General features: G+C 42.9%; 7 protein-coding genes and 2 long non-coding RNA genes across 14 annotated transcripts; 5 read left to right on the forward strand and 4 right to left on the reverse strand.

Annotated features, from left to right (window-relative positions):
• The first annotated feature begins 11,425 nt into the window (after positions 1-11,425).
• On the forward strand, positions 11,426-13,587 carry LOC103477530 (ras-related and estrogen-regulated growth inhibitor-like protein). Its single transcript, XM_008430689.2, has 4 exons — positions 11,426-11,582; positions 11,748-11,801; positions 11,904-11,971; positions 12,683-13,587. Exons 1-4 carry the CDS (start codon positions 11,480-11,482, stop codon positions 13,091-13,093), a joined length of 636 nt encoding a protein of 211 aa, XP_008428911.2. The 5' UTR covers positions 11,426-11,479; the 3' UTR covers positions 13,094-13,587.
• Positions 13,588-13,759: 172 nt separating this feature from the next.
• Positions 13,760-30,290, reverse strand: plin6 (perilipin 6). 3 transcript variants are annotated; one of them, XM_081597254.1, is made up of 8 exons: positions 29,981-30,290; positions 29,158-29,192; positions 27,795-27,993; positions 27,631-27,713; positions 26,815-27,001; positions 25,074-25,255; positions 18,738-19,004; positions 13,760-17,689 (listed from the first exon to the last, which is right to left on the reverse strand). In XM_081597254.1, exons 2-8 carry the CDS (start codon positions 29,179-29,181, stop codon positions 17,285-17,287), a joined length of 1,347 nt encoding a protein of 448 aa, XP_081453380.1. In that variant the 5' UTR covers positions 29,182-29,192; positions 29,981-30,290; the 3' UTR covers positions 13,760-17,284. The 3 variants fall into 3 exon arrangements, with proteins under 3 accessions (XP_081453380.1, XP_081453379.1, XP_081453378.1); XM_081597253.1 differs by having other exon boundaries at positions 26,815-27,052; positions 29,158-29,197; positions 29,981-30,289; XM_081597252.1 differs by having other exon boundaries at positions 26,815-27,052; positions 29,981-30,288.
• Positions 30,291-44,719: 14,429 nt separating this feature from the next.
• On the reverse strand, positions 44,720-55,100 carry syt11b (synaptotagmin XIb). Its single transcript, XM_008430688.3, has 4 exons — positions 54,859-55,100; positions 49,517-50,457; positions 48,498-48,618; positions 44,720-47,639 (listed from the first exon to the last, which is right to left on the reverse strand). Exons 1-4 carry the CDS (start codon positions 54,890-54,892, stop codon positions 47,329-47,331), a joined length of 1,407 nt encoding a protein of 468 aa, XP_008428910.1. The 5' UTR covers positions 54,893-55,100; the 3' UTR covers positions 44,720-47,328.
• Positions 55,044-56,926, forward strand: LOC145547676 (uncharacterized). Its single transcript, XR_014083972.1, has 2 exons — positions 55,044-55,171; positions 56,736-56,926. It is a non-coding gene; the product is annotated as an uncharacterized LOC145547676 (long non-coding RNA).
• Positions 56,324-61,795, reverse strand: LOC145547674 (methyltransferase-like protein 27). The gene is made up of 5 exons (XM_081597477.1): positions 61,269-61,795; positions 58,985-59,116; positions 57,558-57,693; positions 57,386-57,478; positions 56,324-57,318 (listed from the first exon to the last, which is right to left on the reverse strand). The coding sequence occupies exons 1-5, from the start codon at positions 61,383-61,385 to the stop codon at positions 57,086-57,088; spliced, it is 711 nt and encodes a 236-aa protein (XP_081453603.1). The 5' UTR covers positions 61,386-61,795; the 3' UTR covers positions 56,324-57,085.
• A 426-nt stretch (positions 61,796-62,221) lies between these two features.
• Positions 62,222-79,406, forward strand: LOC103477534 (uncharacterized). 3 transcript variants are annotated; one of them, XM_081597476.1, is made up of 8 exons: positions 62,222-64,269; positions 71,375-71,480; positions 73,025-73,399; positions 73,472-73,756; positions 75,038-75,125; positions 76,285-76,339; positions 77,941-78,065; positions 78,180-79,406. In XM_081597476.1, exons 2-8 carry the CDS (start codon positions 71,471-71,473, stop codon positions 78,235-78,237), a joined length of 996 nt encoding a protein of 331 aa, XP_081453602.1. In that variant the 5' UTR covers positions 62,222-64,269; positions 71,375-71,470; the 3' UTR covers positions 78,238-79,406. The 3 variants fall into 3 exon arrangements, with proteins under 3 accessions (XP_081453602.1, XP_081453600.1, XP_081453601.1); XM_081597474.1 differs by lacking the exon at positions 71,375-71,480; XM_081597475.1 differs by lacking the exon at positions 62,222-64,269 and having other exon boundaries at positions 70,627-71,480.
• A 1,335-nt stretch (positions 79,407-80,741) lies between these two features.
• Positions 80,742-91,136, forward strand: LOC103477526 (metaxin-1-like). The gene is made up of 8 exons (XM_008430686.3): positions 80,742-80,882; positions 83,071-83,140; positions 83,231-83,310; positions 85,340-85,432; positions 85,516-85,698; positions 87,393-87,469; positions 89,813-89,970; positions 90,751-91,136. Exons 1-8 carry the CDS (start codon positions 80,802-80,804, stop codon positions 90,975-90,977), a joined length of 969 nt encoding a protein of 322 aa, XP_008428908.2. The 5' UTR covers positions 80,742-80,801; the 3' UTR covers positions 90,978-91,136.
• Positions 91,137-92,714: 1,578 nt separating this feature from the next.
• On the reverse strand, positions 92,715-94,785 carry LOC145547675 (uncharacterized). Of its 2 annotated transcripts, none has more exons than XR_014083971.1 (2): positions 94,041-94,785; positions 92,715-93,339 (listed from the first exon to the last, which is right to left on the reverse strand). It is a non-coding gene; the product is annotated as an uncharacterized LOC145547675 (long non-coding RNA). The 2 variants fall into 2 exon arrangements; XR_014083970.1 differs by having other exon boundaries at positions 94,014-94,785.
• Positions 94,786-95,498: 713 nt separating this feature from the next.
• On the forward strand, positions 95,499-115,568 carry thbs3a (thrombospondin 3a). Its single transcript, XM_008430685.3, has 23 exons — positions 95,499-95,908; positions 99,217-99,423; positions 100,372-100,625; positions 102,047-102,149; positions 102,233-102,259; positions 102,351-102,433; positions 104,289-104,340; positions 104,450-104,598; positions 104,667-104,804; positions 105,257-105,331; positions 105,568-105,720; positions 106,418-106,528; positions 107,572-107,679; positions 107,751-107,910; positions 109,357-109,475; positions 109,555-109,607; positions 109,716-109,897; positions 109,986-110,164; positions 110,896-110,944; positions 111,029-111,225; positions 111,635-111,807; positions 114,552-114,691; positions 114,764-115,568. The coding sequence occupies exons 1-23, from the start codon at positions 95,776-95,778 to the stop codon at positions 114,823-114,825; spliced, it is 2,907 nt and encodes a 968-aa protein (XP_008428907.2). The 5' UTR covers positions 95,499-95,775; the 3' UTR covers positions 114,826-115,568.
• Positions 115,569-117,500: the final 1,932 nt, after the last annotated feature.

Consider the following 117,500-nt stretch of genomic DNA (forward strand, 5'->3'; position numbering starts at 1 on the left):
ATGTGGTTTTCTGATTTTCCAATTAGAATGAAATGGATGAAGATGACTACTGATGTGGTTGAACGTGGGGGAAGCCGGAGTCCCCGGAGTGAACCCACACCTGCACGGCGAGACGTGTCCCACCGTGCAGTCCTGTCTTTTGAATATTAAAATGTCCAATTAAAAATCACAGTAGCTTTTATTCAAATTACTGCCAATCACCACAACACACGTGGCCCCGCCCCCTTTTAAATCTACTTTAACATCAGTTGATGTCTAAGCTGGATGGACTTTGCATCTGTTTCTGAACAGGCGTAGAGGAGGTGGAGTCAGAGCCTTTTTGATTCGCTTCCACAGCGATTTCTTTTTCTTGGGGTTCTCTTCTTTACATGCTACGTCTTCAGAAACTGTCCCAACGATTGTCTCAGCTGGTTCAGGAGCAATCTGGGGGATGTCAGGTAGTTTTTCTGGATCAGGATTTGTTGGATCACTGATTGGGACCAAGTGTTGATTTGAATCCATCAGGTTTACAACAGTTTCCAGTTCCGTTTTTTCTTCAGAGACCTGCTGATCTTTAGAGATTTCTGTTTCTATTGTCCGAATATCATTTTTAACCAAGACTGTTTGATCCCCAGTTGTTTCTACAGTAGAAACCTGTTGCTCTATGTTTGCTCCAGAAACGTTTTCCATATATATATATATATATAGATGCCTCTCTCGTTGCTCAGATGCCTCTCTCCTTGCTGCCTTTCTCTCGATCGTACGATTAGATTCCTCTGAACAGCTTTTCTCGTCCTGGTGGTCTCCATTCTGTTGTGCCATGGAGACCGTTTCTTCTTCTATCACCTGCAGAATTTCACCAATGGCTTTTTCATTCATGTGAATTTTGTTTTCGATGCTCTCTGTTTGGTCTCCAACAATTTCCGGTACTGAAACTTCTCTTTCAGTATTTTCACCAGAAATGTTTTCATCAATGACAGCTTTCAGCTCAGATGCTTCTCTCCTTGCTGCCTTTCTGATCCTGCGTTTAGATTTCTTTGAAAGTTTTTTCTCATCCTGTTTTTCTCCATTCTGTTGTGTCATAGAGACCCTTTCTTCATCTATCACCTGCAGTGCTTCACAGATGGCAGTTTCACTTGTGAGAATCTCATTTTCGATGCTCTCTGCTTGGTCTCCAACTATTTCCGGAACTGAAACTTCTTTTTCAGTGTCACCAGAAATGTTTTCCTTACAGAAGCTCTCCGGTTCAGATGCCTCTCTCGTTGCTGCCTTTCTGATCTTACGTCTAGATTTCTTTGAACGTTTTTTCTCAACCTGATGGTCTCCATTCTGTTGTGCTGTGGAGACCGTTTCTTCTTCTATCACCTGCAGTAGTTCAACGATGGCTGTTTCATTTGTGTAAATTTTGTTTTCGGTGCTCTCTGTCTGATATCCAACTATTTCCGGAACTGAAATTTCTTTTTCTATGTTGTCATCAGAAACGTTGTCCTTACAGAGGCTCTCCAGTTCTCCCGTCACCGGCTCTGATGTAAAACTAACAAGTTCCTCTTTGCAAATCTCAGTCTTAAGGGAATCCTCCTGATCACCTTCTTCTTCAGCCGGAGAAGAGTCCTCATTGATAACGTTTTCGGTAATGGACTTAGAGGACTCTTCCTTCTCTGGTGTCTCTGGTGTCTCGGAGATCGATTCCTGTTCGGTAACTGTAGAGGAATCGTCTTCCGTTCCAATACTTTCACCTGAAGTCCTTAGTTCAGTGGCGGCCTGTTTCTCCAACCAGATGTGAAAGGGAATCATTTTCGTCTTGTTACGCTTAGTCTTTGACCGTTTTTCCGCTGTCTGGTCGACTTTCTTCGGTGTTTCTGCGAAGGATTTCTTTTCGGTGACCGACTCTGATGTAAAACTAACAAGTTCATCTTTGCAAATCTCAGTCTTAAGGGATTCCTCCTGATCACCTTCTTCAGCCGGAGAAGAGTCCTCATTGATAAAGTTTTCAGTAATGGACTTAGAGGACTCTTCCTTCTCTGGTGTCTCTGGTGTCTCTGGTGTCTCGGAGATCGATTCCTGTTCGGTAACTGTAGAGGAATCGTCTTCCGTTCCAATACTTTCACCTGCAGTCCTTAGTTCAGTGGCGGCCTGTTTCTCCAACCAGATGTGAAAGGGAATCATTTTCGTCTTGTTACGCTTAGTCTTTGACCGTTTTTCCGCTGTCTGGTCGACTTTCTTCGGTGGTTCTGCGACAGATTTCTTTTCGGTCACTGGTTCTGATGTAAAACTAACAAGTTCATCTTTGCAAATCTCAGTCTTAAGGGATTCCTCCTGATCACCTTCTTCAGCCGGAGAAGAGTCCTCATTGATAACGTTTTCAGTAATGGACTTGGAGGACTCTTCCTTCTCTGGTGTCTCTGGTGTCTCTGGTGTCTCGGAGATCGATTCCTGTTCGGTAACTGTAGAGGAATCGTCTTCCGTTCCAATACTTTCACCTGCAGTCCTTAGTTCAGTGGCGGCCTGTTTCTCCAACCAAATGTGAAAAGGAATCATTTTCGTCTTGTTACGCTTAGTCTTTGACCGTTTTTCCGCTGTCTGGTCGACTTTCTTCGGTGTTTCTGCGATGGATTTCTTTTCGGTCACTGGTTCTGATGTAAAACTAACAAGTTCCTCTTTGCTGACCGGCTCTGTTTCAGGAATCGCAGTGTTCTTAGTAGAACTTTCCTTTTCAATGGATGCTACCTCATCACGTTCTTCAGCCGGCATCGAAACATTTTGGGTCTCAATAGTCTGAGCAAAAAAACTGACGTCTATACAAGGTTCAGACTTTGGGAGCATTTTCCACAAGGACTTTTTGTCGCTTCTGGGCAAACCTGCCTGTTGACATTGATTTTCAGACAGAAGACCGTTGGTGTCACTGTTTTCACAAAAAAATGCAAGATCTATGCAGGCATCGGTCTCGGGGAAAGTTTTCCACAATAGTGGTGTCTTCTTGTTGCGCCTAGTTTTTGACTGTTTTTCCCGTTTCTGGTCGACTTTCTTTTGTATTTCTGTGACGGATTTCTTTTCGGTCACCGGCTCTGTTGCAGGAATCGCAGTGTTCTTAGCAGAACTTTCCTTTTCAATGGATGCTACCTCATCACGTTCTTCAGCCGGCATCGAAACATTTTGGGTCTCAATAGTCTGAGCAAAAAAACTGACGTCTATACAAGGTTCAGACTTTGGGAGCATTTTCCACAAGGACTTTTTGTCGCTTCTTGGCAAACCTGCCTGTTGACATTGATTTTCAGACAGAAGACCGTTGGTGTCACTGTTTTCACAAAAAAATGCAAGATCTATGCAGGCATCGGTCTCGGGGAAAGTTTTCCACAATAGTGGTGTCTTCTTGTTGCGCCTAGTTTTTGACTGTTTTTCCGCTTTCTGGTCGACTTTCTTTTGTGTCTTTGCGACGGATTTCTTTTCGGTGTCCTGACTGATAACGTTTTCAGTGCTGGACTTAGAGGACTCTTCCTTCTCTGGTGTCTCTGGTGTCTCTGGTGTCTCGGAGATCGATTCCTGTTCGGTAACTGTAGAGGAATCGTCTTCCGTTCCAATACTTTCACCTGAAGTTCTTAGTTCAGCAGCGGCCTGTTTCTCCAACCAGATGTGAAAGGGAATCATTTTCTTCTTGTTACGCCTCGTCTTTGGTGGCTGTTCCTCAGACTTGGCGGGCTGTTGTTTCTCTGCTGTGTCGACTTTCTCCTGCTCTCCAGCGATGGCCAGTGAATCCTCCTGCTTTTTGATATTTTCAGCAGAAATCACTTGCTCAGTGGGGATGCCTTCCTCCGAACAGGTTTTAAATGCTACCTGGTTGCTCTCGTTGGACTCTCTCTGAGGTTCCTGTCCATCCCCTTTTTGATCCACCTTTTGCAGCGCTGTGGCGCTCGATCCATTATCAGTCACCAATGAGGAGTCCTGATGTTCCATGTTTTCAGTTGACATCTTCAGCTCCTCAGATCCATGCAGCGCCCACCAGACTGCAAATGGCATCTTCTTCTTGCGCTTGGGTGGTTTGGGTGGCTGTACTTTTCTCTCGACGATGTTGTCGGATGCAGCTTCTTCAATTGTACGCTGGTTGGACTCCATTTTAACTTTTACTTGTGGTTCTAAGATAGATGACTTCTCTAGAAACTCAGTAATTTCAAAGTTGAAAATCCTACTATGTACTGCTCAGTAACTTCTCACGAAAGACTATCGACAACGGCTGCTAAGAGGTCGCGATGAAGGTAGATGGATGTGACGAGCTTATATAAACCCTGGTGATGTCAGAATTCTGCCTTTGGAGTTGTATTGTGATGTCACATTGTGACGTCACAGTTGTGTTTGATATTCTGAGTGGGCTTATCTGACAGAGTTTTTTCATTAACACGACGGATGCGTGCGCCACCTGACTGCAGAAAGAGTAGGCGGGCTATTAAACTGTCACTGGTTGCCATAGTTACCCACCGTTTTTATTTTCTTTTGAAATCTGGGATATAGCTTCATCTTTAAGGAGTTTCACTCTCAGTATGTATTTGAACTTCTGTCTTATTTACTTCAACACAGCTCACAGTTTTTAACAAGTTCCATAGCGTTCTGTGTACTTCTAAATCTGCTCCTTAGATGCACCTTTTTGGGCCTGCTACTGCCTCTAGTGGCGTAGGAGTGGTAGCACAACTACTTTAATTACTTCACTAAATGACAATACCACAAAGTCCTTATTATTTTATTATTAATTCTGGCAATACCTTTTGTTCAGCGCCCTTATGCATTGCATACAGTGCATACCCACTTTTTGTGCCACTTTTTACTTGAGTGGCTCTCAGTTTTATAGGTATGGAGGACCAAAACTGACATAATAAATAAAAGAATCAATATTAAAATAAAATAATAAATATATATAAATAAAAGAATAAATATAAAAATAAAAGTAGAAATATATAAATAAAAGAATAAATATATACTTTGTTTTGATTTTATTGCTTCTCCCTTTTCCGTTTGATGTATTTATTTCTGTATTTATTTATTTATTGTTTTCTGTATTGTTTTCTGTATTTATTTCTGTATTGTTTTCTCGCTGCATCGTTATGCTAATGAGGTGGGCTGCCTTCTACGTCCAGCTCTCTATTGGTCAATAAACAGGAAAGAGAACGATCCGTGTGCAGATCGATTGTTAATGCCTGCGCTGTGGTCGGAGAGGCTTATAGACCCTTTTCAAAAGACGTCAAACATCCGTTTAACATCCTAACATCCACTATCTATAAATAATCTAAACTGGACAAATTCCTCGCTGACTGATTCCAGTTTGACTACGAAGGTTCGTGTTTTGTTTTTTTCTAGCTGTTAGTTGACATGCTAGGCTAGCAATAGTAATTTGTTAGCTGGCTAACATTACGTAGCCTTTCTGTTTTGGAAATAAAACGTATTTAGGCTCTAATCTTAATCAGATGTTTATAGTATAGACTGCGGTTGCCACCCGTCATGTAAAATGCGTGATCATATTAAACCCTCCTCATCTATGCTAGTTTCACCTCCCGCTAAGTAGCGACATTACCTGAAGCCACAAGTCCAAAACTTGACAGTTATGCCAAACACCCGCTGCTCCACCACGTCATGAGAAGTTAAACTCTTTCTACGATCAAGACATGAGGAGGAAGACACTGTTTTAGATAGATAGATATATAGATAGATAGATATTGACATTTCATTGGAGAAATGTGATTATCTCTCTTTATCTCTATATACAGGTCCTTCTAAAAAAATTAGCATATTGTGATAAAGTTCATTATTTTTCATAATGTAATGGTAAAAACTAAACTGTCATATATTTTAGATTCATTGCACACCAACAGAAATATTTCAGGTCTTTTATTGTTTTAATACTGATGATTTTGGCAAACAGCTCATAAAAACCCAAAATCACTGTCTCAAAAATTAGCATATTTCATCTGACCAATAAAAGAAAAGTGTTTTAATACCAAAAAAGTCAAACTTCAAATAATTATGTTCAGTTATGCATCAATACTTGGTCAGGAATCATTTTGCAGCCTTCAATGCGGCATGGAGGCCATCAGCCTGTGGCTCTGCTGAGGTGTTATGGAGCCCAGGATGCTTCGATGGCCTTAAGATCATCCAGAGTTTTGGGTCTTGGTCTCTCAACTTTCTCTTTATAACATCCCACAGATTCTCTATGGTTCAGGTCAGGAGAGTTGGCAGGTCAACAGTAGCACCATGGTCAGTATACCAATGTTTTGGCTCTGTGAGCAGGTTGTGCTGAAAAATGAAATCTTCATCTCCATAAAGCTTTTCAGCAGATGGAAGCACGAAGTGCTCCAAACCTCCTGATAGCTGCTGCATTGACCTGCCCTTGATAAAACCCAGTGGACCAACACCAGCAGCTGACATGGCTCCCCAGACCATCACTGACTGTGGGTACTGGACACTGGACTTCTGGCCTTTTGGCATTTCCTTCTTCCCAGTCTTCCTCCAGACTCTGGCACCTTGATTTCCGAATGACATGCAAAATTTGCTTTCATCCGAAAAAAGTACACTGCTCAAAAAAATAAAGGGAACACTTAAACAACACAATATAACTCCAAGTAAATCAAACTTCTGTGAAATCAAACCGTCCACTTAGGAAGCAACACTGATTGACAATCAATTTCCCCTGCTGTTGTGCAAATGGAATAGACAACAGATGGAAATTATTGGCTATTAGCAAGACACACTCAATAAAGGAGAGGTTCTGCAAGTGGGGACCACAGACCACTTCTCAGTACCTATGCTGTCTGGCTGATGTTTTGGTCAGTTTTGAATGTTGGTGGTGCTTTCACACTCGTGGCAGCATGAGACGGACTCTACAACCCACACAAGTGGCTGAGGTAGTGCAGCTCATCCAGGATGGCACATCAATGCGAGCTGTGGCAAGAAGGTTTGCTGTGTCTGTCAGCGTAGTGTCCAGAGGCTGGAGGCGCTACCAGGAGACAGGCCAGTACACCAGGAGACGTGGAGGAGGCTGTAGGAGGGCAACAACCCAGCAGCAGGACCTCCGCCTTTGTGCAAGAAGGAACAGGAGGAGCACTGCCAGAGCCCTGCAACATGACCTCCAGCAGGCCACAAATGTGCATGTGTCTGCACAAACGGTTAGAAACCGACTCCATGAGGATGGTATGAGGGCCCGACGTCCACAGATGGAGGTTGTGCTCACAGCCCAACACCGTGCAGGACGCTTGGCATTTGCCAGAGAACACCAGGATTGGCAAATTCGCCACTGGCGCCTTGTGCTCTTCACAGATGAAAGCAGGTTCACACTGAGCACATGTGACAGACGTGACAGAGTCTGGAGACGCCGTGGAGAGCGTTTTGCTGCCTGCAACATCCTTCAGCATGACCGGTTTGGCAGTGGGTCAGTAATGGTGTGGGGTGGCATTTCTTTGGAGGTGCCGCTCAGCCCTCCATGTGCTCACCAGAGGTAGCCTGACTGCCATTAGGTACCGAGATGAGATCCTCAGACCCCTTGTGAGACCATATGCTGGTGCGGTTGGCCCTGGGTTCCTCCTAATGCAGGACAATGCTAGACCTCATGTGGCTGGAGTGTGTCAGCAGTTCCTGCAAGATGAAGGCATTGAAGCTATGGACCGGCCCGCCCGTTCCCCAGACCTGAATCCGATTGAGCACATCTGGGACATCATGTCTCGCTCCATCCACCAACGTCACGTTGCACCACAGACTGTCCAGGAGTTGGCGGATGCTTTAGTCCAGGTCTGGGAGGAGATCCCTCAGGAGACCATCCGCCACCTCATCAGGAGCATGCCCAGGCGTTGTAGGGAGGTCATACAGGCACGTGGAGGCCACACACAATACTGAGCCTCATTTTGACTTGTTTTAAGGACATTACATTAAAGTTGGATCAGCCTGTAGTGTTTTTTTTTTCACTTTAATTTTGTGTGTGGCTCCAAATCCAGGCCTCCATTGGTTAATAAATTTGATTTCCATTGATGATTTTTGTGTGATTTTGTTGTCAGCACATTCAACTTTGTACAGAACAAAGTATTCAATGAGAATATTTCATTCATTCAGATCTAGGATGTGTTATTTGAGTGTTCCCTTTATTTTTTGAGCAGTATATATATATATAAGCTCATTAACTTTACATTTCTCCAATGAATATTTATCAAATGTTATGATTAGAAGGTTAAGTGTCTTATACTGTAGACTTGGCAGTAGAAAATTGATAACATAGTAATAATAACTTTATATCCCTTTTAACAGGTTACACTTGATTCTGCTGTGGAAACAAAGTGCATGAAGTTTGTGCTCAGCTGGGAAAACCCAGTGGATCACATGGTGGGACGTCTGCTTCAAACTGCTCACTACAGTATAGCATCGTCTGTCATCCACCAGTTCACTGCAGACTGGAAACAGTTCACTGCAGACTGGCACCAGTTCACTGCAGACTGGCACCAGTTTACTGCAGACTGACACCAGTTCACTGCAGACTGGAACCAGTTCACTGCAGACTGGCACCAGTTCACTGCAAACTGGCTCCAGTTCACTGCAGACTGGCACCAGTTCACTGCAGACTGACACCAGTTCACTGCAAACTGGAACCAGTTCACTGCAAACTGGAACCAGTTCACTGCAAACTGGAACCAGTTCACTGCAGACTGGCACCAGTTCACTGCAAACTGGAACCAGTTCACTGCAGACTGGCACCAGTTCACTGCAAACTGGAACCAGTTCACTGCAAACTGGAACCAGTTCACTGCAGACTGGCACCAGTTCACTGCAAACTGGAACCAGTTCACTGCAGACTGGCACCAGTTCACTGCAAACTGGAACCAGTTCACTGCAAACTGGAACCAGTTCACTGCAGACTGGCACCAGTTCACTGCAAACTGGAACCAGTTCACTGCAAACTGGAACCAGTTCACTGCAGACTGACACCAGTTCACTGCAAACTGGAACCAGTTCACTGCAAACTGGAACCAGTTCACTGCAAACTGGAACCAGTTCACTGCAAACTGGAACCAGTTCACTGCAGACTGGCACCAGTTCACTGCAAACTGGAACCAGTTCACTGCAGACTGGCACCAGTTCACTGCAAACTGGAACCAGTTCACTGCAAACTGGAACCAGTTCACTGCAGACTGGAACCAGTTCACTGCAAACTGGAACCAGTTCACTGCAGACTGGCACCAGTTCACTGCAAACTGGAACCAGTTCACTGCAGACTGCCATCCGCCAAGGACCCAACATGTTTGTCTTCTTAAGTTGTAAACCCTGAGTACATACTGTTGAAATAAAATGTATGTCTTTTGTAAATACATTTTCTCTATCAATGACTTAAATTATTAACTGTGGTAATTATGTACATGTGAAGTGTTTAATGTAATTATTAAATAGATGTTTTAAAGAAACAGCCTCAAACCTCATGTCTTTGTTCCACAATAGCAGCTTTAATTTTAGCATTTCTTCTCCTCCACATACTTTGTTGCCAGATGTGTAAAATTTGCAATTTAAATGTAAAAGTTGCACATATGTAGAATTACTCAAGAGAAGCTAACAATAGTTTTTTACAGAACTCTACACAACATCAATTAATTTATTAATAGATACATATAGATATTAATTACAGAATAGATACACAAAGATTTCATTTCTAACAGCTGCTAGCAGTAGTGAGTGTTCATCCAAGAAGTGAGACTTGCAGGAGCAGAGAGGCTCTGAACTGGTTTGTCCTTTTAAATCAAGAGGCCCATGATACTTTGACTAGGCAGCAGATGTCCCACAGCTGATTGACTGAACCTGCCATGGACAGAGGAACAGGATCATCCCAGATATGGTGGGTTGTTCGGTCGGCTACTGTTGAGAAAGATGGACAACAAAAGGAGAAATTATGAATCACATCAGAATATGGAAATTATTAGGCAGATGGCGCTTAAGTCAATATTTAAAATGCTTTTCTAAACAGCTGTGTTGGAAGATGTTAGTGATTTTGGTGAAACCTAACAACACAGCACTGACAGACAGCGGTGTTTACGTTTCCTAACTGTGGCTAAAGCTGCTGCTAGCTGGTTTACTCTCCGATCGGAGGCTGTTTATTACAGACACAGTTAAGAGAATGGTGGGTTGACAGTGACTGATGACGGTTATCTAACACTTAAATGCTGTTATTATTATCCTCACCTTTTATTATATCCTTAAGATAATTAGTATCCGTGAATTTTTCAGTCAGGTTTCCCGAGGCAAAATCACACCGGAAGTAAAGATACACCTCTTCGAGTTACGGCGGCCATTGTCTGACGTCACTGTGAAAAGGGTCTCCAGAAAAACTTCCGGTTCAAAAGTAAAACGAGCTGTAGTCCAATCAGCGATTTCTTAGGTCTCCCACAGGGACCTACCTTTTCCGTTTTGTTAATGTTGTGTTTTCGTTAATGTTGTGTTTTTGTTAATGTTGTTGTGTTTTTGTTCATGTTGTAGTGATTTTGTAATTTGTAATTGTGCTTCGTTAAAGTTGTAGTGCTTTGAACCTCAGGGCCACCGTAAAAAAAACAACAAATGATTGCTGCTTTTTTGACAGTAACTTTACCAACATCACCCCAGAGGGGAATCAAACATCTACTGGAGCAGCTCTCTTCATAAAAACCAGTCCAGGTTTAAAACTTGTGGGGAAACTGACTGATATTAAGTCTGACTGGTTGTTTATCTTGAGAACTGGGAGCAGAAACCATCATGATGAGACTTGAGTTCAGCCAACAGAGGGCAGTAGAGAGCCGTTTCTGCAGGAGTGTGTTCTGCAGAAACTTTACACCCATCAGAGTTCACTAAACTGAACAGAATCTGTTTATAGACGGCGTCAAACATTCAGGAGTTGGGTTATATAATAACTGATCAGCATCACTAAAACCATGAAATACATTCAGCAAACTGCTGTTCTCAAGTTGAGTCACCAGAGGGCAGCGCAGCGCTGCTTCTGTGTTCCTGCTGCAAAACCAGGGCTGGAAACATTTTATGATTAGTGACAAACAGATGATTCAAATAATTTTTTTTAATCAATCAATTTCAAGGTTTTTAGCCCAGACAGAGGATTTTATTATTTGTGTTGTCCTGCATCTAATTGCAATCTTCACTGCCAACTCCTCTAACTCAACCACAGCTGAGTTGGAAAGGATCTCATGTCATGCAGTGCAGACACGATTCAGCCTCTGATTTCCACTGTGCAGCAGAAATATGTGAAAATGTCCCTGAAAAACAAACGTCCTCATTATGAGACGCTCAGCAGGGCGGTCCTCACAAACACAGCAAAGCATGACCTAAAACACCACCCAGTCTGGCTTCATCTGAACATCTGAACCAAACATCAGAGAAGCTCGGTCGACCAATCACAGAGCGGCTCCAGGCTGAGGCCACACCCCCGGCGCTGTATAAGAGGAGCCGACCTGCAGCCGGAGCTGCACAACCTCCACGTCCCCAGAAAACCCAGATCTGATCCCTGATGGTGGTGGAGCTGAAGAGCCGCATGGAGGCGACGGAGGCGAATCAGCAGAGGGTGGAGACCAACATCCTGCTGCTGGGAGCTCACAACGTGGGCAAAACCGGTGAGAACACTTCACTTCTGTCACAGAACATCTTCCATTTAATTAACCTCTTACAACAGTTTAAGGGTTAAAAGGTGATTTTACTGTAAGATTTGTTTCTTTGTAAGCATAAAACCTAAAAAGTGTTTTTTAAAAATCATTTTAATGTTTCTTTGTTTTTTTCAGCTCTAGCCGTCAGATTTCTGACCAGACGATTCATTGGAGAGTACGGAGACATCGGTGAGACCTTCAGCTGATGTTCAGCACCAGTTCATATCCGGACTCTTTTTAATCCATTTCTGTTTTTTTATGATCAGTTTGTTTATGTGCTTCTGATTTTAGAGTCGATTTACAGCCGAGTCGACCGAGTCGATGGTCAGGAAATCTGCATCAACATCTGGGACTCACAGGTACAGCCTGGCTTAAAACAGCATAAATGTCCAACAAAAAATACTTTGGTAGAGATTTTATAGTGGATCTGTGGAGAGGCGGTGAGTAGTCAGTGTCTTACCTGCAGTATGTGAACTCAATCTGGAGCCATTACTATTGTGATTTGCACACATTTACATTACAAATGTTCACAAATCTTTGTCTATATTTTGTTGATGTCGAAAAACACAATTTTGGGATTGCAATGTTTCTTTTAAATAAATTAAATTATGTGTGAATAAGCTTTCAAAACAGAATAAGTCATAAAAAATCCTGGCATAATTCAGCAAACGCTCATTATCTATCAACCAATCAGAGGAGACGTCAGTGTCTTACTGTTTTACAGAAGAGCTCTGGATTCAAAACGTCCGAATGACGCAGGACTTTTATGAACTGTGTGATGCTTTGAGACTTTGTCCAAAAAAACAAAGTATAAGCAACAAAGAAGACGACTTCCTGTCATCTTCTTTGTTGTTTCCACCAGTAGTCATGTCCGGCTGCTGATCATGTTTTTATACGCCTGACAAACCACCTCATCCCTGCGCAACAACTTGAGTCTTGTAAACTCCATTAAGCAAATGTATTTTCATATTTTCCATTTCCGCAATTCTATGGTTGACAGAAACGCAGCTGGAGTCTAGGAATATTCAGGATGAGCACTCCGATTGAACAAACGTCTGGTTTCTCTTCAGGCTGGCGGGAAAAGCTGCTCCTTTAGTGACAAGCAGCTGCAGTGGGCTGACGGGATGGTCCTGGTCTACGACATCTGCGACCGCGCCAGCTTCGAGGTCGTCCGCCAGCAGCTGCAGCTGATCCGCCGCAGCAGGAAGATGTCGACGGCGCCTGCTGTCATCGTGGGAAACAAACGGGACCTGCAGCACCGCCGCAGCGTCTCTGGCGAGGAGGGACACCTGCTGGCTATGACGGAGCGCTGCGGCTTCTTCGAAGTGTCGGCGTCGGAGACGTACCACGGTGTGCTGCTGGTGTTCCACCGGCTGGTCGACCTGGTCAGGGAGACGCGGGCGCTGAGGAAGAGCATGGCGGGCGTCCGAGGCATCGTCCGGAGCGTGTCGGCGGTGTTCGGGAAGAAACGGGCCGAATGAACTCGTTGTTGTTACCGGTTTGGGTGAAACGAAGGCGAGACTTCCTGTCCGAGTCCTTCTGAGGCGAGTCGGGCTGGAAAAGGTTGAGAGAATGATTCTTTGTGTGGAAGTGGAAGTTGGCGAAATAAGTTGAGTAGGAATAGGAAGGTGGAAACAGAAGCGCGGATGGAGACGGAGACGGAGGCCGGTGGAAGAGACGCGGCTCCTGCCGGAGGACCGACTGCTCGCTCTGCTAACGGCTCCAAATTCAGCTGCAGAATGAAGCCGATTTATTGGTGCTTGTTGTGTTTTGAGGAAACTGTCAGTGAAAACAGACGGAGGACGGCCATGAGCCCTGCAGGCGGCAGGGGGCGCTAGACTCCGGTTAAAAGGGTGGGAATGTTCTGTGACCTACCGGAATGTAGCCGGATGCTGACTGCGTTCAGCTGCGATGATTTCATGTTTATGATGTAAAAATATGTTTAAACCATAAATAAAATCAGCTTCCCATCCAGTTATGCTTTATTTCATCACATCTTCTGTCAGCTACAAATATTTTATTCACACAGAAACATCTCGTCTGTGACTGAAGACTGACATAATGAATAAAAAATCCGAAATATTTAAGCATATGAAGTAGAAATGAATTTTAATTAATTCCACTAAGTTTCAACAAAAACAACCTGCTAATTTGTCCAACATGTTTTATTTCAGTTCATCTTTAATCATCCATCCTCCCACCAGATTACAGAAAACGACTCATTTATTCAACTCAGTCCAAAACGTTTTAAACTTTAATATTTGATTTAAAGGACATTTAATTTCTTAAAACTCTTTTACAAAGACTGCACAGTTTTACAGAGGAATTATTAATCATTAACATAAAAGTGTGAGAGCCAGTGGTGGGCACGCGCCCGCTAATCTGCCAATGCTAATAGCAGAGCTAAGTTTTAGCTTAGCACTTTTGCCAACTTTGAAAACATTTAGCACACTTTGCTTCGCCAAAATAGATTTTTATTAGCCGTTTTACAAACTGTCAGTGGATAAAACTTGACGTCTGTGTTGAGGTTTTGGTTATCGACAGCTAAGAAATCAAATACACATCGATGTTCATGCTCTTATTTTGAAGTCTGTTTACGCAGCAGTTCTGTCTTTTTCCCCCAGTAACTTTATTATATACGGAGGCCTCCAGGGGACATGAGGATTGTTTTTCTTTTGCGTTCCCTCGTAAAAATCTACTGATCAGTTCATGCGGCATAATTGATACTGTGAGCCATTCTTACGGTGGCCGCCGTACTTTCTGCTTTAATACGAGCTTATAAGGTTTTTCCATGGAGTATCGAGTTATTATCGGGGGATAATCAGTCACCTGATTGTGTCTGAATGGTTTAAATCTGCTTTCAGTCCATCTGAGCCTTAACGGACATAAACATGCAGTAAATAAATCGATTTTCTATCAGTTTTCTGCACCAAAGCGTTAATAATAATAAACACGTTTTCACTGAGGCTGTATAAGAGCCATATGAATGAAATAATTATTGATATGACGGAAGCAGCGGCTTTGACACCTGGTGGTGGGCGTGACGTCACCAGGTATGAATGGCTGCTGGCTCTGTGTGTTTGAGGAAGCGGGTGATCGGTGCTCAGTCCTCGCAAAGTTTGGAGCATGATAATAAAAATTAAATAGATCGATAATCGAGTCAGAACAAAGAGGTTTGGAGTTGATTGATTCAGATGAGATTCCCAGTTAACCCAGTGCGGCTCTGCTCTACCACCATCAGTTTGCTGTGTTTTATAATAATAAAACGTGTTTATTATTAACGCTTTGGTGCAAAAAACTGATAGAAAATCGATTTATTTACTGCATGTTTATGTCAGATGGACTGAAAGCAGATTTAAACCATTCAGACACAATCAGGTGACTGATTATCCCCCGATAATAACTCGATACTCCATGGAAAAACCCTATAAGCTCGTATTAAAGCAGAAAGTACGGCGGCCACCGTAGAAATGGCTCACAGTATCAATTATGCCGCATGAACTGATCAGTAGATTATTACGAGGGAACGCAAAAGAAAAACAATCCTCATGTCCCCTGGAGGCCTCCGTAATTATAAACAAGAAACCTACAGGAATTAAATAAAATGAACAAGATCTAACCATAAATATCTAGAGGCATTGTAGAACGTGAGACATTTATCATTTGAATTGAAGTTGGTGCTTTAGCATCAGCTTTTGCTAAACACAGTGTTTCTGAAGTGCTTTACTGTTAGCAGAACTAGCTTTAGGGGTGCCCACCACCGGTTGGAGTTAAAGTAAAGCATAATGAAATAAATACTGAGAAATTCAGAATAAAATTCAGAATCCCAGAGGATCGGCTCGTCCCTCGAGCTCAAATTCTGCTTCTTTTGAAAAACAACCAAGATTTACATTGTGATGGCTAAAGCTGCTCTTTGGACCTAGTTTTGAGATGCGGGAGGCGTCCCACCAGGCTGTGTACTCGGCCCACTTCCAACACTCAGATCCCATGATCCAGATAAATATCGTAGAGTAAAAGGGGTTTTACCACAGAGAGCCTCGATCGAGAAACTACACAGTCCTGCTGAAAATCCAGGTTTTATGAGCTTCAGCATTCAGTCTTCTTGGGTTCAGAACTAGCATCAGTTAGAGTGAATAATATAATCTAAGATCTTCTAGTTAAATATTTCTGATATTTGCGTATTTTAGCTAGAGACAGTCTGCAGAAATGTCACAAAATATCTGAAACCTTAAAGGAAGCAGTCAGGAGAAAGGAGCACAGAAATTGCCAAAAATTCTGACAAAGATTTTTTGGATTAAACTCAATAGGTGATGAAAAAAATCCCCTAAAAATCAGAAGTCTGGGAAGATTCAGAGTGAGAATAAAAGCAACAAAAAAGAAAAAATTGATTTCCGAGAAAAAGAAAATCCCTTAGTCAGTATTTTGAGGAAAATAAAGTCACATTATTTCTCCTGTTTTTCAGTGGCCCTAATCCTCTTCAACTGAGAAACTGTCGAGGGAAGATGGTTTATGAAATGCATGACGACAAAAAGCATTTCTGCTATAGAAAACATCTAAGCTGGGCTAAAATCTCCCACAGTTTGGTGGAGTACCGAGTTTCTGTTCTGAGGAAACCAGAAGTAGAACACGGTGGTGGCAGCATCATGATCTGGGACTACTATTCTTCTACATGGACAGTCAGTTTGAATCCAAGCCTTCAGGTGTCAGGCTAGACCAGTGGTTCTTAACCTTTTTTGAGTTACCGAACCCCCCAGTTTCATATGCGCATCATTCACTGAACCCTTCTTACTCCCCCCCGCCGACACAAAATACTTTGCAGTATTCTGATTTAGTAATGTAATTATATTAGCTGTGTTACCACCCCCACGCCACTAGAGGCAGTAGCAACCCCGAAAAGATGCGACTAAGGAGCAGATTTAGACTATAGAATGTGGTAAAAAGAGAGGAGCTCCTTCAATCAGGGCTCCTCCGCAGCTCTGATTGGCTAAGCAATGTAACGTGATCCTCTGATTGGCTAAGCAATGTAACGTGATCCTCTGATTGGCTCAGCAATGTAACGTGATTATCTGATTGGCTCAGCAATGTAACGTGATCTTCTGATTGGCTAAGCAATGTAACGTGATCCTCTGATTGGCTAAGCAATGTAACGTGATCCTCTGATTGGCTAAGCAATGTAACGTGACCCTCTGATTGGCTAAGCAATGTAACGTGATCCTCTGCAGCAAGTGATGGCAAAGTGGGGCGTCATCACGACTTTACACAACTGTGTCTTCATCTCCGCGGCAGAGACTCCACCGAACCCCAGGGGTTCGGTCGAACCCAGGTTAAGAACCACTGGTCTAGAGAGATGAAGTCGCCAGATTAAGAAAATGGCGTTGATGATATTTCTGCATCATAATGAACCTTGCGCTTCAACAGGACTGTGTACGTTTCGACATCCTCTGTGGTCGGATATTTCTCTCGGTGAACGGGTTTGTGTGAAGCAGAATTGCAGCATCAGTGGCTGAGCGTTAATTTGGTGACGCCTCTGCGGTTCAGCGCGAAAGCGCAAACCAGCACCAGCTGAGGCAGAGACGTGTCGTCGTCGTGGGATGCGGGGGGGCGCCGTGGCGCATCGGGAGGCGGACTCGGCGGACGTGGCTGAGTCACTTCGAACCGCGGGCGGTGGGTGTTTAAGAGTCGTCTGTTTCCGTGACGATGGCGGCGCCGTCGCTGGAGTTGGGGCTCAGGTATTCCAAGGCCTTCTGGCTCTGGGCCACGAACTGTTTGAGCGGCGTGAGCAGCAGCTCGGTGGCGGACGGTCGTCGGAGGGCTTTGCCTTCTGAAGGGTGGGCCGCCCCGTCCATCTCCGGGGTGGAAAGCTCCTTGCTGCTGGAGCGCCGCCCGTTGGGCGGGTCGGGACTTTGGGGGCCACCAGCAGCCCGGGTGGCGCGGGAGTAGATGCTGCGACGGCGGCGAGGGCGGCCGTCCATTGCCTTGAGGAAGAGGCTGTTAGCCGAGCTGCGGCGCGATGAGCTGTCTGAGAAATCCTCCTTGTTCAGGAAGTCCTCCACCTGCTGAGGCGACGGCTGCTCCAGCTGGAACACACAGAACAGGAGTTAATTTACACGACCTGAGGACGCTTTGAGTCCAAACACAACGCCTGCAAGGCGACTCGGGACGTCCCTTCCTGTCAACCATCAGCTGTTGTCTGGAAGGAGTCAGCCACAGTTCTAGAGAAATGTTGGCAGTAGATAACAGACATGGAAAAACATCTCTGCAGCTAGCCAGACGAAGACAAACGTAGCCTGACGAAACATGACATATCCTGAAGTAGCTCCTATGTCCTCAATATCCTTGGATCTGGGAATGATCTCACTCCAAACCAAATCCCAAATGAAAAGCCAAAACCAGAGGCATTTGGTAGCTATTGCACTCAGTTACAAAGCTAACCACTGTTAGCTTTACTATAAACCAGCAACAGTCTCCAGTCCATCATAGGACAACACAGAGACCAATTAACCCAACAGTCAAGTTTTTGGACTGTGGGAGGAAGACGGAGTACCTGGACAGAACCCACCATGCACAGGGAGATCCCGGGCTTTTAAAACTCTTTAAAAGACTATTTAGCTTCAAACATGATCTGTTGCTTTTGGTCTGTCTGCCTACTTCAAATTGTCAATCAGGTCCTGTGAAAATGATGTCTTTGTTCTTCATGTCTGGTAGCAAACAGAGCAGCTAAAATCTATTAAAACGTCCATTTAATCATAATTCAACACGAGAGAAATGACTTTTTAACAAAGGCCAGGTAGGTCTGACTGACCAACGTTTCTCTCTTAATTAACGGCATGTTTCCAGGTGTGTGTTGGTGTGTCAGGTGTGTTTCCAGGTGTGTGTTGGTGTGTCAGGTGTGTTTCCAGGTGTGTGTTGGTGTGTCAGGTGTGTTTCCAGGTGTGTGTTGGTGTGTTTCCAGGTGTGTGTTGGTGTGTCAGGTGTGTTTCCAGGTGTGTGTTGGTGTGTGTTGGTGTGTTTCCAGGTGTGTGTTGGTGTGTCAGGTGTGTTTCCAGGTGTGTGTTGGTGTGTCAGGTGTGTTTCCAGGTGTGTGTTGGTGTGTCAGGTGTGTTTCCAGGTGTGTGTCAGGCGTACCATGCTGTAGAGCGGCGTGGTGTTGATCACGACCTGCAGCAGGATCTTGGAGAGCTGCTGCAGGTCGTGGAGCAGCTGCTGGATGTGAACTGGCAGTTCTCGGACCTGTCGAATTGGGCTCAGCTCGGCCAACATGGCCGCCCGCTCCACCAGCTCCCTCAGTGTGGCCTCTCTCAGACTCTCTGCGCGGAACAACAGTGCCACCAGGAGGCTCTGGAAGTACTGCAGCAGCTCACCTGTCAACTCCAGGACCCGAGTCAGACCCACCTGCAGGGACCAGACAAAGTTAGATGATTCAGGCTGCTTTCTGTCCTGATAGATGCCAAAATGCATTTTGGGAAATGTAGTTTAGTTAAATAAAAACCTTTAAAGGAACAAAAATATCATTTTTTAAAACTTATTTGGTAATAATTAAAAACAAAACTAGCTGAAAAGGTTGAACAGATTGATGATTTATGAAAAGTTGAGTTTACTAAAAATGAAAACAATTATACTTGGATTAAAAATTTGATATAATGAAGCTTTTATTATTTTATTGATCCTGAAACTAAGAGAGTTGTAAACAATGGGATCCATTTGTAAAGTGAGAGTCAAAAATTAACGACAACAATTTAGTTATTTAGTCATAAAAGAAAAACGGGCTTCATTTTTCAAAGTCATATTTTTATAACATTATTCATTTATAAATGCCACAGCTTCAAACTAAATATCAGATAACAAACCAAATACTTAGTTTGAAGCTAAATATTTAGCTTCAAGCTAAAGACTTTGTTTTGTGTTGTGAGTTTACGTGCGAAAGGAAAAACGTTCTTCATGTTTTCGTGCCAGAAAACACAAAGCTGAGCTCTGATTGGATTCATCGGACCCGTCAGCTATCTGGATCAGCTGTAAGTGCTTATTCTGATGACCCGTGCGGTTCTGACCCGATGCCAGCTTCCCAGGAGGCACGGGAGGAGAAGACCTGGACCGGAACCAAGTCCCAGCTGGCAGCGGATCCCGACACGTGAGGACAGCAGAGGACGCCGCTCCGCAGGAGGGACGGGGACAACAATGGCTTCCTTCTGTCACAAAGACCCAGGAACGCTCCTGACATGAAGCATGATGGGAAATATTAACCCCACTCAGCTCTGAGGGTCACACAAAAAAACTAAATGTACAAGTCCTCTGATTAACAGAGCCAGAGTGGAATGGGAAGGGTCAAAGGTCACCTCCACACCACCTGCAGTCCAACATCCTTCAGAGAGGAAAACACCTCAGCAGGTTCAGAAAGAGCCTCAGATAGAAGGTCAAAGGTCATGAGGCTCATCCAGTATGGCTGCTTGGTTCTCTACAAACAAGATGGCCGCCAGACTGAGGTTAGCAATGTGGACATCCAGGTGGGACGATGTCTTCTGGACAGAGGAGAGCAGAGTGGACACGATGGACGGAACCAGACAGCAGGAGGTTCTGCCGGGTCACACGGGCTTTTGGAGCTGGAGGTTTTCTCTGTTGGTGGCCGGGTCGGTTCTGGGACACTCCTGGGCCTTCCTCGGGTATTTGGGTCGCAGCGAGGCAGCGGACCGGGACCGGGACCGGGACCTCTGACTTGCTGACACACAATCGGACCGCCACGTGACGAAACAAAGAGCTGCAGCACCATGTTGCCGTGGCGATTGGTCTTTGTTAGCGGAGCGGCGACCTGCTGTTCTTCCTCTACAGAAACGTGAGCAGAACAATGCTCTGCTAACCGGGTCGACCCGGAGCCAAACCAGAACCACCTACAGGACCAGCGCCGTCGCTGATGAAGCTGATGTTCACGGCAGGAGGAACCGGTTTGATCCATCATGTGGTGTTTTTCTGACATCCAGCTGATAACCGGCTGATTTTCTTTTATTGTGCCGTTTGATGCGAGAGCGAAGGAAATAAAATGAAAGAGTCGTTTCTTTTCTAACTGCTGTGTCCGAGCAGCTGACTAACAGGCTGTTGGAAACTCTCGACTTTAAACGAACCCGCAGGATCGGCTCAAACCGGGTCTCCAGGCTGGAGTCACATGATTTCAGGGCGTCTCTGTTTTCACCTGCAGAGGGAAACCGGCTCTGTGTCTTTATTCCTCACTCTGGTTCCCGTTTGTAAATAAACCCACTCATCTGGACCGTCAAGGCCGTTTTCTCACCTGGTAGATCCCCTCCTGGCCTGTGGGGGCGCTGCACCAAGAACCACTGAAGGAAACGACACAGAAACCTCTGAAGACACTGAGAGCAACTTCCTTCTTCACCAAATGGAAACAAGATGGAGATTTTAGCGGTTGGAGGATTTCTCTTTAGGCTAAAGACCAGGAGCCATTTCTGCTGCTAGCGCTAGGCTAACATGTTAGCTTTGGCTGCATTTACCCAGAATGCCCTGCGCTGTAGTTCACTTCCTGCTTTTGGAGCGGTTTCCGGTTTGCTTGGCGTTCACATTCAAACTGAACCCAGACCGAGGTTTGGAGAACCAGAGGTCAGAGGTCGATAAGCATTCACACCTCACCGACCGAACCGGACTTTGACTAGACAGACGGACTGGAGATGGATTAAACCGGACTGAACAGCGCTGGAGTGAATGAACCCAAAGACTCCCGTTTCTGAATGCTTCCCGTTTGGCCTGAACGCCTCGTCTCTCATTCATCAATAGAAAAACGTTTGGCGAGCCTCGGGACACCTCAGGGATGAGTGCTCAGCCCACTGCTGCTTGTGCTGTTCGCGCTGAAGAAAAGCCCGATTACTAAAGTAGCTGATGGTACCGTAGAGCTGGGCCTGTACTGTACACGCAAAGTACCTTCAAAATGCTCTCTGGACCCAAGGAGACCCAGAATATCACGTAGTAAAAACACTCCTAAAAGTTCTTTTCAAAACAGTTACTCAAGTAAAGTGTAAGTAGATGGATGGAACAAAGCAGAAACAGAAGACGGTTCCAGTTCTGGCTGATTTGGACCTTATGGAGAATCTTTCTGGGACAGAACCAGAACATGTTGGGTTTTCGCTGCAGCATGGGAACAGATCCAGACTCGACATCTGTCTGCTGACCCCTCTCATGTAAAGCAGCAGCGTGTGCCGTCCCAGCGGGCCGCAGCGCCAGCTTCCTGCCGGCCGTTATCGCAGAGATCGGCTCGGACGCTGCGAGCGGCACGTAGGCAGAGCTGGGCACCGCCAGGCCCGTTATCGGACCCGGCTGCTGTGCCTGCAGGCGCCGTCTGAACGCGGCGCTACGTGGAAAAATGAGCAGCTGATAGTCATCTGAGTTCAAAAATAAAACCCATCAGGATCCTCTGGCCTGTAAGAAAACACGTTGTATCACTTTAAATCCAGGCGTTTAGACATTTCTGCAGAACTTTTGGGGGAATGATGCAATATTTTTAGGGTTTTTTTCTCTTTGAATAAAAAAAATCTGAAAACATTTTTGCTATAAAACAACTAAAATGTTTGGAAAAGTGCATCGTCTTCATGTTTCTAAATTATTTGGACAAATTGGTTTTTGGAGCAAAACTTTCTGAAATAATCAGCAGAGCTGGATTTACTGGTTTTCCATCAAAGATTACAATAATCCATATTTATTCCCAAACACCTGAACTATAGCTTCATAATTTCAAATAATTCCAGGTGTGTTTTATCAATAATCAATTGATAAAAGTCCAATGCAAAACACAATTAAATATTAAAGAAGCTTCGGATGAAAAACGGGATTTATTCACATTATTCTGCTGAAGTTTGTTACGTTTTTGTTTGTTTTTTATTATTTTGAAACTTTTTTTTGGTTGATCTATGTTTATTCAGGAATATCAGCTTAATTATTTGAAAGGTTTTGATTCTGAAAAAAGGCCAAAGAATTTCATTTTTTCCCACCAACTTTTCATGCAGCTCAGGTTGGAACGATCAGAACGATAAGAACGATCAGAATCAATCAGGATCAGAAGGATCAGCATCAGAACGATCAGTAGGATCAGGATCAGAAGGATCAGGATCAGAAGGATCAGGATCAGAACAATCAGAAGGATCAGGAGGATCAGAAGGATCAGAAGGATCAGGATCAGAAGGATCAGGAGGATCAGAACGATCAGAAGGATCAGGATCAGGAGGATCAGAAGGATCAGGATCAGAAGGATCAGGAGGATCAGGATCAGGAGGATCAGCATCAGAAGGATCAGCATCAGAAGGATCAGGATCAGGAGGATCAGGATCAGGAGGATCAGGATCAGAAGGATCAGGATCAGGAGGATCAGAATGATCAGAAGGATCAGGAGGATCATGATCAGAAGGATCAGCATCAGAAGGATCATGATCAGAAGGATCAGAACGATTAGAAGGATCAGGAGGATCAGAAGGATCAGGAGGATCAGAAGGATCAGGAGGATCAGAAGGATCAGGAGGATCAGGAGGATCATGATCAGAAGGATCAGAACGATTAGAAGGATCAGGAGGATCAGAAGGATCAGGAGGATCAGAAGGATCAGGAGGATCATGATCAGAAGGATCAGAACGATTAGAAGGATCAGGAGGATCAGCATCAGAAGGATCAGGATCAGGAGGATCAGAAGGATCAGGAGGATCAGCATCAGGAGGATCAGAAGGATCAGAAGGATCAGGATCAGTCCAGAACAGAGCCAAACCCTGAAGTTCCTCCAGAGTCCTGGGACATTTCAGGACGTTCAGAAACAAACATTTCAGCTGATCTCCAGGGACGAACCTTAAATCAGGCCGGTGGTTCCAGTCCCAACATCGATCTCTCCGGCTTTATTCCGGGTTTCAGTCGGAGCTTTTAATGCAAGTTTAAATGTGGAAATAAAAGCCGTTTGATGATTTCTCATGGCAGCCTCAGGATTTGATCAAACATTTCTTCCTGAAGCCATTCATGGTGAAATGGGTCTGACTGGTTCTGATCCGGTCTGGTTTCTCTTCAGCTCCTCTGCAGATGGGTTTGGTTCTGGGAGTTTTTAATTATTCTCTGGCCTCCAACATTGAAAACATTAAAACCCAGAATGTATTTTCCTGTAGTTCTGGTTCTGATTGTTTAGATGTGTTTGTTCTGCCTTTCAGCCCATCAGTGGGTCCGACGTCCTCAGGGAGCCGCCGGGTGACGCCTCCCCGTCTGCTTGTTGCTGCAGGGTGTGTGTGTGTGTGTGTGTGTGTGTGTGTGTCCTGAACTTCAGATCTTTATCTCTGCAGGGCCGAGCGGCTGCACTGAGGCTCGTCTGCAGTTTTCTGACCTCCTAAATGTAGAAATATGAGCCGGGAACATAAACCAGATTCTCCTAAGATGATGAACTCAGAACGAAATATTTCCACGTTTTAACATTTTCATTAATTTTCTGCTCGTTTTTATCGCTTATTAAAAACGGCTAAACAACGGGAAAAATTTACATTATTAATGATTATTATTATTATTACTACACGATTGTTATATAATGATAATAATAATAATAATAAGGCTGCACAGCGGCGCAGTTGGTAGAGCTGCTGCCTTGCAGCAAGAAGGTTCTGGGTTCGATTCCCGGTCGAATCGAACCGGGTTCTCCGGTTTCCTCCCACAGTCCAAAAACATGACTGTCAGGTTAATTGGCCTCTCCAAGCTGTCCCTAGGTGTGTGTGTGTCTCTGTGTTGCCCTGCGACAGACAGGTGACCCGTCCAGGTGACCCGTCCAGGTGACCCATCCAGGTGACCCATCCAGGTGACCCCGCCTCTCACCCAGAACATGAGCTGGAGAGGCAGCAGCTCCTCCTGACCCACTGAGGGACCAGGTGTTAGACAATGGATGGATAATAATAATAATTACAATTATTATAGTTATTTTAATTATTATTTTATTGTAAAAAATATTCATCATAGCCATAACGATACTATAATCAGCATTATTATTTCATTAATTTTACAATAATAAAATAATTTATCAAAAATGAAATATTTGTTGATTAATATCAATAGTAAGAAATTATTATTACCATCAATATCACTGTAAATATGTTGAATTTTGTTACTGTTAGTTAAAAATAGTCAATATTGTTACAATAACAGTAATTATTATTTTTAGTAGATCAGTTTTTTTTCTCGTTTCTGTACCAGCAGCAGGAACGTGGCTGAAGTTTACGACTGGGAGTGAACGCATCACCACAGATAAGCTGCAGTAGTTTTAGCTGAAACCACCCAGAACCAGAACCACTGGACTGAACCTGGACCAGGAATCACTAATGAAGCAACAGCGCCATCTAGTGGCAAGAAAAGGTTTGAAGTCACTATGATGCTGAATTTGATGTAAATTTTTGTGTTTTTTGTTCTGAAATGAATGTTTGAGCTTTAAATGATGATCCTGTGAAAGTCCTGCCTCACCTGCTCAGCGGCGCCCCCCAGTGCCCGGGCAGCTCCCTGCAGCTGCTCCCTGGCATTTAGCATGCGGTGATACAGCTGCAGGCTGACGGTCAGCAGCAGGCTGCGGACTCTGGTCCAGAGGCCCGGCTCGTCTCCGTCATCCTCATCCTCGTACTGCTGGACCTTCATCTCCCATTCCTGGCCTGAAGGACGACAGAAACGCCAGAATCTCTCTACGGGTCCAACCGGGTCCAACCGGAACCTGGGTGGACCCAAACACACTCCTCTTCCCCATGAAGGCAATTTCTGTAGCTGAGCTTTCTGTTAACCAGCTTCCTTCATTTGTTCAGCTTTAAAATCCCTCCATAGATGGCGGCGGCCATCTTTACTGCCATAAGCACAGTGCTGCGGCGGCCATCTTTACTGCCATAAGCACAGTGCTGCGGCGGCGGCCATCTTTACTGCCATAAGCACAGTGCTGCGGCGGCGGCCATCTTTACTGCCATAAGCACAGTGCTGCGGCGGCGGCCATCTTTACTGCCATAAGCACAGTGCTGCGGCGGCGGCCATCTTTACTGCCGTAAGCACAGTGCTGCGGCGGCGGCCATCTTTACTGCCGTAAGCACAGTGCTGCGGCGGCGGCCATCTTTACTGCCGTAAGCACAGTGCTGCGGCGGCGGCCATCTTTACTGCCGTAAGCACAGTGCTGCGGCGGCGGCCATCTTTACTGCCGTAAGCACAGTGCTGCGGCGGCGGCCATCTTTACTGCCGTAAGCACAGTGCTGCGGCGGCGGCCATCTTTACTGCCGTAAGCACAGTGCTGCGGCGGCGGCCATCTTTACTGCCGTAAGCACAGTGCTGCGGCGGCGGCCATCTTTACTGCCATAAGCACAGTGCTGCGGCGGCGGCCATCTTTACTGCCATAAGCACAGTGCTGCAGCGGCGGCCATCTTTACTGCCATAAGCACAGTGCTGCAGCGGCGGCCATCTTTACTGCCATAAGCACAGTGCTGCAGCGGCGGCCATCTTTACTGCCGTAAGCACAGTGCTGCGGCGGCGGCCATCTTTACTGCCGTAAGCACAGTGCTGCGGCGGCGGCCATCTTTACTGCCGTAAGCACAGTGCTGCAACGGCGGCCATCTTTACTGCCGTAAGCACAGTGCTGCAACGGCGGCCATCTTTACTGCCATAAGCACAGTGCTGCAGCGGCGGCCATCTTTACAGTTGTAAACAGATCACATTTCTGGTTTTCCATCTAATATAACCTTTAACCTCTCAGGAAAAAACACATAAAACAGAATCCTTTGATCTCCATGGCAACCATTCAGCTGTAAAAAAAACCAAACACAAAAACGCCTGGGTGGACTTAGCCCCGCCTCCGAGGCGCAGCTCCGCCCCCACTTCGCTCCTTCAGACTAACCAGCAGCAATTAGCACCTGCTGAGCTCATTATAGGAGCTGCTGCTCAGAGCATCGCTGGTAAAAGTGTTGTTAAAGGGTTAATAGAGGAGCCAGTGAGATAACGTACTGGAGGCGGAGCTTCAGAGGCAGCAGGAGTTCTTAAAGAGACAGAGGCCCAATTTGAAGGTGCTTCATCAACAGGGGGCGGCAGAAACTGTTTTCCACACAACAAAACTTGGAGTAGGATTCAATAAAACCGTCAGTGGTTTAAGTTGTTGGTATTTGATGGGGTCTGATTGGTTAATAAATTTAAATGTTTAAATTGTGGTTTTATTAAGAGGGAGGATCTGGCTGGTACTCACGCAGTGTAGGAGGGAGGGGTAAGTAGTAGGCGGCAGAGTCCTCCAGGAGACTCAGGACGTTGTCCAGCCCCGCCGCCGCCGCCTGCCCCACCTGCGTTTCCTGCAGCTGCCGTCCGGCCGTCCGGACCGAGTCAGCGGCTCGCTCCAGCTGGTCCAGAGCTCCGTCCAGGCCGTCCACCACCCACACCTGGACATCATCCAGAGTCAAAAAGAAGGCGTCCTTCAAGTGAGTCATCACCTGAGGACGGAGACAGTAATTTTAAGTCCGGGACATCTGCTGATCCGCCGCCAAGAGTGGAGCTGTTTCTTTGGTTTGTGCTTTAGGCACTTTTGCTAACTTTGAAAACATTTAGTTATCAAAAGTCATTCCAAATAATCGCTTCCTGAAAGCCAAACCGCACAGCAAGATGTGTAATAACACATGTGGCCCAGTGGAGGGCGATGTAACGCATGTAGAGTCATTGACATCCAACAGGTGGCAGTACAACGAGCATCTTAGCATTAGCTTCCACTAATCACCATGTTAATGTAGCATTTCAGCGTTAGCTAGTTAGCTTCCACATATTACTGTCTTAATGCATCACTTTAGCATTGGCTTCCGCTACCTACTACGTTGGTGCTAGCTATAGCATTAGTGGGACTGTTTGTTGTTAGCCCTTTAGGTTTAGCACAGCTAACTGTTTAGCTAGCCGTCTTCTTGCTCGTTCCTTATTTAGCTCTGATCTCAGTAGCATCTCCGGCTCCGGAGCTTTTCAGGGTGTTGCTGCCTGAAGGTTCGCTCGGCTCCTGACCTCCAGCAGGTTCTGGAGAACTCACCTCCTCTGTGGACTGGTTCAGGATGGGAAAACTCCTCTCCAGGCTGTCCAGACCCGTCAGAGCCAACCTGTTGGCGAGGTCGACTGGAGAAGACACGATAAGTCAGAGAAACCAGTTCATGGGCTCCATGCGTCCAATCACAGAACCAACAGAACCGGGCTCACTCTGGGGCTCCAGACTCTGGAGGAGGGGCGTGGCCCGTCTCAGGGCTTCTTCAGACACGCCGCGAACTCCGACCTCTGCCACGCCCCCCACGAGGCCCAGCAGGGGGTAGCGCTCTTTGACCCCGGAGAGGACGGAAGACACGGACCGGAACACGGAGCGGACCAGAGGCAGATGGGAGGCTCTGAGCAGGGCGCTGGTCTGAAACGGGTCAGAGAGCCGTCACAGCAAGAACCGGAACCAGAGCCAGAACCGGAACCGGAGATACGGAACCGGAACTAGAGCCGGAACCGGAACCAGAGATACGGAACCGGAACTAAAGCCGGAACCGGAACCAGAGATACGGAACCGGAACTAAAGCCGGAACCGGAGATACGGAACCGGAACTAGAACCGGAACCAGAGGTCCGGAACCAGAGGTCCGGAACCAGATCCAGAACCGGAACCGGAGATACGGAACCGGAACTAGAGCCGGAACCGGAACCAGAGATACGGAACCGGAACTAGAACCGGAACCAGAGGTCCGGAACCAGAGCCGGAACCGGAGATACGGAACCGGAACCAGAGATACGGAACCGAAACTAGAGCCGGAACCGGAACCAGAGATACGGAACCGGAACTAAAGCCGGAACCGGAGATACGGAACCGGAACTAGAACCGGAACCAGAGGTCCGGAACCAGAGGTCCGGAACCAGATCCAGAACCGGAACCGGAGATACGGAACCGGAACTAGAGCCGGAACCGGAACCAGAGATACGGAACCGGAACTAGAGCCGGAACCGGAACCAGAGATATGGAACCGGAACTAGAACCGGAACCGGAACCAGAGATATGGAACCGGAACCAGAGGTCCGGAACCGGAACCAGAGCCAGAACCGGAACCGAAGATACGGAACCGGAACTAGAGCCGGAACCGGAACCAGAGATACGGAACCGGAACCAGAGATACGGAACCGGAACTAAAGCCGGAACCGGAGATACGGAACCGGAACTAGAGCCGGAACCAGAGGTCCGGAACCAGATCCAGAAACGGAACCGGAGATACGGAACCGGAACTAGAGCCGGAACCGGAACCAGAGATACGGAACCGGAACTAGAGCCGGAACCGGAACCAGAGATACGGAACCGGAACTAGAGATATGGAACCGGAACCAGAGGTCCGGAACCGGAACCGAAGATACGGAACCGGAACTAGAGCCGGAACCGGAACCGAAGATACGGAACCGGAACTAGAGCCGGAACCAGAGATACGGAACCAGACCACTGGTTCTACCATCCATCCATCCATCCATCCATCCATCCATCCATCCATCCATCCATCCATCCATCCATCCATCCATCCATCCATCCATCCACCTGAACTAACCTTGTGATCTGGACTCTCTGCCATTTCTTCCTCTGCTGCTCTGAAGAGAAACAAAATGGACGTCACAGATCTTCATCTTCACCAGAACCAGCCAGGACGGCCAGAACCAGCAGAACCAATGAGAGGACTTCAGAGGCCTTCATGACTCCAGAACCAGAACCGGATTAAATCACCTCATTAAGATTCATCAACATTTCCTGACCACAGTTTGTGAACCTGGAATAACCAAAACGTCCAAAACTGACTCAAATGTCAATGTTTATATTTTTTAATCCGACCGAAAGAAAAACTGATCAAATTATATTAGATGGAAAAGGAGAAATGTGATTTGATCAGTTAGTGAACAAGATTCTCTAAAATCCTCCAAAGACTCTAGACTTAATGAGACGTTGCTGTTAGGAGGACCGAGGCCACACCCAAAACATGGCCTGGAGCACAATCAGACCCGGATGCTGTTTTTAAATCTGGATTAAATGATTTCTGATCAAACCAAACGTCCGGTCTTCCTGAGGAGCTCCCAGTGTTTTTACCAGACTCTGGTCCGTTTCAAACTTCACACACAACTTGTTCAAGTTTCAAACCAACTTTCCTCTTTCCATGAATATTCAAAGTGCTTCCTGACTTTACGTCTCCCTGAGGTAAACTGAAGAATTCAGCTTTATATTCTCTGATTTAAATTTCCATTTGCAGAATCTGAGCCGGTCTGGGACACTGGATGACGAGCCAAACATCGAGTCCCGTTTCCAAAATGAATCCGTGGAGCTGCAGCAGAGAAGGAAAGCAGAAGCACAAACCGAATCCTTTCTGGTGTGAAATACTTCACCTGAAACTTCCTGCAGCTCTTCAGGTGGATCTGCACGACTCGGCGCTCCAGCTGTGGAGGTGAACTCTAAAAACGAGGACAGAGCCGATAAAAGCTGCTCCGACCAGCTGAGCCCACTGGGAATAACGATGATGATGGAAGAAGATCTTAAAAATCCGTCTGGGTTTGGGGGGAAGATATCAGCGTCCTGATTGGCTGGGGCGCCGTGTGATGTCAGCTTCCTGTTTCTCTGACTAATCAATTAACCTCGAATGAAAGGAAACATTCAGGAGGAAAGAGCTGGAAACTCCAGGGAGCCGTTTGTAAACTTACACAACATTAGCAGTAATTTGGATTATTTAGCTGCTAGTGACAGAAAACATGGAGGTTCATGTTTCAGTCATGTTGTCAACATTTTATTAATTCATTTATAAAAGTCTACAAAGAAATAGTTTTAAAATAAATATTTTGTAAGCAAGCTAAATGTTTAGTTTCATACAAAATATTTAACTCTTAATTTTATGTTAAATATTTAGTCAGTAAACTAAATGTTTGTTTTTAAAGCAAATCTTTAGTTTCAAACTAGAAATTTAAATATTTAGCTAAAAGTTCAATATTTAGTTTAAAGCTGAATATTTATCTAAAGAACTAAATGTTTATCTCAAAGCTAAATAATTAGTTTGCTAACTAAACATTTTGTTTGCCATATTTAGCTCTAATATGTGTAAAATGGGCCTCAGTACTGAGCCCTGAGGGACTCCATGACGGTTCTGTTCTCCTCTCACCTGCCGTTTGTGTGTCCGACTGTTCAAATCTGAAACCGGAGCCAGTAAACCGAACGCAGCGTCCTGACCAGAGTCCGCAGCTCATCACCAGTCGGCCTGAACCCAACCAGGTGATCATCACTTTCCTGGAAACCAGTCAGCTGCTCGGCCACCAACTTCACCACAACCTCAGCAAGAAAAGGCTGTTTTGATTTTTGGCCAATTATTGACACCGGGGTGAAAATTAGGCTTTTGGTTTCAAACAGAACATGAACTGTCAGGTTTAAACGGCGTTGACTCGACCCAGTAAAAGCTGATTTACCAGCAATATGGCGCCATGTTTGACTGGTTGAGTCTATTTTACAACAGATTTTAAAACATTCCTGTATTTTGATGGTTCATAATAATGATGATCTGGTTCTGACACCCATGAACTCTGAAGAACTTTTTTTTAAAAACTCATAAAAGTGGAACAAAAAGGTTTTATTTCCTTTCTGTTCCTTTTAACAGAAAGGAAATAAAACCTGTTTCCTGATTGGCTGGTGCTGCAGGTTTCAATACTTCAGGTTCAAAACTTACAGCTTACAGTAAATTACTTTGGTTTAATGACCAAAGTTTACTGTAAATATTTCACCCAATGTTTGCACAGTAGTTAGAGTTCATATAAATGTGTGAAACCCTGTTTGTCTGAGTTTTTCAGGATTTCGTTGGTTTTCATTTCCCAGCAGTTTGACGGCGCAGGTGGAGCAAACGGCTGATTTTCCTTCCTGGAGATCCTCAGATCATAATCAGGCTGTGAAAATGATGAGGAAATCCAGTTTATGACTTTAATCACAAGGTTGATGAGTTCTCCAAAACATGACGCTTCTTTGGGTAGGAATGAACTTCAGTAATGAGCTTGAAATGCCAAGTTCCACCAAATACCAGGAAGGATTGTTCATTTCCTTTAAGTTAGCAAACAGACCAGGCCTGGTTGGCTGACGTCTCATGTACCCTCAGACATCCTAGAGCTGCTTCAACGTTTCACTGAGAAGAAAAAACACTTTGTTTTTCTAGAAACGCCCCACAGAAGCTCCAGTAACCAGGAGTCATTCAGTCCCCCGACTATTCAGATTGGAGCTATTTAACCTGCTCATTAAATGTCTGTTAGCATGCTAAATATATTTCTCCATTCTGAATATTAACAAGCTAAATGTTTAGCTTCAAACTAAATACTTAACCCAAGCATATTTTTTAGCTTGTTGATAAATATTGGGGTAATATGCAAATTCACTGGCTGATAAAAGTTTGTTTTAAATAAATATTTAGTTAGCTTGATAACTAAATATTTCGTTTCAAACTAAATATGTAGTTAGCAAATTGAATATTTAGTAAATATTTAGCATGCTAACTAAATATTTTGTTTCAAACTATATAGTTAGCAAAGCTAATATTTAGTTTGAAGCTACATATTGACCTTGTTAACTAAATATTTAGCTAGCTATATTATATATAGCTAGCTAAATAGAATTTGAAACGAAATATTAACATAGCTAAATTTTTAGCTAATATGCTAATTTACTTCCTAATAACCGGAAGTGAACTATCAAAATAAAGGTTTGGTCTTCCTGCTGGTGAGACTGAGTGGTTTCCTGGTGGTTTTCCTGTCCAGATCTCCAGCTTAACCCGGGCTGAGCCGTTTTAAAGCGACATGAAGGATTCAGCAACATTAACCGTCCAGGTTGACGGAGCTCTTTAAATCTGTGGGATTCTGTGAATCAGAGCGCTGTCCTGGATAAACTGATGTTTGGGGGCATGAGGTTATTTGTTTTCCTGCTCGGACTCCAACTGGCCTCCATCAGGTCGGATCTGCGAGCGGAGGCAGCGGCAGCGGCAGCCCTGAGATCCGAGTTTCCCCCCCCGGGGCCGTTCCCGTGATGGAGGCTCCAGGATTCCAGGCTCCATGTGACTCCGGCAATCACCGCCTCATTCACCACACTGGCATCGGTGGTTTTCAGGTCTTCAACGCGGCTCAGCTGCTCAGGGTTGAATTCAATGATCACCGTCACGCTGCGGTGATTCGCGGATTTTCTCCTTCCAGTCAGCAAAGCCTGTTTACAGCCACAGCATGTCGGGGAGCTTCCGCTGACGTCCGGCGGTGGGGAGAGGACCGACTTTCATACGTTAATAAAGCTTTTAATATAAAAATGAAGTTGGAAGTGGGTCTTCGTTACTTTTTATTCTCTTTCCAAGTAAACAAACTTTCTAGTAATCCCTAAAGAAATGCTGATTAACGGTTCTTCAACCGCAGTGAAGTTAGTTTCAAGTCGGATATTCGATATTCGAGCTCCGGGGAGTAGCGGCGTTTAGCTAAAGGTTGATCCGATTTATGAACGCTAATGTCGGCCGGCGGTTCTCCACCGCTCCCGGCCGCAGCGCCCGGAGGTTCACTTAGGGACTGTCAACAAATTACCGAACCAAACCTTCCTGTCAAAGAATGTTAATAAATGCCTTGAATTGTAACCAACTAACTAATTGAAAGTGCTATTTCATGCTTTTACATGAGACTCAATATCATCTATTGAATTTTAAAGTCATACAATATTTCAATTATTTTAATATTAAATAATAGAATGTTTTCTTCAATAGCTTCCAGGTCATGTGACCTATTGATTCAAAATCACTTTCAAATAATTATACTAGTCTCTATAGATGAGGCACAAACTATTCTTTTCCATTTTTAGCCATTTTCCATTTTTTAGGAATTTTTTGGTCAAAATTGAGGGTTTTTCTTCAATAGCTTCCAGGTCATGTGACCTGTTGACTAAAAATCACTTAGAAATTGTTCTACTAGTTTATATAGATGAGGCACAAACTTTTGATTTCCATTTTTAGCCATTTTCCATTTTTTAGGATTGTTTTGGTCAAAATTGAGGGTTTTTCTTCAATAGCTTCCAGGTCATGTGACCTGTTGACTAAAAATCACTTTCAAATAATTATAGTAGTCTTTATAGACTAGTATAATTAGTCTATAAAGACTAATTATACTGATTATTAATTATTAGTCTATAAAGACTAATTATACTAGTCTGTTTTGGCAAGCACCTGGTGCTTGCCAAAACACATGGAGTCTGGTCAGCCTCAGCCCAAAGTGGGTTCACCTTCCCATGGGCTCACCACCGGTGGGATGGGCCAAAAGGGTTGGGTGCAATGTGAGATTTTAGAAGGCCGAGGGAGGCGACCTTGGCCTTCTGACCCTGTGTGATGGACGTTTTATCACTGGGCATGGAAAGTCACTTCTCTGGTGGGAGCCTGAGCTGGTGTGTGAGGTTGAGAAGTTCTAACTAGAAATAGTCTCATCTCATCGCATGACTCGAGATGGGAGCCGTGCGTTAATTAATGGAACATTAATTAACAATCTGATATGCAGCGAGAAAATGTAATGTTTCAGTTGTTGGCTGTTTCTATGACTTTTTATTTTTGTAATTTTATGGTGTAAAGCTCTTTAAAATGCCTTGTTGAAATGTGATATATAAATAAAATGTGATTAGATTTTTTTTATTTGGGGGTTTTCTGTCCGAGGCCACGTTCTGCACAACCAGGGTTTTGAAGGGATCCATTTTGGTGGCCTTGGGATCACGGCTCTGCGTTTGGCAGATGATGTGGCCCTTCTGGCTTCATCATGTCGTGATCTACAGCTTCACTGGAGCAGTAGTAGTAGTAGTAGTAGTAGTAGTAGTAGTAGTAGTAGTAGTAGTAGTAGTAGCAGTAGTAGTAGTAGTAGTAGTAGTAGTAGTAGTAGTAGTAGTAGTAGTAGTAGTAGTAGTAGTAGTAGTAGTAGTAGTAGTAGTAGTAGTAGTAGTAGTAGTAGTAGTAGTAGTAGTAGTAGTAGTAGTAGTAGTAGTAGTAGTAGTAGTAGTAGTAGTAGTAGTAGTAGTAGTAGTAGTAGTAGTAGTAGTAGTAGTAGTAGTAGTAGTAGCCGAGTGTGAAGCGGCCAGGAGGAGGATCAGTACCTCCAGATCCAAAGCCCTGGTCTTGAGCTCGAAAAGTCAGGTAAGATTTTCCTGACCCAGGTGGAGGATTTTAAGCATCTTAGCATCTTGCTCATTGTTGGAGTTCATTCATTTCTGTCTCTGTTCACCACCCATGTTCATTAACCAGTTTCAGGACCCGACCAGAACCACTCATTGTAAATTGAGAAATAATGAGATTTGGTTATATATAAAAACAAGCTTTAATGCCAAAAGATAATCAAATTTCACAATCCATACATATCATCCAAATGGAACATCAGGCTTCTTAGGTTACATTCACCATCCAGCGCTGGGGCAAAGTGACAAGAAGCCAAGTGAGGCAAAGATTGTAGCAAGTTTAGCTTTTTATTCATCTCTGCAATCTGGACCCTCCATAAACTGTACTCTAATCAGTTTCAGTCGGTTTACATATGACTGCCAGCAGTCACATATAAACATGGTTATGTATGCTTCAGCATGTGAGGCAGATGAAAGAGGCTAAAAGTGATGGAGGAAAATGCAGAATCCATAACATTAAGAATGAGGAGAAAATGGAACAGGAGATCAATAGACGGATTGGCGCAGCGTCTGCAGTAAAGTGGGAGCTGGACCAGTCTGTGGTGGTGAAGAGACAGCTGGATCAAAAAGCAAAGGTCTCGATTAGCCAGTCGATCTACGTCCCTACCCACTGCATAGGTTTAAGGGTCTTGACTGAAAGAACAAAATTACAAACACAAACGGCCAAAATTATGTTTTTTTCCATACGTTGTCTGGGCTCTCCCTTAGTGACAGGATGAGAAGCTCAGTCATCCAGGAGGGACTCAGAGTAGAGCCGCTGATTTTTCACTTTGAGAGGAGCCAGCTGAGGTGGGTCAGGCATCAGATTAGAATGCCTCCTTGGCGCCTCCCTAGTGAGGTCTTTTGGGCACGTCCTACCAGGAGGAGGCCCACAGGAAGACCCAGGACACGCTGGATGGACTATGTCTCTCAGCTGGCCTGGGAACGCCTTGGGATTCCCCTGGAGGAGCTGGGGGGAGGGAAGTCTGGGCCTCTGCTGACCCCTAAACCCGACTGCGGACAAGGGGAAGATGATTGATTGAATTTTCTTAATAGCTTATGGGTCATGTGACCAATTTATTCAAAATAAATGTAAAATTATTCTACTAGACTAGGTGGTGCACACTCATACCTATTCCATTTAACCCTTTTTGTTCCTTGTCAGTGGGTCACATGAAATGGAAGCTATTAAACACCAATCATATTTTTTAATTTAAATTATGGAAAAAAAATTTAAAATATCTAAAATGGGGAAATAAGGAGGGTGCCTCATCTCTATTGATTTATAAAGCAATTTCAAAGTGGTTTTGAATCAATAGGACAAATGTCTTGGAAGCTAAACAAAAACATAATAAAATTTGACAAATAAAATTGCTAAAAAATAAAGTATTAAAATAGAAAACAAATGACTGTGCCTCATCTATACAGACTGATAGAACAATTTCACACAGATTTTGAATCAACAGGTCACATGACCTGGAAACTATTGAAGAAAAACCCTCAATTTTGAGTAAAAAAATTCCTAATGTTACGTCCACCAGGCTCGTTTGATGGGGCAACATTAATGGAGACCACACAAGGATTTAATGTGTAAATGAAAGTAGAATTTATTAAGTTATATGAAAGAAATAACCCTGAAAAAAAGAAATGCCTGAAATAAGAAACCAAAATCGATTAAAGCAAAACCTATAAATAACCAGAAATGAGCAAATGCAAAACCTAACAAAACTCAACCAAAAGATACAAACCAAACCAAGTGGGGATCTGAGGAGAGGGAAGGGAAAAGCCTCCCCTCTGCTGTACGCCTAGCAGCTTTAAAGCTGCAGGACGCCAATCAGGGGAACACCCAACACCTGCAGGGCCTGACTGCAGAACCCTGCAAGGAAAAAGAGGGCAGGGCCCACTGATGCCGTAACACTAAAAAATGGAAAATGGTTAAAAATGGAAAACAAAAGTTTGTGCCTCATCTATATAAACTAGTAGAACAATTTCTAAGTGATTTTTAGTCAACAGGTCACATGACCTGGAAGCTATTGAAGAAAAACCCTCAATTTTGACCAAAAAATTCCTAAAAAATGGAAAATGGCTAAAAATGGAAAAGAATAGTTTGTGCCTCATCTATAGAGACTAGTATAATTATTTGAAAGTGATTTTGAATCAATAGGTCACATGACCTGGAAGCTATTGAAGAGGACATTCTATTATTTAATATTAAAATAATTGAAATATTGTATGACTTTAAAATTCAATAGATGATATTGAGTCTCATGTAAAAGCATGAAATAGCACTTTCAATTAGTTAGTTGGTTACAATTCAAGGCATTTATTAACATTCTTTGACAGGAAGGTTTGGTTCGGTAATTTGTTGACAGTCCCTAAGTGAACCTTCGGGCGCTGCGGCCGGGAGCGATGGAGAACCGCCGGCCGACATTAGCGTTCATAAATCGGATCAACCTTTAGCTAAACGCCGCTACTCCCCGGAGCTCGAATATCGAATATCCAACTTGAAACTAACTTCACTGCGGTGGTTCTACATGCGTTTCTCCGGGTTTTCTTTGGAAATGTTTTGCAGTATTTGACCATTTCCATCGAGTCTGGCTGCTGGTTTATGACGGCGCCAACCAACATCAGAGACTTTATGTCTGAATGGTTCAAAGGTCAATCTCCTAAACATAAAGACCCGCGCTGATTGGACCAAAACACCGACTTTGTTAAAGAACCAGCTTTATATCGGATCTTTGGTTTTTACTGGCTGCTCACATGAGCAGAACGTCGAAACGAACATTTAGAACCAAACTTTAAGTAATTATTAGCCATTATTACTATTTATGTGTTTGGATTATTTAAATATTTATTCTGGGAAGAAATGGAGACTTGAGTCGCAACAATAAATGACTTGACTTGGAAAAGTTGAGTTTAAATAGCCAGTGAAGTTGGCGGATTATTATGGGATGTTAATGCTTCGTATTAATCCAGTGGTTCCGGATCATTTCAGAAAGAAATAAACGTAATGACAATAGACATAAGGGCCCTAGCTTATAGCTAGTTTATATTATGTCCATGTCTAAATCTGCTCCTTAGTCGCATCTTTTCGGGGTTGCTACTGCCTCTAGTGGCGTGGGGTGGTAACACAATTAATATAATTACGTTACTAAATCGGAATATTGCAGTCTTATTATTAATTTTTCATTCTTTTAAGAATGTAGAGCTAATTAAATGATCTAAACAAAACCTTAAAGTGGCTCCAGTTTCTCTTGATGGCCAACCTGTTGAAACTGTGGCAGATTTTAAAAACCTTGTGTCGTTCCTGGACAGTCGGCTCAACTGAAAACACTGACTATAGTTAGGAGAACTGAACGGATGTCGGCGATGTGGGCACACGTGCTACTCTGAGCTCCGTTCGTGCAGCCCTCAACCAGCTACATAAACTGGCCCTTTACACATAATTTCATTCTCAAGGTGGACCCGAATAACCACGTTCTAAAGTAAGGAGGAAAAAAATTGAGTTTTTATAAACGATGTCGGCCGTTAATGAGAAAGATTTCTCTAGTCTGAAGAATGCTAACGCTGCTAAGCTAAACTTGCATAACTATGCTGCTGCTGCTAGCGCTGAAACACCGATGGAGACGTCAAAAAATGCCTCCGGTACAAGACGGCAACTAAACGCGACTCCAACCAAACTCCCACCTGCTAAAAAACAAGCCACTGAGACTGAGGTCTCCTTAGCCGCCGTGTTAGCAGCCATTAAAAGCCTGGATAGCAAGGTTGACGACTTTGGAAAACAGCTAAAAGAAAATTCTGCCCTGTTTGCCCGCATCACTCTCCAAGTGGAGCAGAACACACTCGGCATTGCTGAATGTAAGTCTACTATGGAAAACCTTGAACAGAAGTTTACTGCAATGAATAAAGAAAACGCAGCTCTGAAAGAAAAACTCCTGGAGGCTGAAAGATACAAGCGTCGTTGGAACCTGAGGCTGTCGGGCCTCAAAGAGCAAGAAGGAGAAAACCTCAGAGAAAAGGCAGAACATCTTCTCTCAAGAATCGTACCACAATGGGCAAACCAGGCAGGAGATGTGATCGACACAATACACCGTTTGGGAAGAAAGGAAGAAGGACGGACCCGTCAGGTCATCCTGCAGTTCACTAGGAGGCGCCATCGAGACGCAGTCTGGAAAGTGACCAAGGATTCAGCAGTCTGCAAAGAAGAAGATCTGCGTTTTGCTCAAGATCTTATTAAGGAAGACCGGCTGGCAAGAGAAGAACTGTGGCCTAAGATTACAAAAGCCAGATCCCAGGGTAAGGTGGCCTTTTACAGAGGTCACATCGCAGTGATCGACGGCAAGGTGACCAAGGCTTCTTCTCCCTTCTGAGACTATAGATTATTCTCTGTTTACTGCATCCTCCTATTACAGGATTAAAAAACAGCACTGCCTTCCCTTTTAATATTGAATTATATCTGCTTGTCATAGAAAGAATCTGACTTGCGCTCCAGAGGTTGTTTCTGTTNTTGCTCAAATGAAAAAGGAGTAGTTTTATATTATGTTTAGGGAAGGTTGTGGATGCAAGGTTGTTTTCTCCAAGGTATAAGGTAAAGGGCATCCTTTGACTTTCCAGGGGCTTGCCTTTAATTCGTTCTATCTAAACAAAACTTTCAACTTTACTGTTTGTGTCTTTAAAACTAACTTTTTCTTTTTTTAAAATCAATTTTATGTCTTTAAAAACTAATCTTAGTTTTTTGTCGCTAAATGTAAGGGGCTTAAGAGAAATTGTAAAAAGGAAGGCAATGTTTATGTATTGTAGAAAAAATAATCCACATTGTATTCTTCTTCAAGAAACCCATTCAACGGACTCTGATGAGAAATTTTGGTCTAATCAGTGGGGAGATCAGATTATTTATTCACATGGAACAACAAAATCAGCAGGTGTGGCTATATTATTGAATAACTTTCCAGGGAAAATAATTCATACAAAACATGATAGTGATGGCCATTGGTCTCTTTCCGTACTACATGTTGAGGACTCATTAATAATCCTAGGTAATATTTATGGCTATTGTAATATCTCAAAAAATAAAGAGCTTCTTACAATTATTGAAATAAATGTCGAACAACTTAAACAAACATTTTCTACTAAATATGTTTTATTAGGTGGAGATTGGAATATGGTTATGGACGAAGCTCTTGATAGATACCCAAAAAAATTCGTCAATGCCCACCCAAACCGCATTTTGTCTGATTTCTGTAACAACTTAGGACTTATTGACTTATGGAGAGACAAACATATTAACGAAAAACAATTCTCTTGGTTTAAATCAGACGCATCAAGCAGATCAAGAATAGACTTTTGGCTAGGAACAGATGATATTCTCAAACTAACTTCAGATTGTAATATGTCTCCAACTCCTCTGACGGATCATTGCAGCATAAATTTATTAATTACTCCTCTTCCTGAGAGTTTGAGACATAGAGGGTATTGGAAGTTTAATGCAAATCTCTTAAAATATGAGCTGTATTGCCAGGAAATCAAAGAACTAATGAAAAAGATCCTTTTAGACGATTCAATAACAACCTACACCAAAAAATGGGAATACCTAAAATATAAGATACGGGCTTACTCTATTAACTTTAGCAAAAACTTAAAAAGAAACAATGACCTGGAAGAAGAAAGGTTAGTGAAAGAGCTAAACCTTTTATGTGTTAAACAGATGTTGACTGATGCAGACAAAAATAACCTCCTGGCCCTACAAGCTAAATTAGACTCAATCTATGAAACAAAGGCCCGAGGAGCTTTTGTCAGATCCAGAGCAAAATGGATTGAAGAAGGGGAGAAAAATAGCTCATACTTCTGCAGACTAGAAAAGAGGAGGCAAGTTAAAAATCACATTCATTCCCTTATTATTAACAACAACGAATGTACGGACCAAATTCTAATTGCAAAAGAAATTAGCAACTTTTATCAAAACCTTTATTGCTCTTCTTTCTCAACCCCAGACTGCAACTTTCTGCTGGACCAAGTCAAAGACTTCGTCCCTCAAATCTCTGAGGATTTCAAGGAAAATTGTGACAAAGACATTAATATCGAAGAACTAGATGGTGCCATCATGTGCTTGAAACTTGATAAATCCCCCGGTCCTGATGGCCTTACTGCCAATTTCTATAGACATTTCTGGGATTGTCTCAAAGATTTTTTATTCCAGGTTTTTAAAGAGATCCTGTGTAATAACTCACTTCCACACAGCATGAAGCAGGGCGTTATCACCCTCATACCCAAACCAGGAAGAGACAGCAAGGTTCTAGACAACTACCGTCCAATCACTCTTCTAAACTGTGATTATAAGCTATTGACGTATATCTACACAAACAGACTAAAGTCTGGGATTAAGGGTGTTATTTCTGAAACACAGACAGGTTTTATGTCCAAAAGGTCTAAACACAATAACATCAGACTGGTGCAGGATTTACTGGAGTACAGAGACCTGATTGAGGACAAAGGCTTCATCCTTTTCCTAGACTTCTACAAAGCCTTTGACATGTTGGAGCATCAGTTTCTTTTCAAGGTTTTACACATGTTTGGATTTGGGCCAAACTTCTGTAGAATAATTGAAAGCTTTTATAACGGTACCTCAAGTTCAGTGGCGCTTCCACACGGTACGTCTCCTCGTTTCACCATTAATAGGGGAGTAAAACAGGGATGTAATATTTCCCCCTTCCTCTTCATCTTGGCCGTTGAAGTGATGAGTATTTTTATAAAAAACTCAAATATACCTAAATTGAAAGTTTTTGATCACCAAATTATAATCAGTCAGCTAGCTGACGACACCACTATTTTTTTGAAAAATTTAGACCAAACCCCTAAAGTCCTTGAGTTAATTAATACTTTCTCCAAAGCATCAGGATTAACCCTAAACCTGCAGAAGTGTGAACTGATGGCGATTCATGGCTCTGATCTGACAGAAGCTTATAATATTCCCATTAAATCTTCAGTTAAATATCTTGGAATTCTAATAACTAAAGAAGCCAAACTCAGTGAAGCTGTTAACATAGAGAATAAGATACAGAATTGCAAATCTCAGTTAAATAGATGCTCCAAAGAGATCTGACCCCGTTTGGGAGAACCTGTTTAACCAAGATGGAGCCGCTGTCCCGATGCATATACCCAGCTTATTCTATGGCCATACCTAACAGATACATTAAAGATATAAATCAGCTGAACTTTAATTTCATCTGGAAAAATCGTGTTCACTACTTAAAGAAAGCCAATATGGTTAAAGACTTTAAAGATGGAGGTTTACAAGCTATTGACTTTGAATGTTTAAATGCAGTCTTAAAGGTAAACTGGCTGAAATCATTTTTAATTGATGGAAATAGTATCTGGTTTTGTCTCCCCAAGGGTTTGTTTAAAAAAATGGGATGCATAGATTTTGTTCTTAGATGTGACTTTGGTGTTGACAGACTTCCTGTTAAGTTGTCTGCCTTTCACAAGCAAGTGTTGTTGTGCTGGAAACTCATGTACACGCACAACTTTACTCCTCACCAGACTCCCATCTGGAACAACAGATATGTGCTGCACAGGAATAAGTCTCTGTATTTGGATCACTGGATGGAAAAGGGTATTTGGTCCATAAGACATTTTCTTAATGACAGTGGAGATTGGTTGTCTTATGATGAATTTTGCTTATTACATAATTTGGACTGTTCGCGCTCTCAGTTTTACACAGTATTGAACTCTATTCCCACTGCAGTCAAATTTCTGGTTCAGAATATAAACATTCAATCAGCTGACCTTCAGTTACCTGCACTTCAGCTGTTTGGAGTTAACCTTTTGGACAAAAGTAATTCTAACAAAAGGATGCGCCAACATCTAACCAATTTAATATTTCCTGTCCGGTCAAATAAAAACTCCATCTTAAATTTGTTTCCTGATTCAGAGGTTAATAAGTGGAGAACAGCTTACCTTAAATTCCCTCTAAGCCCTAAAGCTAAAGAAGTTCATTTTAAAATTCTCAATAATATTTTTCCATCCAGGGAACTATTACGACAAAGATTCAATTTTGACACTAACAGCTGTACTTTCTGTGATAATGACATTGAAACAACAGATCATCTCTTTTTCTTCTGTGTGCACACTGGGACATTTTGGGGAAACTTTCAGGACTGGATCTCATCAAAACTTTTCCTAAATCATCCTTTAAAAAGAGAGGATATAATATTTGGAACCACCCACAGAGACAAAAGAACCGACCTCATACTTAACAACCTACTGATCCTTGCAAAATTCTTCATCCACTCATGTAAATGGGGAAATAGAAAACCTGACTTTACATGCTTTAAAAACCTTCTAACGGACAGCCACTTCAGAACTTTAAAACGGATGAAAAACAAGCATGGACTGCAGCTCTTGGATGCCTATAATGATGTGAATTTATTTGAAAACTAGTGCCCCTTTTTTTTTTTTTTTTTTTTTTTTTTTTTTTTTTTTTTGTATTTTGTCATCTTATAATTTTATGTGCCTTAAGTAATTGAGACTTATCGTCTTTATGTATGTACATGCCATGTGACTCTGTACAGCTTGAATTGTTTAATTAAAAGAAGGAAAAAAAAAAAAAAAAAAAAAAAAAAAAAAAAAGTTAGGAGAACTGATCTCAGAGACTTTACCTTTAAGAAGACTTAGAGATCTTCTTAAAGTGACCCAACTAGACTCTAGTTGAGTCGCCCATATGTCTTGAATTTGGGGAAAAAAAAACATTTTATTTATCACGAAAGAAGAGTTCAGTGAATGCGCACATGAATCTCATGGGTTCGGTACCTCAAAAAAGGTTAAGAACCGCTGATCTATGGTAATGACCTCCGACTCTCTCTGCTGCTAAGCTAGCTGCTACATTAAAAGGACACTTCCTGTTGGAAATGTCACAATAAAAGCACTGTTCATTCAGAAGTTCACTCAGCCGGTAAAACTGTGCCCTACCCTCACCCTCTCCGAAGCAGGTGCTAGTTGTCATGCCGGACTCCGACCTTGCACGTTAATGATATTTTATCCGTTCTTGAATTATAGTCCGAGTTTTGGATCCGATTTGTATATAAACAACACATTTTGCTGTAATTTATACCCTAAACCTAAATGGGGTTTTTTTTCTATGTAAAAACGTGAAACGTTTTAGAAAACTGTGGCGTATTTACCCCCCGTGATTAATCTGAGTTGGTACAATCCTTGTTTTCTGACACACTGCGCATGTGCAGGTTGTCTATAAGCATTTACCAAGGAAACAGTAAAGATGTACGGAAAATGGTCCGAACCTCCGCTATTAAGACATTACAAAAATAATTCCCCAACATTATCAACATTTCTCCAGGTCAGAGCGAATAAATTCGTCCAAACCAGATCTAATGGAGAGGAGAATGTGAAGCTTACCGAGTCTGGAAAGCTGAAATTCTTCATTACTACATTTTAATTAGGGCCATTTGGATTAATAAATTACACAGATTTCAAGGCGTTATTTTTTTAAATACAAGCCTGTCAGCGAAGAATAAACTTCAAGAATAAACTGGCATCTTAATGCTAAACATGCTAGCAGCAGATGCTAACGCTAATGTCAGCGTCTTCATTTCTAGAAGCTCCAGAACCTGAATAACATTAAAAACTATAAATCTTTGTTGTTTTAGTTAGTATGTGAACATATTCATTAATTTAACAGGAAAAGGGATTTTGGATTGAAATGCATTTTAAATGAATATATTTTATTAGTTCAGGCGTGACGAGACTTCAAGACAATAACTTTGGTGTAACAGATTTTATTTTTTAAATGTACCATCTTTAATTATTGTATCTAATTTCTGCTCAGCTGACTGTTTATGTTCTGGTTCTGACCCACATGGACCGGGCTGGAGATTTTTTCTGTTGGAAAAACATAAAAAATAAACCAAGAGAAAACAGAAGAAACGACGCAGCCCTCGTAGCTAACTTGTTTTTTTTTTATTTGCACGTCCACTGAGTGTTAACAAACCCAACACAGAGGTTAGCATCCAGGTCTACAGCAGGGGGCGCTCAAACACACGAAAGCTCTGAGGACAACAGATAGGAAGGAAACCAGCGAACAAATTCACATCTGTACAAATCTACAGTCTGTTGGTCTGCAGGGAGCTCCGCTCACAGGAAAGCCGTTCAGCTTCAAAATGTTCAGGTGAGGCGCAGATTTACACGAGTTAATGTTTGTGGAGCAGCTGCGGCTGGATTAACGTTAAACTCAGACTAAACTGCATCAGCTGTCAGCGCTAAACCCAAACTGTGGCTTCTCTGGTCACAGAGCCAAGCGGGGAAACGGCGCCATCTGGTGGCGGATCGCTCACAAGGGTAACCGGGGAGGAGGGAAGGAGCCGGACGGCGTGAAGCAGAGTACAGATGAGGCTGCGTCCCCAGGAAAAGGTCAAAAGTTCATTTGTCTGCGGGGGGAAAAACTTAAAACCCAGATAATAAAGTACAAAATAAACACAACTAAACAGCCTGATTAAAATCTGAATATACTCAGGAGTTTTTAAGTCGTTAGTAAAGAAGGGCGCCCTCTGGTGGGCTTGTTTATTAATGAACTGGGATTAAAAACAAACGGGAAACATCCAGAGGTTTTACTTTAACTCTTTATATAACAAAACATCTGCCATAAACATGAAGGAGCCTTCAGAAATGTCTGCGGCTGTTGTCATGAAGTGCCAACTTTTCATTAAATAACTTTAATGCAAAGTTATTTGCATTAAAGTCCATTAAAAGTGTCAACTTTGCATCAAAAGTGTTAATTTTTAATTGAATGAATTTTGCAGTTTAAATTTGTTAGAAACGTATCTGGTTGATTTAACCGAACCTGCTGCTTCCTGGTCTGAGCTACCAGAACCGAGTCCAGAACCTCTCTGACATGTTTCCTGTCTGTCTGGATTAAAGGGGCGTTTCATGTCAAACCAACGTTTTTTGATGTTTCCGTCATGTTATAATTTCATTCTCATCAGAAACAAACCTGGAGTGTTGCTTTGATTTTTTTAATGAATCTTTTAATCTCCATGGCAACCATTCAGCTACGCAAAACACCTGGGTGGACCTAGCCCCGCCTCCAAGGCGCAGCTCCTCCCCCACTCAGCTCCTTCAGACTAGCCAGCAGAAATTAGCAAACACCTGCTGAGCTCATTATAGGAGCTAGTTCTCAGAGCAACGCTGGTAAAAATGTTAAAGGGTTAACAGAGGAGCCATGTTGGGATGACTTCCAGGAGGCGGAGCTTCAGGGAGAGGAGGAGTTTTTAAAGAGACGGAGGCCCAATTTCAAGGCGTTAAATCTGGAAGTTAAATTTCTTTCAGTTATATTTGACAGCATTTTGATAACTGAAGTTAACAAAGTTACTTGATTATATAAAATGGCACCAGGTGCCATATATAGTACCAAGCCTTTAAATGAAAAACAGCCACATTCTCATTGTACTTTACAGTTTCACTGTTTTCCACATTATGAGCCCAAAAACAGGCAAACGCTCCTCTGAATATTCATCCTGACACCATCCATCAGTTCCCCAGGTTTCATGGTTGGTTTCGTCATTTTCTGCAATCAAAATAGAAAATGTTCTGATGATACTTTCTTTTCCTTCCAAAAACTACATGTAGAAGAAAAAACCCAATAAGAAGCAAACGGATCGCACACGGAAACACCTGCATCCGTTAAAGTACTTTAGAAACGGGATTTTTCTGACTCGTCTCATCCTTAACCTGACATTGAGAAAGAAACACCGCCCCCTGCAGGTGGGAGTTGGCATCACTTAAACCCAATGTTTATTATTTTCTTTTGCAGAAAATTTGTAATAAACTCATGATTAGAGAGGAAGTATGTGAGGATCTGATGATTTAGTGTGAATCAGGAAGAAGCTGTGGGACTGAAACAGTTAAAACAAGGATCACAAGCCGATCCGAGTGATTTTGGTTGAACATGTTGAGTGGAACATCTGGGCTCTGCTTCAGCCTCCAGGATAAATCAGGTATGTTACATCAGCTGGGATCAGTCCGCAGGTTTTCGCTGCAGCACTTTGGGGCTGGGACGCGGCCGGGATGAAACCCGGCATCTTCAGGATTCTGGGAAAGTTCTGGAGCGGGACAGAACCCGGACCATGGCAGGCGGGGAGCATGCTGAAAACAGAGGAAGTTTTCTCTGCGCGGTGGAGCGTCGCAGCGTCGGAGGATCTCTGCAGCTCGGAGCTTCACAGACATGCGGCGAGCTGCAGGACGAGGGGAGCCGTTTCTTCTTCTTCTTCTTTTTAAATCGCGTTGGACCCGCCCTCTTTTCTTTTCAAATGAAACTGCAGGATTTTTTCTTAAACTTGCAAAACGTTTTGGTGGCAAAGAGATAATAGAGACGGAGAGTTGGACTATCATCACAGCGGTGTGTGTGTTGCACATCTGGTTACGTGTGTGTGTGTGTGTGTGTGTGTGTGTGTGTGTGTCTGTGTGTGTGTGCGAGAGCTGTACACTGAGTCTTGGTTTCCCAGTAGGGATCACTGGTAGAGTCTCAGTTGCTTCCTCCTCCTCCTCTTCCTCAGAAGTCGCTCAGGTTGTGCCACTTGGAGATCTGCCTGCGCGGGTTTTCACACACCTCCCGCCAGTGGGAGGCGCCAGAGGGGCAGGGGCTGTGCAGGCCCAGCAGCAGGCGGCCCAGGACCTCGTTCTTGGTGGTCCGGTCGAAGTCCACCACCAGGAACTCCACGGAGACGTCGGGCAGCAGTTCGGGCGGGATGTCGTAGATGAAGGACTCGTTGAAGACCGGGTTCAACGTGCATTTCTTCACGTGCGTCTTCTTCTTGGCGATGCGCTTACGGCCGTAGAAAACGTTCACCTTCACGTACGGATCTGAGCGTAGAAGAAGAAGATGAGCTGCAGAGGATCAGGGTAACACAATCTGCCTTCCTCTTTATTACACACTGGATTTATACAAGACACAAAAACTGGTTTTATTTTCAGCAAATACTTATATTTTAAATGTCAAATTAGGATCAAAGTAGAAAACAAGTCATGTCTTTTTGACCAAAGTGGAATAAAAACCAAACTAATGAAGAAATGCTATATATTAACTTTAAAGGTGAAACAAAATGTGTATTTTAATGAGATTTTTTACATTTATTTTGATTTATTTAAGAGAATAAAGTCTCAAAATGAGCATAGAGTCATAATTTAAGGACAAAGTTGTAATAGAGATTAAATAAAAATGAGAATAAAATTTAAATATTACAAGAATAATGTGAATTAAGTTGTAATACCAGGAGAATAAAGTCATAAGAATACAAGAAAGTCGTAACATTACCAGAATAACGTCGTAATAATAGGAAAATAAAGTCGTAATTTCTCTTTAAAATTACTTTACATCTTTTTCTGCCAATATTACGAGTTTATTCTTGTGCTATAAAAATAATCTCCTAATCTGGCTCCTTCTGTTGCAGTTTCAGAAACTTCATTATTCCTAAAATAATAAAAACGCATCAGAATCAATCAGCCATGAATTTTACTTTCCTGCTCGTTTCTTGTTTTTCCCATGAATATAAAACCATGAGAAGAGAATAAAACTGGACTAATAATGACAACCTGAGTCACAGTCGGGCGAATGCCAGCTGAGCTCTGCTAGTGGCTGCTACCGATGGATAATGAAAACCTTCAGATCTAGATTCATGTCAGTCCTGTTTAAACTGCTGAGTGTCTCCTGGTTGCACTCACTGGCTGACAGGCCCGTCATGTCCATCTTGGGCAGATGTCTGGCCTTCAGGACGACCACGCTGAGGCGGTGGGACACGGGCTGGTAGGACAGCGAGGCCAGCAGCTCGCCACGGCTCTCACACTGGGAACACAGAGCGAGAGGATGAGGATCAATAATCAGATTTCACCACCAATAATCAACATTCACCACCAATAATCAGATTTCACCACCAATAATCAACATTCACCACCAATAATCAGATTTCACCACCAATAATCAACATTCACCACCAATAATCAGATTTCACCACCAATAATCAACATTCACCACCAATAATCAGATTTGATCACCAATAATCAGATTTGATCACCAATAATCAGATTTGATCACCAATAATCAGATTTTACCAATAATCAGATTTCACCACCAATAATCAGATTTGATCACCAATAATCAGATTTTACCAATAATCAGATTTCACCACCAATAATCAGATTTCACCACCAATAATCAGATTTGATCACCAATAATCAGATTTGATCACCAATAATCAGATTTGATCACCAATAATCAGATTTTACCAATAATCAGATTTCACCACCAATAATCAGATTTGATCACCAATAATCAGATTTGACCAATAATCAGATTTGATCACCAATAATCAGATTTGATCACCAATAATCAGATTTGATCACCAATAATCAGATTTCACCACCAATAATCAGATTTGATCACCAATAATCAGATTTGACCACCAATAATCAGATTTGATCACCAATAATCAGATTTCACCACCAATAATCAGATTTGATCACCAATAATCAGATTTTACCAATAATCAGCCTCCCCATCACCCCAGATGAATTTTAAATAGTTCTGTTTGTGTTTCATGTCGGTTCCGTCCCTGATTTGACCCAGTCGGTTCTGAACAGAACTAAAATCAGAGAATCTGTTCATATTTCTGTCTGAAGCAGAGCAGCTGACCGAGCAGCCCATCTCCATGCTAACGCTAAGCTAACAGCAGGTTCCTGCTCACCTGCATGTTCCTCTTGGTGATCTGCTGGCTCAGGTGGACCCGGCCCGTGCTCGGGTCCACGCCCTTCAGCGGCACCACGGCCTCCCCGATGACGTCATCGCGGGCGAAGCGGTCGAAGCTGAGCACCAGGAAGTGCAGCGTGAGGTCGGGCAGCGCGCTGTAGGCCACGCCGTAGAAGGTGAAGGTCTCGTCGAAGACCGGGTCCAGCGTCTTCCTCAGCACGCGGGTCTTGACGCGGTGCTTCTTCTCCGGCAGGATGGTCATCTTCACGTAGGGGTCCGAGCTGCCGGCCTGCTCGTCCACGGCGGGGAGGCCCCGGGCCCCCACCACCGTCACCACCAGCGCCTTCTTGGGGAAGTTGTAGTCGACGCTGAGGCTGATGGAGCCCAGGTTGGGTTCCGGTTCCGGTTCGGAGGCGGCGGGGGTGAAGGGCGACGCCGTCTTGCTGCTGGTCTGGCTGCTGCCGGCCGAGCTGCTGTCCAGGCAGCAGTAGTCGGCGCGGACCGGCAGCGCCCGCTCCAGCCGGGCCTGGCTGTGGGCGGGGCCCGACCCGGAGGGCGGGACCAGGTGACTCATCTGCAGCTGACCCGGGACGTCCAGGATGTTGTTTTCTGCGTCCACCAGGACCATTCCTCGGCCCGCCGCGCCGCCGGCCGAACCGCCGCGCTCGCCGTCACGCTCCGACCGGTCGGCGCGGCGGATTCCACGGACGATCCGCTTGCTGCCGCTGAGGGATTCTGGGTAAATGCTGATCCCCTTCAGCATGTGGATGAATTTGTAGGGGGGGTCCTCTGCGTCGCAGTATCGGTCGCCGTGCAGCTTGTAGCGCCCGGTAACCCGGAGGTACCGGCGCTGACAGAATGACCAGAGCAGGACCAGAACCACCACCACCAGAACCAGGACACCAGCTCCAAGGAAGCCCGCCAGCACCGGGGACATGGCTGGACGGAGACACAGAGGACAGTTAGAGGTCATTCAATAAGTCATGTTTTCAATTCCAAAATATCCTCCAGTGACACTGATGAAGGTTAGACGTCCATCAGAGCATCATCAGCGTGGAGACGCAGCGGACGGTCTGTCAACGCCTCGACGACACGAATCTATGTGGATGATATGTGGATGTACCGTCTGCGTTCCGTCTGCATATCGTCTGCGTACCGTCTGCTTATCGTCTGCATATCGTCTGCGTATCGTCTGCATATTGTCTGCGTACCATCTGCGTATCGTCTGCGTACCGTCTGCGTATCATCTGCATATCATCTGCGTATCGTCTGCATATCGTCTGCGTACCATCTGCGTATCGTCTGCATATCATCTGCGTATCATCTGCATATCGTCTGCGTACCAGCTGCGTATCGTCTGCGTATCATCTGCATATCGTCTGCATATCGTCTGCGTATCATCTGCATATCGTCTGCGTACCAACTGCATATCATCTGCGTGTCGTCTGCATATCGTCTGCGTACCATCTGCGTATCGTCTGCGTATCGTCTGCATATCATCTGCGTATCGTCTGCATATCGTCGGCACAGTGACAGTTTCCTTTAATTAAATGAAGAAAACTGAAAGTAATTATTGTTGCTCCTCTGACAGGAGATCTTTGGACCCTTTGGTGTTTTGGTTAAAGCTACTGTTAGAAACCTTGGGTTGACCTTTGACCCTGGCTTTAGGCTTGAAAATCACGTCAGACCTCTGGTTCAATCCTGTTTTTGTTTCTTTTCATCTGGATTTTTGTAAAGAACTCTGCACACGTTTGGCCAAAGCTTCCCAAACGAGGCTCTGCTCTGGTTCATAATTAATATTAATGCTTAGGACTTTATTGTTTATGAAAAATATCCCAGAAACACCAGAACCAGTTGGATCTTTATGCTGCTGGTGGTACCGCAGAGGATGAAATGGACGCTGGATCCATCATCAGTAATGTTAAAAAACAAAACCTGAGGCTGAGTGAGGCAATAAAACATGAGGACAACTTTAGTATTTAATCAGTAGATGAATCCGATGTTTGGAGAAAGAAAACAAACTGGGAGGATTTTTATGTTGGAAACAGGAAAATGACCGAAATAAGAGGATTTAACTGCTCAGAGCTGAGGAAGATGGTGATGATGGAGAGGAGAGCAGGCCTTTGTTTGCAGCATACAGTGCAGCCTTGTTGTCCTGATGCGCCCCGTGAGACTCACTGCTGCAGCTGCACTGAGACCTGCAGCAACCGGACTGCAGCGTGGAAATGAGACCCGACGAACGGCAGATTTAAACGTGTAAAAGATACAAAACTGCAACGCTTCAAACTCATCTGCAGACTCAGACTGCGTTTGACGTAAAAACACCATGAATGTGCATCAGAATAAAACAACCTGCAGCCGATCGCTGCAGCCGATCGCTGCGTTGCTGCAGCTGATCGCTGCGCTGCTGCAGCCAATCGCTGCGTTGCTGCAGCTGGTCGCTGCGTTGCTGCAGCTGGTCGCTGCGTTGCTGCAGCTGGTCGCTGCGTTGCTGCAGCCGGTCGCTGCAGCTGGTCGCTGCGTTGCTGCAGCCATTAAAAGCCTGAAAGCTTTCCTCCGTTTCCGGCTTTCATTCAGACTCCAGCGGCTGATGTCATGTTTGGGAAGAGTTGAAACTGCTCAGCTCACTGCTTAGCAACACACACATAAGCTGTGTGTGTGTGTGTGTGTGTGTGTGTGTGTGTGTGTGTGTGTGTGTGTGTGTGTGTGTGTGTGTGTGTGTGTGTGTGTGTGTGTGTGTGTGTGTGTGTGTGTGTGATTCTGTCGCTGAAAAACCTCCTGATTCTCTGTAATGTTTGGTTTGAGTGAAGCAGTTTCTGATTGGCTGGATGGTTTTTGGACCGGATCCGACCGTCTCAGCTGCAGGATGCTTCTACAAAATGTTCATTTTTCTCAAAAGACGATAAAAATATAAAAAATATAATCTTACATCAACAAGATGATTTTCACAGAGCTGTCAGCTGAAAAGTTGTGACTTTTCCACCATATTAATAATGAATTATTCAAAACATTTCCTGAAAATGATTTTGTTCTGTTGCAGCTGATCCGGTTTGGTTTAAAACTGGACTTTAACCCGACCAGGGAGGGTGTGATAACTTTCTGTATTCGGTCCAGAATCGATCAGTAACCTGGTAAAAATCAGATTTTACTTCTTGCTCCAAATGCGTCAGAACTCCCAGGTTTCTCCTGGTCCGTAAACGAGCCATTAAACAGCTTCTACTTAAAGCAGGGGAGCAAAAACTTTGTTTTAGGTAATAATGTACAGAAATATTCACACCCCATAAACCTTTTCACATTTTCTCTCATTTCTGTGGAAGTTCATTTCCACAGAAATGATTTTTCACCATGAAAGAAAAATAAAAACTCAACAGAAAGTCACCATTTTGAGATTTTAAACCATAATTAGACACTTTATGGGATGACTTGGACCAGTGCAGATTCATAGGTTAGAATGGCCTAGTCAAAGTCCAGACCTGAGCTGATGTTCTCAGATGTTCTGCTTCAAAGTTTCATTAAATATACTGCAACACTTAAACTGTTCAGCGCTCTGAAGTCTGGCTGGAAGATTATTCATGTTGCACGACAATGCTAACGCCTACGCTAATGCCTATGGTGATGACACATATGCTAAGCTAGGCGCTAGTTTTAGCTGTGGAAGGAGACGTAGAGTTACAAAATGAAGCTAGCTAAAAAACGATCAAAGCGTGGAAACATTTTAAGCTAAACTGGAACGACAGTAGAATTAGCTTCTACGATAGCGCGCTGTCGATGTAGCCGGACAGGAAATAGCCGCTGCAGACATCCGAGTTGACCGCAGTCGACGACGGGCGCCGTTTATGTCGACTTTGTTGGACACGTTTACCTGAATGTGAGATAGTCTGTCATGTTCTACATGTAGCAGCTCGTAGCGGCTAGCTGGCAGCGTGCTAGCTAACAGGGGTGCTAGCTAACAGGGTGGGAAATGTAACAAAAGAAAACTAAAGCAACAGATTGATGGCACGAGATGAAACCTTCTATTTGTTGCTTTTATCTTAATTTAAATGAAATATGTAGTTTATATTTCAAGTTTAAAGTATTTAATTGGATTTAATCAGAGTTGAAACATTTTAAGCAATAAAATCTAAAAACTGAGTTAATTTACTTAAACGTTCTTTTTGTGTTTTGTCTTTTTTAAGTCATAAAAGAAACTTGTACTTTATGCAGAACCTGACTTTATTATTTTGTTCAATTAGCTGCAGTGCTAACCTAAACTGCCACAATAAACTGAACCGTCTGGTTTTGTTGGGCTCCGCAGAGCAGCAGGTTCTTCTGGGCTTCGACACCCCAAGTCTCTCAATCCAGGGAGGATTAATCATCCATCGCTTAATAATCCAGGCTTTGTGTTTTTTTTAGCAGCTTCAACATCAGAACTGAGTCACTTTAACCTGATTTTAGGTTAGAAAACCAAACCTAGAACTACACCCATAGTTCTAGGGTGTAGTTCTAGAACCCGGATCGGCCCAGATTCCCTGGTTTTAACCCAGCTGCCTCTACAGACTGGCCTTGGATTAAATGACCCCTAATCTCATCTCCGTCCAATGTCTTCAAAGACCAGGCAGCAATGACTTTATGGGACAAGGACGCTTCAGAAATTCGGTTTATATCAGTATTTACTGGATTGTCTCAGATTCTGCTGTTTAAAACGAATCTGGACCGGTTCTGGACCGCCTCATCCCCAGAAAACAGATTATCCCTCCGCGTCAGCAGCGACAACTCCAGCGGGACAAAGATGGGTTTATAAGGACAGATCATTCCTCTGTCGCAGGGAACAGACATGACGTCAGCCTCTGCCCACCCGTTACTGGCACGCGACGCGCACGCACGAGAGGGCGGCAGACTGTGCGTGGGAACGCGCCCTGGTTTTTTTTTGTTTTTTTTTAAACCCACCCGAGTTTGGGCTGTTTTTAAACCATCCGTGGGGTCAGATTGACACAAACAATCACGTCACAAATCAATAAACGTTTCATGTTCAATTCTTCGGGAATGATGACGCTGTTCCTTTAAAATGTTCCCGACAGCAGGGGAGCATCCATGATCTGTCCGTTATCTACACGCGGGGAAACATTAATAATGATATTTTGATCGTGTTTAAAAATCACTAGAGGAACATCCAGGCCCGGAGAGGCGACCTCAACGGCAGCAGGTGATTTATCAACATGACGCGGATCATTTCCCCCCTAAACACCTCATGTTTTCCCCCAAAAGGCGTTTAAAACGCAGATTACACACATTTGTAGCATTCAAAGCGGAGAGCTTCGGTGTTGAATTGAGAAAAGGATCGGACTCCGGCCCGGTTCTCACCGTAGGCGGGTCCCAGCTCGATGATGTCCGCCATTTTGTGGTTCAGAGGAGGCTTGGATCCTGGCCGAAAGAAGCGCAGAGATGGAGGAGGAACCGACTCGCTGCCGCCCGCTGTTACTTCACATCCATAAAGGAGGGAAACCAGCAGGGAGGAATCACCGAAAACGCGCCTCTGGCCCGGGGGAGGAAGCCTTCATGTGTCGGTCCGCTCAGTCCGCCTCGGTGGGTCTGATTCACTGCGCAGGGATGCTGGGATGCAGGGAGGCTGCGCGCAGCCGCCGAGAGGAGACTGCACGAAGATCGTCTGTGCGAGGTAATGACTCACTGAAATGAAGTCACAATAAAAAAATATTTTTTTATTCTAGGTTTCAGTTAAGTAATTAAGCTTATATTAAATTATTCTTTCACCATCTACAATATCAATATTAAGAATTCTGAATTAATGAGTCACAACATTTAATTTCCTTTTAGAATAAATAAAGTATGTTTGAATTTAATTATCCAACAATGAGTGATTACATGTATGGAGACATTAATATTAATTGTATTAAAATGTATTTTAATCCCATCAGGAAGTTAATAAAAAAGGCAATGTACAAAATTATGTTTTGGTTTTCATTTTTATAAAACTTGAGATTATACTTTTCTATAAACAACAGAACAAAACTTGTTATATTTACTGACAAGCTTTAGCTAATTTCTGATTACACAATTGGACTATAACTCATTTCCTTAAAGCAGGATCGATTTGGTTAGTTTCCCCCACGATAAATTAACTCATTATTTGAAAACAGCTTTTTGTATTCAGGTTATATTGACCCAATATTGATATTTATTTGATCATCTGAAGAAATGTAAAGGGGAGGAACACTTTTTCACAGGTTTGTATGAAAGAGTGATTCTATCATTTTCAGCTTTCCTGACAAAAATAATAAAAAAATAGACATTTCTGTGACAATACAGCTCCAGTCTTTGACCAATGATTTGATTATTGACTTATTTGTGAGACACGTTTGATATAAAACCCTCTCTTCTTACTTATATTTGTAAAAAGGCATTTTTATTTTGTTAAAAACATTTTTATGGAGAGTTTGCGCTGGTGATCGGTCGCCTTCAGAAATGTGGTTGGAGTGAGACATCCCTGCAGCCTCCTCTCCTCTCTGAAATGGTCCTCCAGGAGGAGGAGACTCCGCCCCCTTGTGGCCTCACGGATGTTAGGTAATGACCAGGAAGTGCCCTTATTTGTCCATGAACGGGACTCAACTGCTGCAGAAATGTTACTGGTCCTTTGTTTAAAAAATAAATACAATTTAATAAACAAACTGACTTTAATTTACTTAAATACACTAAAAGATTGAAATAATCCAAATTTAGAGGCTGAAATCAGCCAAAGGAACATCCAACCTAGGATTTTATTATTCAGAGGTGCGAATATCTGCTAACATGAAAACACCAGGCATGCACATCATATTAGAGTGAAAAAATATATTTTAAGCCAAATCAAAACACATAAATGTTCCTGATTCATCTCCTGTTGCAGGTTTCCATTTGCTTTGGTTGTTTATTGTCATGAGTTTCGAATGAAACTTGGAATAATAATCATCCACCTGCTTCCATAACAGGTGCAAACACTCAGCGAAACTCGCTGCAAATTCATGAGTGATGCAAACTCAAGAATACACAAATACCAATGCAACCAAAAAAATGCTACAAACAAATAAAAACAACAAATAAAAACAACAAACGCTGAAAAACAAAAGTCCTCCAGACCACTAGGGGGAGTCACGGTTATTACCTTTATAAATATTCTGCTGTTCTATTGTTTGGTAAACAACATGAAGTACAGCTAACCTCTTCTGTCTGACTTTCATCTGCAGATCCTGTTTTTCCTGAGGGCCAGATCCTGTATGGTTTAGTGATCGACTCCCCCTAGTGGCCGGCTGCTGGTTTTGCTTGCATGTCTTTTGGTTTCACTATATTTTCTTTGCTGTATTTTTCAGTTTTATTAGTTTTTTGTGTTTGTTTGTTTTGGAGTTTGGATAATTAAGGTTTTTGCTGCACTTTTCTACTTGTCGACCATCATTTTTATCAGCTATATTTTCTCTTCAAATACATAAAAAACAGAAGTGGTGTTCCTGTTTGATTAGTTTCTGGCAGTAAATGGAAACTGTTCAGTGAGTTGGGCTGGAGTTCAGGTTTCACTTCCTATGTTTTTGTTGTGGCTGCTTCAGCTGCGGGTCTTCTGGTAGAGGTAAAGGCTCCCGGTGATGTACACCGGGCCCTCGTCCCGCCTGCTGGCCTCCACCTGAGGGTCCAGCATGTAGCGCTCCACCTGTTGGACGGCGACTCGCCTCCACAGCCCGCCATCCTCCAGCAGCTGCAGCTCTCCCTCCAGATTTATCCCAAACTCTTTCTCGGCTGAACTCGTGTGGTTGCCTCTCGCCAAGCAGATTAAACCTCCTGTGGAGAGGAAATGGACAGTTTTTGGGTTTCCAGCATTCCTGCTGGTGCTACATGATGCCAGCACCTGGTTTGGCTGCGTCGCAGAGCTCCCTGATGACGCTGACTGGAGCAAAACCAACGCCGAGGCCCCCGGCCAGAATCACCAGATCAAACGTGCCTGGAACCAGCAAAGAGGAAGAGTGTGAACCCTGAGCCCTGCTGGGTGTGTGTGAAGCAGGAAGGACATCAGCAGTCACCAGTCGGAGCAGGAAGTGGTTCTGTTCCCAGCAGGGCCGGTTGGAGCTCCTGGTAGAGTTTGGTCTTTGCAGCTTCCTCCAGCATTCGTTCGCTGCAGTCCACTCCAACAAAGTTCCTGAATCCCAACTTAAACATCTGAAACGAGATGTTAAAGTTTGACGTCATAAAACTGAGCTGAGGAAATAAAAATCATCCAAACGGTTTCAATGCAACTTCCTTCTCCTTCCAGGTGGAGAAACTCCAGTCCAACCTGTAGATGTCTCTGCTGCACCAGAATTACTGCGTTCGCAATTCAACTAAATGTTTCGATAATCAAAAACTAAATTTTAAATACCTTTATTGTAGTAAAATATTAAGTGGAATCGCTCTTTGGCCTCCAGCTCAGTAATATTTGGCATGTCTGAGCTCGGTGTCCCATTGGATCCCAGTAAACTCTATAAAACCAGTACCAATGCAACGTGTGACGCCAACAGGTATGGAATGACAATCATTTTTCATGATAGACCTAAGGGACAAAGGAAAGTTTAACACTAAGGGTAACTAGAGTAATGCTAGTTTATCCAATGCTAGCATCAATCTATCTGATGCTAACATCAACCTGGGAGCTGAAAGCTAGCCATTGAGGCTAACTCTGGCATATTATGCGATTTTGAAATAACAATCTATGCAAGTGTAATGCCAGCCTAACCAACGCTAACGCCAACTAATTCAAGGCTAACGCCACACTGTCCAATGCTAACACCTGTCTGTCCAATGCTAACATCAGCCGATTCTTGAGTAATGCTAGCTTAACCCAGAGGTTCTCAAAGTGTGGGGCGTGCCCCCTATGGGGTCGGCGTGCCATTGCGGGGGGGGTGCGGGATGGACGAATAAAAACAAGAAACAAAACAACGATGAACGCTGTGTGTGCTGAGGGTCTGGGGGGTGGAAGAGTTTAACAGGGAGTCTCTAAGAGTCTCTCTACCCACACACCCCCCAGACACACATCATGTAACAACTCTTCCTATTGTAATCCACAGGGGGGACCCAGAAAGTGTTTGGAAACCACTGGGGGGGCCCAGGAGAAAAAGCTTGGGAACCACTGGCTTAACCAATGCCATCAGCAACTAATACAATGTTAATGCTAGCATACAGTGGGTGACCACACAAGCCAAGCTAGTCACTAGCCTCTCCAAAGCTAATGTTAGCTAGCGGTGTTCTTGTCACTTGCTAGCCCCGACTGCTCATTAATCGGATAGCTGCAGAGTGGATAAACTCTAGACACTGGCTAACAATTTGGAGCATCATAGTAAAGGGGGCAGTAAAAATTTAAAAACTTTTTCTTCCGCTGCATAATTTTGCACCATAAAATCCCAATAAAATACATCGATGTGTTTACAGCATATTTTACCTGCTTTACGACCCGAGAGGAAAAAGGAGCGCTCACCAGTTTAGCCACCAGTCCGGTGCCGCAGGCCACATCCAGAACCCGAACCGTCCCTCGGTCTCCGGAGAAGTTGGCCACCAGGAGATCGATGAGCCGATGTGGAGCGCGGTACTCCAACGTATCCACGAAGTCCTGCAGGGGTCAAAGTTCACAGAGAAAACACTTTTAACTCAACCCACCATCCGGTTCACTGAATTCATGCTGAGCATGTATGTGGTGACAGTGGAAAGGAGAACCAGATTCAGGCTGGAAATCCAGAAGCTCTGGTAGAATCAGATTCAGGCTTTCAGGTTTTCAGGCTCTCAGGTTTTCACTTTTTGAGGTTTTCAGGTTTTCACTTTTTCAATCTTTCAGGTTTTCAGGCTTTCAGGTTTTCACTTTTTCAGTCTTTCAGGTTTTCAGGCTTTCAGGTTTTCACTTTTTCAGGTTTTTAGATTTTCAGGTTTTCAGGCTTTCGGGTTTTCACTTTTTCAGGTTTTCAGGCTTTCAGGTTTTCAGATTTACAGATTTCAGGTTTTCAGGCTTTCGGGTTTTCACTTTTTCAGGTTTTTAGATTTTCAGGCTTTCGGGTTTTCACTTTTTCAGGTTTTCAGATTTACAGATTTCTGGTTTTCAGTCTTTCAGATTTACAGGTTTTCAGGCTTTCAGATTTTCAGATTTTCAGGTTTTCACTTTTTGAGGTTTTCAGGCTTTTAGGTTTTCAGGCTTTCAGGTTTTTAGGTTTTCAGGTTTTCACTTTTTGAGGTTTTCAGGTTGTCAGTCTTTCAGGTTTTCCGGCTTTTAGGTTTTCAGGTTTTCAGGTTTTTAGGTTTTCAGGCTTTCAGGTTTTCAGGCTTTCAGGTTTTCACTTTTTGAGGTTTTCAGGCTCTCAGGTTTTCACTTTTTGAGGTTTTCAGGTTTTCACTTTTTGAGGTTTTCAGGCTCTCAGGTTTTCACTTTTTGAGGTTTTCAGGCTCTCAGGTTTTCACTTTTTGAGGTTTTCAGGTTTTCACTTTTTCAGTCTTTCAGGTTTTCAGGCTTTCAGGTTTTCACTTTTTCAGGTTTTTAGATTTTCAGGCTTTCGGGTTTTCACTTTTTCAGGTTTTCAGATTTACAGATTTCAAGTTTTCAGGCTTTCGGGTTTTCACTTTTTCAGGTTGTTAGATTTTCAGGTTTTCAGGCTTTCGGGTTTTCACTTTTTCAGGTTTTCAGATTTACAGATTTCAGGTTTTCAGTCTTTCAGATTTACAGGTTTTCAGGCTTTCAGGTTTTCAGATTTTCAGGTTTTCACTTTTTGAGGTTTTCAGGCTTTTAGGTTTTCAGGCTTTCAGGTTTTTAGGTTTTCAGGTTTTCACTTTTTGAGGTTTTCAGGTTTTCAGTCTTTCAGGTTTTCCGGCTTTTAGGTTTTCAGGTTTTTAGGTTTTCAGGCTTTCAGGTTTTCAGGCTTTCAGGTTTTCACTTTTTGAGGTTTTCAGGCTCTCAGATTTTCACTTTTTGAGGTTTTCAGGTTTTCACTTTTTCAGTCTTTCAGGTTTTCAGGCTTTCAGGTTTTCACTTTTTCAGGTTTTTAGATTTTCAGGCTTTCGGGTTTTCAGGCTTTCAGGTTTTCAGATTTACAGATTTCAGGTTTTCAGGCTTTCGGGTTTTCACTTTTTCAGGCTTTCAGGTTTTCAGATTTTCAGGTTTTCACTTTTTGAGGTTTTCAGGCTTTTAGGTTTTCAGGCTTTCAGGTTTTTAGGTTTTCAGGTTTTCACTTTTTGAGGTTTTCAGGTTTTCAGTCTTTCAGGTTTTCCGGCTTTTAGGTTTTCAGGCTTTCAGGTTTTCAGGCTTTCAGGTTTTCACTTTTTCAGGTTTTTAGATTTTCAGGTTTTCAGGCTTTCGGGTTTTCACTTTTTCAGGTTTTTAGATTTTCAGGTTTTCAGGCTTTCAGGTTTTCAGATTTACAGATTTCAGGTTTTCAGTCTTTCAGATTTACAGGTTTTCAGGCTTTCAGGTTTTCACTTTTTGAGGTTTTCAGGCTTTTAGGTTTTCAGGTTTTCACTTTTTGAGGTTTTCAGGTTTTCAGTCTTTCAGGTTTTCAGGCTTTTAGGTTTTCAGGCTTTCAGGTTTTCAGGTTTTTAGGTTTTCAGGTTTTCACTTTTTGAGGTTTTCAGGTTTTCAGTCTTTCAGGTTTTCAGGCTTTTAGGTTTTCAGGCTTTCAGGTTTTTAGGTTTTCAGGCTTTCAGGTTTTCACTTTTTCAGATTTTCAGGTTTCCAGGTTTTCAGGTTTTATAATTGTATAGTTTTTTATGTTCTCTGGTCTCACCTGTTTGTACGTTTCCGCTCTGCTGTCATAGAACTTCTTGGTTTTCTCCGAGTTGAATCCATTGCAGGACTGAAGGAGGTTCCTCACCTCCGCCAAGTTTCTTCCTTTATTGGACATGATGAAGCCAAAACCCAATCAATCAATCAATCAATCAATCAATCAATCCTCATGATCAAACCTGCTCAGAAAAAGTCACAGCTGCTAAAAATGGTTGAAAAATTTGCACAAAAACTATAAAATCCCAACAGGAAAATACTGTAAAATATTTAATTCACAGAAAACTTTGCAAACTGTCAATAAAATGTTTTTGTTGTTTTTACTGCAGTAATATGTGAGGATATGTATGTGTCATGTATGTGTCATGTATGTGTCATGTATGTGTCATGTATGTGTCATGTAAGTGTCATGTATGTGTCATGTATGTGTCATGTATGTGTCATGTATGTGTCATGTAAGTGTCATGTATGTGTCATGTAAGTGTCATGTATGTGTCATGTATGTTAAAACTACAAATGTTGGTGAGAAACTGATATTCTGTTAATTTGACATTCAGATGCTGGAAAAACTCCAGTTTTTTAAGGTTTTGTTGACTCTAGTGGCCTTTATTTTGAAGTAGTTAGACAGGAAACAGGGCAATGAGAGAGGAGAGGGGGAATGTCGCCAGACCGGGAATCAAACCCGTGACCACCGGCATGAGGACCAAGACCTCAGTATGTGGGTTGGGCTTTGCCCTGCGCCGGCACAGCAACCCAAACTCCAGGTTTTTGAAAATACAAACCATATTTTGACTTTATTCTGCATGTTTTACTGATTCTTGTTATATTAACATGTAACTTTTGTGGACTTAACATCATCAGTGTGATTCAGCTGTGAACTCAATCGCTGTAAATCTATCGTTTTCACAGGGAACCTCCGGGAACCACAGCTTCCCGGAGGTTCCTTGAGTTTTCCTGTAAAAACAGTTTTTTACAGTGCAGGGTAGAGTCAAAAGCAGCTGAGTTTTCTCTGACCTTTAACCTCCAGATGTCGGCCGGTTTGAGTTGTTCTGGTGTAAAGTCAGCACAGCAGCGTTGGGGACGTTCTCCGGTTTTGGCTTTGCCTTCGGGAGCGTCGGGCGGATTCTCCCGCGTCTCCGTTCGTCTGCAGAGCAAACCGTCAGTGACGAAAGGTGCGGATGACAGATGACACCTGCGTGTTCCTGATTGGCTGGTCGGACTGGATCATGCGGTTCTGGCTCTGGTCCAAAACGCTGCTGGGTTTTCACCAATATAATCTTCAGAACCTTCAGGTCCTGGCTCAGTCTGACTGGATTCCTTTGGCTTTCTGAAACAAGCTCCCACATGGCGGCGGCGGCTGATCCGCTGCCTCTGATGAGGAGGAAATGCAGCAGAAAACGGATCCAACTCAAAGTTCCTGCTTCGCTCAGGAGTCCAAAGCAGGACAAGGTCCAGAAATCCATCAGGTTTATGTCCAAAACCGCCACACGCTGGAGTTCAGTTGGGTCCGAGTTCTGGTTCTCAGGACGTGCTCATGTCGTGGTGGGAAAACCTCCGACACCAGCAGGTTCTGACCCGGCTGGTACGCTCACAGCCAGGATTCAGTTCACGCTTTGACCCGCTGCCCTAGTTTCCATCAGAGGAGGTGATGCGACGCTGACTGCTGCAGAGAATGTTCAACCTTTTTATTACATTTTTAAGATTAACTTTTTGCTCCTTTTATTTTATTGATTCAATAATTATTTTAAAAACTGGTGATTCCATTGAAAGCAACTAAAAAGTTTGATTTTATTTTAAGACTGTAGACACAGAACAAAGTGAGCGCTCCGGATCCGGATCCCTTTTCCTCTTCATTTATCGACCGTCGGCTAAAAAACAGATTTTTTATCATGTTATTCCTGAACAGGAAGTTCAACACTTCATGGCTCACTACTGACACCTGCTGGTGCATTGAAAGAGTTGCAGCCTTATTACTGAAATAAATCCATCCATCCATTTTCTTTACACCCTTGTCCCTCAGGGGGGTCAGGAGGTGCTGCTGCCTCTCCAGCTAACGTTCTGGGCGAGAGGCGGGGTCACCTGGACAGGTCGCCACACACACTCACACCTAAGGGCAATTTAGACAGACCAATTAACCTGACAGTCATGATTCTGGACTGTGGGAGGAAACCGGAGTACCTGGAGAAAACCCACCATGCACAGGGAGAACATGGAGACTCCATGCAGAAAGACCGGGAATCGAACCCAGAACCTTCTTGCTGCAAGGCAACAGCTCTACCCACTGCACCACTGTGCAGCTCAATAATTAATCTGCTTGATCGAATCGATTTATACTGATTGACCAGGAAAAGGTTCGTTTTCCTTTATTGCAACTGAAAACATTTTAACAGAAAATCTGAGTTTACAGGAAATTATTTCTAAATTAACAGAATATGCGTCTAGTTTCCTGCTGTTTCTTCGTTATATTTAACTTTTCTTCTTACCAGCAGCTTAAAAAAAATACAAAGAGCCTGTAAATCTGTTCCTGCCTGTTTCCAGTGATTGTTTATGTTACGCTGGGATTCGTATGTTAAACTCTTTATATCAAATGACTCAGAAAACATTTCATTCCCCTTCAGCTCGTTGCGTCGTTTCCTCTTCCCAAATGTTGGTTATTTTAAGCTGCTGCTTGATAATCGTTTTTATTTTTGTCGTTAAATACGCACACAGCAGCTCTGACTGTCGGAACGATGGCTCCACTTGAAAACTGCCTTGTTTTTCACATAACGCATGAACCGATTTCTACCTGAATGCTGCTAAACGCTGAGCTGCAGTCGGCCTAATTTAACATGCAGAGAGGAGTTACTGGAAAAGCACATAAAGCAGGAAGTGAGAGAGAGAGAACAGGAAGTTACATCACCACTGATCAGGTTTGAGGCAAAGAGCGACCAGCAGCAAAGAGTCTGAAGTCAGGATGGTTCCTGGAGGCGAAAAGGTTTTCTGGGGCTTCATGTTCCTGCTGGCAGGTGAGAAGTTTCATCTTCATCAGGAAGGAAAAAAACCTGGAAGCAGGAAATTAAATCTGTTTAAATAAAGTTTTACTCCTTCACCTCTGGCTCTGAGTCCGGATGAGTTCGGACAGAAAGGTGAAAGTTTTGCAGGTTTATAGAAACTTGTGTTTGTAGTTTCTTTGGTTTTCATGCTGATTCTTCTTGTCCTGAAAGAGTCACATCATTATTTAATGCTTTTACTTTGTGTTGCAGAAAATCAGAACGACCCGATTAAATGAAGCATCATTTAAAAAACACATTTCAATATTCTGCTGTAAAACGATGAACTTCTTTAAATTTACATTCTAATTTTGCATGACACACCAGGAACATGTTTGACGCATTATTCAGAAAGTCAGTGTTTGTAGATCAAATCACTGACGTCATACAGTAAATTATTAGTATAATGTTGGATTCCTGTCAGCTGTTTGCGCTGGAAATGTTAAAATCTGATTTTTACATCGAAAGAGTGAAATTACTGAGGAAAACACAAAAAACTAATTATTAAAAATACAGATTCAAAACGCAAGACAATCCAAGAACCTGAAAAATATTTTTTCCCTTCGTAAAACAAAACTGCTTTCTTTAAAACACAGAATGAGAAACGCTGAGGCAGCCGGCCCAATATCCACATATTCACTAATGCAGTGAATTTCACTGAAATACACTGAATTTCAATGTATTTCAGTGTATTTCAGTGTAACTCAGAGAATTTCAATGTATTTCAGTGTATTTCAGTGTAACTCAGAGAATTTCAATGTATTTCAGTGTATTTCAGTGTAACTCAGAGAATTTCAATGTATTTCAGTGTATTTCAGTGTAACTCAGAGAATTTCAATGTATTTCAGTGTATTTCAGTGTAACTCAGAGAATTTCAATGTATTTCAGTGTAATTCAGTGAATTTCAGTGTATTTCACTGAATTTCAGTGTTTTTCATTGTATTTCACTGAATTTCAGTGTAATTCAGTGTATTTCAGTGTATTTCACTGAATTTCAGTGTAATTCAGTGTATTTCAGTGTAACTCAGAGAATTTCAATGTATTTCAGTGTAATTCAGTGAATTTCAGTGTATTTCAGTGTATTTCAGTGTATTTCACTGAATTTCAGTGTAATTCAGTGAATTTCAGTGTATTTCAGTGTTATTCAGTGTATTTCACTGAATTTCAGTGTAATTCAGTGTATTTCAGTGTATTTCAGTGTAACTCAGAGAATTTCAATGTATTTCAGTGTAATTCAGTGTATTTCAGTGTATTTCAGTGTAACTCAGAGAATTTCAATGTATTTCAGTGTAATTCAGTGAATTTCAGTGAATTTCCGTGTAATTCAGAGAATTTCAGTGTATTTCAGTGTATTTCACCGAATTTCAGTGTAAATCAGTGAATTTCAGTGTATTTCAGTGTATTTCACTGAATTTCAGTGTAATTCAGTGAATTTCAGTGTATTTCAGTGTTATTCAGTGTATTTCACTGAATTTCAGTGTAATTCAGTGTATTTCAGTGTAATTCAGTGAATTTCAGTGTAATTCAGTGTATTTCAGTGTAATTCAGTGAATTTCAGTGTAATTCAGTGTATTTCAATGTAATTCAGTGTAATTCAGTGTATTTCAGTGTAATTCAGTGTAATTCAGTGTATTTCAGTGTAATTCAGTGTATTTCAGTGTAATTCAGTGTAATTCAGTGAATTTCAGTGTAATTCGGTGGATTTCAGTGTAATTCAGTGTAATTCAGTGAATTTCAGTGTAATTCAGTGAATTTCAGTGTAATTCAGTGTAACTCAGTGAATTTCAGTGTAATTCAGTGTAATTCAGTGAATGTCAGTGTAATTTAGTGTATTTCAGTGTAATTCAGTGAATGTCAGTGTAATTTAGTGTATTTCAGTGTAATTCAGTGAATTTCAGTGTAATTCAGTGTAACTCAGTGAATTTCAGTGTAATTCAGTGTATTTCAGTGTAATTCAGTGTATTTCAGTGTATTTCAGTGTAATTCAGTGTATTTCAGTGTATTTCAGTGTAATTCAGTGTATTTCAGTGTATTTCAGTGTAATTCAGAGAATTTCAATGTATTTCAGTGTAATTCAGTGTATTTCAGTGTATTTCAGTGTAACGCAGAGAATTTCAATGTATTTCAGTGTAATTCAGTGAATTTCAGTGAATTTCCGTGTAATTCAGTAAATTTCAGTGTATTTCACCGAATTTCAGTGTAAATCAGTGAATTTCAGTGTATTTCAGTGTATTTCACTGAATTTCAGTGTAATTCAGTGAATTTCAGTGTATTTCAGTGTATTTCACTGAATTTCAGTGTAATTCAGTGAATTTCAGTGTATTTCAGTGTTATTCAGTGTATTTCACTGAATTTCAGTGTAATTCAGTGTATTTCAGTGTAATTCAGTGAATTTCAGTGTAATTCAGTGTATTTCAGTGTAATTCAGTGAATTTCAGTGTAATTCAGTGTATTTCAATGTAATTCAGTGTAATTCAGTGTATTTCAGTGTAATTCAGTGTAATTCAGTGTATTTCAGTGTAATTCAGTGTATTTCAGTGTAATTCAGTGTAATTCAGTGAATTTCAGTGTAATTCGGTGGATTTCAGTGTAATTCAGTGTAATTCAGTGAATTTCAGTGTAATTCAGTGAATTTCAGTGTAATTCAGTGTAACTCAGTGAATTTCAGTGTAATTCAGTGTAATTCAGTGAATGTCAGTGTAATTTAGTGTATTTCAGTGTAATTCAGTGAATGTCAGTGTAATTTAGTGTATTTCAGTGTAATTCAGTGAATTTCAGTGTAATTCAGTGTAACTCAGTGAATTTCAGTGTAATTCAGTGTATTTCAGTGTAATTCAGTGTATTTCAGTGTATTTCAGTGTAATTCAGTGTATTTCAGTGTATTTCAGTGTAATTCAGTGTATTTCAGTGTATTTCAGTGTAATTCAGTGAATTTCAGTGTAACTTAGTGAATTTCAGTGTATTTCAGTGTAATTCAGTGTAATTCAGTGTAATTCAGTGAATTTCAGTGAATTTCAGTGTATTTCAGTGTAATTCAGTGTATTTCAGTGTAATTCAGTGTATTTCAGTGTAATTCAGTGTATTTCAGTGTATTTCAGTGTAATTCAGTGTATTTCAGTGTATTTCAGTGAATTTCAGTGTAATTCAGTGTAATTCAGTGTATTTCAGTGTATTTCAGTGTATTTCAGTGTAATTCAGTGAATTTCAGTGTAATTCGGTGTAATTCAGTGAATTTCAGTGTAATTCAGTGTAATTCAGTGAATTTCAGTGTAATTCAGTGTAATTCAGTGTAACTCAGTGTAACTCAGTGTATTTCAGTGTAATTCCGTGTAATTCACTGAAATACACTGAAATACACTGAAATTCACTGAATTACACTGAAATTCACTGAATTACACTGAAATACCCTGAATTACACTGAAATTCACTGAAATACACTGAAATACACTAAAATACACTGAATTACACTGAAATACACTGAATTACACTGAAATACACTGAATTACACTGAAATACACTGAATTACAGTGAAATACGCTGAAATACACTGAATTACAGTGAAATACACTGAATTACACTGAAATACACTGAAATACACTGAAATACACTGAATTACACTGAATTATACTGAAATTCACTGAGTTACACTGAATTACACTGAAATTCACTGAGTTACACTGAATTACACTGAAATTCACTGAATTACACTGAATTACACTGAAATTCACTGAATTACACTGAATTACACTGAAATTCACTGAGTTACACTGAATTACACTGAAATTCACTGAAATACACTGAATTACACTGAGGTACACTGAGGTACACTGAAATTCACTGAGTTACACTGAATTACACTGAGGTACACTGAAATTCACTGAGTTACACTGAATTACACTGAAATACACTGAATTACACTGAATTACACTGAAATCCACTGAAATCCGCTGAATTACACTGAATTACACTGAAATTCACTGAATTACACTGAATTACACTGAAATTCACTGAATTACACTGAAATACACTGAATTACACTGAAATACACAGAATTACACTGAAATACACTGAATTATACTGAATTACACTGAAATTCACTGAAATTCACTGAGTTACACTGAAATTCACTGAATTACACTGAAATTCACTGAAATACACTGAAATACACTGAAATTCACTGAATTACACTGAATTACACTGAAATACACTGAATTACACTGAAATACACAGAATTGCACTGAATTACACTGAAATACACTGAATTACACCGAATTACACTGAAATTCACTGAATTACACTGCATTACACTGAAATACACTGAAATTCACTGAGTTACACTGAAATTCACTGAATTACACTGAATTACACTGAAATTCACTGAATTACACTGAAATACCCTGAATTACACTGAAATTCACTGAAATACACTGAAATACACTAAAATACACTGAATTACACTGAAATACACTGAATTACACTGAAATACACTGAATTACACTGAAATACACTGAATTACACTGAAATACGCTGAAATACACTGAATTACACTGAAATACACTGAATTACACTGAAATACACTGAAATACACTGAAATACACTGAATTACACTGAATTACACTGAAATTCACTGAGTTACACTGAATTACACTGAAATTCACTGAGTTACACTGAATTACACTGAAATTCACTGAATTACACTGAATTACACTGAAATTCACTGAGTTACACTGAATTACACTGAAATTCACTGAAATACACTGAATTACACTGAGGTACACTGAAATTCACTGAGTTACACTGAATTACACTGAGGTACACTGAAATTCACTGAGTTACACTGAATTACACTGAAATACACTGAATTACACTGAATTACACTGAAATCCACTGAAATCCGCTGAATTACACTGAATTACACTGAATTACACTGAAATTCACTGAATTACACTGAATTACACTGAAATTCACTGAATTACACTGAAATACACTGAATTACACTGAAATACACAGAATTACACTGAAATACACTGAATTATACTGAATTACACTGAAATTCACTGAAATTCACTGAGTTACACTGAAATTCACTGAATTACACTGAAATTCACTGAAATACACTGAAATACACTGAAATTCACTGAATTACACTGAATTACACTGAAATACACTGAATTACACTGAAATACACAGAATTGCACTGAATTACACTGAAATACACTGAATTACACCGAATTACACTGAAATTCACTGAATTACACTGCATTACACTGAAATACACTGAAATTCACTGAGTTACACTGAAATTCACTGAATTACACTGAATTACACTGAAATTCACTGAATTACACTGAAATACACTGAATTACACTGAAATTCACTGAAATACACTGAAATACACTAAAATACACTGAATTACACTGAAATACACTGAATTACACTGAAATACACTGAATTACACTGAAATACACTGAATTACACTGAAATACACTGAAATACACTGAATTACACTGAAATACACTGAATTACACTGAAATACACTGAAATACACTGAAATACACTGAATTACACTGAATTATACTGAAATTCACTGAGTTACACTGAATTACACTGAAATTCACTGAGTTACACTGAATTACACTGACATTCACTGAATAACACTGAATTACACTGAAATTCACTGAGTTACACTGAATTACACTGAAATTCACTGAAATACACTGAATTACACTGAGGTACACTGAAATTCACTGAGTTACACTGAATTACACTGAGGTACACTGAAATTCACTGAGTTACACTGAATTACACTGAAATACACTGAATTACACTGAATTACACTGAAATCCACTGAAATCCGCTGAATTACACTGAATTACACTGAATTACACTGAAATTCACTGAATTACACTGAATTACACTGAAATTCACTGAATTACACTGAAATACACTGAATTACACTGAAATACACAGAATTACACTGAAATACACTGAATTATACTGAATTACACTGAAATTCACTGAAATTCACTGAGTTACACTGAAATTCACTGAATTACACTGAAATTCACTGAAATACACTGAAATACACTGAAATTCACTGAATTACACTGAATTACACTGAAATACACTGAATTACACTGAAATACACAGAATTGCACTGAATTACACTGAAATACACTGAATTACACCGAATTACACTGAAATTCACTGAATTACACTGCATTACACTGAAATACACTGAAATTCACTGAGTTACACTGAAATTCACTGAATTACACTGAATTACACTGAAATTCACTGAATTACACTGAAATACACTGAAATACACTGAATTACTCAGTGAATTTCAGTGTAATTCAGTGTATTTCAGTGTATTTCTGTGCATTTTCTTTAAATATTTCCAGTTCAGTGAAAGTATGGTTGCTTCACAGTGTAGATTTTTTCCAACATCTCGTTAAAATTAGAGTTCAGAGAAATCCAAAGCTTGAAAATTAAAGAGTAAATAACCGAAACTTTTTCAGTAAAAGAAAGACCGTGTTTTTCCAGGAAAGCAGTTCCATAGGACACGAGTTAGTAAATTCCCAACACGATTCTTTACGACATCAGAATTTCCTTCTGTCAAGCAAATGGGTTCCCAGAGAGAAACTGTGCCCTGCTCTCTGTGAGTTTCTTCACCCTTTCTCTTGACCCTGTGGTGGCTTTTCCTCTGCAGAAGTTGTTTTAAAGGAGCAGCGATCCGTTTTTACAGCGTCCTGATTAATTAAGTTGAGCCACAATAAGCTGAATCATCGAGTATCTGATCCGAACGATTTTCACTGAATGAGTAAAAGCAGCAGCTGACTGCGGCTCATGGCTGCTGCATCTTTCTTCTGACTCTACGACAATTACAGGGCGTTGAGTCAAAAAAATATTTAAATTATGCAGCTTTATATTACATTCGCTACGACACCACACAATTTATTAACTTGATTGATCAGTTTTTTCCCGTTTCATCATCCTCATTTGATGTTTTTGTGAAAAAGCTGCTATTTTTTAACACTTGACTGTCGTTTTTCTCTTCCTATTCCCACCGTTTGAGCAGCTCCAGCTGAGAGAATTTAAGTTTTACACCAGAGTCTCTGGAAATTAAAAGAAGAAGAAGAAGCTGCTGCCAGCGGAGGCGTTTTGTGACTTCAGCATGTTCCTGGGTTAGCTTTGTGTTTGTGGATAACAAAACGCAGAATTTACTTAGCTTCTAACTCGCAGCACAACATCAGTATTCAGCCAGGGGTCAGGGGTCACCAACATGGTCTAAAAATAGCCACTGTCATTAGGGAGAACTGCCAAAGAAATCATTTAATGTAATGTTTTTACATTGAAGTAATAACATTTGTTTATATTCAGAATTTTAAAAAAGTAAATTATAATTTGTTTTAAATGCATAAAACTCTTTTCTGTGGTTAAAGTTCAGAATATGACCTGCAGGATGTTACCGCAGCGCTGCAGTAAAAAGAAAACAATAATTTCTGAAATCTTAATTATCGAAGCCTCTTTACAATTAACAAAACTGTGGAAAAAAGATCCTATGTGTCAAAACATCTTGTACGTCTGAGTCTGTGGGGGTCAAAGGGCACCCAAAGCTTAAATCTTATTGGTCCGTTTGCTGTTGTTTACTGACGCTTTTCCTGTAAGGTAGAACTGAACGAGCGGAGTTTGAACCTCCGGGTTCGGTTGAGCTTTTTACCGTGTTCGGTTCTGACGGGTCGCCGGTTATGAGCTTCTTTGCCGTTTCCCGAACCGGACAGTTAGCGGGTCACCCGTTAGCCGTCACCCGTTAGCCGTCACCCGTTAGCCGACACCTGCCGCTCTTCCTGGGCGTCGCGCTAAAACTGCGGGTTAAACAATTTAATCTAAAGAGCAGAAACTAAGCAAACGTTGTTGCTTCACCTTCTCCTCCTCTGGACGTCCGACACCTGGACCGGGATCAACATCCTCCTCTTTCCGTGGGTCACAGGGTCGGCTTCGCTTCCATGTCTTTAGTATTTAGCATCGTTTGTTTAAAAAACAAGGATTCGCTGCTTTAGTGCTTTATGTTTGTGCTGGTTTGGGCGACGCACACATGATGCGCACTGCAGGTCAGGTGCAGGGATCGTTTATTGCTACCTGGTCGGACATTTTTTTTACGACTCTCTGCACAGTTTTGTTAATAGTAAAGAGGGTTGGACAATAAAAATATGCGATAACTAATAACTTTTTTTCTTTATTGAAAGGAAAATCAAGTCCTCGGTGCGCCGCCGTCCAGCTGCTGCAGTAATCCACACCGTCAGTCACTTCAGGGGAATTTAGAGTCACACAGAAAAGCTAAGAAAGGGAATCAAACTCTGAACTAAGAGCTTCTGATCACATAATGGCACATCTGCCATGGAAAATCCTTACTGATTACATCGTCAGTCCCTAACATTAACACGGTTTGACCGCATGTAATCGTATATATGTGTTTATTGTTATAAAGGCTGAGCCAAGAAAATCCATGTCTGTATCAAACAAGCAGCCCTTCGTGTTGCTCTGGACCCATAAAGTAGCTCCCAGCCTCCAAAAGGTCGGTGACCCCTGGTTCAGGCGATGGATCTGCCCCCTAGTGGTCACAGTGATTAGTACAGCTGAAGCAGAGGCAGACAGCAGCTAATATCCTAATATCTTTCACGAAGATCAGTTTTCACTAAGACAACCGTTTTAAACTCTGTTTCTCCAGGAGCCGCGGCCCAAACGATCCGGTACCGGTTCGGATCGACCTGTGCGGTGAGAGGATCGACCGTCATCCTGCCCTGTTGCTTCACTCCTCTGAAATCTTTCTCTCATGGAGGCAGAGAGGTTCCTCTGAGGATCGTCAGAGTTCTCTGGTGTAAGAATCATCTGATCTGTCATCAAACGACTCCGTCTGTTTACGACAGCAACTCGACAGCCAGAGAGCCTCGGTTTCATTACCTGGGCAACATGGCGGCAAACTGCACTCTGCAGATCAGAGACATCAGGATGGAGGACAGGGGAACCTTTAGATTCAGGATGGAAGCGGATGATTCTGCTGGACATTTTACAAACCAGGCTGGAGTCCGAGTCTCAGTGGCTGGTAAGGTCAACACGTCACATCCAGACAGTAATCACAGATATTAATGGAAACTGATGAGAACGTTTCACTCAGACCGGATCAAGATGACGTTAAAGAGCTCCAGCAACAAGTCAGAGGTCAGCAGAGGTCAAACTGTCTCCCTGCAGTGCACCGCCTCCAACTGCACCTTCACTCACCTGGAGGTCACCTGGACGAAAGATGGCCACGCCCTCCCAGGCAACGGCTCCGCCCTCCAGCTCGGCCCTCTGACCGCAAAGGATTCTGGGAACTACAGCTGTGCTCTGAGGGGGAACATGGAGACCCAATCAGAGCCGTTCAGCCTGCAGGTGGAGGAAGAGGAGGAAGAGGAGAAGGAAGGTTGGTTCTGGTTTCACCTGGAGACGTGAAACCACGGCTCCAGGTGTTTTCACGTCTCCACCATCAGTGGTTCCACTGATGGAACCACTGATGGTGGTTCCATCAGTGGTTCCATCATCAGTGGTTCCATCATCAGTGGTTCCATCATCAGTGGTTCCATCATCAGTGGTTCCATCAGTGGTTCCACTGATGGAACCACTGATGGAACCACTGATGGTGGTTCCATCATCAGTGGTTCCATCATCAGTGGTTCCATCATCAGTGGTTCCATCAGTGGTTCCACTGATGGAACCACCATCAGTGGTTCCATCAGACTGATGATGGAACCACTGATGATGGAACTACCATCAGTGGTTCCATCATCAGTGGTTCCACTGATGGAACCACTGATGGTGATGGAACCACTGATGGTGATGGAACCACTGTTGGTGATGGAACCACTGATGGTGGTTCCATCAGTGGTTCCATCACCAACAGTGGTTCCATCACCAACAGTGGTTCCATCACCATCAGTGGTTCCATCAGTGGTTCCACTGATGGAACCACTGATGGTGATGGAACCACTGTTGGTGATGGAACCACTGATGGTGGTTCCATCAGTGGTTCCATCAGTGGTTCCATCAGTGGTTCCACTGATGGTGGTTCCATCAGTGGAACCACTGATGGAACCACCATCAGTGGTTCCACTGATGGTGGTTCCATCAGTGGAACCACTGATGGTGATGGAACCACTGATGGTGGTTCCATCAGTGGTTCCCAAAGATTAAAGATTTTCTTCTGGGCCCCCCTAAGGATTTGGGTTTTCATTCTTTCTTAACCAGAATCATCAAAACTACAAGAAATAAAAACTTTACATATTTTACTCAAGGTGTAATAAATCTGGTGTCACACTGAGGACAAAAATAAAGAACTTTTTCATCATATTCTCATTTTCTGAGCTATGCATCCACCACATGTGACACTTTCTTTTTGGAAAGGTTTTTTGGCTCCAGTGGCCTTTATTTAAACATGACAGGAGAGGAGGAGGACATGAGGCCAAGGTCAGCAGGCCGGGATTCGAACCTGCGACAGCCACATCTGGGACCAAGGCCTCCCTATTTGGGTTGTGTTTAACCCCTGCACCACCGCAGAACCCCGACACATTTTTATAGCTAAACTCTTGCATATTTTCTGGAAGTAAAATCCTCTGTAAACAGTTTAAATCATCTAGATTTAATAGAATCTGAATGGTGCGTCCAGCTGCAGAATAAACCTGATGGTTAGAAACTTTCTGTTTTCCAGACTCTAACTTTCCTCTGGCTGCTGCTGTGACCTTTGGAGTCCTGCTGGTGGTCACCACCCTCATCCTCCTCATCTTCATCATTAAAAGGTACCGCAGCGGTGCTAATGTGCTAATAGAGTAGCTAACTTTGAAAATGTTTACCGCACTTAGCTTCCTATTTTTCCTGATAAATGTTTTAGCGCTAATTTACTTGGCTGTTTTGTAAACTTTTAGATGGTTGACATCTGTGTTGAGGACTGTTAAAGACTCTTTAAGTACATGTTTATATTCACGCTCTTATTTTGAAGTTTGTTTACTCTGCAGTCCTGTTTCCTCTCCTCGCTCTCTTTCTGTTTTTGCTTAAATAACTTTATTTAAAACAAGAAACATTCACGAACAAACTAAAATAGACAGAACAAGATAGAAATATAAATTCAATATCTAAAAGGGATTATAGAACATTTAAATAATAATATAAAATTAAAATTTTGCTCGAGGGTTGTAGTCTTTCAAGAGCAGATAGAATTTAAATTGAAGTTTTAGCATTAGCCATTAGCTTCGACTAAATACTGTCGGTGTAGCGCTTTCATGTGCTAATTATTAACTAATTATTATACTAATTATTAACTAAATTTAATACAAAGCTAGTATTTTAATCAGCAGTGTCTGGGTGTTTCCAGGACCTTCCCAAGACAAACAGGAAGCTGAGTAATTAAAACTTTACTCAGGAATCAGTTTGTGTTTATTAAACCTTCTCGCCCACATTCAGCCACCAAAGCGCATCACCACCTTCTGTGATGTCATCAAGGTGGAGTTAAAAACGGTTACCATCAAAACATCAATGAGGATTATTTTTTTATTTGATTAGTTCTTTCTGAGAGCTGTTGCCTTGCAGCAAGAAGGTTCAGGGTTCGATTCCCGGCCCTGGTCTTTCTGCATGGAGTCTCCATGTTCTCCCTGTGCATGGTGGGTTTTCTCCAGGTACTCCGGTTTCCTCCCACAGTCCAAAAACATGACTGTCAGGTTAATTGGCCTCTCCAAATTGCCCCTAGGTGTGAGTGTGTGTGTGCATGGTTGTGTGTCCTGTGTGTCTCTGTGTTGTCTGTGTGTCACCTGTCCAGGTGATCTGTCCAGGTGACCCCGCCTCTCGCCCGGAACGTTAGCTGGAGATAGGCACCAGCACCTCCTGACCCCCCTGAGGGACAATGTGTAAGAAAATGGATGGATGGATAGTTCTTTCTGTGTTTAAAACCTTTGTTTGTTACAGGAAGCGAACAGCAGCAGGCAGTTCAAACACCAGGAGAGCAGGAACAGAGATGAAGGTGACTTCCTGTTTGTCATCGATTCTGTGGCGATGCTAGCGTTTAATTTATTCATTTATTAACCTCTATTTATGAGGACAGAGGTCAGGAAGGGACGAGGAAGTAAAAGAAAGATCCAATCCAAGATGTTTCTATTTAATTATTAATTATTACATTATTAGATTTTTTTTATCTACAAATTGCCAATAGAAACATGGATTCCAAGGCAAGACAGTCTACAAAATCCACAACCTTCAGCTCTGACTGCTGTACTCTATTTTACAATTATAGTTGATTAAACCTTCTTTTAAAATTAGTGACTGTGTTAGCAGTAGCTAACTTTAACCTCATTACTGAGATACTTTTAGTGGTGAAGACGTGGACACCGTCAGCAGCTACTGCCAATAATTTCAAAAGCTGAATGAAGCTGCTATCAAACCTGTATACAGAGTCTGTAAAGCAGTGACTTTATTCACAATAAATTCAACTGTATGAAAACACTTTAGCCCGGCGCTGTTAGCATGAAGAAGCGCTAGCCGCGAGCTAGCTTGCTAGCATAGCTTGCTAGCATAAGTTTACTTACTTAGCGCACTAGTTTATATTGTGTTCATAGTTGGACAATTAAACCGATTAAGACTAATAATTAAATAACTTATGAGAACGTGAACATGCCGCTAAATGTGTAAATGTCGGTGTTTTACTTACACTCAGCTGTAATTACCAGAAGCCATGTTGTAAATCAAGATATCGTCGTTTGTGCATCACAAATATAAACTCATGTTCTGAACATTAAGACTTTTTAAATATTAGAGCTGCATTTAACTGTTATTTTAGTAATAAATAAGTTTATCAATTATTCTGAAGATTAATTGATTTAAAAGATTTTTTTTAAATGGCACATTCTACATATTTTTTTAAATTTAACTACTTAAACCTTTTTTATACTATATTTAAAATACATTCAAAGATACAAATAAACAAATAGATTTCCTTTTTAAATAGGAAAACAAACATTTTCTTGCCTAATATGCAATAACCACATTCTTTTAGTGTGAGGCGAAAAGAAAGTTGATGATTTTTGGGTAAAAAATATTTACAGACAAAAGTTTTTTTTCAGTCTTCATTGCAAAATGTATCTATTTTTTGGACAGTTTTGGCTTAATTAAATCTATGAATATGTTGTTTTTTCAGCAAATTGCCATTTTTGAGTGTGTAAAGGATTAATCAATTAAATTGATTAATAGTTTTAGACCTATTATATAAATCACAAGTCCACTATCAATGTCGTCTCAGGACAAATAAATCTGATTGAAATAATATATATAGAACCAGGTGTTCATGCATGTGGCGACAGTGGAAAGGAAAAACGTCCTTTGAACCAGAAGCAGGTTGAGTTTGAGGAGGCAGCTCCCATGTGTGACTGCAGGTTTGAAGACAAAACATCATAGAAATAGTTTGCTTTGCAAAAGTTAAAAAACTGAAGGTTAAAGATGATCAAGTCAGTTGACAATTTTGATACAATAAAGTAACAATCAGGCTGATAAACAGTAATAAGTTTGTTCCTGCAGCTGTAGCAGTCCGTTCCTCAGTGTTCACTGTCTTCTTCTCTCTGCGCCCCTCAGCCTGATCACATCTACAGCAGCGTCCTGCAGCCTCTTCAGCAGGAAACAGGAAGTCAGGAACAGGAAGTAGAGGATGAGGAGATCAGCTACGCTTCGGTCCAGTTCAAGCAAAGCAAACTGGCCAGGTAGGACATGCAGACTGACTGACTGACTGACTGACTGACTGACTGACTGACTGACTGACGAGCTGAGACACTTGTACATTTAGAACTTCTTATTTTTTTATTTATCTTGTACAGAAAAGCAGAAGAAGAACCGGATCCGACCATCTACTCTTCAGTAGCCACCAGAGGCTGAGGTCGCGACCTCCCATTTTAATGTGGCTGTGCTGAATCAACCAGCAACACCTTCTGGTTTCACCTCAGCACCAGAGAAGCAGCTTTCTGAAAGAGCTGTGCTGCAGATTAGCCTCACATGGATATTAATCCTCCGTCCTGCTGCAGCCGAAGCTCAAACTGTTTCTGTTTGAGAAACCGAGTCAGAACCGAAGGAATCACGATGTTCAAGCAGAGCAGAAATATTTAGCAGACAGCGTTAGAAACTGGATGGTATATAAATGATGTCACCAAATGAAATTATGGTGCTGGCAAAACAAAAACAGCCTTTAAATGTGACCCAGTTCCTGTTGCTTAACTCTGTAAATATTTTCAAACACAAGATAAATTATGCTGTAACAAGAGACTGTATAGAATATGTAAATAGTACATAATGACATAATAATATAAAAAACAAAGTTTTGCAGTATATCTGCCCTAACCAGTATTTTTGTTGTTAAAAACTCAAAGCTACGGTGGCCTACGGATTCAAACGAGTTGCAAATATATAAATGATGAAAACTCATTTATGTATTTGCACAAACACAAAAAAACAAAATGCTATGCAGCATTTTTCTACATGGAAACCACTGAAAATACAACAAAAACACAAAAGCAACAAGCAGGATAAAACCTCCAGACCACTAGGGGGAGTCTGGAGTCGCTATATTAGCTACGTAAATACGCTGCGGTTCTGTAATGTTGTAAAGTACAACCTGTTTTCTTTCTTCCACCTACTTTCTTCCGGTTCTCCCGTCTTTATTGAGGCTATGTTCTCACATGTTTTGGTGTTTGACTCCCCCTAGTGGTTTGGAGGATTTCCTTTTTGTTGAGCTTGTTTTGTAGAATTTTATACTTTTTGTTTAGTTTTGTTTTTGCTATTTTTGGCGTTTTTTCTTTATTTCTATTCCCCACAGCTGCAAAGTGTTTCTTTCTTTGGCTGCATTTTTCTGTTGCATTTGGTTTGTTTGTGTTTTGGAGTTTGCATTATTTTATCTCGTTTGTTTACAAGACAGAACATCTGGATTTAGACTCTGGTTACTGATTGTGATGCATCTGAAAGCATTGTAATTTATTTAGGAGTATCAAAGTAAAGTGAACTGAATACAAACTCTTAATTTGTAAAGTAAAATTAAAAAACATTTAGCCTCACTCCACAGTTATGCTCTAGTTTGTGTTGGTCTGCCTCTTAAAATCCTAATAAGATAAAGATTTTATACATGAGACAAAACGTAATAATCCTTATTTAAAGCAGTTATAGATGTTATTTTATCCACTTGAGGCCACATGCTCATTTTAAGCAATTATAATTTGAAAGTTATTGCAAGAACAAAAATTGACAGATAGTTTTTTAGACATGTTTTCTGAAAACTGGTCTGTAGATAAAAACACCCTTTACTTGTTGCTCCTGTTTTCACTGAAACTCTGCTGAAATGCAAAATCCTCAACAAACTGGACCGTTTCATAACTTCCTTCTCTTTTAGCGTCACAGTGAAACTCTAAAACGTAAATATAGTGTTTGTGAAACCGAGTCATGTGTTTCAGAAGACGGCAGTTTCACAACTTTTATCTCCCGAGACGTGAAGAGGAGGAAGTTCTTTCACCATTCTGGTTTTTGGGAGAAGGAACCTGCTGCCGGTTCCTGCAGCTCTTTCTGCTCCTACAAATGACTGAAGGCTGCAGAACTGATGGTGAATAATCAGGAGGAAGCATCATAAAACTGGAGGAGGAGGGAGCTATTGAGTCATCACTCCTTTATAAAATAGGAAACGGATTCAAAGAAAAAGAGCAGAAGGAATACAAATTAAAAGATCTCAGTTGATTTTATGGTTGAGCTCAGTTTTTCTTATATTCTGCCTTAAATAATCAGAGTTTCTCTCTTTTTTTAACCACTTCTGCAGATTTCTTGAGGTTAACATTTGGTTTAGAAGCTCATTTCTAACGCAAGAACACTTGTGGCCAAATGTCTAAACCATAACTTCCCCAAAAATCAGGTATATTTTGAGTGTTTACTGAATTTTTGAGATTAAACTTTTCAATTAAATTTGAGTTGTTTTAATATGTAGATTGGTGAATGCAACATATGCAGCTAACTGCTTTCAGTAATTCCTTTTATTGTTTATTAATTATAAGACTCTAACAAAATAATCTGATGTTGTAATAGAAGTTAGTTTTTATATATATTTGGTTTATTATCCATACATTATCTTTTGTTCAGTTTAAAATTATTTCATTTAATTTTCTTCACAATGATTTTATGTCTTCTCTACTTGAATTTAATGATTTCTGATGTTTCACATTTGAATTTATTTCAATAGAATTACATGTAATTTGCAAAGATTATTTGAGTCTTAAGTATATTTTTTAAGATGATACAAAATTATTTTATTTTATTTTATTTTATTTTATTTTATTTTATTTTATTTTATTTTATTTTATTTTATTTTATTTTATTTTATTTTATTTTATTTTATTTTATTTTGATAGCCGCCGGTGGAGAAGAACGCTCTTCTTCCGGTGTTAAAGTTCATCTTCCAGTTGAAAAAGATGGCGGCCCCCGACGAGTTGTTTTGCTGGGAAGGAGACTGGGGTTTGCCGTCTGTCAGCACCGACTGCCTGGTGGTTCTGGTGAGGGTTCGGTCGCTGGTAGTCGGTGTCGGTTCGTCGGCTGCCTGTCGGCGGTGTTTCTGTTACCGAAAGTCGGGTTAAGTCCTCCAGCCGAACCGCTGAATGAATAAATAATCCGGTTTAATATGACGGTCAAACTGGCTTATTTTAAATGTAATTTAATGGTTTATTTTAATGAATAAACACACGGAAGCTGATCAAACAGCCGCAGTAACTATTTTCTGTCTTCCAGTGGGAAATTAAGACCAGTTAACATTAAAATAACTCGATTAACTGCAGATCTCGTGGTCTTTGGTACTTTTAAAAGTCTTAAAAATAACAACGTTAATATTCAAAAGCTTGGATTTCCTAAACCTGGAGCATTTTTTCCTCTTTTATTCGTTTTAGTCACTGGAACCAAAAGAAAATGAAAATCAACCTCGGAAGCCTGATGGTTGCATTTTTGCCTGCTGGGTTCGTTTGGTCGTAGCTTTGAAAACCGTAGAAAAAACAGCAGACATGCTTATTGTTTGTCATTTTATCCTAACTTACTGTATTTATCCTGAAGTAGCCCAGGCTGATTCATATCTTAATATCTTAAGCATCTGGATGCTCATGAATGTTGTGTAATTCCGCGCATTACCAGCAGGTGGCAGCAAACTGCTGGAAAGTGTTGGAAGTTTTAGTCTGAATATTTTCTCTTCCAGTTCAGCATAAATTAAAAGCATCTAGCAGTTGTAGAAAACTCCTGTTCAGCTCAGACGTCCAGTTCTGGATGTTCCTGTGTTTCAGCTTTTGACCAGGAAGTGTTTCTGCTGAACTCAGACAGTGATTGGTTAGTGAATGAACTTCCCTGGAGTCTGATTGGTTCGTCTGCTTTAAGTAAACACTGCAGCTTTAAGAACCAGCAGAACTTTAAAAGCGTTTTCTTACACCAGACTGACGGATCAGATGATGACGACCACCCAGAATGCTTTGTGTCTGCAGAGCGATTAAACCTGATCCAAACATGTTATTGTTGGCTTCACATCAGTCAGCGGAGCAGCAGTGTATGCTGGGTAATGACGCGGGTGGGAAACCAGTTACTGAGTCACAGCTGGCTGTGGGTTTGCATGGAGGAGGCGGGGCTTAAGCCAGGTGCCCCCTGCTGGACTGACGCTGTGATGTCCCACCCTGTCTGAGCCCTTAAACGTTGCGTAATGAACGCATGCAGGCGAGTTTTACTGCAGGACCTTCTCGGCAGCAAACTGACTTTACCTCCTGCCTGGTGATGCTGAAGCAGTACCAGAACCCAGACCCAGAGGAGGAGCATATGCAGCTCCAGTTCCCTCACATCCAGCTGGTGGAATAAATGTCTTCACAGTTTTATGAGGAAATTCCTCCTCATTTTTCCTGGTTGTAAAACCGAGTGAGGCTCTCGACTAGCAGCCAATCGTTTTTACGCAGCTTTTACTTCCAGAAGCTCTGAGTCACGTTTTACTGTAAGTGTCTGTCTGAAAGCTGCTTTTGGCCCCGTCGGATCGACCTGCAGAGGAACCGAAAGGCGGCGGCGGCGTTGAACACAAACAGCCTGAATGAGAGAACTCATGTGAACAAAAAAAGTGATTTAATCAGCAGCAGATTCTGGGAACATTTTCCAGAGGCTGTCATCATGTCTCGGGCAGTTTAACAGAAACCCACACATCCCTGCATGAGGAGACGTTTGTTCCTGCCGTCTGCAGAGGTCGTTTATTCTGGTTCCTCCAGCAGCTTCAGCTTCTGCTGCAGCTTCAGTTAAACATAGTTTCATCATCCATCTGCGGCTCTTCAAATGATTTTCTTAGAAATATTAAATATCAACTTTTTTTTCATCTCAATTTTCACAAATTTAACAAATATTGATGAGTTTTATGACTTTAACTCTAAAGAGTAACTAAACCCCAAATATTCTTATTTTTGCAGATAAACTGAATTCAGGGTTTCATTTTTGTTTACATGCAAATTTTGACAATTTTGTTTAAATTCTGATCACTTAAAAAAAAAATGGTACTAGAGTTTTTTGTTAGTCACGTTTTTGACAACAAAAAAGTTGCTAGATTTTTCCAGTCACTGTTTTGAAGTCACTAGATTTGATAGTTGCTTTTTGAAAATAAACATAAAGATTGTTAACTGGAGCAGGAGGTTAAACTGCTGGAGTGAAGATGTTTCTGTGATTCCTCTCGTTCTGCAGGCGTACGCTCAGTTCGCTGGCGCTCCGCTGAAGCTTAGGAAGATCTGCAACCCCTGGCGGAGTCCCGGCGGTGAGTCGGATCATTGCAGCTCCGCTTCACTCCGACGGGAAAAATCATCCAAAGCTTCTCACGCTTTACTGCTTCCCATGGTTTCACCAGGTTCTCTTCCTGCTCTGAGGACCAATCAGAACGAGACTCTGTCCCGCCCCTCTGACATCATCATCCACCTCAGGAAACAGGTGAACGTCTAACCAGTCAGAGAAAATAACTTTGATTTATTGTTTTTTAATAAGTAGTTCAGGTAAATTTCACCTGGATTTACGGTTGTTGACACGACTTTTGCAAAAATGAAATTTTTTAAGATTTAAAACAGAGACCAGATAGATGCCTTTAATGTGAAACTTTGTGGACTGAACAGGAAATCCAACCAGTCGCTCATTTGCATCTTTTATTTTTAATTATAATTTGCAGAGATTTTAGAAAAGGAGCAAAAATAATCTCACTGCAATAACACAAAACCTTACCAAGCATTTTGTCTACTTCCTAGTGCAAATATTTGAAAAAAATACAAAACAAGTAACATTTCAGCAAGATGAAGGAGCTTGTTTTGTGTCAGTAATCCTTTAATAAAAAAGTCTTCCTCCACTGACAGTTTTTCACTTCTAACAGGATATTTTTCCTGGCTTTAAGTGGAAATCTGCCAGTGAAACTGGTGCTTTTTATCTGCAGTAGCTCTTGGAGTTACGTCATCTACCGTTATCAGCCAAACCTCTGGCTTCAGCTGGGATCAGCAGCAGCTGGAAGACATTACCCAGCATGCTCTGGGGTGCGCTCGCTGTGGTAGGTTGTCCAGAAACCGCAGGAGCTGCAGGAGGAACAAACTGCGGTTTTCACGCTCGGCTGCAGCTTTTAAACCCCGTCAGTCACGTTTCTGCTGCTTGTTTGTCTCCGTCATCATGGTTTCCAACCACAGCTCCTGACTTCTTCTTCATCCCAACGCTGATCTTTGGTGGTTCTTTCTCCTTGTCAGGTTCTTTTCACCTTGGTTTCAGAATAACTTCATATCCTCAAGGTAGTGAAGGAACCTGAAATGTGTCCAACTAGACCTATAAACTCTACAACACCCAATAAAACACACATGCAGAGCTTCAGAATGGACCAGAACCAGAACTGAGTGAAGCTGCAGCCATCACAGCTGAACTTCTCCAGAACTTTCTACTTCAGCCTGTCTCCTTTAGTTTACATGAGAATCAGAAAAAATAGCTTTTTAATCTAAATGGGTTTTATTTATTCTGGGAACATAAAGACTGAGAAGAAGAAGAATAAGGGTCAGACCGGTTTTTTTAAACCGGTCTGAGGTTATATCTGTAAATGCACCTCAACGTGAATCCAACTAGTAGCAAACGAATCAAATTGTGAATAAATTAACAGAAGTAAAAGGGGGTGAACGTGTATTGAATTGATCTGTAGTATCGAGTTAAACCAAAAGGTGGCGGTGTATCTTTTACCCACTTTACCGTCCTCATATACACGAAGAAGTGGACAAGCACTTTTTATTAGTTTTCCGTTAATAACGTCCACCAAATACCTGGAAGAAATTCCTCTAAAGTTTTTATCATAGAGTATTTGGCATTCCACCAACCAGTCTTTAGTAGACGATGTTTTGAGAGTGAAATAACCGTTAGACTGCGTTAGCATTTCATGCTAGTTGTTCCGCTAGCAGCTTAGCTTAGCAGCGGACTGCTAGTGTATTTCGGGCTGACTGCTATATTTTATGTTCATATGTAATAATAATAAACTTTGTTGAAGACTGTGTAGGTTATACTGCATTAACTGTTTTTTAAAAACAATTTATAGAGTTTCCTCTGGTAGTTATTTTGTGACCGTTTTTGTTTACCCTGACAAAGAAAACGGAGGAAATCCAAGATGGAGTATGTAAGGCCGAAGTGTTTATAAGTTAAAGTTAGGTTGCTGGTTTGGACGATATTTGTCGGTAATCATGGCTTAACGTGAAAAATAATAAGTGTCTTTTTGTTTTGTGTAAAAAGGGTTTGATGATTTGTACATTTAAATGAGTTAAAATGCTTTTTATTAAGCGGCTAGTTTGCAATGTTCTAGCGTTGCTTTGTAGTTGGAGGCTATTCTAAAATAAATCAGGACAAACTTTATTAAAAAAGTGAAAGTTTACAGCTCAGACATTTCAGATTATAGCATAAGTAAATTAGCATCTGCAGTGTCTGAAAACCCTCCTGGTTTGTGTTTCCTCAGAAATTCAACGCAGACTTCGACCTGTCGGCTAAAGAAGGTGCTGACAGCCTGGCCTTCATCTCTCTGCTGGAGGAGAAGCTCATGCCGGCGCTGGTAAGACGGATCGTTTCCCCCTGAACCCCTGCATCCCGTCCTGAACCTGCTCACCAGCCTGCGGGTCGGACTTCCTCCTGCAGATCTACACCTTCTGGGTGGAGCCGAAGAACTTCGTGGAGGTGACCCGACGCTGGTACGCCGAGCACATGATGTTCCCACTGAACTTCTTCCTGCCTGGCCGGATGCAGAGCCGGCAGCTGGAGAAGCTGCGGCTGCTGAGGGGAGACGAGCACCTGGAGGCTGGGGAGGAGCTGGAGAAGGAGGTGAGACCAAGTTGGAGCTTCCCAGCAGCTTAAAGGACCGGTATCATGTAAAATCCACTTTTCTGGATCGGTTCTTTACTGCCTCTTTGAGAAATCCTTTATTCTCTATGGCAATCATTCATTCAGCTGTGCAAAATGCCTGGGTGGACGTAGCCCCGCCTTCGAAGATGAAGCTCCTTCAGACTAGCCAGCAGCAATCAGCAACCAGCTGCTGAGCTCATTATAGGAGCTGCTCCAGAGCAACTCTGGTAAAAACGCTAAAGGGTTAATAGAGGAACCATGTTGGGATGACTTCCTGGAGGCGGAGCTTCAGAAAGAGCAGGAGTTCTTAAAGAAACAGAGGCCCAATTTCAAGACGTTAAATCTGGAAGTAAAATTTCTTTCAAGTCATATTTTATATATATAAAATTTTTATACCAACTGAAGGCAACACAGTTACCTGACTGCTGTAAAACTGCACTATGTGCCACATAAAACACACGATGCTGCCCCTTTAACTGATCTTATGGAGTCTAGGTTCTGTAGCTGCAAAACAAGCCCACATCATCACCCCTCCACCACCATGTTTGATAGCTGGCTGCTCTCTGCTTCTTTCCCTGCTGAATAAATCCTGAGGAAGCAGCAGCTTCTGTTTGAAGCTGATGTAAAAATGAGCAGAAAGATGAATGAGTGAATAAATCCTGATATTCATCCAACGTTGATCTAAATGAAGTGGTCGGGATTTAATCTTTTTCCCATCTGGACACAGAGATCGCTTCCATGTGGTCGGAACAAATCCAGAGCGGTAGGAAAACTGCTGCTCAGGACTAAGGTCAGAGGTCGCTTTATGTTCAGGGGAGCAGGAAAACAAAGTTTCAGGCTGTCAACATCTGGTTCTTTCCTCTAAACATCCAGATGTTCTCCTTACAACTGAAACGATCAATCAGATTGATTATTGTAACTAATTTAGAAATCAGTTCATTAACTAGACTCAGAAATGTCTTTTTCTAAAAATAACCCAGTCAAAGCAGTAAATTAAGCCAAAACTGTTCAGAAAATATAAACATTTTGCACTTAAGATAAAAGAAAAAGTATTTTTGCGTAAATCTGTTTAACCCAGAACTCATCTAGTGGCAGATTTATTTTCACCTGCTTCAGATTCTGTAAATAAAATTTATTAATTACCTTTTAATCCAATTATTAATCAGTATAAAAAAGTAATAATCAGCAGATCAGTCCTTCACTGTGCTGATGTCCAGTCAGCTGAAGGTTTCCTGAATGAATGATGTTGATGCGTTTTAGGTAATAAAATGTTGATTTTCTTAAAAAGGAAATTATTTAATCTTTTAATGTATTTCTGATTCTGTGTAAAATAAGTTTGTTGTTAAATGAAAAATCTGCAGAAGGATATTTTTTTAATCCGATTAATCTGGTTTATTTTATTATAATCTAAGCTTCTTCCTCTCCGTCTTTATGTGAATCCTCTGAGGTCAAAGGTCGGTCTAGTTTCTCTCAGAGGTTTTCTTCCTGCTTCTCAGAGCTCCGGTTTTATTCTTTCTGAACTGTTCCCTACAAACGGCTCTGTTCCGGTTCTGGTGATGTCGCTTGTATTTCCTGCTGCCAGAGGCATTTTGGACCTGTTTTATCAGAACCGAGGTGTTCAAGGATCATGTTTGTTTACCCTCTGAGTCGCGGTTTGGACCTGTGTCTTCCAGCTGTACCGGGACGCTGCAGAGTGCATGAACCTCCTGTCGCAGAGACTCGGCTCACACAAGTTCTTCTTCGGAGACTCGTAAGTTCTCAAGTTCTGCAGATTTTCCATCTCCGACCTCAGAGTGAAATTTAAAACGATTATTGAAGTGAATTATTCCAGACGTGCAGCGCCCACGCTGCCTGGAAATGGTTTCTACAGAGATTTATTGTATAATATGCGTCATGAAGTCGATGTTTTGAGAGTGAAATAACCGCTTTGTTGTGTCAGCGTTTTGATGCTAACATGCCAGTTACCCCACTAGCTTAGCAGCTAACAGCTAGCTGCTAACTGCTGGTGTATTTTGGGTTGTTTCTGCAATGTTTTAATAGGTAATAATAATAAACTTTGCCTTTGGTAAGTCGTACCGGATTAATGGTTTTTGTAAACTGTCTTAGAATTACCTCTGGTTGTTCTGTGACTTTTTTGGTTACAACAAGAAAGTCCTAAAACAGAAGAAGCAAAAAAATCCAAGATGGCCGAATGTATCGGCGAAGAGCTAAGTGATTGTCACAATCTGAAATACTTACAGGAAGGGTATTTTTATTAGTTTTCTTGTTGTATATCATTGAAATAGTAAAAATAGTGTATTAATTGAATATAATTACAAGAAATAAAAAAACGATTTAATCGCATTTGGCAACACTTCTCACTTTGACCACTTTAGAACGTGATTCACATAAACACCAATACGGTAACATTTATTTGATCTAAACCAGTGGTAAGAGCCTGGGTTCGATGCACTGAATGTTCAGATTTCTAATTCTTTAACTAATAAATTGACAATTATTCAAAGTCTCGATGAGTCGGTCTGAGGGGTGTAAAGTCGTGATGACGCCCCGCTTTGCCATCACTTCCTCCAGAGGATCACGTTACATTGCTGAGCCAATCAGAGGATCACGTTACATTGCTGAGCCAATCAGAGGAGCACGTTACATTGCTGAGCCAATCAGAGGAGCACGTTACATTGCTGAGCCAATCAGAGGAGCACGTTACATTGCTGAGCCAATCAGAGGATCACGTTACATTGCTTAGCCAATCAGAGGATCATGTTACATTGCTGAGCCAATCAGAGGATCACGTTACATTGCTTAGCCAATCAGAGCTGTGGAGGAGCCCTGATTGAAGGAGCTCCTCTCTCAGCAGGGATTTGAATTTGCGTCTTTATTTACTTCAGCAAAACTCAGTTTTTACCAAATTCTGTAGCTTTCGGTGAACTTCTAAATCTGCTCCTTAGTCGCATCTTTTCGGGGTTGCTACTGCCTCTAGTGGCGTGGGGGTGGTAACACAGCTAATATAATTACATTACTAAATCAGAATACCGCAAAGTCTTTATTATTTATTTTTCATTCTTTTAAGAATGTAGAGCTAATTAAATGACCTAAAGACATTAAAGTGGTTCCAGTTTCTCTCGATGGCCAACCTGTTTAAACTGGCAGAGTTTAAAAACCTTGGGTCGTTCCTGGACAGTCAGATCAGCTGAAAACACTGACTATAGTTTGAAGAACTGATCTCAGAGACTCTACCTTTAAGAAGACTTGGTGATCTTCTTAAACTGACCCAACTAGACTCTAGTTGGGTCACCCCTATGTCTTGAATTTGGGGGAAAACATATTTTATTTATCACCACAGAAGAGTTCAGTGAATGATGCGCATATGAATCTGGTGGGTTCGGTACCTAAAAAAAGGTTAAGAACCACTGATCTAAACAAACAATCAGTTGCTGCGGTGGCGCAGCGTTAACCCACATCAGGAGGCCTCAGTCCTCGACACAGGTTCAAATCCCGGCCTGGTGACCTTTGCTGCACGTCCTCCTCCTTCTCATTACTCTACGTTCCTGTCTGAGCTGTCAAATAAAGGCCACTAGAGCCACAAAAAGAAACGTAAAAAAATGATGCAATTATATATAAAATAAAGGTCTTTTGTTGTCCTTGATGAGTCCACCAGAGGGCGCATCGGCTGTAGCTGCTAGCTAACAGTCCAGTGAGTTAAATACTCATTTTTCTAATTCTTTAACTAAATTGACAATTATTCATCAAGAGAATTATAACATGGCCTAGCAAAATGACAAATTATAGCAAGAAGTATTTGAATTACTGTAAATAAGTGTGTTGCACTTTATTGATGTACATTTTAAGAATAATCCGTAAATATTTCTTCCAACGGTTCGGATCGTGCGATGACGATATCAGCCTTAAAACATTGTTGCTTTGGCCGAGATTTATCCGTGAGCTCGGATTATGATGGCAGTAATAATCTCCTCTTTGTTCAAGCGAGTAATCAAAATGTTTTTAACTTATTTTAGCTTGCAGTAAGCATGTAACGTTTTTTACGTGCAGCCCGGACACCAACGCTGACGTTTCTGCTGCCTGGTTTCCCCTGCAGGCCTTCGTCTCTGGACGCCTACGTCTTCGGCCACCTGGCTCCCATCCTGAAGTGCAGACTTCCCAACGGGAAGCTGCAGCAGCACCTGAAGTCCCTGGACAACCTGAGCGACTTCTGCTCCAACATCCTGCTGCTCTACTTCCCCAGAGACGGCCGAGGTGAGCGACATCTGGCAGCATCTGCAGGAAAAAGCTCCGCGAGTCACTTGGGCCCTGAGATGATGAAGCTGGGTTGAAATGACTTCATGTAAACTGATGAGCTCAGTGACAGAGGAGGGAAAACAGAGTCACAGCAGGACGAAAATAAGGTTTTAAAGATTTACCTCCAGCATGAGAACTACTTTAAACATACAAAAAGTTAATTATCATAAAAATATTTTATAAATGAACCATTTGAGTGCTATGTATTAATTAATTTGATTTAATTGCTATGTAAATATAACTTTTTAATATTTTAATATAACTACGTGAGCACGTTTAAATATATAATTTCTAATCAAATACTTTATTAATTAAATGTTTGAGAATATTATGTATGTAGGACAAATTAAATAAAATGATGTAGTTTAATTAAAATCTTACGTAAATGTTAAATATTTAAAATATTTAAAAAATGTTTATTAAGCTATAAAAACATTTAAATATGAATTATAATCATAAAATGTTATTATACATCATATAGATGTTTAGAGAATGTTTTGCATTAATGAATTAAAACTAAATATGTAAATGAGAAATATTTTAAATGTCTAAAATCCAGATTTATTTCTTTTATTGAAAATAATAATTAAGAACTTGAGTTATTGATGACATTGTTGTTGAAGTGGAAAATATTAAATGTTTCTAGAACACATTTTATGACGACATGAACAGTTAGAGCGTTGATGCAAAGCCACGGCTGATAATCCTCCGGATTGATAATCTCTCTGCCGCTTCCAGAGCCGCCGGCTCAGAAGGCGGCGGCGGCGCCGGAGGCCGGAGATTTCGACAACGTCCCCAACAAGCGCAGGAAGCAGTTTCTGTCGGCTCTGTTCGCCTTGGGCGCCATGCTGAGCTACGCCCTGCTGACCGGCATGGTGTCCATCCAACACGGCCACCAGGAGGCGCTGGAGGAGCCGCCGGACCCGGAGCACATCGGGGCCCACGAAGAAGAAGGGGACAGCTGAGGAAAACGAAGGACGATGCGGGACTGAGAAACCAGAGCTTTTCCAGGTTCCCCGCCGCGGGGGGCGGCCAGGAAACGATGAAACGGGAATAATTTATGAGCCTGGAGCGGACAGGAAGTGGGTCTGGGTGCTGAACAGGAAATAAAGATATTCAACCCACTTCATCTGAGCAATGTTTGAAAACATTAATTAATCCTCGGTTTGTCGGATCACATCTTTTAACTAAACTAAAACCAGATTGCAGCATAAATCTGTAAATTAGGATGTAATTTTTAGAAATATTCAGCCATTTGTACAGACCTGCTGATTGACGCTCCTTGTTTGGGAAAATGAAAACATTCCTGTAATCTGATGCAGGAGAAAATAAAAATAATCGGAGTATAATATTACGTTTCATCTCTGTGCTGAAATATAAGTTACAATTATTTAACTACTTAAGATAAACATGATCTCTGCTTTTTGCGGATGATGTGGTCCTGTTGGCTTCATCAGGCCGTGACCTGCAGCTCTCACTGGAGCGGTTCGCAGCCGGGATGAGGCTCAGTGCCTCCAAATCCGAGGCCATGGTCTTGAGCCGGAAAAGGGTAGAGTGCCTTCTCCGGGTCAGGGGGGTCGTCCTGCCTCAAGTGGAGGAGTTTAAGTATCTGGGGATCTTGTTCATAATGAGGGAAGAAGGGAGATCGACAGGCGGATTGGGGCAGCGTCTGCCGTGAAGCGGGTCTGTACCGGTCCGTCGTGGTGAAGAGAGAGCTGAGCCACAAAGCGAAGCTCTCGATTTACCGGTCGATCTACGTTCCCACCCTCATCTATGGTCATGAGCTTTGGGTCATGACCGAAAGAACCAGATCACGGGTACAAGCGGCCGAAATGGGTTTCCTCCTCCGCAGGGTGGCTGGGCTCTCCCTTAGAGAGAGAAGCTCGGTCATCCGGGAGGGACTCAGAGTAGAGCCGCTGCTCCTCCACGTCGAGAGGAGCCAGTTGAGGCTCGGGCATCTGGTCAGGATGCCTCCTGGACGCCTCCCTGGTGAGGAGATCAGGTCCCACCGGGAGGAGGGGAGACCCAGGACACGCTGGAGGGACGATGTCTCTCTATGGCCTGGGAACGCCTTGGGGTTCCTGGAGGAGCTGGAAGAGGGAAGTCTGGGCCTCCTGAGGCTGCTGACCCCGAGACCCGACCCCGGATAAGATGGATGGATACTTAAGATAATCAGTTTTTCAGTTAACTTCCAGCAGGTATTTGTCATATTTCTTAGACTGAGATTCTTTTAAAAAGCCTTAAAATTCACTTTGATATTTACAGAAATCCTGTAAGAAGATGAAGAGAAAAACAGAAAGAAGAACATCAGCAATAACTGGTGTGGAGCTAAATATTGACATTGCTGACTAAATATGTTGTTTGCCAATTAAACATTTCAAGCTGAATATTTAATTTGAAGCTACATATTCATGTTGCTAATTAAATATTTAGATTTGAACTAAATATTTAGCTAGTAAAGTTTGCTAGCTAAATATTAAGGTTTAGGCTAAATAAGTAGTTTGCTAGCGAAGCAAATGGTTTGCATCAAAAATACTTAGGTTGTAAATTAAATGTGTAGCTTGCTAATGAAATATTCAGTTTGCAGCTGAAGTTGCGTGTTAGCTACACATTTAGTTTGGATCTAAGTATTTAGGATGTAAACTAAATATTTAGTTTGAAGCTGACGCATGAATGAATGAATGAATGACATGGTGAACATGTTTGTTGTTGCCTGTAACTTTGCAAACGGCTCCATATATTTTTATTCTGAGTCATATTTTTTACAGCAGACTGGATCAGTGAAGCCAGTTGGGAGCATGTAAATGTGGCCCCTGAGCCTCCAGCCGTCGGGGTGGACCGGGTCTGGGCCGGGTCTGGACCTCCTGAGGGACACCCAGCTGCACATGACGGCACCATGCAGGAATCCTGGCCGGGGTCCCTCACTGCTAACGAGCTGATCTGGAAACGGTTTGTGGATCGAAATCCTCCTTTCATTCTGCTCACAGAGAAACTGGAGAAACCAGCAGAACCGACACAGAACCAGCGGAACCGACACAGAACCAGCAGAACCGACACAGAACCAGCTCAGTGTCTGAAGGGGAAACTCTCCTGTTTCTCGGAAAACCAGGAAAACCAAGTCAGACGGTTGGATGAAGGAGTTTCCTCCCTCCCTCCTCCTCCTCACCTGCTGGTAAATACACGTTTCCATGGCAACGCTCCAGGATCCGAAACAAACAGAGCTGGAGGGGAGGCCGGAGGAGAAACTGTTGGGTTTGTTTCAGATCCTGGACATTTTCCTCCCTGAAACTCGTGTTTCCTGCTCCATGGATCGACGTTCCCCACAACCTGAGAACAAGTTTTTAAAAAAAAAACATTTTTTTATCAAACAGTTTTAATATCAGCAACAAAAACTTATCGACAGTTTAGATTAAAAAGGTTTCGTGTGATTAGTAGTTCTCCTAGTCTTCCAAAAGTTGCTTTTTTAAAATCCTTGTTAGCTTCTGTTAGCTTAACAAACATCTGGCTTCATATTTTTGTTCAACTTGTTTTAGCTTAGGTTAGTAAAGATCATCTTTACTGCTTATCTTAGTGCATTTCATTTTAACTTGGTTTAAACCCTTAGCTTAGCTTAGCATCTGTTAGCCCAGCTCAGTTTATTTTAGCGTCATTAGCCTAGTTTTATTTGATCTCATGTTAGCTCAGGTTAACTTTGCTCTGTTTGCATATTTTAGCTTGTCTTCTGTTAACGTACCTTAGTTCAACATATCTGTGTTAGCCTAACCTGGTTTAGATTAACCTGGCCATTCTATTTGACATCGGTAAGTTTAGCATATATTTTCCATGTTTATCTTCCCGTAGATTAGGTTAATTATCTTAGCTTGTGTAGTTTATCTTAGTGTAACTTCATCTCATCCTAGTTTAGTTTTGTTTGCCTTTATCTTGCCATTATTTTACCTCTGGTCCTCTCATCATAGTTTAACTTCACATTATTCCTATCTTGGTGTTTTAGTATTGCTTACCTTTAACTTTGTTTATCCTAGTCTTACCATAGATTTTGGTTGATAACTCCAGCAGCAGCAGCTTCCTTGCCTGAGACTCGTCTGTGTTATTAGGAGAGTCTCTCTGAGGCGGCTCCGTTTCTGCGCTGCTGCATGTTGACAGTATGCAGCTCTGCATTCCTAACTGCTGACTCCAACAGCCTGTTAACATCTGATGTTTACCCTGAAACAAGAGGGAAAGCGAACCTGGAACACCTGCAGCGTCAGGTCAGGGGGAGTGGAGACTCTCAGCGGAAGAAAAGATCTTTGATGAATTCAGAAGCACAGACTTTCTTCCTCTCATCTCCATCCAGACACTTTTACATTTGTTTAAAAGTGATCCTGCTTCATTTTTCTTTGTTTCATAGTGAGATGCTGAAGTTTAATTTACATATATTCTGATTTTTTTTACATTTTTAGTTCCTAAAGATCAAAAACTGAGAGCAGATCACCTGCATGTCATGTGATTTTAGTTTTTCTAAAATGTCCAGTGGCGATGCACCGATGTGAAAATTTACCAATATTATAAATTTTCTGTTTTTTCTATGCTGAATAAACAACGGACATTATTATAAGTTATACAACTGATAATCCTGGATCAATAACACATGACCAAACAAACAACAACCCGAACTAACAGGATGTAAATAAATATTGGTCGTTATTGAATAATTAATATTGGTACAGTTTTACTTATTGGGCCGATATTGATATGTTAATGTTGGTATCTGTTGCTTCCAATATCAATACTGATGAAATTGGTCAATTTAAAAAAAAAATTTATACAAAATTTCAGGGTGGAACATTTGTAGCCGTTTGTTTCTGGTACGACTGCAAATCTGACGCACAAGCTAAATCCGCTGACAGCAATGGATGACGAAGCCGCTTCTCTGTTAAATTGATATGGAAAAGACTATTGTGTTCAAGTCGTGCTAAAAGAAGCTAGCCTGTCATTGAGGCTATTCAAGCCTAAAAGGGCATCTCAATGTTAACTGCTAACATGTTAGAATGCTAACGCTTCTAACGTTAGCATTAGCAGCTATCGCTAACGCTAATGTCGGCATCCACATTCCTGAAAAGCTGAACTTTGCGCCAATCTGATGGTTGAAGATCAAATTAAAAATGATAAATATTGACGTCGATGAGCTCATGTCTATTTATTTAACAATTTAGCAGAAAAATTGGTTTTAAAAATCTAAATATTGCTTAAATTGTTCATTATTTGGGATAAAGTTGCGATTAATCAATAACACACATTGAAATCAACCTGATTAATCGCAATATGACGCAAACCTTCCTTCACTCTGCGTTGATCAGCCGCATCCCTTCAGAAATCTGGTTTCTGCTGTTTAATTCAGGATTTGAACTTTTTTAGTTTCGGGTTCCGTTTGGATCAGAACTGGAGAAGGACCCGTCCGGTTCGGAGCTGAATCCTGTGAACGTCCCTCTCTCCGGTCGCGCGCCTGCGGGGCGTGCGCGCGCGCGCGCGCCAGCTGCAGTTTCCAGCTGTGAGCTCGTGAGTCTGGACCGTCAGTTTCTCCTCCGGTGGTTCGGGTCGGTTCGGACTGGTGCGTGGCTTGTTGCTCTTCGTCTCTCGGTTTGGACCCAGCCTGTTCTTCCCCTAACCGCCGCTTCTTCCTCCGCACCGAAACTTCATCCGAACCCCACCCGCCCCCCGCTGCTGCCGCCTGAGGGTTCGGGTCCATCCTCAGTTCCGAACCCACAGCTCAGTTTATTGTTTTCCATGATCATTCTGCTCTGCTGCTGGAACTTTTCAGACGGAACCGGTCCAGTAATGGGTTGGGGTTTCCCGGTTCTGCTGGCGGTTCTGTTCGCTCAGCTGTCGGCCGGGTTCCCGGACGGAGCGGACGTTCAAGGTAACAGAACCGAGCCGGACTTCAAGGGTTTATTTCTCTGAGAGGTTCTGGTCAGGTGAAGCTGTAGAGGTTAATTAACATATTAACTCGGTACTGATCGTCTCTGATGGGTCTATGGAGCTAAATTGGTGCCATAAAGTTTGTAAAAAAAAAAAAACTTTTCACTTCCAAATCTTTTATTTCAGTTTCAAATAATTTATTTTTCCATAATTTGAAATGTCTTTTAATTTAAAAAATAGTTTTTCAGTTTAATTTTATATATTACAGTTTCAAAACTTTTTAGAATTATTTTTTTTCAGTTTCATGTATTAAAAATCTGGTACGCTATTTCTGAAAATGTGTTTGACATGAGGAACTGATAGTTTAATGGAGCCACAGTCTGGGCTGGAACGGCTGTAAAATTCTCAGAACATCCAAGTAGGGAAAAGACGCGTTTTAAATGGAAAGCTTTAATTTTTTACAGCGTGGAAATGAGCTCATGTGATGCAATCATGGAAAATTAAAGTGAAGCATTTAACAGCAGCAGGAATAGTTGCTCTGACAACACTTTGCAGGAGAAAAGGAATCAGACATGGCTTTGATTCTAATCCACCATATGCTGAGACTTAAAGAGCAGCGTATGGAGCTAAATTGGGGCCATGATGTTTGTTCTAAAGCAGTGGTGTCAAACTCATTTTTATTTTGGGCCGAATCAAAAATCTGAATGTTCTTAAAGGGCCGGTTGCACCAGAATCTATTGATAAAACCAATAAAACTGTTAAAATATCAATAAATAGCTGTTCCTCTGGGATTTGTGATTATTTTAGTGTTTATTTTTGCAATCAAAATGACAGATTTTGTGGTGAATATTAAGAAATATTTGTAATCGTTATTCTTTTATAATATTTACACTAATGTATGATGTCAAATGTGACTCCATCACTCGTATCAGTTACGGATTCAACGTTTTTGACCAATTTTGAGGAAATTAGCAGTAAAATCAGGGAAAAATGTGGAAATTTGTTGATTTTGTGTGATTTTTGCAGATTTGTGAAAAACTGGAAGGACTTATTGATGTAATTTGGAGTCCAGAGGGCCACATAAAAAGCTGCGGCGGGCCAGATTTGGCCCCCGGGCCTTGAGTTTGACACCTGTGTTCTAAAGGAATACAGAATTGAACTGAAAAAAAGATTTGAAACTCAAGAATTATTTTGAAATTGTAAAAAAAATCTGGAAAAAAATCACCTGAATCTTAAAAAGAGTTTTGAACATGTTTTTTCCTGTTTTTTTTTTTTTTTTTGAGATTCAGAACTTTTTAACTGTTTCATTTTTTTCAGTCTCAAATCTTTTTTTCAGTTTGGAAAAAATAAATTAAGTTTTAAATCGTTCTCTTTTTTTCAGTTTTAAATAGTTTTTTCTTTTGAGCAAACTTCACGGCCCTGATTTAGCTCCATAGGAGTGTCAAAAGCAAACGAGGTGGATTAGTAGAGCGAGACAGCAGCTGATGGTGTCATCCAGGAAATGTTGCTGTGGAAAATCGTCTCTGGATTTTGAGCTGTTAGCGACATGCTAACAGTCTTCAGTCAGAGGTATCCTCAGACTCGTTGCATTGGCTGCTATAGGATTCTTCCTTCCTTCATGTTTTCTGACAAACGTTAATTTTATGGAAAACTTTTTCCAAACGGATTTAATTTCTGATATCCCGTTGAAACCAGCAGCCGCAGACGTTCTGGAGACATTTTATGATTTTTAAAAGTTTTCTTTCCACTCGGGAAACGTTTCTGTTTGGTGGCTTCAGCTTTTTGTTTTTTCCACCGTAGTTTCCTGATCTTGTCCCGTAGTTTCCTCTGACCTTGGTATGACATTCAGGCCCACATCCTGACTGACCCTGACCCGGTCCAGGTTGGCTCCTGTTTCTCATCATCACCGTCTCGGACTGTTGGAGACGTTTTGACCCAAATGTTTTTCCACGGCTGTTTTATTGGACAGAGAGGGAAAGCAACCCGACTCGGGGGGTCGGATTTTTACAGCATTCATTTCCCAGGAATCCTGAACAATCAGAAGGAGGATCCATCAGGGGGGAAAACTTCACTCTGGAGCCGACGCAGCTCGCTGGACGCAGTCGGACATGTTGGAATCCAACATGTCCGACAAAAGCTGCGCAGTCAAAACTAACAGCAATAATGTAACAGTTTCAAACTAAATATTCAGCATAGTATTTAAGATGCTAGGTAGCTAAATAGCAAGCTAAATATTTAGCTTTAAGCTGCATATCTAGCTAGCTCTAAACTAGTTAAATATGTAGTTAAGAAGTTAAATATTTTGATAATACTTACCTTTAAGCTTAATATTAAGAAACCTTGAGCTGGATAAATGTTTAGTTAGCAAGTCAAATATTTAGCCTAAAGTTAAAAATTGCCTTTATTATCTATACATAACATTTGTTACCTAAACATTAGATAATATTTAGCCTAAAGCTAAATATTGGTCAAATTTGGATATTTAGGGAATATTCAGATTCACTTGCCAATATTGTAAAAGTTTTTTTTTCTTTTAATTTGTAGTTGAATCTCTAGCTGACAATATTGTGATTCATCCATTCATTTATAAATGAATGAATGACATGGTGAAAATATGACTTTGAAAAATGAATCTCTCTTTTTATTTCCTCAAGATGCTAAATAAATCTAATTATTTAGTCCTGACTGTAACGTTACAAACCCATAGTTTGAACGTCTTTAATCGGCACAAAACCATCTGAGTTTCTGTCCAGGCTGTAAATAATTCAGAGATTTTTTATGTTTTTTAATCGTGTTTTCTTCTGTGTGAGCTCTATTAAAGAGGATCAAGTGTTTTCTTGTCCACATATTGTGAAAAGTTCCAGCACGCAGTGAAAAGCTGCAGATCAGAGCAACACCTAAAGTTTGTTTAAAGAGACTGAATGAAGTCTCCGGCGTTTCGCTGACTCAGCGGTTTTCTGTTTCCACAGGTATGAAAACTGTGTCAGGCAGAAGAAGTCTTGATAATCAGGTCCAGGTTTTCAGAACCGGCCTCAGGAGCTCAGGGAACCAGATCCCAGTCTGTCAAACTGGGATTGTGTTACAGAAACTGGGCAGTCTGTCAAACCAGCAGCTGTGGGTTCGGCTCCAGATGTTCTGCTGGGTTTCATTTCCAGAACGGCCAGTTAGAGGGATTTCCCACAATCTGCCGGCTGCGGCTGTAACGTTAAAGTGCAGCAGGAGCAGTGACATCATCGTGTTGAATGACGTCACGTGGTCGTCTCTGTGTTCCTGTGATGCTTGCCGTGTGTCTGCGTCTCCTCCCTGCAGTCATCGACGTTCTGAGCCTCCAGGACTCCAAGCAGAACGTGGCGGCGGTGGAGAAGCTGTCGGGCGGTCTGAGCGCGCTCAGTGACGTCTACGTGGTGTCCACGATCCGACTGCCCGTCAAGATGGGCGGGGTTCTGTTCGGGCTCTACAGCAAGCAGGACAACAGGAAGTACCTGGAGGTGGCCATCATGGGGAAGATCCACAAAGGTTGGTGGAAGTTCAGCGACTCGGTACGAGGAGAGCTGCTTGTTGAGGCAAACAAAAACGGTTTCATGGGCCGTCATAAACGAGATGGACTTATGATCTACTGCTAATGATGCTAGCTCTTGCTAATGACATTAGCTAGAGCTAACACCATAAGCAAAAGGTAAGCTATTGGCAGGGGCTAACACCATAAGCTGGAGCAAGATCTATTAGCTAGCTCTAGCTAACACTACTAGCAGGAGCTAAAAACATTTGCCAGATTTGACACAACTGACTTGAGCTAACAACATTAGCAGGAGCTAATGCAAATTCAAACAAATGGGAAGGCAATGAATAAATGTTGAATAAATGGCTGCACAGTGGCGCAGTTGGTAGAGCTGTTGCCTTGCAGCAAGAAGGTTCTGGGTTCGATTCCCGGTCTTTCTGCATGGAGTCTCCATGTTCTCCCTGTGCATGGTGGGTTTTCTCCAGGTACTCCGGTTTCCTCCCACATTCCAAAAACATGACTGTCAGGTTAACTGGCCTCTTCAAATTGTCCCTAGGTGTGAGTGTGTGTGTGTGTCCTGTGTGTCTCTGTGTTGCCCTGCGACAGACTGGCGACTTGTCCAGGGTGACCCCGCCTCTCGCCCGAAACGTTGGCTGGAGATGGGCACCAGCAAACCCTCCTGACCCCACTGAGGGAAAAAGGGTGCAAGAAAATGGATGGATGGATGAGTAAATGTTTAAAGTGACATTAAAGTTTTTGTAACAAACCGTTTCATAAAGTAGAGACTGTTTTGATCTCGATGTTGGCCGTAAACAGCTCGAGTACCTGCTCACTGTTTATTCTCTCAACATTTCACATGAAGTCTGTTTCCCAATCCAACTGAAGCTTCCTCCTGCTCCGCTTCTCTCCCACATAAACGAACCGCCCGTAAAAGAAAAACCTAAGCTTTTCCTCCTCGTCCTCAGTTCTGGTCCGGTACGTCAAAGCCGATGGGAAGGTCCACACCGTGAACCTGCAGAACTCCGTCCTGGCCGACGGACGGACTCACTCCATCATCCTGAGACTGGGCGGCCTCCAGCGCAGCAGCATGCAGGTGGAGCTGTATGCCGACTGCCGATTGGTCGACTCCAGTCAGGGCGTCCCCCCATTGGTTCCTCTGCCCAGAGAGGCGGACATGGTGGAGATCCGACATGGACAGAAATCGTACGCCCGACTTCAGGTTAGAGCGATAAGAATTAACTAGAGGAATCTGAATAACTGATTGTTTTGCTTTTACATGATGTTAGTTTGAAGGACGAAGCTGTGGAGGACATTTTACGTTTCTCTACTCAAATGTTGCTTCTGATTCCCCCTGGAGGACCCCATGGTGTCCGCAGGCCAGAAGGGAAAGGCAGCCTAGTCCAGGTGTCTCCAGTCCTCCAGAGCTGCTATCCTTTTAGATGCATCCGTCCTCCGTACCTGGATCAAGTGAATCCCTGGTTACCAGAGCTGGATGACTGCTAGCGCGGGGGATTCAGGTGTGTTGGCGCAGAGAGGCATCCAGAGGTTAAAGGACAGCAGCTCTGGAGGACCGGGCTCCTGACTTGGCCCCGTTAGGCCAGGTCTCCGTCGTCTCACTCTAGACGGATCATGTCTGGTTCTGTTCCACGTTGTGCCTTTGTCCATTGGCAGTGTCTTCCTGGCGGTGGGACGTGGGCGGTCCACCTGCGAGCGGAGCAGTGAGGCCATTTTGTTTCACCAACCTTGAGGGCCAATTTCTCTTAAACCTTCCAGTCTATTTGTTTGCTGGGTGACGATGCAGTTTGCTGCCAATCAAATCGCCTGATCTTCGTAAGCCAGACATCAACACAACCTGCGTGCACATTAACTTCAGTAAAACTGTTCAAGAAACACACAATCGATCCCCTGATGTTGCTCTTGTTTAGCACACAGATGCTAACCAAACCATAGCCTAGCTTCTGATGGGGACAGGAGATGGTAACGGACAGCAGCCGTCTGTCGCAAGCGCCGCTGCTCCCTTTTTTATAAGGTGAGAATAGTGACATGCAGTCAACTATTGGTTTATGGAGATGGCACGAGTCAGACATGGAGGTAGAAATCGTCTGGTGTGAATTCAGCCAGCAGTTTGATCAGATCAGGAGGGAGGAGGAAACAAACCGCAGTCGATGAGCTCCAACTGGGTCGGCTGCTTCCCCAGACCAGTTGACTCGGCCTGAACAACGGCGGTTCTGGCAACAACTTGGAAAAACAAAGTCCTGTCCGTCACGTCCAGCGTCCGTCTGTGAGCCTTGACGCAGTTGCAAAGGGTCAGCAGCCATCTTTGTCCGGCTGGTACCTTGCTGTGTACCTGAAAGGACCTGCTATTGGGGGAACCGGTTGCTCTAGTGGGGGACAGGCTGTGGAGGGTCTTCCTCGGGGTTTCCTGCGAGTGGGACTGAAAACCGCAGGGCTCCGGGACGCGTCTCGACAAAGCACCTCAGCTGACCTCTGAACTCTGGTTCTACTGAGGAACCTCAGTTTGGTTCCCCTGAAGGTTTGGACCAGAACTCCTCGGTTCATCCTGATTCAGGATTAGACGTTTTCCCGTCCAGCAGGACGGACGCGTCTCTGCGTCTGTCTCACCGGGCCTCTCTCTGTCAGGGCGCAGTGGAGTCCCTCCGCCTGGCTCTAGGGGGCAGCGTGGCTAAAGCCGGAGCGCTGACCGACTGTCCGTTCCAAGGGGACTCGTCGGCCTTCAACTCAGGTGAGCTCACCTGGATCCGAACCTGGAGTTCAGCTGCTCTGTGGTTCTGGTCCGGATCGGTGATGGGTTCTTTGTTTCCTCAGTGAACGGAGAGGTCCAGTCCATCCTGGGTGAGGTTCTGATCACTTAACCGGTTCTGATCGGCCATGACCTTTACTCTGATCTCTGATTGGACGTCCTGTTTGTGACATCATACGCCAGGTGAACACACCAAGGCTCTGATTGGTCAGCTCATCATTTTCAACCAGATCCTGGGAGAGCTGCGGCAGGACATCAGAGAGCAGGTGAGACACTGAGACAGGTGAGACACTGAGACAGGTGAGACAGGGAGACACTGAGACAGGGAGACAGAGGGACAGTTGAGACAGAGACAGGGAGACAGGTGAGACACTGAGACAGGGAGACAGGTGAGACAGGGAGACACTGAGACAGGTGAGACACTGAGACAGGGAGACAGGTGAGACAGGGAGACACTGAGACAGGTGAGACAGGTGAGACACTGAGACAGGGAGACAGAGGGACAGTTGAGACAGAGACAGGGAGACAGGTGAGACACCGAGACAGGTGAGACACTGAGACAGGGAGACAGGTGAGACAGGGAGACACTGAGACAGGTGAGACAGGTGAGACACTGAGACAGGGAGACAGAGGGACAGTTGAGACAGAGACAGGGAGACAGGTGAGACACTGAGACAGGTGAGACACTGAGACAGGGAGACAGGTGAGACAGGGAGACACTGAGACAGGTGAGACACTGAGACAGGGAGACAGAGGGACAGTTGAGACAGAGACAGGGAGACAGGTGAGACACTGAGACAGGTGAGACACTGAGACAGGGAGACGGGTGAGACAGGGAGACACTGAGACAGGGAGACAGAGGGACAGTTGAGACAGAGACAGGTGAGACACTGAGACAGGTGAGACACTGAGACAGGTGAGACACTGAGACAGGTGAGACACTGAGACAGAGGGACAGTTGAGACAGAGACAGGGAGACAGGTGAGACAGAGGGACAGGTGAGACACTGAGACAGAGGGACAGGTGAGACAATGAGACAGGTGAGACAATGAGACAGGTGAGACAGATGAGACAGGGAGACACTGAGACAGGTGAGACAGGGAGACACTGAGACAGGTGAGACACTGAGACAGGGAGACAGGTGAGACAGGGAGACACTGAGACAGGTGAGACAGGTGAGACACTGAGACAGGGAGACAGAGGGACAGTTGAGACAGAGACAGGGAGACAGGTGAGACACTGAGACAGGTGAGACACTGAGACAGGGAGACGGGTGAGACAGGGAGACACTGAGACAGGGAGACAGAGGGACAGTTGAGACAGAGACAGGTGAGACACTGAGACAGGTGAGACACTGAGACAGGTGAGACACTGAGACAGGGAGACAGGTGAGACAGGTGAGACACTGAGACAGGTGAGACAGGTGAGACAGGTGAGACACTGAGACAGGTGAGACACTGAGACAGGGAGACAGGTGAGACAGGTGAGACACTGAGACAGGGAGACAGGTGAGACAGGTGAGACACTGAGACAGGTGAGACAGGTGAGACAGGTGAGACACTGAGACAGGTGAGACAGGTGAGACACAGAGACAGGTGAGACACTGAGACAGGGAGACAGGTGAGACAGGTGAGACACTGAGACAGAGGGACAGTTGAGACAGAGACAGGGAGACAGGTGAGACAGAGGGACAGGTGAGACAATGAGACAGGTGAGACAGATGAGACAGGGAGACACTGAGACAGGTGAGACAGGGAGACACAGAGACAGGGAGACAGAGGGACAGTTGAGACAGAGACAGGGAGACAGGTGAGACAGAGGGACAGGTGAGACACTGAGACAGGGAGACAGGTGAGACAGAGACAGGGAGACACTGAGACAGGGAGACAGGTGAGACAATGAGACAGGTGAGACACTGAGACAGGTGAGACAGAGGGACAGGTGAGACAGAGACAGGGAGACAGGTGAGACAGAGGGACAGGTGAGACACTGAGACAGGGAGACAGGTGAGACAATGAGACAGGTGAGACACTGAGACAGGTGAGACAGGGAGACACTGAGACAGAGGGACAGGTGAGACAGCATCGTGGTCTCAGGATCCAACGGCGTGTCTGTCCTCAGGTGAAGGAGATGTCTCTGATCAGGAACACCATCCTGGAGTGCCAGGTTTGTGGTGAGTCAGCAGCTCTGTGGACGTCTCTGAGTGACCTGAGGACCCGATTGAAGCCGCCCCCTGTCTGTCCGTCCCCCTGTCCTCCACCTGTCCCTCCGTCCGCCTGCAGGTTTCCATGAGCCGCGCTCTCGCTGCTCCCCCAACCCCTGCTACAGAGGAGTGTCCTGCATGGACAGCCCGCAGTACCCCGGGTTCACCTGTGGACAGTGTCCACCTGGGACCACCGGCAACGGGACGCACTGCAGGGACGTCGACGAGGTGAGGACGCCACGAGACGCCCGGCACAGGATGCGAGACGCTGACTGCTTCCTGTTTGTGGTCCGCAGTGCGAGCTGCAGCCGTGTTACTCCCCTGACGCCTGCGTCGACACGGAGGGAGGCTTCGTCTGCAAGCCGTGTCCTCCAGGCCTGTGGGGGGCGCCGCTGGCCGGGACAGGACTGGACTACGCCAAGACACACAAACAGGTCTGCTGTGGGGTGCGGGGCCTCAGTTATTATCCAGTATTTTTACGAGTAATCGAGTAAACATTATGAGGAAGTAAAGTATTGGTAGCAGCAACACTCAGCTGCCGGTGATCCCAGTTTGATCCCAGTGTTGCTGGGATGCAGCTGGAAACCATTAGAGCCTCTGAAGCAGCACAGAAAGCTCCCAGCTGTGGAAAAACCGCGTCGAGTCGGGGCGACGTCATCTCACCGCTGGTCGTTAAGCCGCCGGGAAGCGAGCAGAGGCGATCCGCGGCGTCCTGCGCGGGTTTCCGATGCTCCGTCTCTTAAAGCCAGAGATTCAATTTCCTCCTTTAGTTTCAGATCATTCGCTTTTTACCAGATGGATCCGAGACCTTTTCCAGGGGAATTTCTCAACATGTTCCTGTCAGTTAAGCTTTGAAGTCCCAGCTGGATCTGTGTGTGTGTTTCAGGAATGCGCGGACATCGATGAGTGTGTGGACCTCCCTGACGCCTGTGCACCGAACTCGGTCTGCATCAACACTGTGGTGAGTGGAAACACGAGGAGACGCTCCGGTTTTATTCATGGATCCTGATCCAGACTGACTGCCTGCCTGCCGGCGTCTGAAGCTGCAGATCTTTCACCTTTACAGGTTTTTCTGTTCGTTCAGGCAGAAACAAAAAAAAAAAAAAAATCCCCAGGTTGAGAAACGAACCAGTTTTACTGAGGATCCCGGCGAGACGTCGCCCCCTGGTGGACACTTAGCTCTCCTGTCTCTTTCAGGGTTCCTACAAATGCGGAGGCTGTAAACCCGGTTTCTACGGCAACCAAACGTCTGGCTGCTCCCCCAGGAAGTTGTGTGCCGCGTTGACCTTTGACCCCTGTGACACCAACGCCCACTGTGCCATGGAGAGGAACGGAGAGGTTTCCTGCAGGGTGAGGGGGAAAAACCTCTCAGCGGAGGAGATGAAACGGGAAACGGGAAGAAATAAAACACGTTTAGCAAACAGTTAATCAAACAAACCTGCAGAATGTGGCAAATTCTTTGATTAAATCAATTAATTTTCAGAATAATCGTTTAGTCATCAGACTAATTGATTATTAAAATAATCGTTTAGCTCCAGGGTGTATGAGCTAAACGTATCCCAGCATGCATCAGGTTTTTACTGGGGTTCGGCGTTTTTAGGGAGGAATCTGTTGTTGTGTGTTGGAGCAAATCAAATCTAACTCCCCACTGCAACGGCTAATCAATTATTACAATGATTAATCGATTGTTCTAATCGATTAATCAGATTTTTACATTCTGCAGATATTTTTTGGGGGTTAATCATTTAATGAATGGATGGAAAAGGTGCTTAATTGGAGTTTTTTTTTCCAGAATCTGAACCAGGTGAAGCTAAAACTTCCACTTCCTGGTAGATCAGGATTACAGGCAGACATTTTTTCTATCTAAAATTAAAAATGTTCTTATTTTTATACAGTTTTGACATAATTTCTGCTCTAAATGTATTGTTCTTTCAGCAAATGTCCTTTTATTCCAGTAAAGGTTAATGAGGATTAGCTGTTTCAGCCGTAAACTTCAGCGTTCTGCTGGAAGCCTTTCATCTTTTCTGCGTTCTGAATGCGTTTCCAGTGTAACGTTGGCTGGGCCGGAAACGGACACACCTGTGGAATGGACACGGACATCGACGGCTACCCCGACCGCTCTCTGCCCTGCATGGACAACGACAAGCACTGCAAACAGGTCAGGTCGCACCTGGATACAGGTCAGGTCGCACCTGGATACAGGTCAGGTCGCACCTGGACACAGGTCAGGTCGCACCTGGACACAGGTCAGGTCGCACCTGGACACAGGTCAGGTCGCACCTGGACACAGGTCAGGTCGCACCTGGACGCAGGTCAGGTCGCACCTGGACACAGGTCAGGTCGCACCTGGACACAGGTCAGGTCGCACCTGGACACAGGTCAGGTCGCACCTGGACACAGGTCAGGTCGCACCTGGACACAGGTCAGGTCGCACCTGGACACAGGTCAGGTCGCACCTGGACACAGGTCAGGTCGCACCTGGACACAGGTCAGGTCGCACCTGGACACAGGTCAGGTCGCACCTGGAGACAGGTCAGGTCGCACCTGGACGCAGGTCAGGTCGCACCTGGAGGCAGGTCAGGTCGCACCTGGAGACAGGTCAGGTCGCACCTGGAGACAGGTCAGGTCGGACCTGGACACAGGTCAGGTCGCACCTGGAGACAGGTCAGGTCGCACCTGGACACAGGTCAGGTCGCACCTGGACACAGGTCAGGTCGCACCTGGAGACAGGTCAGGTCGCACCTGGAGACAGGTCAGGTCGCACCTGGACACAGGTCAGGTCGCACCTGGAGACAGGTCAGGTCGCACCTGGACACAGGTCAGGTCGCACCTGGAGACAGGTCAGGTCGGACCTGGACGCAGGTCAGGTCGCACCTGGAGGCAGGTCAGGTCGGACCTGGACGCAGGTCAGGTCGCACCTGGAGACAGGTCAGGTCGCACCTGGACGCAGGTCAGGTCGCACCTGGAGACAGGTCAGGTCGCACCTGGAGACAGGTCAGGTCGGACCTGGACACAGGTCAGGTCGCACCTGGACGCAGGTCAGGTCGCACCTGGACACAGGTCAGGTCGCACCTGGACACAGGTCAGGTCGCACCTGGAAACAGGTGAGATTGCACCTGGAAAGGGTCAGATTGCAAATTTCCCTCCGTTGCTAGTCAGCATTACGATGACACTTGGTGACACTTTGACCTCGTCCATCAGGACAACTGCATGGTTACGCCGAACTCGGGCCAGGAGGACGCGGACAACGATGGCATCGGAGACCAGTGTGACGAGGATGCAGACGGAGACGGCATCAAGAACGTGGAGGTTGGAAATCACCCGGGTGTAGACGCTGCTCCGACTGCCGCGGTCAACCTAACGTCTTGTTTGTGTTTCAGGACAACTGCCGTTTGGTCCCCAACAAAGACCAGCAGAACTCGGACAGCGACTCGTTCGGAGACTCGTGTGATAACTGTCCCACCGTCCCCAACAGCGACCAGAAGGACACGGACAACAACGGACAGGGAGACGCCTGCGACCAGGACATCGATGGAGATGGTGAGGACAATCTGCCCTCTGCTGGTGATCAGAGGGAACAGCAGGGATCTTCCAACGTGAAGGATTTCAGCCTATTCCAAGGAAATGTTGCTGAAATGAGTCCAATAAATGATATTCAGCATCGGGAGGCCAGTCTGGGTTATTCTGGTTGGATCAGAATCTGTCAGATTTCATACAAACCAGCAGATCCAAACTTAAGAAGCATTCAGAAAATAATTTCAGGTTTCGTGCCTCATCACTTTCATATTTAAGATTTTTGTTATGTAGTCAAAGTCTGAGGCCTGGCCTTCAAATATCATAAAATATCAGGATTTTGATAACTTTTTATCGACTATGCCTTACGGCCAGAGTGACTAAATTTCAACTAAAAAGTTTTCTCTGAAAATGGCCGACTTCCTGTTGGTTTATGACTTAAAGCCTTCATAAAAAGCCTTCAAGACCTTTTATCTTTGAAAACTTCTTCTATCTGTGTATCATATTTCAAATTTCTGTTTTTCCGTTTAAAACTGATTAACTTTATGACTGACTCGTGTGGAAAATTTTAGATTTTGTTTATGACTAGGCCTCCGAAAAGCCAATTCATTTGATGGAATAATAATAATGAGCAGTACAGTTGCAATGGGCCGTCACAGTGCTTTCGCTGCTCGGGTCTAATGAGACGTACGCTTTGCAACAGACTTAGAAAGTCCAGCTTGTTTGGTGAGGTGTGTGTAGAAGTGAACGCTGGTTCAGTTTGAATGCATGTGAACATCAAGCGGACCAGAGATGGATCCCTACAGCCCAGGGCATTCTGGGTAAATGCAACCAAAGCTAACGCATTAGCCTAGCGCTAGCAGCAGAGATGGCTCATGGATTTTAGCCAAAGACTAAAGAGAAATCCTCCAACATCTGTTTTGGTTCCAGTAGAACAGTTTACTGGTCTGTGAGAAGGGAAATCACCAGGCGGGGTGGTATCGTCGCCTCCAGCCTCCAGCTGTGGCCTCCTGCTGTGGCCTCCTGCTGTGTTTGGGCCTTTGAGGGTTTCTCTCCTGCTGGGTGGTCTTGTGTGGGAACTTTACCGCTTGGGTTACCGTGTTCTGGGCTTGACCGGGGTGGACGAGGATGGCGGTGTGGCAGGATTGGGGTAATCTCACCTGTGGCAGTTTCTCCATTGCCTTGCTATTGGCCTGCCTCTACCTGCTATGGTACCTTCAGTCAGTCAGTCCTTCTGAAGTCAAGTCCGTCCGTCCTTTGCTGCTCTTTGGTGATAAAGTTGCTCACATTCACCCACTCTGCACAAACACAGAGACACAATTAACCTCAAGCAATCAGGAAACTATCTCCAGATGTCTTCTTCTGCCCGGACACTTGTAGGCAACCATCTTCTCTTCAGGATGTGCCTGAAATGTTGAGTCACGGTTTAAAACACTCCAATCGGTTGTTGGATCAGCCTGTTTCTGTGTTCAGGTATTCCCAACGTTCTGGATAACTGCCCTAAGGTTCCCAACCCGATGCAGACGGACAGAGACAGAGACGGAGTCGGAGACGCCTGCGACAGTTGCCCTGAACTCAGCAACCCCATGCAGGTTCTGTGTCCCCCAGCAGCAACCTGGCTCATTTAACCAGCTCTGGTTGGTCAGGTTTTTACTTTGTCTGGTTTTGCAGACGGATGTGGACAACGACCTGGTGGGAGACGTCTGTGACACCAACCTGGACTCGTATGTCTGGCAAACATAACGCCATCCCCTACTGTCGTCCAATCAGTTCAGGTCGCTGAACCCATGACGACACGCTGAAATGCTCGTCTTGCTGTTCTGCTGCTGCAGGGACGGAGACGGCCACCAGGACTCCAGAGACAACTGTCCTGACATCCCCAACAGCTCCCAGCTGGACTCCGACAACGACGGCCTCGGAGACGACTGCGACCACGACGACGACAACGACGGCGTCATCGACGATTACGACAACTGCAGACTGATCATCAACCCGAACCAGAAAGACTCAGACGGTACAGAGCAGAACCAGAATCCTGATTGGACCGAACCTTTCTCTCCATGGACTCAGTCTGGACCCGTCTGTCTCGTTTCCGTCTTCAGCTAATGGAGTCGGAGACGTCTGTGAGAACGACTTCGACAACGACGCCGTGATGGATCTGATCGACGTGTGTCCAGAGAGCGCCGAGGTCACGCTGACGGACTTCCGAGCCTATCAGACGGTGATCCTGGACCCCGAAGGCGAGGCCCAGATCGACCCCAACTGGGTGGTTCTGAACCAGGTAACTCGTTGCTATGCTAGCTGCTTCCATCCCTTTGTCATGTCAGGAAGTAGAGGTTGCAAACTAGCATGATCCACAGATCTCAGGAAAACGGAGAGAGGTTTTCAGGAAAGCTATAATTCATTAGCGATCTTTCATGCTGTCTGACGACGGAGAGACAAAAAGCAATTCTAACGACACTGGAAACAGCTGATCAGTCGTGAGAGGAAAATGTTCGCTACATCAGTTTATCTGGCAAACGTGTTTCCATCTTCGCTTTTGAGCGTTAGCTCTTCATAAAAAAAGAGCTAATGAAACCACTTCAAGCTAGAGAAAGACTTAGTTTTGTGAAATTGAAGTTGTTTTGAATTTAACACGCATTTAACCTGCTACCTGAGGGCCGTTAGCTTCATGCTAACAGGCCTCGCTTCACCTCTCAGAACGACGTTGGGCCGAATGATTTCCTCTGGAGAACGATGGACTTCAAACGGGCCGAGATGATCTTTGATCCTCACTTGCTTCCTTCTGTCCTAGCTGGCTAGCTAACTTCCTTCCTAGATTCCTCGATATCTGGCTGGTTCTTGGTAGAAAAAGAAAGAAAAGGGAAAGACGACACATCACGCAAATGGAAATTATTGAGCCCATGTCAGTTTAGATTGATTTATTGCTGATTGGGAATAAAACCGTTTGGACGAAATGAAGCGGAGTAAAAACTCTCTGAATGCATTAATCTGCCGTTCTGCTGTCCTCAGGGCATGGAGATCGTTCAGACGATGAACAGCGACCCGGGTTTGGCTGTCGGTGCGTTTCCCTTCAGGTTCAGATTGAAATCCTCAGATTCCGACGGGTCTGGTTCTGATCCGTCAAACCTCCATGTTCCTGCAGGCTACACGGCGTTTAACGGCGTGGACTTTGAGGGAACGTTCCACGTCAACACGGTGACGGACGACGACTACGCCGGCTTCGTCTTCGGGTACCAGGACTCGTCCAGCTTCTACGTGGTGATGTGGAAGCAGACGGAGCAGGCGTACTGGCAGTCCGTCCCGTTCCGGGCCACGGCCCAGCCCGCCCTGCAGCTCAAGGTTCGGCTTTTCCCGCAGGCAGCCGGCCCAAGGCATCAGCGAAATGAACACCAGAGTTTCAACACTAACCAGAGAGATAAACGTTTACGTCTGTTTATTCACAATAAATACTATTTAAAATGTCAGATTTTTGTTACTATGGTTACAATCTGATGCTACAAGTTAAATCTGAACTCAGCCAGATAAGCCCCGCCCCCTCTTCCAGGTCTCACCTCACCTGGATTCAAACGAAACTGAAATAAACTTTGAAACTGGAAAAATTTTAAACTGAAAAAAATTGACAAAAAAATTAATATTAAAACAATCATTTTGAAATACATGTTTCAAGATTATTTTTGAAAAAAACATTTTGACAAGTGACAAAAACGGGAGTTAAAAAGCACTGAAGCTGAAGTCGTTGGTCCTGCAGGCGGTGAAGTCTCGGACCGGGCCGGGGGAGTACCTGAGGAACGCCCTGTGGCACACCGGAGACACGCACGGCGAGGTGAAGCTGCTCTGGAAGGATCCCCGAAACGCCGGCTGGAGGGACAAAACGTCGTACCGCTGGCAGCTGAGCCACCGGCCGCAGGTCGGGTACATCAGGTCAGACGGGATCCCACACCAAGACATCAACACCGATCCATAAATATCAACACCGATCCATAAATATCAACACCGATCCATAAATATCAACACCGATCCATAAATATCAACACCGATCCATAAATATCAACACTGATCCATAAATATCAACACCGATCCATAAATATTAATACTAAATATCAACACTGAGCCCTAAATATCAACACTGATCACTAAATATTAATACTAAATATCAACACTGAGCCCTAAATATCAATACTAAATATTAACACTGATCACTAAATATCAACACTGATCACTAAATATTAATACTAAATATCAACACTGAGCCCTAAATATCAATACTAAATATTAACACTGATCCATAAATATCAACACTGATCACTAAATATCAATACTAAATATCAACACTAAATATCATCACTAAATATTAACACTAAATATTAACACTGATCACTAAATATCAACACTGATCACTAAATATTAACACTGATCACTAAATATCAACACTGATCACTAAATATTAACACTAAATATCAACACTGATCACTAAATATTAACACTAAATATCAACACTGATCACTAAATATCAACACTAAATATTAACACTGATCACTAAATATCAACACTGATCACTAAATATCAACACTGATCACTAAATATTAACACTAAATATCAACACTGATCACTAAATATTAACACTGATCACTAAATATCAACACTAAATATTAACACTAAATATTAACACTGTCTCTTTTGGCAAAGTGGTTCCATTAATTCCTCCAACAGGGTTTAATGGAACCACTTCATTAAAAGATGCAACACAGAGTTTTGTGAAAAGTTTGTCTCCTATATGTTTCTGCTTTTTAATCCCTCTGACTTTTTTATTAATATTAATAATTAATTTTATTGACATAACTTGAGAAAAACAAAGAGCAGGTTTTTTATATTTATTTCCTTTATTAAAGGAAAAAATTTAAAAATCAACAGAATAAAGACGTACAAACATAAAGTCACGATATTATGAGAATAAAGTCAAGATAACACAAGAATAAAACTGTAAAATAAACAATCATGTTACAATTAGAGTCATAATAATATGACAGTACTTTAAAATATTACGAGAATATAGTTGTAATAAAATCATCCGGCAATAAAGTCGAATTATGAGACATAAAATTGTAATAATTTGAGAATAAAGTCGAATTATGAGACATAAAATTGTAATAATTTGAGAATAAAGTCGAATTATGACACATAAAATTGTAATAATTTGAGGATAAGGTTGCAGTTTTACCCTGTAAAGTTGAAACATGAGAATAAAATCATACGACAAATATGACGTCGGCATCAAATTATTATCAGCAGGACTTTGAAGTAATTATTAGTAATCAGTAATTAAAAATTAAACTGATCTAGTCACATAGATCTAGATAAATTTATCCGAACTTTTCTCATTAAGACTTTTTATCATAATTTTACAACTTTATGGGACATTATGACTTTATGATTAAAAACAGATATCTGAGCCTGGCATCAGTACTCTGTAGTACTCTCTGTAGTACTGTAGTACTCTCTGTAGTACTCTCTGTAGTACTGTAGTACTCTCTGTAGTACTATGGTACTCTCTGTAGTACTATGGTACTCTCTGTAGTACTGTGGTACTCTCTGTAGTACTGTAGTACTCTCTGTAGTACTCTCTGTAGTACTGTACAGTACTGCTGAGTCGGACTCTCAGCCTGCAGATGTCTCCTGCACTCGTCTGTTATTCGTCTCTTTTCTCCTTTTACTGCATTCTTTCCCCTCTGAACCTCCTTTGTGGCCCCGGGGCCCCCCGGCTCCCCATTGTACCCGTCTCCATGGCGACCAGAGCCCTGCCGTCTCCATGGCGACCAGAGCCCTGGCAGGAATCCGCTTCGGCCGCCGTTCATATGCAGATTAGATGCAGACGGAGAGAAACTCTGCAAGAGTTTATGAGGGAAAAACTGAACTTCCCTCAACTCTGGTGTAGGTCCGAAGAGCTGCTGGTCCGGAACCAGGTCCAGAACCTGCTGGTCCAGAACCAGCAGGTCCAGAACCAGGTCCAGAACCAGAACTAGCAGGTCCAGAACCTGCTGGTCCAGAACCTGCTGGTCCAGAACTTGAAGTTTGAGAAGCACATCATGTCCTGTTCAGCCTGTCAGGAGGAAATGAAAACGAGGGAGAGATGGGAAAAATATTCTGTGATCTTGGAAAGAGGCTAGTTAGCTATGAAGGAAGCTAACTAGATAACTGGATAGGAAGAAAGTTAGCTAAGTAGCTACAGAGGAAGTTAGCTAGGAAAGAAAGAAGCTAGTTAGCTACGAAAGAAGCTAACTGGATAGGAAGAAAGTTAGCTAAGTAGCTACAGAGGAAGTTAGCTAGGAAAGAAAGAAGCTAGTTAGCTACGAAAGAAGCTAACTGGATAGGAAGAAAGTTAGCTAAGTAGCTACAGAGGAAGTTAGCTAGGAAAGAAAGAAGCTAGTTAGCTATGAAAGAAGCTAACTGGATAGGAAGAAAGTTAGCTAAGTAGCTACAAAGGAAGTTAGCTAGGAAAGAAAGAAGCTAGTTAGCTAACCATGAAAGAAGATACCCAGTTAGTTAGTTGGGAAGGAAGGATGATGGTTGGCTGGTTGATTAACTAGTTAATTGATTGTTTCATTGACTGGTTAGTGGAATGATTGTTGGGTTAATTGATTGATTATCCGTCTTGTTTTTGTTTTCAGGGTGCGGTTCTTTGAAGGGACGGACATGGTGGCCGACTCCGGCGTCGTCATCGACACGACGATGAGAGGAGGCCGACTCGGCGTTTTCTGCTTCTCGCAGGAAAACATCATCTGGTCCAACCTGCGCTACAGATGCAACGGTAAAAACCGCTCCGCCTGCGACTCTGCGTCGCTCTAGACTTTGCTTTAAAACTCTTCCTCTGCCGTTTCAGACACGGTGCCTGAAGACTTCGCAGCGCATCGCCAGCAGTTTCTCATGCACATTCATGTCTGAGCGCGGCAGACGGGCTGCAGACACACGGCGGGAGCCGAGCGCCTGACGGGAGAAGCAGAAACCAGCCGTCATCTCCAGCGTGTCCACCTTTTCCCTCCATGGTCTTCACTCGGCTCTACTGTAAAACGTTTTGGCCCTTTGATTTGGCTGTTTCCGTGAAATAACCCGATCTGCTACCATCAGGAGAAGAGAAGTTCCACCATGTTTGCTTCTGTCCTGATGACAGAAAAAGACTCAAAAGGCTCTTTGAGGTCCAGTTTGTTTCTGCTTCTGTCACTGAAAACCCAAAAATCATTTGTGTTAACCAAATAAAACATGACAATGTGGACGATGCATCTCCAGCTTCAGAGCTCATGAATCGAAGCGTTTTCCTTCTGCGTGGAGCACCAGACTCCTTTCTGCGACCGGCTTTAATACGCAGGTAAATATAACGTCGCCAGAGGTTATGACTCACCTGTACATGTCGCACACCTAACAATAACTATCGCTTACACTGTAAAACATGCGTGTAGTCACTCCAAACAACATGGAGCGGGTCAAGCAGTTCCTGCAGTGGAAACGGCAGACTGAACTTCAGCCACAGGAGGAGGAAACATGGTGGAAACATGTTCCAATATGTCACACAAGACCAGTTTCACACACTGAAACCACAGAAGAAGAACAGCAAGATGAAGCTAATCAGCTGGAATCAAAGTGTCCTCCATGTTTTATACGTTTTTAATAAACAACCAACCCAACAACGGCCCCTTCGTTTTTTTAGGATTTATTCTCAGACGCTGACTGTAAAACAGAGAAACAAACACCAGAACCAAAGTTCTGAGACAAAAACATCTCAATCCTAGTTATTTATAAATTTAAACGATAATCTAGAGAAATGTAAAAACAACTGATTTAACCAGTGGTGGGCTGTGCTAACTCTGAAGCTCTGCACTGCCATGGTATTTAATGGAAGCTAATGCTAAAGTGCTAATCATGAACATTAGTTCTACTAATGTTACAGCATTATAACGTATTAGCTCAGAATAGCTGTCATTGTACAAAAACACATCTGCTAATTCTAAAGCTACATCAACAGGTGATTAGCAGAAGCTAATCTTAAAGCATTAATCATAAACGTTACCTCCGCTAACGCCAAAACCCTGCGCCGAGGTCGTATTTAGTGGAAGCTAACGCTAAATCGCTAACGTCAATTCAAATGACCTTTTCTCTTGAAAGTCTATAACCCTCCAGAACCAGTTTAATTTTTGATTTTTATGTTTATATCTTATTTATATCTCTACCGTCTGTGTTTTTGTTTCTTATTTGAAACAAACGGGAACAAAACTTTTCCTGCCAAAATTATTGGCGGGAAAACGGAACCAAAATTTCAACACAGATGTTGAACTTTGGTCAACTGAAACTTTTAAAAGCATTTGAGTAAATTAGCATGTTAGAATTTATCCAGAAAAAGTTATTTAGGAGAAGCTAACTGTGCTAAGTGATGACTGATTGTCTTCAATCAGAGCTAAACAAACAGTTAGCTTAGCTGCACTGCTAGCGGAGGTGTGCTCAATTCACTCCAGGTTCGACTTGGACAAAAAACATTAAAAAGGCTTTCAATTTCACAAACATAATAAAGGTCTAATAAATTTCAAATAGTTTAAATAATTTTAAACTTTTAGATTTTTTTACTGGAGTTGATCAAATTCACTCCAGATTCTTAAAAAAACTGAGAAGCAGCCCTTTAATTTAGCCCTGTTCATCACAAAGGTTTCAAACTCTGGCTTTCTTGTTACCCAGCAAAAACAAAAAACATTAAACTGCAGCTGACGGAGACCTGGGGTTTGTGCCGCCCTGGGCAGAGAGCCACGCAGAAAGAAACCGTTCCAAACCGACGGTGTGGTGGTGAGGAGAACGGGTTTTTAAGGTTTAACGAGTCAAAGAGACTTTTTTTAGTGCTGATGAGATTCTGAAGTTGTTCACAAACCATCAGCCGATCGTTGACGTTTCTCGTCTCCTGAAGACGCCGTGTCACCTGTCCTCCTGGAGGCGGGGTCGCGACCCCTGGGCCGGGGAGGCCGGGACGAGTGCAATATTGGAGGGACATGACAACAGTGCACCGCATCCCGAACCTGCCCGCCCCCGGGAGGAACCTCACCACGCGACCTGGAAGAAAAACGTGACCTTTAACCTCCAAGACTGTTAGCCTTACTGCCCCTGACCCGGCTGGAACCAGAACCAAGACGGTCCAAGCTCTACAGGGACATGTACCACAACTTTTGTTACTTGACTGAAGAAAACTAGAAAAGATTCTGGGTTTTTTTAGGCGGCTTTTTATTTGAAAAAAGTTTTTTTTAGTGTAAATAACTCGATGGATAAACGCAACATTTACAGTGAAGTTAAAGGGACAGCAGAAAGATTGGCTATTACAAGATGAATACTAACATTTTTGTGAAAACTTGTCTCCATCTGCATCAACAATCTGCGCTGATGGGAAAGTTTCTGTCCCATATGGACCGCACAAAAAAAGTCCGGGGGCCACAAATGGCCCCCGCGCCTCACCTTGGACACACTTGTCTGAATAATGTAACTCTGGAGGGCAGAATGAATCGTGTTAGCGTTCCAGTTCTTTTGTTTCAGTTCAGCACCAGAATCTCTAAAACCCGATTCTGATCGGTGACGAAACGTTTTCAGAC

This window comes from Poecilia reticulata, chromosome 16 (genome assembly GCF_904066995.2).
Source record: "Poecilia reticulata chromosome 16, P_reticulata-male-v2, whole genome shotgun sequence".
NCBI lineage: Eukaryota > Metazoa > Chordata > Actinopteri > Cyprinodontiformes > Poeciliidae > Poecilia > Poecilia reticulata.

What these genes read in the sequence shown, in the direction of transcription:
- LOC103477530 (XM_008430689.2), top strand. Translation starts at nt 11,480, where the DNA reads ATGGTGGTGGAGCTGAAGAGCCGCATGGAGGCGACGGAGGCGAATCAG. An exon ending in TCACAACGTGGGCAAAACCG is followed by an intron (nt 11,583 to 11,747) that starts GTGAGAACACTT and finishes TGTTTTTTTCAG; the next exon opens with CTCTAGCCGTCAGATTTCTG. An exon ending in TCAACATCTGGGACTCACAG is followed by an intron (nt 11,972 to 12,682) that starts GTACAGCCTGGC and finishes GTTTCTCTTCAG; the next exon opens with GCTGGCGGGAAAAGCTGCTC.
- plin6 (XM_081597253.1), bottom strand. Translation starts at nt 29,181, where the DNA reads ATGGCAGAGAGTCCAGATCACAAG. An exon ending in TGGGGGGCGCCGCTGAGCAG is followed by an intron (nt 19,005 to 25,073) that starts GTGAGGCAGGAC and finishes TGGTCCCTGCAG; the next exon opens with GTGGGTCTGACTCGGGTCCT. An exon ending in CCACGCCGCTCTACAGCATG is followed by an intron (nt 17,690 to 18,737) that starts GTACGCCTGACA and finishes TGTGTGTTCCAG; the next exon opens with CTGGAGCAGCCGTCGCCTCA.
- syt11b (XM_008430688.3), bottom strand. Translation starts at nt 54,892, where the DNA reads ATGGCGGACATCATCGAGCTGGGACCCGCCTACG. An exon ending in CGAGCTGGGACCCGCCTACG is followed by an intron (nt 50,458 to 54,858) that starts GTGAGAACCGGG and finishes GTCTCCGTCCAG; the next exon opens with CCATGTCCCCGGTGCTGGCG. An exon ending in TCACCAAGAGGAACATGCAG is followed by an intron (nt 48,619 to 49,516) that starts GTGAGCAGGAAC and finishes CTGTGTTCCCAG; the next exon opens with TGTGAGAGCCGTGGCGAGCT.
- LOC145547674 (XM_081597477.1), bottom strand. Translation starts at nt 61,385, where the DNA reads ATGTCCAATAAAGGAAGAAACTTGGCGGAGGTGAGGAACCTCCTTCAG. An exon ending in GAGCGGAAACGTACAAACAG is followed by an intron (nt 59,117 to 61,268) that starts GTGAGACCAGAG and finishes TGACCCCTGCAG; the next exon opens with GACTTCGTGGATACGTTGGA. An exon ending in ACCACTTCCTGCTCCGACTG is followed by an intron (nt 57,479 to 57,557) that starts GTGACTGCTGAT and finishes TGCTGGTTCCAG; the next exon opens with GCACGTTTGATCTGGTGATT.
- LOC103477534 (XM_081597474.1), top strand. Translation starts at nt 64,218, where the DNA reads ATGGTTCCTGGAGGCGAAAAGGTTTTCTGGGGCTTCATGTTCCTGCTG. An exon ending in CTTCATGTTCCTGCTGGCAG is followed by an intron (nt 64,270 to 73,024) that starts GTGAGAAGTTTC and finishes CTGTTTCTCCAG; the next exon opens with GAGCCGCGGCCCAAACGATC. An exon ending in AAGCAAAGCAAACTGGCCAG is followed by an intron (nt 78,066 to 78,179) that starts GTAGGACATGCA and finishes TATCTTGTACAG; the next exon opens with AAAAGCAGAAGAAGAACCGG.
- LOC103477526 (XM_008430686.3), top strand. Translation starts at nt 80,802, where the DNA reads ATGGCGGCCCCCGACGAGTTGTTTTGCTGGGAAGGAGACTGGGGTTTG. An exon ending in CCGACTGCCTGGTGGTTCTG is followed by an intron (nt 80,883 to 83,070) that starts GTGAGGGTTCGG and finishes CTCGTTCTGCAG; the next exon opens with GCGTACGCTCAGTTCGCTGG. An exon ending in AGAAGCTCATGCCGGCGCTG is followed by an intron (nt 85,433 to 85,515) that starts GTAAGACGGATC and finishes TTCCTCCTGCAG; the next exon opens with ATCTACACCTTCTGGGTGGA.
- thbs3a (XM_008430685.3), top strand. Translation starts at nt 95,776, where the DNA reads ATGATCATTCTGCTCTGCTGCTGGAACTTTTCAGACGGAACCGGTCCA. An exon ending in ACGCCAAGACACACAAACAG is followed by an intron (nt 104,805 to 105,256) that starts GTCTGCTGTGGG and finishes TGTGTGTTTCAG; the next exon opens with GAATGCGCGGACATCGATGA. An exon ending in ACGACAAGCACTGCAAACAG is followed by an intron (nt 106,529 to 107,571) that starts GTCAGGTCGCAC and finishes CTCGTCCATCAG; the next exon opens with GACAACTGCATGGTTACGCC.